General features: G+C 45.7%; 3 protein-coding genes across 11 annotated transcripts in view; 2 read left to right on the top strand and 1 right to left on the bottom strand.

The window, feature by feature from the left end:
* Nucleotides 1-8,991, top strand: part of LOC119251735 (E3 ubiquitin-protein ligase TRIM38-like) — a 12,464-nt gene extending 3,473 nt beyond the window's left edge. The window contains exons 4-8 of the mRNA XM_037519000.2: nt 998-1,093; nt 4,419-4,649; nt 5,558-5,580; nt 5,683-5,795; nt 7,317-8,991. Coding sequence (XP_037374897.1) covers nt 998-1,093; nt 4,419-4,649; nt 5,558-5,580; nt 5,683-5,795; nt 7,317-7,843 — 990 coding nt within the window. The 3' untranslated portion in view covers nt 7,844-8,991. The remainder of the gene's footprint in view (nt 1-997; nt 1,094-4,418; nt 4,650-5,557; nt 5,581-5,682; nt 5,796-7,316) is intronic.
* Nucleotides 8,992-51,336: 42,345 nt separating this feature from the next.
* LOC119251734 (E3 ubiquitin-protein ligase TRIM38-like) lies at nt 51,337-124,013 on the top strand. Of its 8 annotated transcripts, none has more exons than XM_054698393.1 (8): nt 51,337-53,269; nt 55,144-55,229; nt 56,781-57,311; nt 59,139-59,234; nt 60,918-61,148; nt 62,080-62,102; nt 62,203-62,315; nt 63,509-64,152. In XM_054698393.1, exons 3-8 carry the CDS (start codon nt 56,904-56,906, stop codon nt 64,030-64,032), a joined length of 1,395 nt encoding a protein of 464 aa, XP_054554368.1. In that variant the 5' UTR covers nt 51,337-53,269; nt 55,144-55,229; nt 56,781-56,903; the 3' UTR covers nt 64,033-64,152. The 8 variants fall into 8 exon arrangements, with proteins under 8 accessions (XP_054554368.1, XP_054554367.1, XP_054554362.1 ...); XM_054698387.1 differs by lacking the exons at nt 51,337-53,269; nt 55,144-55,229; nt 56,781-57,311; ... (3 more) ...; nt 62,203-62,315; nt 63,509-64,152 and adding exons at nt 97,311-97,438; nt 97,563-98,731; nt 98,809-99,224; ... (3 more) ...; nt 105,713-105,825; nt 123,475-124,013; XM_054698388.1 differs by lacking the exons at nt 51,337-53,269; nt 55,144-55,229; nt 56,781-57,311; ... (3 more) ...; nt 62,203-62,315; nt 63,509-64,152 and adding exons at nt 97,311-97,438; nt 97,563-98,731; nt 98,809-99,224; ... (3 more) ...; nt 105,713-105,825; nt 107,059-108,253.
* Nucleotides 124,014-131,013: 7,000 nt separating this feature from the next.
* Nucleotides 131,014-144,179, bottom strand: part of LOC119251732 (E3 ubiquitin-protein ligase TRIM38-like) — a 13,295-nt gene continuing 129 nt past the window's right edge. For both annotated transcript variants that reach the window (XM_037518993.2, XM_037518992.2), the window contains exons 2-7: nt 142,055-142,528; nt 140,960-141,055; nt 138,857-139,087; nt 137,598-137,620; nt 137,391-137,503; nt 131,014-131,882 (exon numbers count right to left, since the gene is read on the bottom strand). In XM_037518993.2, the coding sequence (XP_037374890.1) occupies nt 131,362-131,882; nt 137,391-137,503; nt 137,598-137,620; nt 138,857-139,087; nt 140,960-141,055; nt 142,055-142,465 (1,395 nt within the window). In that variant the 5' untranslated portion in view covers nt 142,466-142,528 and the 3' untranslated portion in view covers nt 131,014-131,361. The remainder of the gene's footprint in view (nt 131,883-137,390; nt 137,504-137,597; nt 137,621-138,856; nt 139,088-140,959; nt 141,056-142,054; nt 142,529-144,179) is intronic.

Here is a 144,179-nt window from a genome sequence, read left to right as displayed (position 1 = left end):
TTCTCACACAATAGCTGCTAAAGTGAGGCTCCCTGTGCTGTGGAGGAATGAGCAAGCAGGATTCCTTCCTCCTCTGCCCTGGTGACATTTGAAGGAAACATCCCCAGTGTGGGGTTCTGTGTCCCCTCATCCTTGATGTGCCTGTGTCTTGTGTGACAGTTCTGGATCCTGTGTCAGGGCGTGTCAGTCCTGAGCACCCTCAGAGCACTCACCTCCCCCTGTAACCCCATGATCAGCTCTTTGCTGTAATGGGACAGATCCCATAACTTGCCCACCAAGTAGTTAAAAAAAAGCAACAAAAGGTGATGGACGTGGACTCAGGAGTCAGACTGCAGAGGTCAAACTATAGTAAGAGTTTCAGTTCTTACTAGATGGGAAGCTGTGAGCGACTTCGTACTGTCTACGTGAATGGTTTCCCCATCTCTCAATGGAGGCTGAAAATGTGAGAAAAGGTGTGACAGGTAACCCTAGAGATAGGTATGGAAACTAATCACTCTAAGTTGACATCATGACAGTTCTTCAGGTGACAGCAGAGCTCCCCCCCAACATGAACTGGTTCTGTCCCTTCAGCTGCCATCCTGGGCTCTCCTACCTGACTCAGGGTCACATGTAAACAGTTGTACGTGTTTCAAACACTCTGTTTTATGAATGGTCCAGCACATTATTTTATAAAATGTACTTTTAGATGATTATAATCTTGTACTTTATGCAGCATGTCCCTGGCAGACTGCAGTAATGTCAACAGCTTAGTCTATGGTCCGCAGATGAGCTGGAAATCACAGATCACCTACAGCACAGAGAGATGTTACAATCCTGCCACTGCCCAGGGCCACTGAGGGCATGAGTTACATTAATGCCCTTATGTTGCTTCTTCTGAAAGCCAAGGGACTCAAAAATAAACTCAGCGTTATTGTACATCTTGGAGGCTGGGATTCTTCTAGGACCAAATGAGAGTTATGATATGGACAAACCATAACTCACCCAATTTTTCCTTCAGGAAAAGCTCCAGGAGATTGTGACAAAACTGAAGGGAGAGCAAGACCTCTGTAAGAGTCTGAAGTTGTTCAAAAAAGATGAAATAAGACAATGGGAGGTAAGAATTTGATTTTCTTGATCTCAAACTATTTTCTAGTCTAGAATTTAGGGGTATGGTGATTGGGAAAAGTACTCATTGATGATTTATTCTCATTAAATCAGACCAAACTGTAGAAACCCAAAGAATAGGCCTTTTTCTTTAATATTTGCAGTTTGTTGTCTGAATCTAGGAGAATTTTAGTCTGCTTTCTATTTCTATTAATAGTAATTGGCTAGGTGTCCTAATGTTACAGTGCAGGGAGAGGGGCAGCCCAAACCCCGCAAACCTGCCTATTCTAAATGGATTTTGCCATCCGCCGCATCAACACAAAACATAGGAGACTTTAATGGGAAGGAACTTTAATACAATCAGGAAACAATACAGGAAAGACAAAGAATCTAGTTTCTAAATGAAGCACCCAAAGTTACCCGTCCCCTTGTATGTAAAACTCCATCAAAAAGGGATTGGCCCAGAGCAAGGCCCCAAAGCCTGCCACAAGTCTAAAGCACCTTCCAGTGGGGACCCCCAAAAAAGGGTCAGAAACAACCAGACACGCCCGGAAGGAAAAGAGCAAAATCAAAATCAAGATAAAAGCTGCCATTGTCACCTCCCCACGGGTCTCACCCACATCTGTGTCACCCAGTCCTCGACCAAAAGGCAAGTGTAGTTTCTTCACATGTCTCTAGGCTCCATGTGCCTCCTCCAGGTCTCCTTATGGCTCCATCCTGCTTCCTTCCTCAGTCTCCTCTGCAACTTCTTCTATTCCCAAATTCTTCTCTTCCTGCTCAGCTCCCCTCTCCATTTGGGTGGGGCAGGGAACCTGGAACCTCCTGCTTTCCTGGGGACCACCCTGTTACACTAAACCTCAGTCAGGAGAATCACAAATCTTGTGCTCCTTACTTTTCAAGTTTTCAATGACTGAAATTACCTCCTGTCTGAAGATCATGAACTCACATGGGCACATTTACCTCAGTACATGGTCTGACCCTCTACATTCCTGGTTCCAATATCAACTTTAGTGAATACAAATAAGAGGACCAGTGCAGGAGACAATCCCATAACTCAAGCTTGTAAGACTGTTGATGAGGATAGAGCTCTGCAAGAACTTACACACTTGCACTGTAGACTGTGGGTCTCTAAGACAGTGTCTGTGGCTGACCAGCCCCTGCAGGATCAGAGACACATTCTTTTATGGAAATATGGATGTAATCCATGCCTTAGTAATCAAATTTATGAGTCATTTTCCTCTTTCAGGGTATCTTCCCACATTTGTCCTATTCTTTGTAGATGGTCAAATGTGAAATTTAAACTCCTCCTTGAAAGGTCCATGCAGGAGGCCTGAATGCAAAAGCCTACCAGGAAGCCCACCTGGGGGGCAAGAATGCAGATACCTGCCTGGAGGATTCAGACAATGAGCCTTCCCCCTCCCCCTATGAGTCTCTTCTCAGAGAAAGAAACTCTACCTGCCCCACAAAACTTTTTGCGTCCTACAAACTTTAATGGCCCTACTAACCCAACTTCCCACCTGACCTATCCTTACCCTATAAAACCCTGCTTCCCTCTAACAACACGCGCAGCTTCACTGACCCCCACCTTGGGTGCATGAGGTCTGTCCGGGGCTCAATAAACTTTCCCTTCCTTTGAGAAATTTATCCTGGTTCTCATTTTCTTTACCATGCCCTACCTTTCACTCCTATCCTCATTTTAAAATCCTCATTGAGTTTGGAGGGCCTTTCTAGGAACTGGCAAGTGGAGATCCCTGTCACTGTAGCATTGCAACTACCTCTGTCTCCTCCCTTCTGGAATCTGGGGTAGTGGGGAGAACTTCTATTGCTACACATCAAATAAGGAACCATGTCAGTGCCACAACATCTACCACAGCATCACAGTCACTGAAGCACTGTGTGACTTGAGAAAGTACCCATGGAAATTACACTCTGTTCCTCTCCAGAGGAAACTGGGTCTCTCAGTGGTTTTCTTAGTTTCATCCATAAGGATGGTAACTGAGTCCTGGCTTAAGGCAATAATATTTCTGGTAACTATCCAGACCTCCACCTGTTGAAAATCATAGAGTCTTAAATGAGTCTTAAATTCAGGCTCATTTATATTTGTTACAACCTTTATTTGAAGAAATTCCCCCCCACAGCTTCTTATATCCCCACTAACTCTTGGTTTTCTCTTACAAATGATAAGTTCTGCTGTTATAGGACAGCCCTGATATTGAACGGGTTGCCTGGCTGTGGGTCCTCACCCGCGCGCTTAAAAGGGACTTATGAATACTCCACTACAGGCACACACAAAAGGTTAATAAAAGGTTTATTTACAAAGGAAAAGGAAATAAAGAAAATGTACAACTTGGGGAGAAAATAGGGAAATAAAGTCTTTAATGCGTCCTACCCGATCCGCTGACCGGGAAACCCAAAGGCACTCTCAGAGCTGGCCGGACCTGCGAGCTGGTGGAGAACCAAAATGGGGGACCCCCTCCAAAGCCCACGTGTCTGGCTTTATATCAACCTGGCTGCTTAACCCCACCCTCAGGTCCCAGCCACCTTCCCTTTGGTGGTGATGGGATTTGGAGTTCCCAGGGTCTTTGGCTTTGGCCTGGGCTGGGGGTGGAGTCCACAAAGCCTGTATGGAATTAGCTTTAGGACATCCTTTCCCCCTAAAATTTGATATTGGCAAATTTCATGATTCTGCGACTCCTATCCTCTCCTTCTTTTATCTCTTGGATGAGATGAAGGGAAGTGAGCAGGTGCCAACAGAGCTAGGACCAACTTTCCCACATCTGAGTGTCTGCCTCTTGGACTTGACTCTGCAGAGGGAGCTGGACACTTTTTGAGCTCCAGTGCCCAGAGGAAAATGACCCACAGAAGCTAAGAAAACTTTTCTGGGGTTTTTGTGCTAAATACACATTACCTGACATTGCCATTTTACTCATTTCTAACTGAACAGCCCAGTGCATTGTGTTAAGTTTGTTCCCAGCCATTGCCACTTTCCCTCTGCAGAACTTTTCCAGCATTCAAACCAGAAACTATGTCCATTAACAATAACTCCATTGCTTCTTCCTCCAAGCTCCTGGCGGCCACCATTCTACGTCTTTTGTTTCTCAATTTGACTAGGACCACATATGAGAAGACTCATACGGTCTTTCCTTTTTGCTCTTTGGCTCATGTCCTTCTCTATGAATCTTCATGATACATCAGTTGGGCATGTGTTAAAGTTTGCTTTCCTCCTGTGGGTGAGTAGATTTGCACTTTGTCTCGGTCTCTCCTGTGTTTACTGACTTACCATAGAGGTATGTTTGGTTTGTTTCCCCCTTTTCTGCCCACTTCCTTGATTCTAGGAGAACATAGAGCTTCGGAGACAAGTAATCCAGTCTGAGTTTAGGAATCTCCACTACTTCCTCCATGAGGAGGAGAGGGATTATTTAAGGAGACTAAAGAAAGAGAAAAAGCAGCTGCTGAGGAGACTGCAGGAAGGTGAAGCCAGTCTGGTAAAGCAGAGCTTTGAATTTGAGAACCTTATCCTGAAATTAGAGAAGAAATGTCAAGGATCAGCCCAGAATTTGCTGCAGGTAAGAGAGGCTGAGAACTTCTAGGAAAGAAAGGAGATTTATCTGTTCCTGACTATTGAGTGGAGAATGATGAGGGAGCCTGGGGAGATTTCTGAGACCTGTCTACTTCACTTAATTGTGGCACTGAAATTAAAGAAACATTCTTTAAAATCTATATCCATGTACGCTGGCGGCCTTGCAGGTCCAAGGGTCAGCATGTGATCAGAAATTTAAATTTTCTCTGGATAGATGTGGTGGTTTCCTGGTTTTATAGAACAACAGCAAAAATTCCTGCCATTTATTTGCCCTTGTCAACTGTTCGTGGGACTCTTTCTAACCATCTCTTGAATAGAATGGGGCAGCCGAAATAAATGATAACCTCCTGATGAATATTATCTTGGTCCATAAGCTCTTATGGGACCTGCTTTCAGCTGCCTGAAGCTTCCAGCCATTGAACATAAGTGCTTCGACTCCAGCTGCTATTGCAGGACTGGTAGTTACACTGTGAGGATGAGGATGTAGTGTGACAGCACCCTCAGCAGGTGACACCTGCTGCCTCAGCCTCACCACCAGGGTCTGGAAATGGATTCCCCACTGAGGACCTTTGTCATCAGTGATCTCTGATATGGGCTCTTCAGAAGGAAATTAGGTCACTTCTAGCAAAAGGTAACATGATCAAGTCCCCGAGGTCACAGGCTACTGTGAATGCAGACTCCATGACTCCCCATAAGCCTGAGCAAGTGTGATCACACACTCACACACACTGGCAGGGAATATCCTAGGGGACTGGGATGGGAATCAAATGCCTGGGTATCTCACCTGAGTCTCTCTGCTTCCTGGGGTGGAGTACTCATAGCAAGTAACCCCCTGTGTCAAGTGACATGACATACTGATTTTCCCACACTCACCTGTCTTTGTTTTCACCGTAGGGTGTGAAAGACACATTGAAAAGGTAAGTCTGTCTGAACACATGGTTAAGGGGAAGTGAGTATGTGTGGCGTCCAGAGCTGAATGGAACGTCCACTGCAGAAGGTCTGTTGTCTGTTTATTCTAGGCATTCAGATGTGAAGCTGAAAATACCAGAGGTCATCTCTCTGGACTCTCAAACTGTATGCAATTTTTCTCAGCTTTACTTTGATTTGAAGAAAATGTTACAGCGCTACCAAGGTATGTGAAGGAAATAACTGCTCTAATCCTTCACAGCAAAGGCCCCTTAATGGTAGCCAAGCTTCCTACCTGTCCTGTTCAGACTCGTAGGCAGAGAGGTTGCTGAGCTGTTTTCAGTGGGTCAGGAACAGGCTCCCTTGGGTGGAGACAAGGAAGTAGCAAGCTGTTATCTCTTCAGGCTCTTCAAATTCCTCCTCTCCTGTTGATTTGCTGTATCAACCAGGCCAACCACTACCTCATTTTCCCATTCTGAAAAATACGAATATGAACAGATCTTAATTCAGTGAGTTTTCATGAAAATGGAATGCAACAGCAGGTGTAAAGTATATAGAACAATCTGCACCATAATGTTTATTGTTAACATGTCATTCAACATTCAGTGAAATTTAAGAAAGACAGATCAGTATTCAGGACTAAGGAGAAAATGAATTATGATGCCACAAACATTTGAATCTTAATGAAAGCCAGTATTACCAATTCAGAAACCTTGATTCCTATTTGGTGCTTGCCATATTCCATATGTCCACAATTAGAAAATTCAAACTAAATTGTTTTTTTTTTTTTAAGATTTTATTTATTTATTTGTTTGTTTGTTTGTTTATACATGCACTGGGTATAGTCAGAAGCGCGGTAGGGTGAGAGAATTCACCAGAGCCAGAGAGGGGAGCAGAGCAGGCAGAAGGACTGAAGTACACTGCTGAGGGGAGCAGCGGGCGGCAGGAGATGTCTGCGCGCCATGTGGGACCCTCCTCCTGTGGCCAGGGAGCAGCCGGGAATCGAACTGGCACTGCAGAGGCCTCGGGCAGCATCACAACCCAGCGCTCACCCGCTGCGCCACCGGGGAGGCCCACAAACTAAATGTTTTAATAATTCCTTTGGCTGTAATATATGAATGAAGCTACATGATTCTCTGTGGTTATAGAATATTCAGTCACTTAAAACAACAGACATATTATCTCAGCGGTTTGTGGTTTAGATATGTGTGGCTCACATCTGCTAGGACTTATGCTCAGGGCCTTACAGAGTGCAATGAATGTGTTGGCTGGGCTGTGCTCCCCTCTGGAGGCTAGACTGGAGAATAATCCACTTCCAAGCTGCCTCTGATAGTGGGCAGAATTCACTTCCTATGATTATAGAGCCCATGATCCTGGCTTCTTTCTGACTATGGAAGAGATGCTGTCCTCATCTTCTAGAAGGCATCCCCTAGAGATTTCATGGCAAGGCCATTATGTCTTCAAATAAGCTCAAGGATATGACTTCCACATATTGGTTACTTACCAAATACAAGGAATGTCTCCAAGCACTAGGCATCCATTAGCTCCTTCAATCCTCCCCACCATCACTGTTCAGGTGTGATGATTTCCTACTATATTATGCAGCCTCAGAAAGTGACTCACAGAGCTAAAAGAACTGAGATGCACTTGAATCCAGGATGGTTTTATTTGATGGTTATATTTGGTTGTATTTGTATTTGAAGTTCTGTCTTCTCAGCAAATAAAATGTGTCTTTCTCTTTTATCAGTCAGCGTGACTCTGGATCCAGAAACAGCTCATTGTGAACTAATTCTGTCTAAGGATCAGAGACAAGTGACCCGTGGCAGCCCCCAGGAGAAGCATCTCAGTTTTAGGAGATTCTGTTTCTTACCCTGTGTCCTGGGCTGTGAGGGCTTCACCTCAGGAAGACATTACTTTGAAGTGGATGTGGGAGAGGGATCAGGGTGGGACATAGGAGTTTGTCTGGCAAATGAGCAGAGTTTCATTGTCAGGACCCCAGAGCCTCAGTCTGGCTTCTGGGCCATCAGACTCTGCCAGGAGAATGGCTACATGGCCCTTACCTCTCCGCCAACTCCCCTTGCATTGAAGGAGCAGCCCTTGCTGGTGGGAGTTTTTCTGGCCTGTGAGGCTGGACTTGTGTCCTTTTACAACATGAACACGGGTTCCCACATCTTCACCTTCCCAAGGGCCTCCTTCTCTGGTACTCTTCAGCCTTATTTCCAGGTTAATCATTGTTCTCCTTTATTCCTCCCTCCACCACAAGAGTCATTTTAAGAAGAGTCTATTTTGTTTAACTATTATAGAAATATAATGTGCTGCAGGAGGCCTTGATGCCCCGGCCAGATAAGACACTGGCAAGCAGCGAAGCCCAAAGGGCCTCACACCGTGGGGCCGAAGCCAAAGGGCCTCACACCGTGGGGCTGAAGATTCCTTGTGCCTCACACCGTGGGGCTGAATATTTAACATTCCTTCACTTTTTGTTCTTGGTCATAAATAAGAAAAAATTTTCCAAAAAAGTACATTAGGCACTATATTATATGCATCAGTATATTGCAAATAAACGGCATGGAAAATTAGAAACTAATTATTAAACGATTTGGCCTACTTGACAATGGAAGACAACTTATTGAGCATACCTGACAAGCATTACAATACAATAATTATAGTAGGTCCTTCTATTTTGTTTTCTCTTGAAGTTTCTTGGGAAATTTTTTAATATGAAGCTATTTGAGTTAAGGAGTTTCTAGGTAGAAAAAGTTCTGATAGCTGAACAGCAGCTGGTCTCCGGCTGAAGGTCATGTGAATAGAATAGTCCTTTGATGCTTAGGCTTTAGCTGATAGGGATGCACTGGCAGTTATTCACTGTTTTAAATAATTTTCTAAATGAAAAAATAAGTAGCTTTAATGTTAAGTTTGGTTTATTATCTGTTAACCTTGAAAGCTGCCATCTAGCTGAGAACTGTAGGGGCCAGTAGTCTATGGGAAACATAATATACTAATTGTTTTTGCTTTACACATGATAATGTATTTCCTTATTATTATTACTAATAATAAATAAATAAAGACCTGCTGAGTCTCTCGGCAGAAGATACTAACACCTCACCAAGTGTCGGTGTCTCCTCATTTCCCTCCCCCTCAGCCCTTAAGTTTCAGTTCTTTCGTTTTCGCCGACGCCGTCTCATCCTTTCAGGAACCCCTGACACGACTTTTTGCCGGAGGCTGGTCCCCGGAAAGTGGCGCCCAAACAGGGACTTGAAAGGTAAAATTTCTTTCCCGAGCGGGGACGGCTAGGATCTGCTCCATAGGGTAGGGCGCATACCCGCCTGTAGAAAAAGCAGGTTTGAGGGAAACAGTAAGTCAGAACCGTAATAAGGCGAGTGAGTGTCTTATCGTTGAGAAGCTATGGGCCATACTGAGTCTAAGGAAAAAGGACTCTTTATTAATATAATTAAGTATACTCTTGCAAAGAAAGGCCTTAAAATCTCTCATGCACAATTGGCTAGTTTCCTAAATTTTGTTGAAATATGTTGTCCTTGGTTTCCTAGGGATGGTACTCTGAATGCAAAAACTTGGGCCAAAGTAGGAAAGGAAATGACATCCTATTATACTCTCCATGGACCAGAAAAGGTCCCCATTGATGCCTTTTCATTGTGGGGTCTGTTGCAAAACATGCTAGATCAAGGGTCTAAATTGAAAAAGATAAATAAAAAGCTCAAAAAATTACGGCTACCTGAGCCTACTGCTTCCTTATCCTTGGAGGACATTAAAGGGTCCTCGGCTGACAGCCCGTCATTAACAAAACAATTGCCTGAACAAATAAATTGCTTTAGCCAGGCTGGAGGCAAAACAAAAAATACAAAACCAAAAATAAAACAAAAATTGGCCAGCTGCATTAAAAAAAAGTAATTCGGATTCTTTGGATGATAAAATTGTTTTTCAAAAGTCAAAAATTAATTCTAGAGCCAAAGTTAACCTCTCTACTGAAGCGTTGGCTCCTTTTCATGAATCTATTCCTAAATCTGATTCAATTTCCAGCCCGGACTTGGCTAAAATTGTTAAAAAATATATCAGTAATTTGGCTAGAGCTAAGACTAATCTCAAGCCTTGTTCTGCAAATATACAATCAGACCCCTTTGAAAACGCAGAGCCTGTGTCCAGGTCAATGCCACAAATGTTGTCTGGTGATTTGGTTCGTATGTCTAGAGCTGGTTTTGCTGGTGCAGTGAGACAAACAAAAAAAAAAAGGTGATTTTACCTTTCAATGCTTTCCTGTGCTCAATGTAGACAATGACCATGAGCAGCCTCAATGGGAACCCCTTCCCTTTGAGCTTTTAAAGAAATTAAAAAGAACAACTGCCGATTACGGGACTACATGTCCTTATACCTTGCAACTCGTAGAATCAGTGGCCAGTCACTTCCTCACACCACTTGATTGACAGATGACAGCTAGATCTAGTCTGTCTGGTGGAGATTATTTGTTGTAAAAGACAAATTATGAGGAAAAAGCACGGAGGATGGTAAAAAAATATAATAATAAAAAAATAAAAATAAAAAATAGTAAAATTCTGCTTAAAATGGTTTTGGGTCAAGATAATTGGTGTGAAAACAATGTACAAATTCGTATCCCACCTCCAGTCTTTCGTCTCGTGCGTGAAGCTGCAGTTGCTGCATGGAGCCGGTTGCCGGCTGGTGAAGTGAAAACCTCTGGCCTTGCTAACATTAAACAAGGGCCTGAGGAATCTTATCAAAACTTTTTATCACGGTTAATGAATGCTGTCCAAAAAACTATACCTAATGCTGAGGCGGCTCACATTATAACTAAACAGCTGACTTTTGAAAATGCTTCACCACCTTGTCAGGCATTGTTAAGACCCATTGTACGAACAGGCGACATTAATAAATATGTTCAAACCTGTTCGGAGGTGACACCCTCATATCTTCATGGTGTGGCCATTGCGGCTGCCTTAAAGGGACAGACCAGCAGCCAATGGTTCGCCTCCCTTGATCAACAAAAAAAAAGAAAAATAAACAAAAATTTTGAAAATTGTTTTTCTTGCAGACAGCCAGGGCATTATAGTAAAAATTGCCCAAACAAAGTAATCTCTATGCCGCCTCCAGCCTTGCCTCAACAGTCTGACACGCCTGTTACAACAAATAATAGTAAAATTCCTTCTCAAATAATACTTCCAAAAACTATCTGCCCGCGTTGTAATAAAAAATTTCATTAAATGAAGAACTGTCGGTCTAAATATCATAAAAATAATACATTGTTGCCACCAAATAAAAAGTTTACTGCGGGCACCAATCCAACTGTTTTTTCAAAAAACATCTTACAGTCAAAAAACTGGGTAAGGGGCCCGACCCAGGCCCCTCAAATAATTGGAAACCTAAACGACCAGAGCGGCAAACAATCTCTAATCTCGTCCGCAGGGCCACAGACAGAGCAGGCTTGGACTTACATTCCACCTCCGCACAATATTAACTTCTAATCAATCTTACACCATGTTGACAACTGGGGTGTATGGGCCCCCCCCTCCAAATACAATGGGGCTTGTTTTTGGCCGAGGTTCTGCATCTCTGCAAGACATAAAAGTAATACCGGTTGTTGTTGATTCTAATTTTACTGGTAAAATAAAAGTTATACTAAAGCCTCCAATACAAACTATACAAATTCATCCAGGACAAAAAATTGCTCAATACTTTTACTGCCTCTAGTGTCAGTTGGCAATAAAATTACATCCAATAAACCACAAAATAATTCCAGTTTTAAATCCAGTGACATGGCTTTTTGGGTCCAACAAATTAAAGACAATAGACCGACCAAAGTTATAAAAATTCAAAAAAAAAACAATTAAAAAATTGTTAAACACTGGTACTGATGTTACTTGCATAGCAGGGCGTGATTGGCCTAATGCCTGGCCCACAAAGGCTACGCCTTCTACTTTGGTCGGATTGGGATCAGCACAAAATGTGACAAAAAGTTCTCAAATTTTAAATTAAAATAATAAAGAGGTGTCCGGGACTTTTCAACCTTATGTTGTCCCATCTCTTCCTATGACATTGTGGGGAAGAGACATACTCTCTCAAATGGGAGTGCTCCTATTTAGCCCCAATGATAAGGTAACCGCTCAAATGTTACAAATGGGCTTTAACCCAAATCAAGGTTTAGGAAAAAGGTTGGAGGGCCGAGTATTTCCCATTGAGGTTACTCAGAGAGAGCCACGACAAGGCCTGGGATATGGATCAAATTTATAAAAAGGGCCATTGTGAAGGTTACAGCCGACCCAATTGTGTGGAAAAATAATGACCCAGTATGGGTAGAGCAATGGCCCCTGACAGAAAATAAAATCCAGGCTGTAACAATTTTGGTTCAAAAACAACTGATAAAAGGACACATTCGCCCTACTACCAGCCCATAGAATACTCCCATATTTGTAATAAAAAAAAAAATCAAAAAAATAAAAATTATTACAAAACTTAAGAACAATAAATGTCACTATACAAAATATGGAATGCTTGCAACCAGGTTTGCCATCACCTGTGGCCATCCCTAAAAATAAACATGTTATTGTTATTAATTTACAAGATTGCTTTTTTACCATCCCTTTACATCCCCAAAACTGCAAAAAATTTGCATTTAGTGTCCCATCAGTAAATTTAAAAAGGCCATTTCAACGGTATGAATAACAGGGCATGAAAAACAGTCCTACTTTATGTCAAAAATTTGTAAATATGGTTTTGTCATCCTTTAGGGATGAGTACCCTTCCATTTACTGTGTTCATTATATAAATTTTAATAAGTAATGCTCAAGTAAACTTGTTAAATCAGGCCTTGGCCCGTCTGGTGGCTTTGCTGCAAAGTTATGGACTTGTGGTGGCACCAAAAAAAATTCAAACTTCTCCGCCAATCAATTATTTAAAAAAGATTGTTCGTTCTTTAACTGTGACACCACAAAAACTGCAACTACAAACAAACTCTTTACAAACATTAAATAATTTTCAAAAACTACTTGGAGACATAAATTAAATAAAAACTCATCTACAGCTAACCACTGCTGATTTACGTCCTCTGTTTGATGTGTTAAAAGGTAATTCTAATCCTAACTCCCCTAGACAATTAACACCTGAGGCTACACTAGCCTTACAAAAGGTAAATAATACACTCAACAATCAACAACTGTTACGGCTAGATTATACTAAGCCTTGAGAGTTCATAATTTTGGCCACCCCACACACGCCAACAGGTGTTTTGTGGCAAAAGGGGCCACTAAAATGGTTACATTTACCAGTTACTGCAAAAAAGGTTGTTTGTCCCTATGCTTCCCAAGTGGCTGCGTTAATTGTTAAAAAAAGACATAGGAACGTTGAGCTTTTTGGCCGAAAATTTCCTGTTCTTGTTTTACCTTACAAAAAAAAAACAACTTAATAACTTGCTTAGTTTAAGTAATGACTGGCAAATAGCCCTGCAATCTTTTTCGGGTAAAATAAAGTTTCATTTGCCTCCCAACCCTGTGCTTCATTTCTTTAAGAAACAAACTTTTATTTTTCCAACCATTGTTAGCACTGTGCCTTTGCCAAAACCTGCTGCACTTGTGTTTACGGATGGCTCCTCCAACGGTAGAGCTGCTTTCGTTATCAATGACAAACCAGAGTCCATCCAAACAACAAAAACCTCCGCCCAAAAAACTAAATTATTTACAGTTCTCACAGTTTTTAAAATTTTACAAAATCAGCCATTTAACCTTTTTACTAATTCCCAATATGTAACCAGATTATTTCCTGATATTGAGACTGCTGTAATTACTAATGCTAAAACTACCATTGCTCCACAGCTATTGGAACTACAAACTTTAATAAAATCTAGGACATCCAAAGCGTATGTTGGCCATATTCATGGTCATTCTAAATTACCAGGTCCTCTAGCTCGTGGAAATAAATTGGCCAATTTGTTGACTCAAACAACAGTATTCACAGTACAGGAGGCAATTAATAATCATGCCCTTCATCACCAAAATGCCGCTTCATTGCGGAAACAATTTCATCTAACTCAAAAAACAGCCAAAAAAATTGTTCACAAATACTCGGTTTGCCCCACCACTCACCCTTCACTTCCGATGGGGGTGAACCCACGAGGCCTCAAACCAAATAATCTCTGGCAAATAAATGTCACTCATGTTACTAGTTTTGGGAGACTCAGTTTTGTCCATGTTTCCATAAATACATTTTCTCATGTTATTATGGCTACTGCCCGGACAGAAAAAGCTTTTAAAGATGTCTCTCAACATCTAATGTTTTGTTTTGCCTACGCAGACAAACCTTGTGCTATTAAAACTAACAATACTCCTGTATATACATCCTCTGCCTTTAAAAAATTTTGTGCTTCATTTCAAATTGCTCATTCTACAAAAATTCCTTATAATCCACAAGGACAAACTATTGTTAAAAGAGCCCACCAGACTTTAAAGTCTCAAATATATAAACTACAACAATCTGATTTTAAACATAGTTCGGCTCATCATATTTTAACTCATGCTATGTTTGTCATCAATTATTTAAATTGTAATTCTCAAAAAATGTCACCAATTAATAAACATTGGGATCCTGACCAACTGGCCCCTAAACCTCAAGTTATGTAAAAAAATCTCCTTTCCGGAACATGAAAAGGCCCTGATGTGTTATTAGCAAATGGGAAAGGCTATACTTGTATCTTTCCACAAAATTCGGACAGCCCGATTTAAATTCCTGACAGACTGATCCGACATCATGTCTCAAAAGCCTTCACCGACACGCCCCCCGTTAGACAACCAACGCTCCAAAATGCATAAGTGCAGCCCTCTGGGACACCACCCACCTCCTCCAAGATGTCATCGCTCCAGATCCCCTGTTGAAAAATTGTCCTCTTCCTTGCACCACCTTCGGGTTCGTAAAACGTCTCATCATGACAATTAAAATTTACTCAAAAATCTAGCCTCTAATTCTAAACAACTACTTATACAACAAAATGCGCGCATCACCCCAAAAATTATGTTCCTTGCCGTGCTAACAATCTTCTCATATAGCATATCACCAGCTTCTCCTGCTTCTCTCATGCCTTCTGTTTCCTATTGGGCTTACATCCCAGATCCCCCCTTTTTCCATCCCACTCCTTGGGAATTTCACTCGCCCCGTGTGTTCACTAATTATTCTGATTTACTAGGTGGAAATTCAAACTCTTTTGTTTTATTTAAAAACACTAATAACTTTTCTTTTCAGGGACGCATGGATTCGACTCCTATGTGTTTTACATCCAATCCTGTCTATATAAAGTCTCAACTACCTGGCTGCCTACCTATTAACGATAAATATTTTTTAACAGTAACTTCAAAGCCTTCCTCCTCCGGACCTAACAGTAATTTATGGGTACTGCTTATATCTCTCCTTGGTCCTTGCAACACTAATAAAAACATAGCTCAAGTTTCAGTATCCTCCACTCTCCCAGCCTGTTCAATTTATAACTCAAATAATTCCCAAAATATTATTAACACAAATCACAGATTTCCCACCTGGCATAATTGTAGGTTTCCCTCTGCAGAAATTCGTTACCAGCCTTACCAGACTAATCTTTCTATTTATAATTTTTCAGTTTTTGGAGCAGTTACATCTGCCACTAATGTCCCCAAGGATTATAGGTTTCTTCTGCAGGATGCGCTCATCTACAACCGGTAAAATCGCCTCATCCCACCCCTTAAACCTATCACTCGATGGTATTCAGCGAGATGAATTACTCCCACCTACATCATCAACACTTCAAATGGTTCCCGTGCATACCCGGACTTATTTCGCCTCCTTGCCGCCACTTCACCTGTGCTTTTTCGCCGACCTAAACATTCTCTTCATGCTGTCACCGTGCGGGCTTGTGTGGGCCCCCCTCATGCCCTCCTCACTGAGGGCGCCGGACATGTAACCATTACTTATCATCACCATACTTTTCATGTTAATTGTACTGACTGTATTCTCACCAACTATATTACCTCTGTTGGCTCATTGTCTAAAGCTACTTTTGTTATCTTACATCAACCTCCTTATGTCATGCTCCCTGTAAACTTACAACAGCCGTGGTATAATAACATTGGACTGTATACTCTTCAGCTTGTGGGACAGGGACTGCGTCGCTCCAAAAGGTTTGTAGCGGCACTTATACTGGGTATTACGGCACTTATTACTATTATTAGTTCTGTTGCTGTTTCTGCTAGTGCTCTCGTGCAACAAGTTCACACTGCCTCCCATGTTAATAATTTGTCTCGTAACATCACACATGCTTTAATTATCCAAGACCACATTAATAATAAGTTTAAAACTCGTTTAAATGTTCTTGAGAAATGACTTTTACATATTGGCAATCAAATTCAACACATAAAAACACATTTGACTACCAAATGTCATTCTAATTACAAATAAATTTGTGTCACTCCACATATTTATAACTCTTCTTCTGTTTCTTAAAATAATGTCAAAAATCATTTACTGGGTGTTTGGAATAATACAAACGTTTCCCTGAACCTTACTACTCTGCAAAAAAATATTAAGACAATTAGTTTAACTCATGCCCCCTCCTCCACACCTACAAAAGTTGCTGCTTCCTTCCTGGCTTCCTTGCAACATGATACCACTAAGGCCACCTGGTTCCCATCATTTATTACTTTAAGTATTGTTTTGCTTGTCACCATAATTATATTAATACTCTTCCCATTGTTTATTAAATTGCTTTTCCATGCTATCAATCAAACACGTATTAAGTTAAAAACTATACAAATAATAACTAAAAACAAAAAAGAAAAAAGTGCTACAGAAGGCCTTAATGCCCCGGCCAAATAAAACACTGACAAACAGCAAAGCCCAAAGGGCCTCACACCGTGGGGCCAAAGCCAAAGAGCCTCACACCGTGGGGCTAAAGATTCCTTGTGCCTCACACCGTGGGGCTGAAGATTTAACATTCCTTCACTTTTTGTTCTTGGTCATAAATAAAAAAAAAAAAAAAAAAAAAAAAAAATTTCCAAAAAAGTACATTAGGCACATTATTATATACATCAGTATATTACAAACAAATGACATAAAAAATTAAAAACTAATTATTAAACAATTTGGCCTACTTGACAATAAAAGACAACTTATTGAGCATACCTGACAAACATTACAATACAATAATTATAATAGGTCCTTCTATTTTGTTTTCTCTTGAAGTTTCTTGGGAAAGTTTTTAATATAAAGCTATTTAAGTTAAAAAATTTCTAGGTAAAAAAAAAAAAAAAAAAAAAAAAAATTTCCTAATAACTAAACAACAACTGGTCTCCGGCTAAATGTCATGTAAATAAAATAGTCCTTTAATGCTTAGGCTTTAGCTAATAGGAATACACTGGCGGTTATTCACTGTTTTAAATAATTGTCTAAATAAAAAAATAAATAACTTTAATGTTAAGTTTGGTTTATTATCTGTTAACCTTAAAAGCTGCCGTCTAGCTAAGAACTGTAGGGGCCAGTAGTCTATGGAAAACATAATATACTAATTGTTTTTGCTTTACACATAATAATGTATTTCCTTATTATTATTACTAATAATAAATAAATAAAAACCTACTAAGTCTCTCGGCAAAAAATACTAACACCTCACCAAGTGTCGGTGTCTCCTCATTTCCCTCCCCCTCAGCCCTTAAGTTTCAGTTCTTTCGTTTTCGCCGACGCCGTCTCATCCTTTCAGGAACCCCTGACACGACGTTTTGCCGGAGGCTGGTCCCCGGCAATAATGTGAGTTCTACTGGCAAAGAAATTTGGTCTGTTTTCCTTGCTGCTCTCTCCCCTAACCTGGAATGGTGCCTAGTTCTCCATGGACGCTCAATGAGTACACAATGAATGAGTGGATACAGCCACTGCACAGATTCACAGAAGATCAGCATGACCTGCTGGGAAGCGAGTGCACAGCAGTGATCATACATCAACCTCTCCATCGCGGGGTTCAGATCTCTGATTTCCAAGGGTCCTGGTCTGACCAGCAGGGTGACCAGACATCTAGGGGGCTGAGTGCTCCCATTGTGTTTGATACCAACAGAGTCTCCCGTGGAGACTCCCGTCAGCTGCATAGAAGAGCAGGACAGCAAAAATAATATTTATTTTGACCACTGACATGAGGGTTACATTAACTGAGAGAATCATTATTATGAAGCAAATTTACTTTTAGTAGAACAGAAATTTTAATGAAGAGATTATTTAGTCAAACTGAGGGCTGGGCTCAGGAGACCAGCATCAGATTTCTTTTGAGTGACTGACTGGGTCACTCACCTGCAGTTTTGGACCCAGGTTTATACATGGAAATTACATGCACAGAAAGAGAACATACTGTTTTTTCTTACTAAAGCAGAAAAGACATCTACTGAATTTCCAACAATGGTATTCTCTAAAGGAGGTTGGTTCCTGTCAACCTCAGTTAATGAGAAAGGAGAAATACTGTTCCCACTTCACAACAACCACTTTATTCCACACAGCTCGTGGAGCAGCAGCTCTGTGTGTTTGGGAAGATGTGAGGACAGAGGTCACTGAATATCTCATCCTGAAAGGAGCACGCCCTGTTATCCCACTTTGGCATAAAAATTATTTAGGACCAAAGGCAGTTGTGTAAAAAAATGTACAGGAGAAACTCTTGGTTCTCCCCTTGTTTGCCAATGAGGAAGGATAGAAGTGAATTGCCAGGAACACATCAAACCCTGAGGCAGCACTACAGCCATCCACATAACGAGCACGTAACACTAGCCCTTGCCTTCCATCACTTGCCACATATCTTTGCCTTCCCGTCATTCCCTACCTAGAAATTCATCTCTCTTTACCTGTCACTTCTCTAAGAATCTACTGCTCATTAGTTCGCTTCTCAGGAGCTTCAGTTCTAAACACCACCTGTGCTCCTAGTCTCTGAGTTCCTGTGAGTAATAACGGTGCACGTGCATCCAGGAAAACTTCCTGCTTCTCCTTCCTCTTCATTGCTACCCCATTCACACCACGTCTCTTCACCCTGCTCTCCTGATGTGTGCATTTTGTCCATTGACCTGAGTGTCTCACAATCCAATTCAAATCTGATATAACGGAGTTCCAACAGAGCCCCTGACCCCCAAGTTATGGGCTCAGTGCCACACAGTCTCCAACCCCACCCCCGGCCTCACACCTGTCACAAGCCCACATTGTCACCTGTGCTTCTCACTAACTGGTTATGAATCAAAGATCCCTTTGACTTTTTCTTCCGGTTTGATCATTTGGTAGAAAAAGTCACAGAACTGAAGGAGATACTGGGTGTTGGAAAAGTCATGACACATTGTTGCAGCAGATGGCCCTAGAAAATATGTCATGACTTTTCTGACACTCCAATACTTTCCTAACGAGTTTTCTGTTCCAAGCGGTGGTGACTATGGGAGCACTTTCTTGTTCAGATTCTGAGAAAATTCATGAGAGCTCCTGGGAGTGTGAAACGGGGCTTCCCATTCCCCCTTGAAACTTCTCCCCACACCCAGGTGCCAGGTCTGTCAGAGTCTCAATTCCTTCGTTACCCACTCTCTCTTCTTTGTCCCACAAGAGGCTCCACACCTCAGATTCTGGAGAACTGACTCTCACATCTGCCATTCCTAGCCTAGACTAGACCCTCAGGCCCCTGGTGTCACCAACCTGAAGAGGAGTCTGTGCACTGGTTTTCTGGGACTTCCAAGGTGGGAAGAAATTATCAGACCCTGGAATTGGACGTGCAGAAAACACTGTGGGTCCTTTACCCAAGAAAGTCCCTTCACCAGGAACGAAGAGACGAAGAGATGACTGTTCAGGAAAACGAGTGACGTGTTGGTGAGCATGTGATTAAGGGAATATGCTAAGGTCTTTGAGTTTGTCCTGAGTTTCTTATGACAAGGACACTGAGCCAATGTGTCCAATTCTTGGAAGCAGGTGTCGCCTCGTCACTCCAGGCCCTATGCAGGGGCTCGAGGCTGCAGACTGCTCCTTCCTTCTGACTTGTATCTCAGCTGTCCTCCCCCTTTGTCTCTGCCCTCCCAGATCTTGACTCTCTGAAGATGATGGAAATGTGTGGGGTTGGCTGTTTTTTCATGTTGCTACCACTTTGAGTGTCTTTTTAGTGAGATGGACAGCTGGGTCTGATGAAGACACTACATGGAGATTAAAATAAGTCTTCCACCTTCCAACACAGAGCCTGACTTAGATCTAATTTCTGAATTTACTTCTAAGAGGACAAGCGACACCACTCATCTGGGCCTCAGTTTGCTAAAGTGTAATATTGGGGCTGTGTTCCCAGGCAGTTGTGAGAAGAGCTCAGGCACAAAGCTGGAGTCATAAAACATGTCATGGGCCTTTGGGTGGGGTTAACTCCTTTTTTTTTTTTTAGATTTATTTATTCATTTACACAAGAACCGGGGTACAGGCCAGAGGTCCAGGAGGGTGAGAAGATTCATCAGAGACAGAGTGGGGAACAGAACAGGTAGACTGATGAAATACACTGCTGAGGGGAGCAGCGGGTGCCACAGGAGGTCTGCTTGCCATGTGGGACCCTCGCCTGTGGGCTGGAATCGAACCAGTGCTGCAGAGGCTGTGGACATCTTCACAGCACAGTGCTCAACTGCCTGCGCCACCAGGGGAGGTCCCTCAACGAATTTTTAAAGTTCCAAGTTAAACTCCTATCAGTGGAAACTAAGGCACAGGAAATAAATGTACAGGAATGGAATTAATGGCTGATGAGATATTGCAAAACGATTTCTAATTTTCCCTCTATTTTTTGTTACAGTCGCAAAGAATTATTAGTTTTTAATTTCCTTATTAGTTTTTAATTTTGGGGGCTACTGGGACTGTCATTTTTTTTGTTGTAATTCAGAATCTAAACGCTGACAGGAATATCATTTCCTGTGAGCACTTTATACGTGGCCTGCCCGGAGGAAGGAGACCATCCCTAAGTGAGGCCTGCCACACCCTAGAGGGGCGATGAGCTCGGGGAGAGTCCGAGTGCGTCCAGAGCAGGAAGGTGGGGTCTCTCACTCTCCAGTGCTCTGAGACTCCAGAAGCGGGTACGGACACTGGGCCTCTGGGAATAACAAACAACACTGGGGTTTCCTGTGTAGCAGAGGCAAGAAAGTCTTTCCCTTTACTCATCAGAGGCTCTGCAGGGAGGGCCTTACACGGTCAACTAATAAAAGAGAGATGAGGGAAAAAGCATTTGTACATGTGCTGTGATGTAAGTGTTCAACAGGCACACAGTAGTCTGTGCTAAAGTTACAGATGCACGTGTGTGCAGGGGAAGCTCTCTTCTCCCTGCCCCTGCTCAGATGAGCCTCCTTGGATGACAAGTCCCAGTAGCCCCTGAACCGGACTTCCCAACAAGAGGCACTACTGGGAACTAGGGGTGCTGAGTGGCCCCCTGGGTCTATATCACACAGAAGCAGGCGGCCCCTCTCCCTCTTTCTTCTACCCCTTCAACTTGCCCCATGGGCTTGGAGGGGAGGTGCCTGGAAGATACATCTGGTGACAGATTCCTGCGAGGCTGCTCCTCGTCCTTGGCAGACACAATGGCAGGCGTTATCTTTTTTTTAAATAAAAGATTTATTTATTTACACAAGAACCAGGGTACAGGAGAGAGGTGCCAGAGAGTGAGAGGATTCACCAGAGACAGAGCAGGGAGCAAAACAGGCAGACTGACAAAATACACTGCTGAGGGGAGCAGCGGGCGACACAGGAGAGGTCTGTTTGCTATGTGGGTTGCTCTGAGGCAGGCGGGAATCGAACCGGCGCTGCAGAGGCTGCAGACAACTTCACAGCCCTGGGCTCAACTGCCTGCGCCACCAGGAGAGGCCCCAATCCCTTGATTCTTACTGAGAATTTGTCACTGTCCTCAGTCACATAAAGAAAACCAAGTTTGAGGAAAAGGAAAGCGGTTTTATTTGTGGACACGTGAGGAGGGCAGCAGACTCATGTCAGAAAGGCCTGTCCTGCTTTCTGGCAGAGCACAGGGGTGTTGATACAAGGGGGAGATGGGCTGGGGTCTGCGAAGGGGAAGGGGAGGGGTCCACACAGAGACAAGTGGGTGCCAGCTCCACACGGAGAGGAAGGAGTGCCAGCTGGGTTTCATTAAGGGGAGGGGAAGGGTCTGCACAGAGACTGATGGTGTCAGCTCATTTATCCTCTTAAGGGAGGGGGTCAGCATGGAGAGGGGTGATTTCCAGCTGGTTCTCATTAAGGGGAGGGGAAGCTGCAACAACTGGGGAAAGACAAGCTCTTAGGGGAAATGATCTCCTGAGCTAATCCCATACAGGCTTTGTGGACCCCACCCCCACTCCAGACTAAAGCCATCAAGACATTGGGAAAGACAAATCCCGTCACCACCAAATGGAGGTTGGCGGGGACCTAAGGGTGAAGTTGGGCAGCCAGGTTGGATATAAAAACCAAAACACGTAGGCCTTGGGGTGGCTCGCTATCGCTTGCCTCCTGGCTTCAAGGCTCCTGGCTCGCAACCAGCTCTCAGAGCGCCATTTTGGGATTCCGGATCGGCGGATCGGGTAGGACTCATTAAAAACTTTGTCTCCCACTTTTCTCCCTGAGCTGTACATTTCCTCATTTCCCCTTCCCTTGTAAACAAACCTTTTATGAACCTTTCACGTGTGCCTGCAGTAGAGTATTGGCAAGTCCTTTTAAGCGCGCGGGTGAGGACCCACAGTCAGGCACCCCGTTTTGTATCGGGGCCGCTCTACAACAAAGCTATTAATCTTGTTAGTGCTAGATAAGGGGGAATTGCAAGAAATGGGGGAAAGACAAACTTGTTACCTGTATCACAAGGTTACCCATCCCCTTGTGGATAAAATTTCACCCAAGCAGGACTGGCCCAGAACAAGGCCCCAAAGCCTAAAGATGTTCCTGACCTCACCATTCCTGAAGTACCACTTGTTCTTCCCTTGCCTGGGTGAAGGCCAGCATTGATTTCTGCAACACTCCCTTGGGAGAAAACCAGTGAGGAACTAGAAGGCCCAGCAACAGAGACTCTAGACAATGAAAGCGAAAGAGAATAAAAACCAAATAATGACCAAGGTATCTGTGAGCTCTGCAAGGCAACTGCAACTGGCCTTTTGTAAAGGAGAGAACAGGGGAAGGAGCAGAAAAAACATGAGGAGAAATAACAGCTGGAAACATGTTAAAGCTTTCCTGGAAACCACCCAGGGCGCCCCCAGGGAAAAGAGTGACCAGGGGGTGGGTCCCTCCCCCCAGGGTGTCCCCCCCCCACCCAAAACAGACTCACAGAGAGAATGAAGGGGGGTGAAGGGGTGGATTTTATTTACAAAAGTAGCTAGAGAAGGGGAGAGGGGGTGAGAAGGGGAGCAGGGAGAGAGAGGGAGAGAAAGAGGAAGTTGGGGGGAGAGAGCAGGAGGGGGAGAGAGCTGAGGAGGGTGGGGGGTGGGGGGAGAGGGAGGGGGAAGGGAGAGAGAGGGAGTTCCTGGGGAGCAGGCTCTGGAGAGCAAGCCTTGTGGACCAACAGTGGGGACACCTCCATCCTGCTGACAGGGACCTGGCACGGGCAGGAGCAGGATCTCCGTGGCAGAAGAGCACGTTATTTCTGCAGCACAGATGCCACCAAGGAACGTCCATTCCCGGCCTGCACTTGTTACAGGGCAGCCCCGATATAAAATGGGTTGCCTGACTGTGTCCTCACCTGCGCACTTAAAAGGGACTTATGAATACTCCACTGCAGGCACACACAAAAGGTTAATGAAAGGTTTATTTACAAGGGAAAGGGAAATGAGGAAATGAACAACTCAGGGAGAAAGAGGGAGATAAAGTCTTAAATGGTCCTCCTAACTCCTAGGGCAAGTTAGGGATAATCAGGCGGCCTCAAGGACAGTGCAGGGACTTCAGGAGAGTGAAGGAAGACTCAGAGATAAGGGCCACAAATTCCAAAGGGGACTCATCAAACACCCCAGGACTTATGACATTAGGGACTTATTTTATGAACTTAGGGTCAACGAGATATTCCAAATAGAGAACAATGAAGAAAAATGATACGGGCTGGGACACAGAGACTTAGTTCCTGGCACAGAGACATTTAGGCAGCAGCCAGACCACCGAGAACTAACCAATCACAGAGAGACTGTGGAGCTTTGGAATAATGAGGGAAAGAAGGTCTATATTCCCTGAGGCACGACTCCACTTTGGCTTCCTTGCCCCTCCCTGGCCTGGTTCCATGGCCTGGGAGTCCCACTTTATTTCTTTCCTTTTCTCCTCAATAAACTTTTTCTTTCTCTAAACAAACCTGCCTCTTCTAGCTTGCTTGCCTGAGCGTCTGCGAAGTTCCTGCTGCGGCTTCGTGAGACACCAACCCTAGGGGGTCTAGTGGCTGGGGCTCAGCTCTGCCCCAGCAGCCTGGGATCATTCCTGGCTGGGAGACTAGGCCTGAAAACCTACAATTCTGGTATCACTACCAGTTCAGCCCACCTCGAATCCCAATGGCACGCTTAGAGCTGGCAGAGAGCCAAAAGCCATAAGGCCAAGAGAGAGACCCAAGGCCCATGTGTCGGGTTTTATACCAAACCTGGCAGCTTAACTCCACCCTCAGGTCCCAGCAACTGTCCCTTTGGTGAAGATGGGATTTGTCTTTCCCAATGTCTTGATGGTTTGGTCTGGAGTGGGGCTGGGGTCCACAAAGCCTGTATGGAATGAGCTCAGGACATCCTTTCCACTTAACACAGTGACTTGTAATTCACTACGGGCTGACATTTATAGTTCACAGCGGTGGGACCTGTAGTTCATGCCCCAGTAGGGTGGGGGAAGGACCAGACTTGGGGCCCACAGAGCCCAGATTGTGGCAGGACCTTGTCTCCACTTCCTGGCCCTGCCTGCCCTGCCCTGGCCTGTGTCTGGAGACTCATCTGTATCACACCCGTGGCCCTCCCGGTCCTGACCAGTCCCCTCTCAGAGCAGGGCTGTGCTGGAGGGCGAGGGGGCATCCTAAATTCACCTTCTCCTCCTCCTTCTCAAACCTTCTGAGGGAACAGGGAAATGTTAACTTTTTTTTCAATTGACAGTTGAATATGCAGATTTGCATTAAGCTACTTTTTAAATTTATCCATTAGAATCACTCATAGTAACTGCAGAGGAAGCTGCAGGGGGAGGGAAGGGTTCTCAGGCTCAGCATCAGCCTAGCCCCCAGGACCCCTGATTCTTTCTCTCCCTCCTCTGCTCCCTGGGCAGACCCATCCCCACCCCACAAGGACACCCTCATTCCCTTCTCTTTACTTCCCTAGTCAGACTCGGTTTCTCCCTTTGCCAGAACCACCTCTGGGGTTGCAAGATGGGGGCTGCTGGGGGCAGGGCAAACAGGGCCCTGGCCAAGTCAGTGCTGGGGCTGGGCTCCTGGTCACAGGGGTAGGTTTGGAAAGGGATGTTGACAGGTAAGGGCCTTGGGGGTGGGGGGAGGAGAGAAGGTGGGGAGGAAAGAGCCCCCAGTAGGCGCTCCCTGGAGCTTTCCTTTCCCATAGATGCTGGCAGGCCCTTGCTTGTTCTCCCTCTGCGTGTTGTGGGGACTGGAAAGCGCAGCCCCCCCTGTTTAAGCAGCCCCTGCCTCTGTGCTCTGGTTTCTCATCTGCGGGCGTCTCCTCAGTAACTGACCAACCACAACCGGTGAGAGAATCACCCAAGAGCATGGCGGGTTGTTCTCAGACAAGAGCCAGTCATGACAAATGTCTTTACCACAGATCAACTTACCCCACGGCCTTTCATCACTTTAGTTTCCAGGATTATGTCGCTGACAATGCCAGGAACAGACTGTAACTGAAATTCCTGCATCCTCACAGGCAACAGCCCTTGTCAGCTCATGGGCTGTGCAGAGCTGGATTTCATCCTCTGCCACGGGTCCCTGTAGATGGAAGTGGGCACTGAGGTCCAAGATAGCCCCAGGCACTGCCCTGCCTCCATCCTGCTCATCTGTGGCTCAAGAATATCCCAATGTCTCATTGGGTAGAGGCCCAAACCTGGGTGTTACCTTGAATGTCTGCAGCACCCACAACATGTACACAGCGGGTGCTCTGTGAGGGGACTTGCAGTCAAATCATTCACGCCACTCCCTGGGAGCCTCCCGTGGACCTGAGTAAGGAGCAAGAAGTGACCATGAGCACCTCTTCTTTGAAAAGAGACCCTCAATGTCATGTGGAAGCTCCACTACATGGCAGTCCTCTGCCTGGGGCCTCTTCATGGCCTTTTGAATATGTGTGGCCCAGGCTGAGGGTCACTGTGTTATCAGGCAGCTTCCCAGGTGACCAGGATACACAGCAGGGACAAGGACCTCTAATCTGGGCTAAGTCCAAGCCAGGAAGGAATTCTTTCCTCTGTCTTTTCTAACTGAAGTTCCCTCTTTTCTGGAGAAATGGATCCCAAAGAAGGAAGGAAATTCCCCAGGAATCCACAGAGATGAAATGATGGTGCCCAGGTTCCCTCATTAGCAGGTCACATGTGAAAGTGCCTTGCATCTTTATATGCAATAACACCCCCAAAATCCTGTTTTTGTGCTCTTGCCTCAGGCTTGTGCCTGAGCTCTTCTCACAGGAACCTGGGAGTAGAGCCCCAGTATCACATGGAGGAAACTGAGGCCTAGAATGATTGTGTCACTTGTCCGTTTTAAAGAAAATCAAATCAGACATAAATCAGGCTCTAAGTTGGAAGGTAGAAAAATTTATTTTTATCTCCTTCCAGTATCTTCCTCAGAACCAGCATGTCCATCTCACTAAAACTGGTGCTCAGGAGTGGTAGCACCATGTAAAAACAACCAACCCCACACATCCCCACAATCCTCTGAGAGTTCTGGGCTGGAAGAAGAGAGAAATGGAGAAGGTGCCTGAAATACAAGGTCTGCAGGAAGGAGCAGTCTGAAAACTGAAGACCCTGCCTGTGGACAAGAGTGATTCATAATGAAGAGAGGGAGGAATTAAAAAAATGTACCAGGACTGACCCACCTGTAGAAAGTGGAAGTAGAAAAGGACTGTACAAGTAGAAAAGGACTTTTAGGCAGTTTTATAACTGCATTCCATGTTCACAAGTCACACACACACACACACACGCACACACACCCCTAAGAGGATTTTTTTTTTTTCTCAAAGAATTTATTTATTTATTTTTGCGTAGAAGAACTGGGGTCAGGCCAGAGGTGCTAGGGATGAGAGGATTCACCGGACACAGAGTGGGGACCAGAACAGGCAGAGTGACTGAAATACCCTGCTAAGGTGAGCAGCAGGCGAGACAGGACAGGTCTCCTGCGCCATGTGGGTAGTTCCCTGGCTGGCTGGGGCTCACACTCATGTTGCAGAGGCTGTGGATTGCTTCAAAGTGCTGTGCTTAACCCCTGGAGCCACCTGGGAAGCCCAGAAGATGTTTTTTAAAGAAGCCCAGAGGTGAGAAAAGCTATAAGGTGACCCTTACAGTAGCAGACCAAAGCAAATCACCTTCTTGGTGAATCAGGGGCCACTTACTCTGCCTTGCTCCATTTTCCTTGGACTGGCCTCCTGATGACTAGCCTGAGCCAGGACACTTTCACACTTCTAGGGAGATCAAAGAAACCCTAAAGTTATTAAAATATATCTGTATTACAGTTGGCTACAATCAATTGTGGCCTCTATAAGAAACCAATTTCTGTCCTGGTTGGTACTCTTTCTCGTTTCCTCACTATGTTCTTTATGATTTTCTTGTTTGGGCCTTGCATCCTCAACACCCTCGTCAGAATCATCTCCTCGTGCCTCAAAGTCAGCAGACATCAGGTGGTCCTTCAGACAGAACCTGATAGGAATCCTCCTCCGTCCTTCCTCCCAGGGCCCTTAGATCACCGCCTGCAGTGGAGCCCTGAGTGCTCTCCCGCGTACCCATTTTCAGCAGGAAGCAGTGACTGGTCAGACCGACACCCTCTGTCCTAACAGCAGTGAGGGGCTCCATCCGTAGAAGTGATACTGAGTCCCAGGGCAAGTTAGGGTTACTTAGGCAGCTTCAAGGACAGTGCAGGCAGGGACTTCAGGAGAGTTAAAGAGGCTTCTGAGACAAGGACAGTAAATTCTGGGTGCTAACCCACACACACACCAGAAGGGAGGTCAGAAAGGCCAGGAGAATTGAACAAAAACAGTACACTGGGCAGTCCCTGGTGACGGACTGTAGTTTCTCTCACACACACCGGAACCCTAAAAATAAAACTATCTTTGAAGGCTGCACCCTGAGATCTGTGCACCAGAGACATGACGCAATAAAAATGAAAAAGGGGGAAATGAAGAGGAAAATGTGAGGCTGACTTTGGCTGAGCTGAAGTCGGGACAGAGCCTGTAGACTGAGAATTTCAGGGAACAATGGATAAGCGCACTCAAGGCCACATGCGCCCTGACTCATACATCCCCAGCTGCTGTGTCTCTCCATTTAGTCAATAAATACTCTGTAACTTAGTTGTTAGGGGCTCAGATTGTGGAGAGAGATCTCCTCCCCGCTGCAGGTGTGAAGCCGCCAGAGTAAATAAAGAGCTTCCTTCCTCCTCTCTGAGTGCAGCCTGCCCCCTCATGACAATCTGCCAGAACCTTTCAAGCTTAAAATAACAGGAAACTCTGATAAGTGTTACAACATGAATGAGCTGGGAAGACACTAGGTCAGAGACAAAAAGGACAATAATTTCATGAATGTTTTTAACACGGTCACCTTAAAGACAGAGTGGAGTTGGGGGCTCCACCTTGTGAAGCTGATGCCAGCAATGACAGTGTGTAAGAAGGGGAGCATGTACATTTGTGATTTGTTTACAACATCCACACACAAGGGATTAGTGCAGAGGCTGGAAGACACCCCTGAGAGAGGCAGGATGACTACATAGTCTGGAGGACTAACTGCCAACTGAGGGATGACCTCAATCTTTCACAAAAGGCTGGGTTCTCTTCCCAGGAGAGGGGCAGCTATGGAAAGTCTCAGTGCGCATGAGCTGCAGCAGCTCTGTCCTCATCGCCAGCCTCATGAGTGGCAGGGATTTGAGCTCACCTGGAGGGACCCTATTCTCACTGCCCACAAGAATGGTTTGTGGAACATGGAGGAGGGAGAGTGGGAGTAAATGCAAACCCTGCATGGTGGTGAACGAAGCTGTCAACGTGATATGTTTGATGTCTTCAAGTCATGAAGTTATTTAGCATTTCAGTCTTGATACTGAGCTGTTTATAATGTGAAACCCAGTCTAGGATGTTCTGTGTAAGAAAGATCAAAATTCTGTCTCTACGGGCTGAGGTGCTGGGCATTCTAACCAATCACTATTATAAGGCTGAAAAGACACAGAAAATTTCTCACAGACACTAGGGACATAAAAAGAAAGCATGTTGCTTTGGCTGTCATCTGTTTCTCATGGGCTGGTGAGATTAAACCATCAAGTTCATGCTCTGCCCAACCACGCCCTCTGTGAATGCTCTAAGATGGAAAATACTCAAGTTCTTACCTCCCATTCCCTTGTTTGTTCTTTTGAGCTCAACTTCAGACACTTTTTTTTTTAATTTTTAATTTTTTTTTATTATGCATATAAAAACTGAGGCACAGGCCAGAGGTGTGTGTGGGTTGGTGAGAGTATTCACCAGAGACAGAGTGGGGAACAGAGTAGGCAGATCTTCTGAAATACACTGCTGTGGGGAGTAGTGGGCAAGACAGGAGAGATCTGCCTTGTCAGGTGTGTAGCTCCCGGGCTGGCAGGGGATGGAATTTCTGCTGCAGAGGCTGGAGATACCTTCATAGTGCTGTGCTTAATAATGCTCCTTAGCGCCACCAGGGAGGCCCCAACTTCTGACTCTTCTACTGGTCTTCCCTGTTCCCTCAGTTTTGTCACAGCTTCCTGGAGGTTTTTCTGACCAAAATTGGGTGAAGAAAAAAGCATAGTTAAGATGACAGATTCATCAGGTCCCTGAGAGGAATCCCTGCCTTCCAAGAGACTAGAATGACATGAAATATAGTTGAATCCTCAGCTTTCAATTTAGGCACCCCAGGGACTTTCTGTGCCATAACACAGGTGACCCCTTATTCCCAGAGCAAGTGGCGGATGGCTGCATCATGTCTGCTCTCCGATTGGAGAGTGGGGAAGGGGTAACTAACCTGCCCAAGGCTATGACTACCGGCTTCTTGAGCCTCATCTGCTGACCCTCAGGCAGAGCTATATGGACCTCTACAGCCTTGCGAGGAAGCTCTGCATACAGAACAAGACAGCAACCATCTAAAAGAAGACTTTCTCCACCCTCTCTCTGTGGAAAGTTGTCTGTGTCCATCAGGACTCTCTTCCAGGAAGCTCCCTGGAATCACTCCCATATTGGTGGAGCCCAAACCCACAGGAAGTAACTCCGGAGCGTTTTCTTTTGCTGATTGGTTTAGCCTAGCCCACTGCAGGAGAAATCTGGTGGTGTCTGTGCACATTTTGAGAATCTGTCACATGGCCTTGCACATCATGGTTTCTCCAGTTCTACACACATGTGAAAATAAAACCAGCCGGTGTGCTTTGGACAACTGTATTCTACAGCAAGGGGCTTCACAGCAAGAGTAAACAGGGACTAGACTCTCACCACCCTATGAAAGTTCATATGGACTGTGGGGATGTGTTTTGGGGAACTACCATGAACTAATTTTTAGAAGAATATGGTTGGAAGTTTTATTTCCGGATCACAATATTTGGGTTCAGCCTAAATAAACTTAAATCTGGGAGTTCAGCCTGAGAGAAGGTGCTGCTACAGGAGTCCAGGCCCTCACTCACCTTGAGCGCAGACACATATCATTGGCAAGGACATGGTTGTGTCCTCTGTGCTAGGGGGTCCGTGCACAGCGCCGACAGAGTAGCTGCCCAGTGTTCTCACAGAATAGGCAGAACTGCTCTCTGTGTTTCTCACACACAGCAATGTGTTCTTCTAAATGCTGGGTTCTTGCCTCACTAAAAGGACAGTTGGAGGGTGATCTCCTCTGACATGGTCTCTTCCTCTGTGGTTGTTCCCCTGATGTGTCTGGTTGTTCCTCTGATGTCCCCGGTTGTTTTCCTGATGTCCTGGCTGTGGGGGGCTGAGGCCGTGGCTCCTCCTGAAATGCTCCAGACTGTGGTTAGAGGCAGAGATGAAGGAGACACAATTCTTCACAGTGAAGGACACACTGTGACCTGGGCCTCTGTGCCTCCACAAATACCATCTAATTGATTACAGTTTATTTGTAACAATTACATAGTAAGAAATGTCTTAATAATGAGGGCTTCTAAAAGATAAAGTATTCTTTAGGGGCAACACAAGCTCATTTCAGAAATACACTGAACCATGAAGTAATGCCTTGCATGAAAGGTAACACTAGATAAATCAACTCAGTGAAATCTGAACACCAATCACATCAATTCCTGCTCTTCCCTTCCACGTGTCTTTATTGATCAAACTCAGAGATACTCTTTTTTAAAATGCTGGTGCTATTCACTAGTCAGGACAGGGGAGAGGAATCTCTTACAGGTTCATAATCCCTTATCTGAAACCCTTAGGGCCAAATATAAAAATTCAGAATAGTGTTGAGGTTATAATGGCATAACTACAGATCCTATAAATTATGTGCCCACCTCCAGCAGGGTCAGCAGTAGTTGACAGTTCAGTACCAAGTAGGACTAATAAAGCTGTTAAGTAGAGTCAGATGAGGGCAATTCAGGAAGGAACACAATGGAGGGTGACTCCAGGGTGTTGGCATGATCCCGCACTTCTCATTTTCCCTTCTGGTAAAACTCCCTCCATGTAAGTGTGGGCATAACCTGAGAATTGCCTCTGAGCAATGGCAAATATGATGGGATGTGCCACTATGGTCATGTTTCCTTAAGTAGGACCCCATATTACAGTTGACTTAAAGACTATCTCCTCAGCTCAGCTCACTTTAAAGAAATAACTGGCCATGTGGAAGGCCCATGTGCGATGTGAGGAGTGGTGGCTTCCAGAAGCTGAGGCAGCTCTCAGGTGACAAGAAGCAGGTCCTAAGTCTTACATTCACAAAAAAAGGAATTCTGCCCACTAGAAGATTGGGAGAAGATTATTCCCCCATTAGTCTCCAGATGACAGGTAGCCCAGCCAGCCCCATAACTGCTCTTTGTGACCCCACCTGTGCCCAGATTTCCCACAGAAGATTCGCTCAGAAAAAGTATGTATTTAGGGCCTCCCTGGCAGCGCAAGGGGTTAAGATGCAGCCACTGCAGCAGGAGTTCAATCCCTGGCCAGGGAGCAACCCACATGGCACAGTAGACCTCCTGCCTTCTCTGATGCTCCCCTCAGCAGTGTATTTCAGTACATCTGCCTGTTCTGTTCCCTACTTTCTCTCTGGTGAATCCTCTCACCCCCAACACCTCTGGCCTGTACCCCAGTTCTTGTACACATAAATAAATAAATCTTTAAAAAAAAAAAAAAAGGAAAATGTGTGTATTTAGCTATAAGTCACTAAAGTGTTTTACCGCAACATATAACTGAATAAGTCACCAACAAAAAAAATATCTGGTTAGAGCTAATTTAGCACAGAAATGAGTTAGGGGGCAACGTTGAGTTTTTAGAGCCTTAGAGCTCTGCAATTGTAGATAAGGGATTTGAAATGTGATTTGGGTCAAGGTTCTAAAACTATTTGCTTCATCCAACTTTCTCGCATTGTTCTCAGACTTCCTGAAATATGAACAGTAAACTTTATGGCCCAGTTACTGCACTAAGCTCCTTACAAAGGCTGAGGCACTTAATTTCATGACAACCGGCAAAAGGGAAAGTGGAATCAAGGAATTGATGCACTTGGGGCGAGCAGGTATCAGAAGAGTCTCCAGAGGTTCCCAGGATCCTGTGTCCCCGAGGAAGCACTGGGGCATCCTAAACCCTCCATTGGAACAACTACACAGCCTGTCTGTCTCTCAGCCTGTCCCAGGTTAGGTTGTGAACGTGGTTAACACTGGAGTTAACTTCCATCCCCAGCACTGAAGAATTCTTGACTTTCCATCCCTGGGTAGGTCTTTAATTTTTAATTCGTATCACAGTGGAGCTCAGATAATGTTGCAGTGTGAGGTTCCGAAGACACGGCCTCTGGGCCTGAGCTCCTAGAGTCAGAAGAGGACGGATTTCTTCAGCGGGGCATTCCTTAAGCTCGACGTACTCATACCCCTTCCCTCCAAATAAGGATAGAGCTTACCTGGTCAAGGTGTCTTTCACATCCTACAAAGACACAAGGACAAAAGGAGAGTTAGGGAATCCCCATGTCATGGGGCTTGGCATGAGGGGTGTCTCTGTAAACCCTCCATCCAACAAGGAAAGCAGTGAGCCCATCTGATGCTGATGGACGCCCAGGTCTGATGAGTCCCATCCTCACCCCTGAGGGTTGAGAGCACAGCAGCAAGTTGATCCTCCCAGAGCCTGGGAACCTACTTGCTGTGACTGTGATCATAGCAGCATGTGGTGGCCTGAGGAGGAGGCCTGAAGACCCTGTGCTTCCCCCTCCAAGATGCTCTTTCAGGGACCTGCCTGCCTTCAGATAATCTACATTAAATCACTTATACACAGGCCTGTCCTTTGAAGATCCACACACAGCTCATGAGAGAGGCCACTGTGGTGGTGACAGGTGGCCCATGCAGGTGGAGCAATTCAGTGACATGGAAATTTTTCAGAGGGACTGAGTGGCAACTACAATGAATAGTTCCTGCAATTAAGGTTTCTGGGGTTGATCCCTAATGCCTTGGAAAAAGATCCAGGCAGGCTTCTTGGAGCAAGTGAGCAATCCACAAACAGAGGAAGTTCTCGTACACATGGATGCCCCACAACTGCTGGATGCGCCAGTCATCTCTAGCAGTCTCTCAGCAGAGAGTTTGACAATCAGAGTTCTATGCACATGGAGCTGAGATTAACGGGAGTAAAATTTTCTCCATGGTTCCCTCTGGCCAAAGAACCCAACACATGCACCCACACTCCCTGAGTGTATTTATTCAGATGCAAATGAAGACAGTCAGCACCTAAAAGAAGGCTTTCTCCACATCCTATATGGAAAATCAGGACTCTCTTCTAGAAAGCTCGCCAGATTCACTTCCAAATTGGTGGGGCCCAAACCCACATGAAGGAACTCTTGCAGTCTTCTTTTGCTGATTTGTTGCCCTAGCAGACTGCAGGAGAAATAAAATCTGGTGGTCTCCGTGCCTGTTTTGGGAATCTGTCACCGGCCTCGCACATCATGGATTCTCTAATTTTACACACATGTGAAGATACAACAGGCCAGTGTGTGTTTGGACAACTGTATTCTAGAGCAGGGGCCATCACAGCAAGAGTGACAGGAACGAGACTCTCCCCACCCTACGAAAGTCCATATGGACCATGGGATTGTGTTTTGGGGATCTGACATGAACTAATTTTCAGAAGAATGAGACAATGAAAATTTTATTTCTGGATCATAAACTTGACTTTTGATCTAAATAACCTTAGATTTGGGAGTTCAGCCTGACGGCAGGTGCTGCTGCAGGAGTTCGGGCCTCTCACTCACCTTGGAGCGCAGACACACATCTGTGGAACGGACATGTTTGTATCCTCTGTGCTGGCGGAACCGTGCACAGAACCTGCAGATGGGCTGCCCAGTGTCCTCACAGAACAGCCGGAGCCACACAGCGTGTATCTCACACAGCTTCACACCCTCTAAGTCCCTGTGGGCTGCATTGATGGCTTCATCTAAACGCTGCATAGCCTCCCTAAGAACTGATTGCTGAATCAAAGGATGGTAGAAGGGACATCTCCTCCTCGTGGATTGTTCCCTTGACATCCCTGGTTGCTCCTCTAATGGGCACATGCAATGTGTGAAATCCGCACAATGGAATATTACTCATCCACGAGAAAGAATCAAATAATGATTCATGCTCCAACATGGAGGAGCATTGAGAACATTACTCTACTTGAAAGAAGGCACATTTTGTATGATCCTTTTTGTTAAATGCTTAAAACACAGAATCTCAGAGAGAAAGTATCTTAGTCCTCGTCAGAGTTTGACTGATGAGGGCAGGGAATTCCTTGTTTAAGGATGTGAGTGTGTGTTTGAGGAGATGAAAATATTTTGGAATTTAAACAGTGGAAATGATGTGCAATTTCATGAATACACTACAACCACAATAGCATTATGAAGCAGTGTATTATTTGACAAAATATATCCTGACAAAAAATTTCATTCCTAGGATGGAGTGTCCATTATGCAAGGGAGTAAGAAAGTATGAGACAAGAATCAATCAATAAAGACAAAACTCAATCAATCAAAATTGACGAGGATCAACATACCTGTTATAAAGAAAGATCTACAGGTAGTTATTATAACTGAATTACATATATTCAAAATTGTGTAGACACCTCAATGAGTTTTTAAAAGATTTCTTGAATTTGTTAGTCTTTTTAAAAGGACTAACCTTTGTTGACAGTGATTTTCTGTTCTTCATGAAGCCCCTTCTCATGGCCATTGGTGTCCTTCTGCTTGCTTTGGTTTTCATTTGCTCTTTCCGCCCTTGAACAAAAAGACTGAGTTAGTGACTTAAGAGCTTTTAACTATGATAGTGGCTTTTACATCTGTCATCTCCTAGGCCCTGCCTGCTGTGACGGCAGCCCCTAAGGTTTGCTGTGTTGACTTTCTTCTTCACTCATTTCAAAGCCTCCATATTTTCTAACTTTCCTTGTCATATTCTCTTTCATCCATTGATAATTTAGAGTGTGCTGATTATTTTTCACCCTGTGCTCTTCTTGTATGAGTGTCATTCTAGGTAAAAAAGTATATTTGATGGTATCCCGCATGTCTCTGAATCGCTATCCCTTTCTTTTTACATTTTTTTAAATAATAAATTTTATTTTCATATTCCCCATACAATTGCAACCCCACCATTCTGACCCCAATCCTTGCCCTCCCGCCCCCTACCCCCCAAAAAGTGTCTCTGGTTCATAGTTTTTTGTTGATTTTGATTTTCACTTTCTTATAGTTATTCATTTTCCTGGTCCCTTATTTAAGTTTTCTAGATTCCTGCTATGAGTGAGACCATCTGGTATTTTTCTTTTTCTTTCTGGCTTATTTCGCTGAGCATGATCCCTTCCAGTGCCATCCGTGTTGCTGCAAATTGCATGTGTTTATCTTTTTTGAATGCTGAGTAATATTCCATGGTATATATGTACCACATCTTCTTGATCCAGTCATCTATTTTTGGGCATTTGGGCTGTTTCCAAAGCTTAGCTATTGTAAATAGAGCTGCTATAAGCATAGGGGTGCAGGTGCTCTTTGGAATTGATGTTTCTGTGTCCTTTGGGTAAATACCTAGGAGTGGAATTGCTGGATCATATGGAAGCTCTATGTTCAGTAGGTCCAGAAATCTCCACACAGCTCTCCATAGTGGTTGGACCAGTTTGCACTCCCACCAACAGTGCAGAAGAGTTCCTTTTTCTCCACACCCTCACCAACATTAGTTGTTGCTAGTTTTTTTAATATGTGCCATTCTCACTGGTGTAAGATGGTATCTCATGGTAGTTTTGATTTGCATTTCCCTGATTACAAGGGATGTTGAACATTTTTTGATATGCCTGTTGGCCATTTGCATTTCCTCTTCAGAGAAGTTACTTTTTAGCTCTTTTGCCCATTTTTTGACTGGATTATTTTCTTTGTTGTTGTTGAGTCTCATCAGCTCTTTGCAGATTTTTATGATCAGTCCTTTATCATTAGTGTTGTGTGCAAAGATGTTCTCCCAGTCGGTGGGGTTTCTCTTTGTTTTTGTTATTGTCTCTTTTGCTGTGCAGAAGCTCTTTAATTTGATGTAGTCCCAGCTGTTTATCTTTGCCTTCACTATCACTGCTTTGGGTGATGTGTCTGTAAAGATGTCTTTGATGTGCCTATATTTCCTTCTATGTATTTTATGGTTTCAGGTCTTATGTCTAGTTCTTTAATCCATTTTGAGTTGATTTTTGTGTATGGTGTGAGGTAGTGGTCAAGTTTCATTCTTTTGCATGTAGCGACCCAGTTTTCCCAGCACCATTTATTGAGCAAACTTTCTTTGCTCCAATGCACAGTCTTTGCTCCTTTGTCAAAGATTAGTTGACCATAAATCGGTGGCTTTATTTCTGGATTTTCTATTCGATTCCATTGGTCTGTATGTCTGTTCTTGTTCCAATACCATGCAGTTTTGATGATTATGGCTTTGTAGTATAGTTTGAAGTCTGGGCGTGTGATGCCTCCATTCCCTTCTTTTTTTTTCAGGAGAGCTTTGGCTATTCAGGGTTTTTTGTGGTTCCACATGAATTTCATCAATAATTGTTCTATTTCTTTGAAGAATGACATTGATATTTTTATTGGAATAGCACTGAATCTGTATATTGCTTTTGGTAGGATGGCCGTTTTAATGCTGTTTATTCTTCCAATCCATGAGCAGGGGATGTCTTTCCATTTCTTTGTGTCTTCTTCTATTTCTTTTAACAGTGTTTTATAGTTTTCTTTGTATAGGTCCTTTACCTCTTTTGTTAGATTTATTCCCAAATATTTGATTTTTTTTTGTTTCAATAATAAAAGGGATGGTTTTTTTGATTTCTTCTTCTTCAGATTTATTGATTGTGTATAGGAAGGCTACTGACTAGGCGTGTTAATTTTGTATCCTGCCACTTTACTGAACTGATTGATGAGTTGAATTAGTTTTACTGTGGAGTTTTTGGGGTTCTCTATGTATATTATCATATCATCTGCAAATAGTGATAGTTTGACTTCTTCTTTTCCTATTTGGATTCCTTGGATGTCTTTCTCTTGTCTTATTGCTCTGGCTAGGACTTCCAGTATTATATTGAAAAGCAGTGGTGAGAGTGGACATACATTTCTTGTTCCAGATCTTAATGGAATTGCTTTCAGCTTTTCACCATTGAGAATGATACTGGCTGTTGGCTTGTCATAGATGGCCTTTATGATGTTGAGGTATGTTCCTTGTATCCCAAGAATTTCAAGGGCTTTTATCATGAATGGGTGTTGCACTTTGTCGAAAGCTTTCTCAGCATCTATTGATATTATCATATGGTTTTTATATTTCTTTTTGTTGATGTGTTGGATAACGTTGATTGATTTTCAAATGTTAAACCATCCTTTGTGTCCCTGGAATGAATCCTACTTGGTCGTGGTGAATTATCTAATGGATACATTGTTGGATTCTGATAGCTAAAATTTTATTGAGGATTTTTGCGTCATGTTCATTAGGGAGATTGGCCTGTAGTTTTCCTTTTTTGTGTTGTTCTTGTTTGGTTTTGGTATTAGTGTAATGTTGGCTTCATAGAACGTGTTTGGTATTGTCCCTTCCTTCTCAATTTTTTGGAAGAGTTTGTGAAGTATAGGCACTAATTCGTCTCTGAATGTTTGGTAGAATTCATTTGTAAATCCATCAGGTCCTGGGCTTTTGTTTTTGGGGAGGTTTTTTATTACCATTACAATTTCGCTGCTTGTAATTGGTCTGTTTAGGTGTTCTATTTCTTCTTTATCTAGCTTTGGGTGACTGTAGAGTTGTAGGAATTTGTCCATCTCCTCTAGATTGTTGAACTTGTTTCCATGTAACTGTTCATAGTAGTTACTGATTATTCTTTTGATTTCTGCTGTGTCCGTTGTGATTTCTCCTCTTTCATTGATGATCCTGTTTATTTGTGCTTTCTCCCTTTTTTCCTTTGTGAGCCTGGCTAGGGGTTTGTCTATTTTATTGATTTCTTCAAAGAACCACCTCTTGGTTTCATTGATCTTTTGGATTGTTTTTTTAGTTTCAATTTCATTTATTTCTGCTTTGGTTTCTATTATTTCTTTTCTTCTACTGGTTTTGGGTTTTTTTGTTGTTCTTTTTCTAGATCTTTGAGCTTTGAGATTAGTTTGTTTCTTTGAGTTCTTTCTTGCTTCTTGATGTGAGCTTCTATTGCTATATATTTTCCTCTTATTACTGCTTTTGCTGCATCCCATACATTTAGGATATTGGTGTCCTCCTTGTCATTCAATTCAAAGAAATTTTTAATTTCTTCTTTGATCTCCTCATTAGTCCAGTGGTCTTCCAGTAGTGTGGTTTTTAATCCCCATGAGGTAGGAAAGTTCCTTGCCTTCTTTTTATGGTTTATTTCTAGTTTGATGCCTTCATGGTCAGAAAAGATGGTTGGTATGATTTCAATCTTAGTGTATCTGTTGATGTTTGTCTTGTGCTCCAGTATGTGATCGATCCTGGAGAATGATCCTTGTGCACTTGAGAAAAATGTGTACTCCATTTTTTTGGGGTTTATTGTTCTATAGATGTCTGTTAAGCCCAAATGCTCTAGGTCCTTACTTAGTGCTTTAGTTTCTTTGCTTATTTTTTGTCTTGTTGATCTATCCATTGTTGATAGTGGTGTGTTGAAGTCTCCCACTACGTATGTGTTTTCTCTGATGTCTGTTTTCAGAGAGGACAACAGTTGCCTGATATAATTTGGTGCTCCTTCGTTTGGTGAGTATATGTTAATGAGTGTTATTTCTTCTTGAAGTATTGTCCCCTTGATCATAATGTAGTGACCATTGGGGTCTCTTTTTGTCTTTTTGAGTTTGAAATCTGTTTTATTTGATATAAGTATAGCTGTTCCTGCTTTCTTTTTTGGTCCATTTGCTTATAGGATTTTTTCCATCCTTTAACTTTGAGTCTATTTTTATCTTTTGTAGCTAAATGTGTTTCCTGGAGACAGCAAAAGGTTGGGTTTTGTTTCTTAATCCAGGCTGCAACTCTGTGTCTTTTTATTGAAGAGTTTAGTCCATTTACATTTAGAGTTAATATTGATATGTTAGCATCTGTATTTGCCATTGTGTTTGTCTTTCCTTTGATTTTATTTATTTATTCTTTTAATAACTTTTTTTTTTTGGCCTTCTTTCGTTGTTATTCGTCCCTCTGAGGTTCTGGCTTTAGGATTCCTTGTAGTATTTTTTGGAGCGGGGGTTTAGTCGTAATGAAATTCCAGAATTTCTGTTTGTCTGGGAAGATCCTTATTCTTTCTTCATAGAGGAAGGAGAGCTTTGCAGGATAGAGTATTCTTGGTTGGCATCTGTTATCTTGGAGTCTGTTGACTATGTCCCTCCACTCTCTCCTTGCCCATAGTGTTTCTTCAGAGAAGTCTGATGTCAGCCTTATTGGTTTTCCTTTGAATGTTATCTGTTTCTTCCCTCTTGTCAGCTTCATTATTTTTTCCTTGTCCTGGATTCTTGGGAGCTTTACTATTATGTGTCTTGCTGTATTTTCCTTTCATCGTGGAAGTTTGGTGTTCTTCTTGCTTCTTGTATATCAATTTTCAGCTCCTTCACATTTGGGAAGTTCTCTTCAATTATCTCTTTGAATATTTTCTCTGTTCCTACATCTCTCTCCTCTCCTTCTGGTATTCCTATAACTCTTTTATTTCCTTTCCTCATGGAGTCAGATATTTCCCGAAGTCTTTCTTCGTTCTTTTTCCTTCATACTTCTCTTTCCTTTTCTGTTTTGGTTCTTTTTATTTCTGTGTCTTCAAGAGTACTTATTCATTCTTCCATTTCATCTATTCTGCTTTCATTGCTTTTCCCAGAGTTCTTTAGTTCCTCCATTAATTCTTTGATCTCCTGCGTTTCTTTTGCTTCCCCTTTAGCGACTCAATTTCCTTCTTCTGATCGTTGATTATTTTTCTCATATCATCGTTTTCCTTTATGAGTTCTGTCACTTTTTTAATCATGGCAATTTAAATTCTCTTTCTGGAAGGCTCAGAAGTTCTTCCAAGTTACTGTCGTTGCAATCTGGGGGCTGGTTTTCTTTCTGTGGTGTGGTTTTTTCCTGAGGAGTTGTTATGTTGCGTGCAGTTCTTCTACTCCCTACTGTCTGTTTTCTAATTTGTCGTATGCATTGGGACATTGTGTTGCTGGGACTGGCCGGCATCTTGGGTGAACTTCTCTGCTCCTCTCTGGCTCCTCCGGGAGCCATCTGTTGGTTTCAAGCAGTCTTTACTGAAGAAAGGTCCCTGTTCTAAAATGCCGATGTGGGGACACACTCCCCTGTGCGCCTGGTCTGCCCCGGCGGTGGGTTCCCGCTCCCCATCTGGGCTTGGACTGCAGGCCAGAAGGGGCCTGGCGTGGGCGAACTTCCCCACTCACCTCTGGCTCCTGAGGGAGCTTTCTGTTGGTTTCAGGCAGTCTTTACTGAAGAAATGTCCCTGTTCTAAAATGGCGATGCGGGACGGACTCCCTGCGCGTCCAGTCTCAGGCACACTCTTCTGTGCGCCCAGTCTGCCCCGGCCGTGGGTGCCCGCTTCTCCCTGTGGGCTCAGACTGCTGATTGGAAGGGGCCTGGCATGGGCTAACTTCCCAGCTGGACACTGGCTCCTCCGTGAGTCTTCTGCCGTTTCCAAGCAGTCTTTTCTGAAGAAAGGTCCCCGTTTTATGAGGTGTTAGTGACTTTTTTTCTGGTTGCTAGGTGGCGCCAGAGTACTCTCCTAATGTCCTTGGGGAGCTGTTTTTTTCACCCCATGGGACAGGGAACAGAGCGGGAATGGTAGGGTAAACCTCAACGGCTTTGGGGTGCTGTGTTTGCCTTGTGCCCCACCGTCGTGGGGAATCCACGCCCCGAATTTCGTGCCCCAGGTCTCAGTTCCAAAGCCCTCAGGTCCAGGACACGGGCTGTAGCCCAGTTCAATGACCGCAGAAATGGCGCCTTTTGCACCCCGCTCCCGTGCCTGGGCACCTGGTTCCTGATTACTCAGTGAAGGACTTTCACCTCAGTGAGGGCCCCCATGCATCTAACCCACAAGCCTAGGTCGACCTGGGCTGCCACGATCCGCATTTGCTTTTCAAGCCTGCCGCTTTTCCGCGAAAGCTTACCGGCCGGCCTGGGGCTGTGTGGTGCAGGTCTCCGGGGGTCTCTGTTGTTCTCTAATGGCGCCTGAATTGTTCGCTCACCTCCGCGGCGAATCCTACAGGGTTCTCCACAGCTCCAGTTCACGGGGTGTGGTGGCTGAAATAGTTCCTTTCCACTCACAGTCCCGCTTGATGCGTACTTTGTTCTTGTTGGTCGTTTTAGTTTGTTTTTTTTCCTCCTCTCTGTTGGTCAGAGAGTGCCGACTTTGTGGGTGGGGGAGGGTAGCAGGGTTCTGCGCTTTTCTCCCTTCTAGTCCTCTTTTATGGCAACTTTCTTCTTCGGGTAGTTTGCTGGAGTCATCCGTTTATCTTCTGTGTCCCAGTTCTCACTGGGACCTGCCGCTTTTCCTCCCTATTAACTGTTTTTAATGGGAGATCTTACTTGCAGTGTCTCTTCGCCGCCATGTTGATCTGCCTCCTCCCAAAATTTCCATGTCAGTATTTCTGGAAGGCATAGGTCTCTGATGTAGGACACCGGTCAGACATAGAAAGTCTTAGAGAAACACAGTCTGCAGTCAAAACAGTCTGTTCTCATAGCAGCTCTGTCCTCATCATCAGTCTCATAAAGCTGTGTAGTATGATGTCACCTGGACTGCCCAATTTCAGTGTTCACAAAGAATATTTCTTCTTTGGGTGTCATCTATTTGTTCTAGTCTAGTGAGAATAAACCTTCAAGTGTTTTGCTGAGTGGGTCCCCTCTGGCTATGCTCTAGGGTGGAAAATAGCTTGAAAAAATTAACCTCAAATTCTTACCTCCTTTTCACCTATTTGTCTTCTTATGGTCACCGTGATACTCTTACATTCGTCTTAAATCTCTAATAAAAGAAATTACAGCGTATGATACAAAAGCAGAAGAACAGGATTAAGGGCTGATCAGACATTGCAGAAGAACCCATGGGAACTGGAAACACAGCAATAGCAACTCTGGAAAATGAAACCTGAAGACAAAACAACGCCCATGACAGGCATGAAATCCACCTCTGGCCATGCGCGGAGGAGAGGGAGACAGAAACTTTACAAGAGAAGAAACTTTACAACAAATAGCTGACAAAAATTCTAAAACTTCAGTGAAAGTGTTTCAGGGCAGCCCTAGGGGGAAACGCGGAGACCTGGGTGTGAATCCTCCCCTGCCAAAAGCAGACTCCCGGGGAGAATGCAGGGGTTAAACAAAAACAAAAACAAAAATGGTTATTTACAAACTCAGCTGGGGTGTGGCGGGGGCAGGTGTGAGGGACAGGAGGGACGAGGTCACAAGTTTGTTGTGAGAGAAAATGAGAGAGAGAGGGAGAGACTCCATAGACCAACAAGCTGTCAAACACCATGTCCTTAACAAGACACACACCTGAACAACAGGTAAGCTCCACAGTCCCGGGGCACAGAAGCAGGAACTGCGTGCCCACATGCAGGGACTCAGGCACCAAGTACGGCTCCACAGGAAGTCCCGTCAAGGCCTGCTGGGACTTGTAGTCCAGGGCCTGCTGGGACTTGTAGACCAGGGCATGCTGGGACTCATAGGCCAGGGCCTGCTGGGACTTGTAGGCCAAGGCCACGGGAGTGGGGGCTGAGAACTGGGGATCACTTGGCTACAAGCTCCTCCTCCGTGTAGCTGTAAACCTGCAAATCTGAAACCCAGTAAACCCATTTCAGAAATATGGCTGCACGAATGGGTGGGAGGGGCCTTTCTTCCTTAAACTTATTGTAAGATGAACAAGACTGCAGCCATTTTGAGAAATAACTACCATCTCAAAAGGGCACAGCTAGTTTCCCAGCAGGCCCTGGCCTACAAGTCCCAGCAGGTCCCGGCCTACAAGTCCCAGCTAGTTTTGTTTCTGGGCAGAAACCACAACATAAGGAGAAACGAAACCTAGCTGGCACCATGAGAGCTAGCCAATCAGGGTGGACCCTACCCCCGGTGTGAAAAGTCCCCACATCCTGTCAACAAAGTACAAAAACAGCTGGTTGCTCTGGGCGGGGGGACCCTCTCTCAACCTGGTGAGGCTGCTGAGTCAGTTACACCAGGCAGAGTTGGGCCCGAACTTAAACTAGCAATGAAGCCTTTTTGCTTTTGCATCTCTGGCTCCGTGTGGTCTTTGGGAACCCCGGACGGAGTTGAGGTGCCAACTCCTAACATTATCACATCTGAAAGGTAGATTTAGGGGCAGGAGTATGGGTGGAGGAGTTGGTTATCATTAACCAAGAGCCCATGAGCAGGTCACTTAATTCTGAGTCCAGAGGGCCTTGCCATCCTTTGGTCAGTTGGAAATGCTTCCCCTATACTGCTAGAATTTCAGTGTAGGGGAAGTCATCCAGAATATTATCCATTAACCCAGACAATGGCAGGATAGATATAACAAGGAGACTTGGTACAGAGGAAAGCACTGTCTATGGACTCCCAGATAGAGGGATGTGAGTTACATCAAATCTGGAAGGACAAGTAGAATTGTACCAATCAGCAAAGGAGAGAAGGGTGTTCTGGATGGAGATGGGCAAGTTTGGGCCGCCTGGGAAGCAAGAGGACTATTCCCAGACTACTATTTCCTGAATGCGAGCCTGTATGACTTTCAGGAGGCAAGCAGCAAAAAGAAACAGTAAGGTTATCATTAGTACTGGCCCCAAGAGTGGGAGGGGCCATGAGATCATGTGATTTTGTAGCCATGTTAGCAGAGAGTTGGGGCCCCCTCTTTCCCTTTGTAAGTCTTTGCATAATTTGTTTAAGGCTTCCACATTTTGTTCTACAATGCCTGATTCATTGATGTAGGAACATCATTCTTCCCTTAGGAACAGGCAAGTGCCCCCTTGTCAGCCATTCACAAGTCCAGAACCAGCCAGTTTTGGAGAGGGACCTGTGCTATTGAGGTAAGTTGTCTTTGTAGCAAGGCCAGAGACACAGTCGTCATTTCCATGTTTATTAACATTTCATTAAATTCTCAGCCATGCAAGATAGATTAGTATTCTAACCTGTGATGAAAATGGTTTTAAGGTCTTAACCCCTTTAAATGTTAGAATCCTAATGAAATCCACTATGACCAATTCTAATCCTGATTTCCAGACCCTTGATTCTTACATACTGTTTGTCATTTTTGGTATGTCCACAATTAGAAGATTCACACTCAATATTTTTTAGTAATTCTTTCAGCTGTAAAATCAGAATGACCCTGAATTGTTTTGGTGGCCATAGTCATCCTGCATTGCTATAAAAATACTGTTCACTTAAAACAACACATATTAGCTCACAGGTTGGTGGTTCAGGTATGTGTGGTTCATATATGCTAGGTCATATACTCAGGCCTTATGGAGTGTAATGAATGTGTGGCTGGGCTGTGTTTGCATCTGGAGGCTCGACTACTTGTACAAATGTTCATTTATGTAGTCATATGTCTTTAAGTCATCTGAAGGACAGTCTCTAGAGCAAGGTAGGTAGCAGAATGGAGTCTTGTGTAATCACAAAGAGGCATAGACCTAATAGCCGGTCATTTTAAACATATTGGTAAGAGGCATTTTTCATGTCCTGCCCACACTCAAGTGGAAGGAATTTTATAATAGTGCAAATTCCAGGAAGCAGGGGTCATGCAAGGCCACCCATGATCTGTTTGGTGACAGAGACCAAACCTGAATTCATTGCACTGGTGTGATGCTATAGAAAGCATGTATTTTATTCCACTTTTTTTTTTTTTAAGTTTTGTTTATTTATGCATTCAAGACTGGGGCACAAGACAGCGGTGTTGGGGCGGTGGTGAAAGCATTCACCAGAGACAGAGTGGGGAACAGAACAGGCAGACAGAGGAAATACACTGCTGAGGGGAGCAGCTGGCTAGACTGGAGAGGTCTGCTGTGCCATGTAGGTTGGCCCCATGTCCAGTGAGGGATCGAACTCATGCTGCAGAGGCTGAGGATAGCTTCACAGGGCTGTGCTTAAACCCTAGTGCCCTGAGGGAGTCAACTATTTTCTATTTAAGTTGCTTCTGCAGGGACTTTCCCATATATACTCATTATCATTTATAAGCATTTTGACTGTAGAATCTTAGCAATTTTATTGGTGTTTTTATTATTGTATTATACTGAATTGCATTCAAATAACTGGTCTATGTAATATAGATCTACAGATATATGTTCATTCTTTCATTTTGACTAGTCTTATTCATGACTACATAGTCCATGTAGAAAATGTGATGTGAACTGCATTTGCTCTACTTATTAATTGCTGGTCTTTTTATTTGTCTATTAAATTGGTCTGTTTGAATTGTCCAAGTCTTCCCCACTTTAGTGAACTTTTTGGCCAGCCTCATCTGTCAGTTATGCTGGGAGCAACCCACATGGCGCAGCAGACCTCTCCTGTCTTGCCCACTGCTCCCCTCAGCCGTGTATTTCAGTCAATCTGCCTGTTCTGCTCCCCACTCTGTGTCTGGTGAATCCTCTCACCCCCCAACACCTCTGGCCTGTTCCCCAGTTCTTGTTTGCATAAATAAATAAATCTTTTTAAAAAATAACAAAATACACTCTTGGCCAGCATCACACTTAAAAAGATCAGTATATGTTTTATTACTTATGCTAGTCAGATCATATTGATGTACATTATTATTCCAGTATACATTGTATGACTTTTTACTCATCCCTGGGACAATATGGACTGTCATCTGCAGAAACATAAAAGACTTCACACCTAAACTCATGGGACTGACAGGTGCTCTGAGAACTGAATAGAATACTGGGTTCTGAGGTAACTGTTTCAATAACAAAATATGACAGGGCCGATGTTCTTTTGCTTTCTGATAATCAGTGTGAAAGGTTATCACTAAAAAATGGGGATAAGCTTCTTTTTTGCTTCAATATTCCATGATTCTTGGTAGTCCTGCAAGGGGAAAGGGTTGTGGAGAGGACAACATCCACTCTGGTTAGTCAGTCCCTTGCCTTCTCTGAGGGACTGAGTTGGTGATGGTGACAGTGATGGAGAGGATATCACTTCCACTTACTGCTTACTTCCCGAATACCAAGAATTTCTCCAAGCACTAGGTGTGCATTAGCTCCCAATCATCCCCACCATTGGGAGGATTGTATGTATGATGGCAGGTGTGATGATTTCCTACTATGTGCAGAGTCTCAGAAAGTGACTCACAGAGCTAGAAGAAGTAGGCATCACCTGAAGCCAGGTAGGTTGTGCTTGAAGTGCACTGTCTTCTCAGCAAATAACATGTGTCTTTCTCTTTTCTCAGTCAGCGTGACTCTGGACCCAGACACAGCTCATCATGAACTAATCCTGTTTGAGGATCAGAGACATGCGACCCATGGAGGCAGCCAGAAGAAGCATTTCAGTTCTATGAGAATCTGTTCCTTACCCTGTGTCCTGGGCTGTGAGGGCTTCACCTCAGGAAGACATTACTTTGAAGTGGATGTGGGAGAAGGATCTGGGTCGAACTTAGGAGTTTGTCTGGAAAATGTGCGGAGGAAAAAGGACATGACCCCAGAACCTCAGTCTGGCTTCTGGGCCATCAGACTTTGCCAGAAGAATGGCTACATGGCCCTTACCTTCCCCCCAACTTCCCTTGCCATGAGGGAGTGCCCCCTGCTGGTGGGAGTTTTTCTGGCTGTGAGGCTGGACTTGTGTCCTTTTACAACATGAACACTGGCTCCCACATCTTCACCTTCCCAAGGGCCTCCTTCTCTGTTCCTCTTCGACCTTATTTCCAGGTTAATCATTCTTCTCCTCCAAAACTGGAGTAAATTTATATGGTCTTTTGTTTACCTGTCCTAGAAATATAACGTCAGTCATGTTAGGACAGGACTTGGTCTGTTTTGTCATCTGCTATTTCCCTTTACCTGGACCGGCACTGAGTTCTCAGTGGACACTCAGTGAGTGTGCCATGACTGCTGGACACAGCCATTGTGCAGACAGCACAGAAGATCAGCCTGACCTGCGGGGAAGCGAGAGAACAGCAGGGCCATCCCTCGTGCTCTCCCCACATCACTGGGTCAGATCTCTGAGCTGCCAGGGTCCTGGTCTCATGCTGGGTGTCTGGCCTCTTCCATTTCATGTCAAGTTTTCACGCTTCATCATTGTTGTAGTTTGGGTCAGTATTTGCTTCTGTTTATGGACAAACCATCCCACTGTATGGATGTCACACATTGTGTGTGCCTGTTCCTGAAAGGATGGACTGTGGATGTTTCCACTTTGGGGCGAGTTCAAACAATGCCACTGTGAACAGTGTTGTACAAGATGTTGTGTGATTATGGTCAAATTTGGAGATTTGTACCTAGGAGTAGAATTGCCACTTCCTGTGGCAACTTGTTCAACTTTATAAGGAACTGTCTCTTTTCCAAAGAAGCTACAACATTGTATGTGCTCACAAGCTGCATATGCTATTGCAGTTTCTCCACCTTGTATTGGGGCTATTTGTAAATGTGACTATACTAGTGGATGTTAAGTGCTCTCTCCTGGAGATTTTGTTTCCTTCTGGCTTTTGCATTTTCCTAATGACTGGTGATGGTGACAGCTTCATGTATTTATTGGCTATTTGGTGTTTTTTGGAATAAAGTCTATTCATTTGCTTTGCCCATTTTAGTTGGGTTATTTGTATTTTGGATTGTAAAAACTTTTTTTTAAAGATCTGTTTATTTATACATACAGGAACTGGGATACTGGCCAGAGGTGTGGGGGGTGAGAGGACTCACTAGAGACAGAGTGAGGAACAGAACAGGCAGACTGACTGAAATGCACTGCTAAGGGGAACATTGGGCGAGCCAAGAGAGGTCTGCTGTGCCATGTAGGTTGCTACCTGGTTGGTTGGGCTTGGAACTTGAGCTGTAGTCGCTGCGGACAGCTTCATAGCACTGTGCACCAGGGAGGCCCTGTGAAAACTTTTACATACTAATTACAGTTCTAGGTATGTCCCTTATCACCTGTATTATTCAGAATCTTTCTGTCATTCTCTGAGTTGTCTTTTTACATTCTGGATGGAGTCCAATGAAGCTCAAGAACCTTCAGTATTGTTGCTGTTCATCTCAGGTATTTCCTCTTTTATTCCTTGTGTTTTGCTGCCGTGCAAATAACCTTTGCGAGCCCAATGTAACAAGAGTTATTCCCTGTGCCTCCTCTCAAAAGGTGTTAACCATTTCTGTTAGTACATTTAGATCTGTGGTTCGTTTTGAGTGTTGTATATGATGTGATGCAAGTCTCCACATACATTCTTTTGCTTGCAGATGTGCTGTTGTGCCACTCTCAGTAGTTAGAACCATTCAGTAATTTCTGTCTTACTGTATTGTCATTGGTTATTGTAGCTAAAAGATTTCTTGAATTTGTTAGTCTTTTCAAAAGGACTAACCTTTGTTGACATTGATTTTCTTCATGAACCCCCATCTCATGGCCATTGGTGTCCTTCTACTTGCTTTGGTTTTCATTTGCTCTTTCTGCCCTTGAACAAAAAGGCTGAGTTAGTGACTTAAGAGCTTTTAACTATGATAGTGGCTTTTACATCTGTCATCTCCTAGGCCCTGCTGTGACGGCAGCCCCTAAGGTTTGCTGTGTTGACTTTCATTTTCACTCATTTCAAAGCCTCCATATTTTCTGACTTTCCTTGTCATTTTCTCTTTCGTCCATTGATAATTGAGAGTGTGCTGTTTATTTTTCACACTGTGCCCTTCTTGCGTGAGCGTCATTCTAGGTAAAAAGGTATATTTGATGGTATCCCACATGTCTCTGCAGCGCTATTCCTTTCTATTTACATTTTCTTCATTCTTCTCCTCAGACTGGGAAGACCATACTCTTCTGCCTGCTCCAATTAGGTTTTGAGCCCTGTGGAAAATTTTTATTCATATTATCATGTTTTAAACTCCAGAAATTGTATTAAGAAGGATTATATTAGCACACAGGGTGCACTGGGCTAGGGCCTGGCCCAAAGTTGGTGTTTGATAAATTCCCAGCTGTTCCTGGGCCAGTGAGGGAAAATTTCCATGTGTCAGCCTCATCGCACGTCAGAGCAAGCTCCACTGAAAGGGTCATCTATGCTGAGAGACAGAGAGAGGACAGAGAGAGAGAGAATGCACAGTTACAAAGGATGCTAAGATTTCTACTGAGGAAGTCCTTTGTGATACCATCATTCTGAATTATCAGACTCCTCCCGACCTGTATTGTTTACACCATCATCCTGTGCTCTCTCTTCCTGCCTCTAATTCTTGCTTCTTTCTCCCCCTTTGTAATCATTAGTTTGCCATCACTTTTGTTTTTTGCTTGTTTGTTTTAATTTTATTTGATAAATTTTTACGTCATTCTTCATTTTTGTAAAAGGTATGCACTTTCATCTTTTTTATCGTCCCCATAAAATTCCCAACACACTTGTTTTGATCCTACTCTCTTCTCCCTGCAGTCATCACTTTTGTAATATGATCTCCTCAAACCTCCTCAAGGCTACTTTCCCAGTCCCAGCTAGTTTTTCCCAATTTTAGTTTTGGGGAGGGTAAGAAACAGTTCTCTCACTCCAGGGATTCTGGTAATTTCTGGACCACTTCTAGTTTAATCTGGGGGCACACCCCACAAACACACACAACAAACACAGCCACTCAGCACACCACAGAGAATCCATCACACTGCTACAAAGCCCCTTCTAACATAGCGCACAAAACCCAGACCTTCTAAAACACAAACATGGATTTTGCTGGTAATAATCATACATAACACATGACATTACACACACACAAGCTGTATCACTTACATGCAACACACACCATCACACCCCTCAAATATCCCCAATCACAACACATCACCCAGTCTGCATGCACGTCATCAATACTGCTGAGTGCAGCTTAGAAAATCTCTTATTTCACAGCTCTGTGCTGAAGCTACTAGATACTGGGGATCATCAGTGAAAGATGCTAGCACAAACCCATGATCTTGTGGGACTTGCATGCTCATGAGGAAGACAGAAAGCAAGCAAGATAAATAAATACTCAGTGATCAGTGTACTGGAAACAAAATAGCCTGTGAGAAGGTTTGGGCCTGGGGAAGGGGACACCATTAAACAGGTCACCTGTTTAATGGTGACCTCCTGTTTAATGGTGTCCCCAAGTAGTCCTGGTTAAGGGGACAGTTGAAGGACTTGAGGAAAAACACCTTAGGGATCTGGGGTGATGGTTCCCCAAAAAGTTATCAGTAGGACTTCAGGCCCTATTAAGGGACTCCAGTGATGTCTCCCACACTAATTCTTTAAGATCTGACAACCTAGACTCCCCATAAACAGGTAAGCTCCCCCAGGTATTGCTCTCACTGCTCGCCTAGTTGTCGCACCACATCACACACATCACCTGAAGCACTGGACTCTCCCCATTAGGGGACATGTCTCTGAAGGCTCTTCTGCGTCCCATGCCCTCTGAGCCCTGAGCGCTACATGATCCCCTCCTTCACACAGCAGATGCCAGGAGGGCAGAGGTCATAGGACAGACCCTGTCATGAGCTTGTCTTTGTCTGGCTGCTGCTGTATGGGGGTGGTTGATCCCCTGTGGGGTCTATCGTCTCCTTTCCTGGTCCTTTGACAAGACAACTCAGGATGAACTGTGCCCGGTGCACAGTTTCATCCACGACAGTGACGGTAGAGGGAGATGCCAGGAGTCATCATGGGAACAGGGATCTCTGTCTGTGAATCTGATGCCTCAAGAGGGGCCTCTCCCTTCCCCATTAGGGGCCTGCCCCATGTGCTGTGTCAGGTCATGATGAGATTTTAATTTGTCCCCTCTGTTGTTGCTCTGAAGGAAGGGTGCTGTTCCTACCAGGCCCTCCAGGCAGGATTCCTGAGTGTAAAACCTCTGGCATTTTGACAAGTCTCCTCCCTCATCTGTCTGGACCCGCCCCCTCATCAGTTTCATTTCTGAGTTGGCTCTAGTCAGAGGAACTTCCCTTCCAGGAATCTGGAAGTTGAGCTGCAGAGGGACTGGCAGCGATTTTGTGACTGACTGCCCTGTGAGGAGGAGTGAAAAAGTCCAGGCCGAGGTTTGCTCTGGGGTGGACTGTGATTTCTGTGTGTGTGTGTGTGTGTATGTGTGTGTGCGCGCGCGCGCATGCGTGGGTGGTGGGTGGCAATAAAGATTACGCCCTACTGTGAAAATAATCAGGACTTTGCTTTCTATCTCTCTCCCTCTGCTTTCTCTTTGGAGAATCCATGCCACATCAGAGATCAGGGTGGGAGGTGAGCGAAGGGCAGGCACTTGGGGTTCAGAAGAAGGGCATTCCCAGGAGCACAACCCCAGGCATAAGGAAGGCTGGTGCAGCCCCTGGGAGAAATCCCCTCCGTGGGAGGGCAGTCTGCAGAGACGTGCTCTGGCTCCCAGGGCTAGTCCTGAAAATAGGGGGAAATAACCTATCCAGTTTCTTGGGTTGGATCTGTTCTTAGACACTGTGTGTGCAAAGTTAAGGCCTCTCCAACATCCTCTCTCAGCACCCTCCCCACAAACTCCCAGCAAGGGGAGGGCAGCAGGGCTGGGAGCCTGAGCAGCTGCCACTGTGGGGAAGGGCAGACCCTCTGCTCTGGTCCCTGCTCCTCTGTCTCCAGCTCTCAGTCCTCACTGGTGGACACTGGGGGTCCAGGACAGGAGCCCACAATGGTCAGGTCTTGCCCTCTGCTTCCTGCCTCCCCACATCCTGGTTTTGCAAATTCCCTCTGCCTCAGGCACCCTGACCTTGTCCTGGGAGACCTGTCCTCCCCTGGAGGGAGACAGTCACCTCCCTTGTGCCCAGGGCCTCTGCTCCCAGCACCAACACCATCTCTACCACTCTCTCCAGCTCTCCTGCCTCAGTGTGGTCTCCATGGAAATTGGACTAAACTTTTTCTTTGAGGCTTTGTGGGGTCCACAGAATCAGACATGGGGGTGTGAGGAGAGTCGTATCACTGACCCCATGCACTCTGCTCCCAAACCATTCCCCTCTGTTATTACCAGGTCAGGCAGACTCCTCCCAAGTTCATTTGACACAGAGAGTCTATCATTCTCCCTCCCTGACTTCTCTTGTCTCCTACAACTTTTTCTAGAAAACCTGTCTGCTTCTCTATTTCTAATAGTACCTGATGAGAACACTTTCTGCCACAAAGGAATGTACTTTACTTGGATATTCTGGGACCATTGGCAGGTATGAAGCATTGAATGATGGTTGGTGGGACTCCAACACTGAATTTAAATGTGATTATTGAATTTTAATCTACACTGAATGGAGCAAATGTAACAGGGATCACCCTATTTTGCCACACAGGGACTTGTGAGGCATCTTTCAAATTGTAATTCATTATGTCTCCAGAGAGACGACTTAACACCTGTGCAGGCTCAGAGGCTCAGGTCAGGCTTAATCCTTCACTCAGAAAATCCTGTCTGATTCATCTCTGCCTATAGCTACTCAGTAGAATTTTCAGGAAGAGCCATGGCCTCAATCCCAAGTATCAGGAAGATGAGGGAGGAAGCCACGTGCTACGTCTGCCAGCTGCTAATGATGGAGCCTGTGAGCATCTACTGTGGGCACAGCTTCTGCCACTGGTGCATAACTGGCTACATTGGTCAGAGTTTCTATTGGGCATTTATTGTGATGATGTGTCCCTGTGCCCTGTGTGGAACATCATTTCAAAGGGAGAGTCTCCAACCCAACAGGCCACTGGAAAACCTCATTGAGACCATCAAGGAGCTGGAGCATGAGAAGCTGTGTGAGGAACATGGGAAGCAGCTCCTCCTGTTCTGTGAGGATGATGGGCAGCTCATCTGCTGGCGCTGTGAGTGCTCCCCCAGCACAGAGGACACAGCACGGCTCTAGCAGAGAACGTATGTCCAGGCTACAAGGTGAGTGAGTGGCCATACCTTTCAGCAAGTACTTCCTTATGTTGCACATTTTTATTGAATTTAGTTAGTCTGAACACCATGATTGTGATGCTAAAAATGTTTTTCCATCATGTTATTTTCTGAATATTTTTATTTTGACCCCAGTGAGTCAGGTCCTGATTTTCTATGCCAAACTTCAAGGTTGGTCAGAACCTATTCCTGTAAAAACTTCCTGTAATGAACTTCTCCTGGACAATGCATTGTGCTCTTTGCCATTCATGGCCTCACACTGGTCTCTCTCATGGCCTCACCTCAAATATATAATTGGAGACACCACTCGTGCAAGAGCACAGGAAATCATCTGAAATCTCAGAGGTCAGAACCACCAACTGTTAGATAGCCTACAGTCGACAAGGAGTAGAAAAGGAACACAGGACGCCTGACTGTCCTTGGTGTGGGTGGTGACAGGTGGGGGGGGGGCTCCAAGAGGTTCGAATGGGTGTAGGTGGGGGAGACTGCCCACAAGTGAGTCCTCACCAGAAAATATAAATAACCGTGTGTGGGGAAAAAACAGGATTTCCCTCGAGCCGACCACCTGTCACGGCAGCTTGCCTGACATTCTAGTACCTTGTCAGGGGGTGTGTGATGGGACTGGCAGGTGAGGGCATGAGAAAGGAAGTCAAGGAAAGAACTTGAGTGTCACTCAGAGTCTACTGGTCCACAGTTGGGATTTATTTGTGGAGGAAAGATCAGGCTGACATTTAAAAGAACATTCTGCGTGCACAAAATAAACATCAAGGAGTAAAATCGAAGTTAGTCCTCTAGAAAAGGGGATGGAAACAGGTCTTAACAAGGATTAAGGAGAGTTGAAGGATTTCAAAATAATTGGTGAGTGCTGAAGCCTTGAGAGAGGTTCAGGAACCTTCAAAGTTTCATACTCAGTGGCTCTGAGTAAGGCTGCCCTTTGCTGTGAGGAATGAGGAAGCGGGATTCCTTCCTCCTCTGCCCTGGTGATATTTGAAGGAAACATCCCCAGTGTGGGGCTCTGTGTCCCCTCATCCTTGAGGTGCCTGTGTTTTGTGTGAAGGTTCTGGATCCTGAGTCAGGGCGTGTCAGTCCTGAGCACCATCAGAGCACTCACCTCCCCCTGTAACCCCATGAGCAGCTCATCACTGTAATGGGGCAGATCCCATAACTTTCCCACCAAGTAGTAAAAAAATAAAGCAACACAAAGTGATGGACGTAGCCTCAGGGGTCAGACTGCGGTGGTCAAAATTTAATGAGAGTTTCACATGAAGCACTGGGCTCTTCCCACATTGGGGACATGTCTCTGAAGACTCTACTGTGTTCCCACCCCTCTCAGCCGAGCTCTGCATGATCCCCTCCTTCACACAGCAGGTGCCAGGGGGCAATGGTCACAGGACAGACCCTGTCATGAGCTTGTCTTTGGCTGCTGCTGTGTGGGGGTGGTTGATCCCCTGTGGGGTCCCTCTTCTCCTTTCCTGGACCTTTGACAAGACAACTCGGGATGAGCTGTGCCTGGTGCAGAGACTCATCCACGACACTGACGGTGGAGGGGGAGGCAGGGAGTCATCATGGGATCAGGGACCCAGGCGCACATTCTCCCTCTGTCTGTGAGCTGGATGCCTCAGGAGGGGTGTCCTGTCCCCGTGAGAGGTCTGCTCCCCGACTGTCCCAGGTCACGATGAGATTTTATATAGTCCCTTCTTGTTGCCTTGAAAGATGTGCACTGTTCCTATCAAGCACCTCCCTGTCAGGATATCTGAATGCAAAACCTCTGGTATATTGACACATTTCCTCCCTCATCTGTCTGGACCTGCCCTACATCAGTTTCATTTCTGAGTTGACTCTAGTCAGAGGAACTTCCCTTCCAGGAATCCGGAAGTGGAGCTGCAGAGCGACTGGCAGAGATTTTGTGACTGACTGCCCTGGGAGGAGGAGTAAAAAAGTCCAGGCCAAGGTTTGCTCTGGGGTGGACTGTGATGTCTGTGTGTGTGTGGTGGGAGCAATAAGAGGAGCTCAGCCAAGTCAAATTGGTGGGGACTTGCTTTCTAGCTCTCTCCCTCTCTGCTTTCTCTTTCAAGACTCCATTTCCCATCTCAGATCAGAGTGGGAGGTGAGCGAAGGGAAGGCTCTTGGGGTTCAGAGGAAGGGCATCCCCAGGAGCACAACCCCAGGCATAAGGAAGGCTGGTGCAGCCCCTGGGAAAAATCACCTCCACGGGAGAGCAGTCTGCAGAGACGTGCTCTGGCTCCCAGGGCTAGTCCTGAAAATAGGGGGAAATAATCTATCCAGTTCCTTGGGTTGGATCTGCCCTGTGAGTGCAAAGGAAAGGCCTCTCACTCCCTCCATCAGCACCTCCCCATACACTCCCAGCAAGGGGAGGGCAGCAGGGCTGGGAGCCTGAGCAGCTGCAGCTGTGGGGAAGGGCAGACCCTCTGCTCTGGTCCCTGCTCCACTGTCTCCAGCTCTGATTCCTCACTGGTGGGCTTTCGGGTGTCCAGCACAAGGAGCCAACAATGGTCAGGACTTGCCCTCTGCTTCCTGCCTCCCCACAACCTGGTTCTGCAAATTCCCTCTGCCTCAGGCTCCCTGACCTTGTCCTGGGAGACTTGTCCTCCCCTGGAGGGAGACAGTCACCTCCCTTGTGCCCAGGAACTCTGCTCCCAGCACCAACTCCTTCTCTACCACTCTCTGCAGCTCTCCTGCCTCAGTGTGGGCTCCATGGGAACTTGAATAATCTGGAGCCCCTTTTACTTTGTGGGTCCAGACAACCAGACATGGGGGTGTGAGGAGAGTCAAGGGTGATTGTTCCCAGGACTCTGCTTCCCAACCATTCACCTCATTGTTGCTAGCAGGACAAAGCAGTAAATCAGGGCTGACTCCTCCTGAAGCTCATTAGACATGGAGAGAGTTTCACTCTCCCTCCCTGAGTTCTCTTCTCTCCTGAGACTTTTGTGAGCCCCCTCAATCCTATTCTAGCTCTGTTAGTACCCGAGCACTCTCACTGTCTCCCGTGATGAATATTCTGTACTTGGATATCCTGGGACCATTCTCAGATGCTAAGCATTTAATTATGGCTGGTGAGACTGAAACACTGAATTTAAATGTGACTGAATTTTAATCTAAGCTGAAGTGGGCAGGGTATTCCCTGGTGGTGCAGTGGTTGAGCACTGGGCTGGGAAGCTGTCCGCAGCCTCTGCAGCGCCAGTTCGATCCCCGGCCACCAGCGAGGGTCCCATATGGCGCGCAGAACTCTCCTACTGCACCCACTATCCCCTCAGCAGTGTATTTCATCGGTCTGCCTGTTCTGTTCCCTGCTCTGGCTCTGGTGAATTCTCTCACCCTCCCGTGCTTCTGACTGTACCCAGTGTTTGTATATATATATAAATAAATAAATATTTAAAAAATAGATAAATACTGAAGTGGGCAAATATGACTGGGATCACCCTATTCTGCCACAGAGGAACAGGCGAGGCATCTTTCAAATTGCATCCATTTCTCTCTCCAGAGAGAAGACTTCGACACCTGTGCAGGCGCAGAGTTTCAGGTGAGGCTTCTGTCCTTCACTCTGGAAAATCCTGTCTACTTCATCTCTGCCTCTACCTGATATTGGAGCTTTTCAGGAAGGGCCATGGCCTCAGCCACAGCTACCAAGAAGATGAGGGAGGAAGCCACGTGCTCCATCTGCTTGGAGCTGATGACAGAGCCCGTGAGCATCCACTGTGGGCACAGCTTCTGCCGCCGGTGCATAGAGGGCATCCTTGAGAACGCACAAGGGACGTCATCCCTGAGGGAGCCCCAATGTCCCCTGTGCCGGGCACCATTTCAAAGGGCGAGTGTCCGATCCAACAAGCAGCTGGAAAACCTCATTCAAACTCTCAAGGAGATTGACCTTGAGAGACTGTGTGAGGAGCACGGGGAGCGGCTCCACCTGTTCTGTGAGGTCGACAGGCAGCTCATCTGCTGGCGCTGTGAGCGCTCCCCCCAGCACAGAGGACACCGCACGGCTCTAGTGGAGGACGTGTATCCAGGCTACAAGGTGAGTGGCCAGAGACTTTAGCAAGGACTGCCTCTCAGGTTGCACATTTTCACTCCAATCAGTTGTAGTGAAAACCATGATCGTGACCCTAAAATAATTTTGTACCATATCATTTTCCTGAATTAGTTTATTACACGTCCATGTTGAATTTATTACAGGTCCACCCCGTGTCCATCCTGACCTTCAAGGTTGAGCAGAATCCTTTCCTGTAAGAACTTCCTGTAATGAACTTCTCCTGGACAACAGATTTTGCTCTTTGCCACACCAGCCTCGTTCATGGCCTCACCTCGCATATTTAATTGGAGACACCACAGCTTGCAAGAGCACAGGGAAGAATCTGAAACCCCAGGGGTCAGAACCACGGCCTTTTAGTTAGCCACAGTGTAAGGAGTGAGGAAGGAACATGGGACACCTGATGTCCCTTGGTGTGGGTGGCGAGGGGGCCACCAATGGGCGGGAATGAGTGTAGGGGGAGACTGCCCAGAAGTGAGCCCAGAGGTGAAATACAAAATAACCATGTGTGGAGAAGAGTGAGGATTCTTCTCACTTGCTCAGGTGAGGCCGTGAGAAAGGAAATTAAGAAGGAATTTGGTATTTCTCAGAGTCTAAATCCTGGTCCAAATTTGGGATTTTATTTGTGGAGGGAAATACTAGGTTGACATTTAAAAGAAACTTCTGAGTTCACAATATAAACATCAAGGAGTAAAATCAAAGTTAGTCCTCTAAGAAAAGGGGATGGAAACACATTTTAGCAAGGATTAAGAAGGACAGTTAAAGGATTTAGAAACAGTGAGTGATGAAGCCTTGAGAGGTTCAGGCACCTCCCACGTTTCTCACACAATAGCTGCTAAAGTGAGGCTCCCTGTGCTGTGCAGGAATGAGGAAGTGGGATTCCTTCCTCCTCTGTCCTGGTGACATTTGAAGGAAACATCCCCAGTGTGGGGCTCTGTGTCCCCTCATCCCTGAGGTGCCTGTGTCTTGTGTGAAGGTTCTGGATCCTGTGTCAGGGCGTGTCAGTCCTGAGCACCATCAGCGCACTCACCTCCCCCTGTAACCCCACGAGCAGCTCATCGTTGTGATGGGGCAGATCCCATAACTTGCCCACCAAGTAGTTAAAAAAAAGCAACATAAGGAGATGGACGTGGCCTCAGGAATCTGACTGTGGAGGCTGAAATATCGTAAGAGTTTCAGTTCTTACTAGATGGAAGGTGTGAGCGACTTAGTTATTGCCTTCATGACCTGGTTTCCCCATCTCTTAATAGAGGCAGAAAACGTGAGAAACTGTGTGACAAGGAACCCTAGAGATAGGTATGGAAACTAATCACTCTAAGTTGACTTCATGACAGTTCTTCAGGTGACAGCAGAGCTCCCCCTCCCCCATGAACTGGTTCTGTAACCTCAGCTGCCATCCTGGGCTCTCCTACCTGACTCACCCTAACATGTAAAAAGTTCCACATGTTTCCAACACTCTGTATTATGATTGGTCCAGCCTATTATTTTATAAAATTTACTTTTAGATGATTATAATCTTGTACATGTAGCATGTCCCCGGCAGACTGCAGTTATGTAAATAGCTTATTCTATGGTCCACAGAAGAGCTGGGAATCACAGATCACCTACAGCACAGAAAGATGCCACAATCCTGCCACTGCCCAGGGCCACTGAGGGCATGAATTACATTAACACCCTTATGTTGCTTCTTCTCAAAGCCTAAGGACTCAAAAATATATTCCACGTTATGGTACATCTTGGAGGCTGGGATTCTTCTAGGTGCCAAATGAGAGTCGTGAAATGGACAAGCCATAACTCACCCAAGTTTTCCTTCAGGAAAAGCTCCAGGAAATTGTGACAAAACTGAGAGCAGCGCAAGACCGCTGTGTGATATTGAAGTTGGACAAGAAAAATGAAAGAACACAATGGGAGGTGAGAATTTGATTTTCTTGATATCAAACTATTTTCCAGTCTAGAATACAGGCATAAGGTGATTGGGAATAGTAATTTTTGATGATTTATTCTCATTAAATCAGACCAAACTGTGGAAACCCAAAGAATATGCCTTTTTCGTTAAAATTTGCCATTAGTTGTCTGCATCTAGAAGAATTTTCCTCTGCTTTCTGTTTCTATGAATAATAATTGGCTAGATATCCTAACACCTCAGTCAGGAGAATAAAACATGCCTGTGCTTCTTACTTTTCAAGTTTTCAATGACTGAAATTACCTCCTGTCTGAAGTTCATGAACTTACCTGGGCACATCTACCACAGCACAGGGTCTGACCCTCTACATTCCTGGTTCCAATATCAACTTTAGGGAACACAATAAGAGGACCAGTGCAGGAGACAATCCCATAACTCAAGCTTGTGAGACTGTTGATGAGGATAGAGCTTTGCAAGAACTTGCACACTTGCACTGCAGACTGTGGGTCTCTAAGACAGTGTCCATGGCTGACCAGACCCTGCAGGATCAGACACATTCTGTTATGGAAATATGGACGTAATCCATCCCTTAGTAATCAAATTTATGAGTCATTTTCCTCTTTCAGGGTTTCTTCCCACATTTGTCCTATTCTTTGTAGATGTGCACATGTGAAACTTAAACTCCTCCTATCCTCATGTTAAAATCCTTGGAAGTTTGGAGGGCCTTACTAGGAACTGGCAGGTGGAGATCCCTGTCACTGTAGCATTGCAACTGCCTCTGTCTCCCCCTTCTGGAATCTCGGGTAGTGGGGAGAACTCCTATTGCTACACACCATATAGGAAACCATGACAGTGGCACAACATCTACCTCAAAACCACAGTCACTGAAGCACTGTGTGACTTGAGAAAGCACCCATGGAAATTACACTTTGTCCTCCCCAGAGAAAACCGAGTCTCTCAGTGTTTTTCTTAGTCTCATCCATCAGGATGATAACTGAATCCTGGCTTAAGGCAATAATATTTCTGGTAACTATCATGATTCTGCGACTCCTACCCTTTCATTCTTTTATCTCTGGGATGAGATGAAGGAAAGTGAGCAGGTGCCAACAGAGCTAGGATCAGCTTTCCCACATCTGAGAGTCTGCCACTTGGGCTGGACTCTGCAGACGGAGCTGGACAATTTTTGAGCTTCAGAGCCCAGGGGAAAATGATCCACAGAATCTCAGCAAACTTTTCTGGGGTGTTTGTCTAAATACACATTACCTGACATTGCCATTTTCCTCATTTCTAACTGAATAGCCCAGTGCATTATGTTCAGTTGTTTTCCAGCTGTTGCCACTTTGCCTCTGCAAAATTTTTTCAGCATTTGAACCAGAAACTCTATGTCCATTAACAATAACTCCATTGCTCCCTCCTCCCAGCTCTTGGTGGCCAACATTCTACTTCTTATTTCTCAATTTAACTAGGGACCTCATATGAGAAGACTCATATGTTCTTTCGCTTTTGCTCTTTGGCTCATGTCCTTTTGCATGAATCTCCAAGATACATCCAGTCGGGAACGTGTCACAGTTTGCTTTCCTCCTGTGGGTGAGCAGATTTGCACAGTGTCTGGGTCCCACCTGTGTTTACTGACTCACCATAGAGGTATGTTTGGTTTGTTTCCCCCTCTCTGCCCACTTTCTTGATTCTAGAAGAACATAGAGCTTCGGAGACAAGTAATCCAGTCTGAGTTTAGGAATCTCCACAACTTCCTCGATGATGAGGAGAGAGATTATTTAAGGAGACTGGAGAAAGAGAAAGAGCAGCTGCTGAGGAGACTGCAGGAAGATGAAGCCAGTCTGGTAAAGCAGAGCTCTGAACTTGAGAGCCTCATCCTGGAATTAGAGAAGAAATGTCAAGAATCAGCCCAGAATTTGCTGCAGGTAAGAGAGGCTGAGAACTTCTAGGAAAGAAAGGAGGTGTCATCTGCTCCCGACTATTGAGTGGAGAATGACGAGGGAGCCTGGGGAGATTCCTGAGACCTGTCTACTCCACTTAATTGTGGCACCGACATTAAAGAAACATTCTTTAAAATCTGTATCCATGTTGCTGTGGTCTTGCAGGTCCAGGGGTCACATGTGAATCAGAAATTTAAACTGTCTCTGGGTAGATGTGGAGGCTTCCTGTTTTTATGGAACCACAGCAAAACTTCCTGCCATTTATTTGCCCTTGTCAACTGTTCGTGGGACCCTTTCTAACCATCTCTTGAATAGAATGGGGCAGCCGAAATAAATGATAACCTCCTGATGCATATTGTCTTGGGCCATAAGCTCTTAGGGAACCTGCTTTCAGCTGCTTGAATCTTCCAGCAGGTGATCATAGATGCTTGGACTCCAGCTGCTATTGCAGGACTGGTAGTTACACTGTGAGGGTGAGGATGTAGCATGAGAGTGAGCCCTCAGCAGGTGACACCTGCTGCCTCTGCATCAGTGGCCCAGCCCCAGTGTCTGGGCATGGATTCCCCAGTGAGGACCTTTGTCATCTGTGATCTCTGATACGGGCTCCTCAGAAGGAAATTAGGTGACTTCTAGCAAAAGGTAACATGATCAAGTCCCTGAGGTCACAGGCTACTGTGAATGCAGACTCCACGGCTCCCCACAAGCCTGAGCAAGTGCGATCACACACTCACACACACTGACCGGGACTATCCTAGGGGACTGGGATGGGAAAGTTCTATCTTGGTATGCGTGGGTATCTCAGGCTGGGTCACTCTGCTTCCTGGGGTGGAGTGTTCATAACAAGTAACCCCATGTGTCTAGTGACATGACATACTGATTTTCCCACACTCACCTTCTCTCTTTGTTTTCACTGTAGGGTGTGAAAGATTCACTGAAAAGGTAAGTCTGTCTGAACACATGGTTAAGAAGTGAGGATGTGATGGGATCCAGAGCTGAATGGAATGTCCACTGCAGAAGGTCTGTTGTCTGTTTATTCTAGGCATTCAGATGTGGAGCTGAAAATACCAGAGGTCCTCTCTCTGGACCCTCAAACTGTGTGCAATGTTTCTGAGCTTTACTGTGATGTGAGGAAAATGTTACAGCGCTACCAAGGTATGTGAAGGAAATAACTGCCTTTATGCTTCACAGCAAAGACCCCTTAAGTGGTAGCCAAGCTTCCTACCTGTCCTGCTCAGACTCATACTCAGAGAGCTTGCTGAGCTGTTTTCAGTGAGTCCGGAAAACTCTCCCTTCAGTGTAGACAGGGAAGCGGCAAACTGTTCTCTCTTCCGGCTCTTCGAATTCCTCCTCTCCAGTTGATTTGCTGTATTAACCTGGCCAACCAATACCTCATTTTCCCATCCTGAAAAATAAAAATATGAAAAGATCTTTATTAAGTGAGTTTTCATGAGAATTAAATGCAATAGCAGGTGTAAAGTGTTTAGAACAATCTGCACCATAATGTTTATTGTTAATATTTCGTTAAACATTCAGCAAAATTAAAGAAAGATAGATCAGTATTCAGGACTAAGGAGAAAATGGATTGTGACGCCATAAATATTTGAATGTTAATGAAAGCCAGCATTACAAATTCCAAAATCTTGGTTCTCATTTAGTACTTGCCATGTTCCGCATATCCACAATTAGTTATTCAAACTAAATTGTTTTAATAATTCCTCTGGCTGTAAAAACTGAAGCTGAAATGATTCTCTATGGCTATAAAAATATTCGGTTGCGTCAATCAACACACATATTATCGCACAGGGTTATGGTTCAGATATGTGTGGCTCACATCTGCTAGGACTTATGCGTAGGGCCTTACAGAGTGCAATGAATGTGTTGGCTGGGCTGCGTTCCCATCTGGAGACTAGACTGGGGAATAATCTACTTCCAAGCTGCCTCTGATACTTGGCAGAATTCACCTCTTATGATTATAGAACTTATGACCCTGGCTTTCTTCTATTGAAGAGATTGTGTCCTCATCTTCTGGAACACTGTCAGCTCTATAAGGCACCCCTTAGATTGCATAGCAAGGCCATTATGTCTTCAAATAAGCTCAAGTATATTTCTTCCACATATTGGTTACTTACCAAATACCAGGAATTTCTCCAAGCACTAGGCGTCCATTAGCTCCTTCAAACCTCCCCACCATTACTGTTCAGGTATGATCATTTCCTACTATAGTATGTAGTCTCAGAAAGTGAGTCACAGAGGTAAAAGAACTAGGCTGCACTTGAATCCAGGATGGTTGTACTTGAAGTGTTCTGTATTCTCAGCAAATAAAATGTGTCTTTCTCTTTTATCAGTCAGCGTGACTCTGGATCCAGACACAGCTCATCATGAATTAATTCTGTCTGAGGAACGGAGACGTGTGACCCGCGGCAGCCCCCAGGAGAAGCATTTCCGTTTTAGCGGATTCTATGCCTTAGCCTGTGTCCTGGGCTGTGAGGGCTTCACCTCAAGAAGACATTACTTCGAAGTGGATGTGGGAGCAGCAAGATCTGGGTGGGAGTTAGGAGTTTGTGGGAAAAATGTGCAGAAGATCTGGGAAATAATCAGAGGGCCTCAGTCTGGATTCTGGTACATCAGACTCTGCCAGGAGAATGGCTACATGGCCCTCACCTCTCCCCCAACTTCTCTTACATTGAAGGAGCCGCCCCTGCTGGTGGGGGTTCTTCTGGACTATGAGGCTGGACTTGTGTTCTTTTACAACATGACCACAGGCTCCCTCATCTTCACCTTCCCAAGGGCCTCCTTCTCTGGTACTCTTCGGCCTTATTTCCAGGTTAATCATTGTTCTTCTTTATTCCTCCCTCCACCATTGCAGTAATTTTAAGAACAGTCTCTTTTGTTGAACCATTATAGAAATATAATGTGAGTTCTACTGGCAAAGAAATATCATCTGTTTTCCTTGCTGCTCTTTCCCTTAAACTGGAGCATTTCTGAGTTCTCAGTGGGCACTCAATGAGTATGCAATGAATGAGTGGATACAGCCACTGTACAGACACTACAGAAGATCAGCCTGACTTGCAGGGAAGCAAGTGCACAGCAATGATCATGCAACACCCACTCCATTGCGAGGTCAGATCTCTGATTTCCAAGGGTCCTGGTCTGACCAGCAGGGTGAGCAGACATCTAGAGTGCTGAGTGCTCCCATTGTGTTTGATACCAGCAGAGTCTCCCGTGGAGATGAGGGGAAGCTGCATTGTATCTGTCAGCTGCATAGAAGAGCAGGACAGCAAAAATAATATTTCTTTTCACCACTGACATGATGGTTACATTAACTGAGAGAACTATTATTATGAAGCAAATTTACTTTTAGTAGAACAGAAAGTTTCTTGAAGAGATTATGTAGTCAAACTGAGGCCTGGGCTCAGGAGACCAGCCTCAGATTTCTTGAGTGACTGACTGGTCACTCACCTGAAGTTTCGGGCCCAGGTTTATTCATGGAAATTACATGCACAGAAAGAGAACATACTGTTTTTTCTTACTGAAGCAGAAAAGACATCTATTGAATTTCCAACAATGGTATTCACTAAAGGAGGGTGGTTCCTGTCAACCTCAGTTAGCTGAGAAAGGAGAAATACTGTTCCCACTTCACAACAACCACTTTATTCCACACAGCTCATAGAGAGGCAGCTCTGTGTGTATGAAAGATGTGAGCACAGAGGTTACTGAATATCTCTTCCTGAAAGGAGAATGCCCTATTATCCCACTTAGGCATAAAAATTATTTGGGGACAAAGGCAGTTGTGTAAAAACATGTTCAAGAGAAGCTCTTGACCCTCACCTTGTTTGCCAAAGAGGAAGGATAGAACTACCAGAATTACCAGAGACACATCTAGACCCTGAGAAAGCACTACAGGCATCCGCATAACCAGCAGGTAACACTAACCCTTGTCTTCCATGCTTGCCCCATATCTTTGCCTTCCCAACATTCCTCACCTAGAAATTCATCTCTCTTTGTCTTATCAATTCTCTAAGAATCTACTGCTCATTAGTTACCTTCTCCAGGAGCTTCAGTTCTAAACACCACCTGTGCTCCTAGTCTCTGAGTTCCTGTGAGTAATAGCGGTGCACGTGAGTCCAGGAAAACTTCCTGCTTCTCCTTCCTCTTCCGCTGCTACCCCATTCACACCACGTCTCTTCACTCTGCTCTCCTGATGTGCGAGTTTTCTCCATCGACCTGAGTGTCTCACAATCCAAATCAAATCTGATATAATGGAGTTCCAACAGGGCCCCCCTACCCCCAGGATATGGGCTCAGTGCCACACAGTCTCCAACCCCACCCCTGACCTCACACCTGTCACAAGCCCACATTGTCACCTGTGTTTCTGACTAACTGGCTATGAATCAAAGGTGTCTTTGACTTCCTCTTCCGGTTCCATCATTAGCTAGAAAAGTTCACAGAACTGAGGGAGATACTGGGTGTTGGAAAAGTCATGACGCATTTTTGCAGCAGATGGCCCTAGAAAATATGTCATAACTTTTCTGACACCCAGTACTTTCCTCACTAGTTTACTGTTCCAGATGGTGGGTGACTATTGGAGCACTTTCTTGTTCAGATTCTGAGAAGATTCATGAGAGTTCCAGGGAGTGTGAGACGGGGCCTCCCATTCACCCTCGGGCTTCTCACCACACTCCGGTGCCAGGCCCATCAGAGTCTCAATTCCATAGTTACTCACTCTTTCGTCTTTGCCCCACAAGAGGTTCTACACCTCAGATTCTGCAGAACTGATTCTTACATCCACCATTTCTAGCCTAGACTAGACCCTCAGGCCCCTGGCATCAAAACCGAAGAGGAGTCTGTGCACTGGTTTTCTGGGACTTCCAAGGTGGGAAGGAATTACCAGACCCTGGAATTGGACATGCAGAAAACACAGCAGGTCCTTTACCCTGGATAGTCTCTTCACCAGGAACAAAGAGACGAAGAGATGACTGTTCAGGAAAATGTGTGGCGTGTTGGTGAGCATGTGGTTAAGGGAATATGCTAAAATCTTTGAGTTTATCCTGAGTTTCTTATGACAAGGACATTGAGCCAACATGTCCAATTCTCGGAAACTGTGTCGCCTTGTCACTCCAGTCCCCAGGCTTGAGGCTGCAGCTTGAGGCTCCTTCCCTCTGACTTGTCCCTTGTCTCTGTCCTCCCAGACCTGGACTCTCTGAAGGTGATGGAAATGTGTGGGGTTGGCGGTTTTTTCATGTTGCTACCACTCTGAGAGTCTGTTAGTGAGATATGGACATGCTGGGTCTGATGAAGGTACTACATGGAGATTGAAATAAGCTTTCCCACCTTCCAATGAAGTTTTCCTAACTTCTAATGACTTATCTCCAATTTCTGATTTTACTTCTAAAAGGAAAAGTGACAGCACCCATCTGGGCCTCAGTTCTTAAAGTGTGATATTGGGGCTGTGTGGGGTTGTGTGAAGTGTTCAGGTACAAAGCTCGAGTCATAAAACAAGACATGGGCTTTTGGGGGGGTTAATTCTTATAAAGACTTAAAAGAATTTCACTTGTGTCACCTGCTAAGGAGGAATTCTTGGGCCACTATTATTTAATCTCTGTGAAAATCCCAGGTAAATTGCTCCCTTCTTTCAGCCTCCATTTCTCCAGAAAAGATGGAACTTCAGTTCAGAAATGACAGAGAAAAGCATTCCTTACTGGGTTGGACTGAGTCCAGATTGGAGGGTCCGGACTCTTGCTGTCTACTCTGACCATCTGGAACGCTGTGTGATAACACCGTGACACTCAGCCTGGGCCACACATATTTAAAATGACGTGAAGAGGCACCAGGCAGAGGACTGCCATCCCGTGGTGCTTCCATAGGGACACTGAAGAGTCTCTTTTCTCTAGAAGGGTGACCACGGTCACGTCTTTCTCTTTATCCAGGACCACATGAGCATCCCAGAAAGTCGTGGGGATGATCTGAGCACACACCCTTCACTGAGCACCGCCTTCACTCCTGTGCTGGGTCCTAGAGCATTCAGGGTTCCACCCCTACTCAAGCCTCTCCCTTGTGCCCCCTGTGGTGAGGAGGTGCCTGTTCCAGGAATGTGGGTAGGTGGCATGACATGTTTGACTGTTGTTTATCTGTGGGGGCGCCCCTTCCATACCCGGGATCTCTTGATCCCGGGATGAAGTGCAGCTTCCACGAGATCCATGAACTGGCAAGGGCCGTTACCTATGAGGATGCAGGGGATTGAGGTTATGGACTGACCCTATCGTTGTCAGCAACGTAGTTCTGGAAACAGACTAAAGTTTTAAAAGGACATGGTCACAAATTCATTTATCTCTGATGAAGATGCTTGGCTTATTGGGTTCATCTCTAAGATCAATTATTTATCAGATGCGCACAGATGAGAAGCAAGGGCACAGGGACAGGGGCTGGTAGAAACAGGCCCAGTGTCCTTTCACCTGACTGGTACTCACCCTTCTTCACTAGAGCCACTGGGGACAGCACGCTGAGGCCTGAGCCTGCAGGGTGTTCAACGATGCTTTCTCCATCCTGCTGAATGAGAGGTCTCTTGAGAAAGGGGCTGATCCTGTGGAACTTTCAGGTCACGGAAATGGAGACTCCGAATCTGGCTTGGCAGGAGAATGAAGAGGTGAAGGGAAAGAATGTACCCCTTGGTAAGATAGGAGGCGGGTCTGCCCTGAAAATAGAGGGGGAGACAGATGTTGGGGATCCTTGGAGCCAGCTGAGCCAGAGAATCCCCCACCCCTCCAGCCTGTAGCTGTGGTCTGTGGTTACTGGGCTCTCCTGTGGAAGCCTTCTAGTGGAAAACACAAAAATCAGGTAATGTAAATATGCATGTTCATAGCCCAGATTGAAGAATGTTGTTTTGCTGTATATGGTTCAGATTTTTTGGAGAAATAAAGTGGACTTTGAAAGGTCAATGTAGGGGCGAGAATATGAGTGGAGAAGGAGTTGGTTAAAGGGGTGTAGGGTATTTCCTGAAAGTGAGCCTGTATAAATTTCAGGAGGCAAGGAGCAAATATTAAAAATAAAGTTATCGGGCCTCCCCTCGTGGCACAGCGGTTGAGCGCTGGGCTGCAAAGCTGCCCGCAACCTCTGTAGTGCCTGTTCAATCCCAGGCCGCCTGCGAGGGTCCCACATGGCGCGCAGACCTCTCCTGCCGCCCGCTGCTCCCCTCAGCAGTGTACTTCGGTCCTTCTGCCTGCTCTGCTCCCCGCTCTGGCTCTGGTGAATTCTCTCACCCTTCCGCGCTTCTGACTGTACCCAGTGCTTGTATAAATAAATAAATAAATCTTAAAAAAAAAAAAAAGAAGCAGCAAACTTTAAAAATAAATAAATAAATAAATAAAAATAATGTTATCATTAGTATTGTCCCCAAGAGCGGGGGAGCAAGAAGATTATGGGATTGTGTAGCCATGTTAGCTGGGAGTTGGAGCCCCCTCTTTCCCGTTGTAGTCTCTGTGTAATTTGTTTAAGACTCCACATGTTGTTCTACAATGCCCGATCCCTTAATGTAGTAACAGCATTCAGGAAATATCCCGCACCCCCTTTAACCAACTACTTCCCCACCCATATTCTTGCACCTACATCGACCTTTCAATTAGGATTCTCACATTTAAGGGGTTTCGGGCCTTAAAACCATTTTCATCACAGTCTAGAATACTGATCTCTCTTTCTTGCAGTGCTGAGAGTTTATGACATGTTAATAAACATTATGTTGTAGACACATTCTAAACACTACAGACAGTGATGCTCTTAAATGTCATGCTACGTGAGGGAAGTGACATCTTCTATATTGCTATTTTCAGATGGGGAGAATGAGCAGGTGATTAGCCTGGGAGAGGAGGAATGTGAAGAGCCTAAAGAGTTCACCAGGAAGCTACATCCCTGCCTGCCCAGGAGGGGGAGAGTTTCAGCTCCACTGACAATAGCTGAACAGCCTCTATATCTGAGTCAACCCAGGGACAGCTGCTGAGTTTCTTACCACCAAAGGGGCATTTTACGTGAAGCATGAAGGGAACTCTTGACTTCACACACCTTGGAAGCACCTTAACATTTTCTTCACATCAAAGTAAAGCTCAGGAGCATGGCACACAGTTTGAGGCTCGGGCTGTTCCAGCTTCACATCTGCATTCCTACAAGGAACAGGGACATTCCATTCAGCTCTGGGTAGCCACACAACTGCCCACACCCTCACACTCCCACATTCCTACAAGGAACAGGGGACATTCCATTCAGCTCTGGGTAGCCACACAACTGCCCACACCCTCACACTCCCACATTCATACAGACTCACCTGTTCAATGTGTCTTTTACATCCTACAGTGCGAACAAAGACAAATGTGAGTGTGGGAAAATCAGTATTTCGTGTCACTTGACATATGGGGGTACTTGTTATGAACACTCCACCCCAGGAAGTAGAGTGACCCAGCCTGACACACTCACACATACCCAGATAGAACGATTCCCATCCCTGTCCCGTAGGATAGTCCCTGCCAGTGTGTGTGAGTGTGTGATCGCACTTGCTCAGGCTTGTGGGGAGTTGTGAAGTCTGCATTCTCATTAGCCCGTGACCTTTGGGACGAGGCCAGGAGCAAGATTGTGTTCCCTTCTGCTATTAGTGACCCAATTTCCTTCTGAGGAGTCCATATCACCTCTCTCACTAATGACAAAGGTCCTCAGTGGGGAATCCATGCCCAGCCCCTGGCTCTGGGTCACTGAGGCAGAGGCAGCAGGTGTCACCTGCTGAGAATGCTGTCATGCTACATCCTCACCCTCACAGTGCAACCAGTCCTGCAACAGCAACTGGAGTCCAGGCAATTATGTTCACCGGCTGGAAGCTTCAGGAAGCTGAAATGAGGTTCCCTAATTGCTCAAGACAAGTGATTCAGGAGAAGGTTATCATTCATCTTGGCTGCCCCTCTCTATACACCAGTCATTTTGAAGAGATGGGGAGAAGGTTCCATGAACAACTGACAAAGGTGAATAAATGGGACGAAGGTTATTCTGCAGTTCTATTTGGCCAAGAACCCTACATTCAACCCAGAGAAGCTAGAGTCTGAACCACATGCTGCCCCTGTGGATACCTGCACAGGCCACCAGCTGACATTGATATTGATTTTTTCTTTGGTTCCTAGAAGGGGAGGTTTATAATAAAAAGGGGGAGAAGAGTAAAGGACACTTGCATAGACACAAATGGGCAAAAGGGCTGCTGCTGCTATAGTCTTCAACATTTATTACTTTAAATATTGAATGAGGCAGAGAGGACTCGCCAGACTTCCCAGGCTCCCTCCATATTCTCCTCTCAATAGATCAGAAACAGACACATTCTTTCCTCCAAGTTCACAGTCTCCCTCACCTGCAATAAATTCTGGGCTGAGCCCTGACATTTCTCCTCTAGTTCCAGGAGGAGGCGCTCCAGTTCATGGCTCTGATTGTCCAGACTGGCTTCACCTTCCTGCAGTCTCCCCAGCAGCTTCTTTTTCTCTTTTTCCAGTCTCCATAGATAAGCCCTCTTCTCTTCATGGAGGAAGTTGTGGAGATTCCTAAACTCAGACTAGATTTCTTGTCTCCAAATCTCTATGTTCTCCTAGAATCAAGAAAGTAGGCAGAAAAGGGGAAACAAACCAAATGTACTTCTATGGTAAGTCAGTAAACACAGGTGGGACCGAACACAGTGCAAATCTGCACACCCACAGGAAGAAAGCAAACTGTGACATGTGCCCTACTGGACATACACTGAAGATTCATGCAGAAGAAGATAAGCCAAAGAACAAAGGAGAAAGACCTTATGAGTCTTATCATATGTGTGCCCTCGTCAATGAGAAAGAGTAGAATGGTGGCCCCCAATCTGGAAGGAGGGAGCAATGGAGTTATTGTTCATGGACATAGAGTTTCCATTTCGAATGCTGAAAAAGTTCTGCAGATGGAGGGTGGTGATGGCTGCAAAGGAACTAATTGCATTTCATGCCACTGGACTGTACACTTAGAAATGACCAAAGGCTGGCACTCTGATGTGGAAAGGTGATCACAAAGCTGCAGCCACCTGATCTATTTCCTTCTTTCTCATCCACGATGCAGAAGAAGAAGGTCCTGGAATGCTGAATAGAAGAATAATGGAATTTGGCCAACACCAATTAACTTATCATTTATGAAGATAAAACCAAGAACTATGGGCAAGTGACACGCTATATATATGTTCTGAGGCAATTTCTTCAGTAAAACGGTAATAGTGAATATAACCAATACTGAATTTAAATCATCAGGCTCGTAGGAGAGTCTATAATACTCACCATGGGGAAGCCTGAAGAGTTACCAGATATATTATAGCACTTAGCCAGGATTCATTTTTCATTTCTACGTGTAACACTTAAAAAAATTGGGAGACTCAGTTTTCATTTGTGGCCTATAAATTTGCAATCTGCATTGCAATTTGTTTTCTCAATTCCCACAGTGCTTTAGTGACAGTGATATTGTGGTAGATGGGGCATTGATTAGGACGCAGTGGAACTTTTTAAAAAAGATTTATATACTTATGCATATAAGAACTGGGGTACAGGCCAGAGGTGTGGGGGTGAGAGGAATCACCAGAGACAGAGCTTGGAGCAGAACAGGCAGAGTGACTTAAATACACAGCAGAGCAGAGAGGTGGGTGCCCTGTGGTCACCTCCTTGGCCAGCGATCGAACTCGTGCGGCCGTGGCTACAAATACCTTCATCATCTGAGACTTATGCCCTTGCCCCACCAGGGAAGCCCTGAAGTGGAACTTTTTGTAGGAGACATGGCACAGCTGGACTCTGGCATTGACATGGTTTCCTTATATGGTTTGAAGCAATAGAAGTTCTTCCTATGACCTAATATTCTAGAAATGAGGAGACAGAGGCATTGTAAACCTACAGTGTCAGGAAACTTCACCTGTCATTTCCAAATAAGGGCCTCCAACTTCGAAGGATCTCGAAATGAGGGATGGACGAGTCAATTTCACATCCACTCACACAGAAGCAGGGTCAAGGTGAGAAGAGACCCTGAAAGAGGCAAAATGGCTCACACATCTGGGGAATTTGGTTACTAAATCATGGAGTACATCCATATCCATAACAGAATGTGTCTCTGATCCTGCAAAGCTAGTCAGCCACAGACACTATCTTAGAGACCCACAGTCTGCAGTGCAAGTCTGTGCAAGTTTTGCAGAGCTCTATCCTCATCACAACCTCACAAGCCTGAGTTATGGGAAGGTCTTCTGCACTGGTCCTGTTGTTTGTATTCCCTACGGTTGGTTGGAACCACCATGTCTGACCCTGTACTCTGGTAAATGTGCACATTTACCATGTACACATGTTCATGATCTTCAGACAGGAGGTAATCTCAGTTATTTAAAACATGAAGCCCATTGAAGGTAAGGGGCACAACAGGCTGTTTCTCCTGACTAAGGTAATGGAACACCTAGTAAGTTTCTACTGCAAGGCTGAGGAAAGTAGAGGGAAATTCTCTTAGATTAGACAAAAAATGGAATTAATTTTAAAAACTGGCATATTCTTTGGGGTTCAGCAGTTTGTACTGGTTTAATGAGAGCACAAAAAAAAAAAATCAATGAGTACTATGTCCAGTCATAGCCTATACAAGAATTCAGGATCAAAAATAGTTTGTGATCACTAAACTAAAAATTCTTACCTCCCATTCAGTTATTTGCTCTGTCGTGAACAACTTCGTACTCGTACAGAAGTCTTGTACTCCCTTCTTTTTGTCACAATGTCTTGGAGAATTTTCTGCAGGAAAAATTGTGTGAGGTCTGGCTAATCAATTACAAAATCTCCATTTGGTACTTACAGGATATCCCAGCCTCCAAGGTATACAGTAACATTGAGTATATTTTTGAGACCTTATACTTTGAGAGGAAGCAACATGAGGGCAATAGCATAAGTCATTCCCTAGGAGTCCCTGAGCAGTGGCTAGGATTGTAACATCTTTCTGTGCTGTAGATGTGGAGGCTTAGGAAGGGAGCAGTAACCTGCCCAAGGGGCCCTCACTGGAAGGTGGCGGAGATGTAATTCCCATCACGGATCTAAGGATTGGACTACATCCACCACTATAGTTAACCAAGAATATGCTTAGGTTACAATCACTGAAAAGCAAATTTTATAAAATAACATGGTGGACCAGTCATAGATAATACACAGTGTTTGATACACAGGGAACTTTTCACATGTCACACTGAGTCAGGACAGAAAGCCCAGGATGGCAGCTGAAGTTACAGAACCAGGTCATGGAGGGGGCGCCCTGCTATCACCTGAAGAACAGTGTCATGATGTCACCTCACAGTGATCAGTGTCCACATCCATCTCTAGGGTTTATTCAAAAGTTTTCACATTTTCTTTTTTCTTTTACTAAAGATTTATTTTTATTTATTTATGCATACAAGAACAGGGGCATAGGTCAGAGGTGGGGGGGGGTGAGAGGATTCACCAGAGACAGAGTGGGGAGCAGAACAGGCAGATTGACTGAAATACACTGCTGAGGGGAGTAGCAGGGTAGATAGGAGAGGTCTGAGCCATGTGGGTTTCTCCCTGGCCAGGGATCAAACTCATGCTGCAGTGGCTGGGGATAGCTTGACAGCACTGAGACTCGAACCCCTGTGCTACCAGGTAGGCGTCCGTTTCTCACATTTTCAAAAGCAGGGATCTGAAGCTTACTAAACTGCTCATTGTTGTCCACAGTAAAGGAATTGCCTCCTGCCCTCTGCAAACTCACAAATATAACACCACAGTGCTCTCAAGACAGTGCTCAGGAGAGTAGTTACCAAAATACTGATTTCTTTTTGCTATGAGCACAGTGCTATCTATTCTCAACTCTTACAGCTTATGACAACCTCCTGGTGTGTGTGTCAGGTGGGAGGAGACAGCTCTTTTCTCCATTTACAGATGGGAAAATCAAGTTATGAAGCAAGAACACAGTTGCTCACTGTTGCCCCTCTAGGAAGAGGCTAAATTAATATATGACCTCAGCAGTCTGACTCTTGAGGCTAAGTCCATCATCCTGTGTTGCTCCTATTTTATGACATTGTGCGAAGCAATGAGACCTGCCCCATTACAGCCCTGACTGCTCATGGAGTTACAGGAGGAGGTGAGTGTGCTAAGCAGTGGTCAGGACTGACACACCCTGAGAAGTTTCCCGCCTGTGAGAAAGGTGGCCTGGCTCTCCTTTTCTTTACTGCACCGATCCTTTCATGTTGGTGCCAACACCCAGGAAGGCTGTGTCCCCTGGTGCTGGGGCCACCTTCCTGTCCTGGGGCCTCTCCTCTCCATTGCAGATGCCTCCCATCCACCACCGGCCTTGATTCTTGGAGTAAGTCACCTGCCTGACCCTCCTTCCTAGGAGGTCCTCGCCTCTGGCTATACGGCTCCTCTCCTAACCCCTTACCTCAGTTGGCTGTCTGGTAAACCGTGGGCCCACATCAGTTGACTCCCATGACACCTAGACCTGGATTTGGGAACTCCCGTCCAGACTAGGTGCCCGAATCCTAGGCAACAAACAAGTAGTGGAGACATCCCTCTCGCTTGTTTGCCCCTGTTCCAAAGGCCAGGACAGAATCGTGGGACGCCACAATTCGTAGTCTGTGCCCCTGATGGCAGATCAGGTTCGTGGGATGCTGTGTTCCTGACTCTGTGGCCAGGTTAGTCGGGAAAGGAGTCGACTTAGACATGGAGATGGGGTCCACCAATTCTAACCCTAGCCCTGCCACTCCGCTGGGATGCCTTCTCTCAAACCTCGATCCGTTGGGAATTAGGCCAGTTATATGTCCTAAGCATCTTGTTTTTTATTGCAACACTGTTTGGCCCCAATATCAATTGGACAATGGCTCTCACTAGCCCAAGCATGGCACTTTGACTTCTCGGTCCTTACAGACCCAAACAATTTCTGTCACCACAGTAGAAAATGGTCAGAGATCCCTTATGTCCAGGCCTTCTTTCTCTTGTGCTCCCATCCCTCCCTCCCAACCCTCCCTCCCTCCTGAAAACCTGCCATACTTTCCAAATCTTGAGACTCCTCTCACTCTTTGCCCTCTCCGGACCTCCCTTGAACATTCTCTGATCCTCCAGATTACCTTCACCTCCTTCAGCTCCCCAATCCAATCCCCCTTTGTTCACCTCCTAGCCGCCACACCCGCTCTTGCGATCATCCTCTTCTCGGTCCCCTTAGGGAAGTGGCAGGGACTGAAGGAGTAGTTAGGGTCCACGTTCCTTTCTCTCTGTCTGATCTCTCCCAAATTGAAAAGCATCTCGTCTCTTTCACTAAGGATCCCACTACCAGCACCAGTGAATTTTGTTATCTTACCAAAGCCTATGACCTTATGTGTCATGATTTACACGTTATCTTCTCTTCCACCCTGACCTCTGACAAAAGGGAATGTGTTCTAGGTCTGCCCAAGACCATGCAGATCAGGTCCATTTGACTGATGCAGCCATGGCCCCAGGCTCTGAAGCAGTTCCCAGCCAGGAGCCAGGGTGGGACTACCAGACTGACACAGACAGAGCCCCCGGACTTAGGCTCACACAGACGGTTTTATTACCTGTCTCCTAGCTGGTCTCCAAGTGGACAGGCCATAAATCTGTAAACTTTGATAAGCTCAGGGAGATTGCCCAGTCTGCCTCAGAAAACCCTGCTGCCTTCCTTAGCCGCCTCACTGAGGCACTCCAGCGTTATACCAGGCTTGACTCTGACTCTCTGGAGGCGCCACAGTTTGGCTAACCATTTTATTTTATTTTATTTTGAAGATTTAATTATCTATACAAGAACCGGGGTACAGGCCACATACGCAGGAGGGTGAGATGATTCACTAGAGACAGAGTGGGAGCAGAACAGGCAGACTGATGAAATACACTCCTGAGGTGAGCAGCGGGCAAGACAGGAGAGATGCACCATGCCATGTGGGATTCTCACCAGACAGCCGGGATTGAACCCGCACTGCAGAGGCTGTGGAGAGCTTCACAGTGTGGTGCTCAACCACCTGCGCCACCGGGGAGGCCCCAGCTACCCATATTATATCTCAGTCAGCCCCTGATATGAGAAAAAAGCTTAACAAGGCTGAGGACGTTCCTCAAACCCCTTTCCAGGATCTGCTAAATATGGCCTTTAAAGTATTTAATAAGCGGGAGGAATAGGACAGAATGGATAGAGAGACCCATAGTCTCCAGAAGGCTGAGCTGCAAGCTCAGGCCCTAATAGCTGCCTTAAGACCATCAGGCCCTCTCCTCCAACGACCTCAGGGCCTGCTGCCTGATAGAGGATGGCTGTGGGCCCCAGTGGACCACCCCCAGGTGACTGCTTCAAGCATGGCCTGGAAGGCCACCTGTCCAAACATTGCAACAACCCCCGCCCTCCACCAGGACTGTGCCCCATCTGCGGTGTCCAGGGTCACTGGAAAAGTGACTGTCCCTCCATGCCTGGCCATGGTGTGCCAGTCCTTCTAGCCCCTGCAACTCTGCCACCGGCAGGCCTTGGGTTTGGCGGCTGAAGACTGAAGAGGCCCGTACTTTTTGACCCCGAAAAACTTTGAGGAGCCCAGGGTGACGGTCAAGGTAGCAGATAAGTCCATCTCCTTTCTGGTTGACATGGGGGCTACTTTCTCTGTCCTACCCTCCTATTCCGGTCAAACTTAAACTTCTCAGGTCTCAGTTCCTTCTCTGCTCAGGACCACTGGACCGCTTCAATGTCAGCTTAACAAGCCCTTAGTTCCTCCTACCTAGTCCTGCCTTCTTGGGCCACACCACTCCTGGGTCGCAACCTCCTGACCAAACTCGGGGCTACTCTCTCATGGTTCCAAGACCCCAGCGCTGCTCTCATCCTCGACCACTCCAAACATCTCCTAACCCTTCTCCTAATCCTTCTCCAAACATCTCTTGATTCTGCTCCGAACATCTCCTAATCCTCCTCGCAGTCTCCTTCTACTGTTGACCCTGTAGTATGGGATGTCTCTACCCTAATTGTCGCCATCCTACCCCAGTTCTCATTCACCTTAAGGATCCCTCTTCTTTTCCCCCTCGCCCCCAGTTTCCAATTTCCCTCACTCACCGTCAGGGTCTCAGACCCATCATCCAAAGACTCCTGGGAAGGGACTCCTTAATCCTGTCAACCCGCCCTGTAATACTCCCAACCTCCCCGTTAAAAAGCTTGATGGTTCTTATTGCCTAGTTCAAGACCTTCAACTCATCAACGAGGCAGTGGTGCCTATCTATCCCGTAGTGCCAAACCCTACACCCTTCCGTCTCATACACCATCTTCTACCACACGCTTCTCTGTACTTGACCTCAGAGATGCTTTTTTTAACCATCCCTCTGGATCCTCAAGGTTACTTCCTATTTGCTTGTCCTTGGGAAGATCTGGACACACACACCTCCCAGCAACTGGCTGGACAGTCCTGCATCAGGGTTTCCGGGACAGCCTCATGTGTTTGGTCAGGCATTAGCGAGTGATCTCTCTTCACGTCATACTCCACCCAGCACTCTCCTCTAGTGTGTTGCTGACTCCTCCTCTGCAGCCCTTCTCTGCCACCGTCTCAGCCACACACTGCACAACTCCTCACCTCCCTGTGCTCAAAACAACACCGTGTCTCCCCGTTCAAAGCCCAACTTTCAGTTCCCACAGTCGTCTATCTGGGTCTTCGACTGACTCCTTCCTCCAAACAGCTGACGGTGGACTGCAAACAGGCCATCCAGGACCTTCCCTCCGCTGAATCCGCAGAACAAATCCTTTCCTTCCTAGGTTTGGTCAGATTCTTCCATCATTGAGGCCCTAATATTGCTTTCCCAGCCAAGCCACTGACGCAGCAAAAGCCTCGCTGAAGGCCCTCTCCCATCCCCCCAGGAGGTCCGCGGGGCCTTCCTTTCACTCAGAAATACCCTTCTTAAGGCACCTGTTCTTGCCCTTCCTGATCCAGAAAAGCCTTTCCTCCTGGTCACAGACGAACGTCGGGGCATTGTGGCAGGCAGCCCTTCCCCCCCTCTTGGGCCAGCCCTGCGTCCTGTCGCTTCTCTCTCCAGGCAGATGGATCCCGCCGTAAGGGCTGGCAACCCTGCCCTAGAGCCCCGGTGACGGAGCTCTGCTCTCCCGGGATCCCTCAAACTTACTCTAGGGAGACCCGTCCAAGCACATTCCCCGTACCGCCTTCAGGACCTCCTGCCTCACGGCTCGCTCCCCACCCCACGCCTTCCCGCTTACAGGATTTCCACATGCTCGTTATCAAAAACCTTCTGGTGAGTCTCACTCAGTCAAATTCTCTCAGCCCAGCCCCTCGCCTGCCTGTCTCTGGCCCCCCTTATGCCGCTCATTTGTGTCCTGACATCCTGGACAAACTGCAAACCTCCAGACTGGGTTTGGCCGACTTCCCTTTGTCAGATGCCTGCTGGACGCTGCTTGTAGACGGCAGCTCTTGCGGAGATGCGCGAGGTCGGCGTGGGCCGCCCATGCCATTGTCACCATCGACCAGGTAATCGAGGCAGGAAAGCTGCACTTTTGGGAATCACCTCCCAAAGGGCAGAACTCATAGCACTTCCCAGGGCCCTCACCCTCAGCAAACATAATAAAGTCACCATCTATATGGATTCAACATATGCCGTCCTGATCGCTCCCAGTCATGCTGCGATTTGGCAGGAACGGGGGTTCCTTTCCACCAAGGGGTCCCCCATCATTAACACTAAACTTATCTTTAAGTTCATAAATGCATCCTACCCATCCTGCTGACCTGGAATCCCAAAGACCAGCTGAGCTGGTGAGGAACCCAGCATGCGCGTGGCCAAGAGAGTGATCCCCGCCACATGGCCAGTGAAATACTCAAACCTAGAGCCTAGTTGCTTAACTCCTCCTCACAAACTTCCCTTCGGTGATCATGGGATTTGTAGTTCCCAGTGTCTTGGGGGTGGAGTCCACAAAGCCTATATGGAATGAGCTCAGGACATCTGTCTCCCCTAACAATTCCCACAGTGACTTCTAATTCACCAGGGGCTGACATTTATACTTCACAGAGCTGGGACTTGTAGTTCATGCCCAAGTAGGGTGGGGGAAGGACCAGACTTGGGGTCCATGGAGCCCGGATTGGGGAGGGACCTTGTCTCCACCTCCTGGCGCTGCCGGCCCCGCCCCGTGTCTGGAGACTCCCCTGTATCACACCCGTGACCCTCCCGGGCCTGATCAGGCCCCTCCCGGAGCAGGGCTGTGCTGGAGGGCGAGGGGCGACCCGAGTTCTGCCGCGGACCAGCCCAGCGGTGGCGGGAGATTGAGACAATCTCAGGGTGGATTGAGAATGAGCTAAAGGTGGTCGAAGGACTTAGGGCGAGGGACAAGAAAGAATGACACACAGACACACTCAAGGGAGAGTGAAAATCTGAGTGCAATTTATTGAAGGCAATCTTTCCTTTTTATACATTTTCTCTATAATTACTTTCATTGTTTTTGCACAAAATCTGGTTAATCATTATCAAAGTATACGTAATCACCGTAACACATATCATTACATATTGCTTATTATCTTTCACAAAATCATATAAATCAAGAACATTTCATACTGTTATTTTCCCTGCTGGAGGTGTGTTCTAGATCTTCTGATTCATTATTATGATTATATATTTTCTATTATTAATATCTTTTTAGCTTATATTCATTTCTATATTTGATTATTTTGTTTACTACACGCATTATAGTCTGTTTCCATGGTTACATTCCTTTATTATGAGCTTAGTTACTGGCAACATATTTAAGTGGTGCCTCAATCATTCACAGGCCTGTTTGTTCCTGTTGTTTTACACGGATGAACAGGTGGGAACCAAAATCCCCTCGGGGACTGCGTCTGTCTTAGGTTGTCAGGACTCACTTCCTGATCTTACCCGTCATTGACTGTCCAGTCCAGCTCACAGGGGCAGAGAGCATTGTGCCCAGACAGCACAGCCACCCATTAGTGATGCGAGATTGTGGCAATTGTAACATTGCTCTCAGGAGCCGCCACAGAGTTCACCTTCTCCTCCTCGTTCTCAAACCACCTGAGGGAGCAGGGAAATGTTCACTTTCTTTTTTAAATTAATAGTTGAACATGCAGATTTTCATTATTCTACTTTTTAAATTTTTCCATTAGAATCACTCACAGTCACTGCAGAGGAAGCTGCGGGGGGAGGGGGGGTTCTCTGGCTCAGCATCAGCCTGGCCCCCAGGACCCCGATTCTGTCTCCCCCTCCTCTGCTCCCCGGGCAGACCCGCCTCACCCCACAAGGACACCTTCATTCCCTTCTCTTCACTCCCCCAGTCAGACTCGGTTTCTCCCTTTTCCAGACCCGCCTCTGGGGCTGCAGGGTTGGGGCGGGCGGGGGCGGGGCCAGCACTCGGGCGGGGCTCCCTGTGAGGGGGGTTAGGCTTGGGAGGGGGGAGTTGGGAAGTGAGGATGGGGGGTCGGAGGTGGGGAGGAAAGAGCCCCCAGCAGGCGCTCCCTGGAGCTTTCCTTTCCCATAGATTCTGGCAGGGCCCTTGCTTGTTCTCCTCCCTCTGCCTGTTGTGGGGACTGGAAAGCACAGCCCCCCCTGTTTAAGCAGCCCCTGCCTCTGTGCTCTTGTTTCTCATCTGCGGGAGTCTCCTCAATAACTGACCATCCGGTGAGAGAATCACCCGAGAGCATGGCGGGTTGTTCTCAGACAAGGGCCAGTCATGACAAGCATCTTTATCAGAGATCAACTTGCCCCACGGCCTTTCATCACTTCAGTTTCCAGGACGATGTCGCTGCCAATGCCAGGGACAGGCTGTCACTGAAATTCCTGCATCCTCACAGGCAACACCCTTGTCAGCTCATGGGCTGTGCAGAGCTGGATTTCATCCTCTGCTATGGGTTCCCTGTGGATGGAAGTGGGCACTGAGGTCGAAGACAGCCCCAGGCGCTGCCATACCACTATCCTGCTCCATGTGGCTCGGGAATGTCCCCACCTCGGGGGCCCCAGGGTAGAGGCCCGAGCCTGTGTGTTACCTTGAATGTCAACAGCACCCACAACATGTGCACAGAGGCGGTGCTCTGTGAGGGGACTTGCAGTCAAATCATTCACCCCACTCCCTGGGAGCCTCCCGTGGACCTGAGTAAGGAGCAAGAAGTGACCATGGGCACCACTTCCGCGAAAAGAGACCCTCCATGTCCCTGTGGAAGCTCCACTACATGACAGTCCTCTGCCTGGGGCCTCTTCACGGCCTTTTGCATATGTGTGGCCCAGGCTGAGGGTCACTGTGTTATCAGGCAGCTTCCCAGGTGACCGGGATACACAGCAAGCGACAAGGACCTCTAATCTGGGCTAAATCCAAGTCAGGAAGGAATTCTTTCCTCTGTCTAGATTTCTAACTGAAGTTCCCTCTTTTCTGGAGAAATGGAACCTAAAGAAGGGAGAAAATTCCCCGGGAATCCACAGACATGAAATGATGGTGCCCAGGAACCCTCATTAGCAGGTCACACATGTGAAAGTTCTCTGCATCTTTATATGAATTAACACCCCCAAAACCCTGTTTTTATGCTCCGTGCCTCAGGCTTTGTGCCTGAGCACCTCTCACAACCACCTGGGAGTAGAGCCCCAGTATTACATGGAGGAAACCGAGGCCTAGATGGATGGTGTCACTTGTGCAGTTTTAAAGAAAATCAAATCAGACATAAATCAGGCTCTGCATTGGAAAAATTTATTTTTATCTCCATCTGGTACCTTCGTTAGACCCAGCGTGTCCATCTCACTAAAACTGGTGCTCAGGAGTGGTAGCACCATGTAAAAACAACCAACCCCACACATCCCACCATCCTCTGAGAGTTCTGGGCTGGAAGAAGAGAGAAATGGAGAAGGTGCCTGAAATGCAAGGTTGCAGGAAGGAGCAGTCTGAAAACGGAAGTCCCTGCCTGTGGACAAGAGTGATTCATAATAAAGAGAGGGAGGAATTAATCAAAATGTACCCAGACTGACCCACCTGCTAGAATAAGTAGAAAAGGACTTTTAGGAAGTTTTATAACTGCATTCTGATGCCAGCGTGTGTAACAACTGCCCCCGCTTTACCACGAGTTCTTGAAACCATAGAAAGGAATTCACAGACCTTTTGAAGTAAGTAAGCAGAGAGAGACAAATCTTGTCTTTGAAACAAGAGTTTATTCAGGAAGAAAAGAGACAAAGAAGAAAGACTTCCAGGTATAAGGTACCTGGGAGGGGCCAAGATGAGCCGGTTTGGGATATTACATTAGCAATATATACTTTCTCTCCCTCGTTATGTTTAAATTTTACTCTCTCTCCCTGATTGGTTAACTCCCAGAGGGTCTCACACTTACTAAGTGGGGGAATTTCACATTCCTTATCTAACAGCTTTCCCTTTCCCCATTTGTCATGCTTGTCACTTTATCTTTATGGCCTAGTCCTCCAGGTGAGCATCTCTACATTGAAGTTAAACAGCTGCCCTTCTAAGTTGTCCATAAATTAAACCACTTTCCATTTCTCTAGTCTACACCTTCCTTTATCACCTGAAGAAAACCAGGACCATCGTTAACTGTATTAATATTGTCCGTGGTCCTGGGATGTTTGTTTTTCCTAGTGGAATTGGTTACATTCCCTTGGTTGTCCTTATCTCTGAAGCCTCCCTAAATTCTTCAGAGGTCCCCTCCTGCACTGTCCCTGAAACTGCCTAATAACCCTAGCTTGCCCTGTGTCTCATTTCCATGTTCACAAGTCACACACACACACCCCTATGAGGATTATTTTTTTCTCAAAGAATTTATTTATTTATTTTTGCATAGAAGAACTGGGTCAGACCAGAGGTGCCAGGGATGAGAGGATTCACCAGACACAGAGTGGGGACCAGAACAGGCAGAGTGACTGAAATACACTGTGAGGGGAGCAGCAGGCGAGACAGGACAGGTCTCCTGGGCCATGTGGGTAGTTCCCTGGCTGGCAGGGCCTCACACTCATGTTGCAGAGGCTGTGGGTTGCTTCATAGTGCTGTGCTAACCCCCTGGAGCCACCTGGGAGGCCCAGAAGATGTTTTTTAAAGAAGCCCAGAGGTGAGAAAAGCTGTAAGGTGACCCTTACAGTAGCAGACCAAAACAAATCACCTTCTTGGTGAATCAGGGGCCACTTACTCTGCCTTGCTCCATTTTCCTTGGACTGGCCTCCTGATGACTAGCCTGAGCCAGGACACTTTCACACTTCAAGGGAGATCAAAGAAACCCTAAAGTTATTAAAATATATCTGTATTACAGATGGCCTACAGGCGGGGCAAAGTCCTAGTTGGCTACAATCAATCGTGGCCTCTATAAGAAACCAAGTTCTGTCCTGGGTGCTCCTCTTTCTCGTTTCCTCACTATTTTCTTCATGATTTTCTTGTTTGGGCCTAGCATCCTCAACATCCTCGTCAGAATCATCTCCTGTCGCCTCAAAGCCAGCAGACATCAGATGGTCCTTCAGACTGAGCCTGATAGGACGCCTCCTCCGACCTTCCTCTCAGGGCCCTTAGATGGCCGCCCTGCAGTGGAGCCCAGACTGCTTGCCTGCGTCACCCATTTTCAGCAGGAAGCAGTGACTGGTCAGATCGATGCCCTCTGTCCTAACAGCAGTGAGGGGCTCTGCTGGGAGCCAGGCTACTCATGTTTTCTGACAAAGGTCTGGGCATGGGGAAGATTCCTGAAAAGTCAGGAATCTCATTAGCTCACTCCTGCTAGATTCTTCTCGTTTGTTTATGGCTAGTTTCTACCATTGTTAAAATACACATTTAAAAGTGAAACTGCAAATACTGTTTGATCAATTACTGAATAACCAATTTGATGGCGAATGGCACTGCGTGATACAAATATTACATTTTTTATAAAATAAGTAGTTCTCTGCCAAAAGGCAGTAATTCATCATTGGGCCTTACATTAACAAGTGAAAAAACTCCTGGGAACAAAAGGCTGTAAACATCCCTTGGCCAAGTCTTTAATATGGAGATGTGGGCTTTTGAGGCAAGGGCAAAATGGAGAAGGAAATTCTTTTACTTGAAAGTTGAAGATAGCAGGGCCTCTCCTGGTGGTGCAGCTGTTGAGTGCTGGGCTGGGAGGCTGCCTGCAGCCTCTGCAGCACTGGTTCATTCCCAGGCAGCCTATGAGGGTCCTGTTGTAGAGCAACCCTGATACAAAACGGGGTGCCTGACTGTGGGTCCTCACCCGCGCGCTTAAAAGGACTTATCAATGCTCTACTGCAGGCACACACGAAAGGTTAATAAAAGGCTTATTTACAAGGGAAGGGGAAATGAGGAAATGTACAGCTCAGGGAGAAAAATCGGAGACAAAATTTTATTTTTTTTTTTTCATAGACATGTATTATTTAATTAATGGTTTCAGACAATATGAATATAAGTTATTGGTTTTTTTTTAAATAATAAATTTTATTTTTATATTCCCCCATACAATTGCAAACGCCCCATTCTGACCCCAATCCTTCCCCTCCCGCCCCCCACCCCCTAAAAAGTGTCTCTGGTTCATAGTTTTTTGTTGATTTTGATTTTCACTTTCTTATATTCATTTTCCTGGTCCCTTATTTAAGTTTTCTAGATTCCTGCTATGAGTGAGACCATCCGGTATTTTTCTTTTTCTTTTTGGCTTATTTCGCTGAGCATGATCCCTTCCAGCGCCATCCATGTTGCTGCAAATTGCATGTGTTTATCTTTTTTGAATGCTGAGTAATATTCCATGGTGTATATGTACCACATCTTCTTGATCCAGTCATCTATTTTTGGGCATTTGGGTTGTTTCCAAAGCTTAGCTATTGTAAACAGTGCTGCTATAAACATAGGGGTGCAGGTGCTCTTTGGAATTGATGTTTCTGTGTCCTTTGGGTAAATACCTAGGAGTGGAATTGCTGGATCCTATGGAAGCTCTATGTTTAGTAGGTCCAGAAATCTCCACACAGCTCTCCATAGTGGTTGGACCAGTTTGCACTCCCACCAACAGTGCAGAAGAGTTCCTTTTTCTCCACATCCTTGCCAACATTTGTTGCTAGTTTTTTTAATATGTGCCATTCTCCCTGGTGTGAGATGGTATCTCATGGTAGTTTTGATTTGCATTTCCCTGATGACAAGTGATGTTGAACATTTTTTCATATGTCTGTTGGCCATTTGCATTTCCTCTTCAGAGAAGTTTCTTTTTAGCTCTTCTGCCCATTTTTTGACTGGATTATTTTCTTTGTTGTTGCTGAGTCTCATCAGCTCTTTGCAGATTTTTGTGATCAGTCCTTTATCATTAGTGTTGGGTGCAAAAATGTTCTCCCAGTTGGTGGGGTTTCTCTTTGTTTTTGTTATTGTCTCTTTTGCTGTGCAGAAGCTCTTTAATTTGATGTAGTCCCAGCTGTTTATCTTTGCCTTCACTATCACTGCTTTGGGTGATGTGTCTGTAAAGATGTCTTTGATGTGCAAATCCCGTAGTGTTTCGCCTATATTTCCTTCTATGTATTTTATGGTTTCAGGTCTTATGTCTAGTTCTTTAATCCATTTTGAGTTGATTTTTGTGTATGGTGTGAGGTTGTGGTCAAGCTTCATTCTTTTGCATGTAGCGACCCAGTTTTCCCAGCACCATTTATTGAACAAACTTTCTTTGCTCCAATGCATAGTCTTTGCTCCTTTGTCAAAGATTAGTTGACCATAAATCTGTGGGTTTATTTCTGGATTTTCTATTCGATTCCATTGGTCTGTGTGTCTGTTCTTGTTCCAATACCATGCAGTTTTGATGATTATGTCTTTGTAGTATAGTTTGAAGTCTGGGAGTGTGATGCCTCCATTTCCTTCTTTTTTTTTCAGTAGAGCTTTGGCTATTCGGGGTTTTTTGTGATTCCATATGAATTTCATCAATAATTGTTCTATTTCTTTGAAGAATGACATTGAGATTTTGATTGGAATAGCATTGAATCTGTATATTGCTTTTGGTAGGATGGCCATTTTAATAATGTTTATTCTTCCAATCCATGAGCAGGGGATGTCTTTCCATTTCTTTGTGTCTTCTTCTATTTCTTTTAACAGTGTTTTATAGTTTTCTTTGTATAGGTCCTTTACCTCTTTTGTTAGATTTATTCCCAAATATTTGATTTTTTTTTTCGGAGACAAAATTTTAAATGAGTCCTACCCAATCCGCCGATCTGGAATCCCAAATGGCACTCTGAGAGCTGGCTGTAAGCCAGGAGCCATGAAGCCAGGAGGCGAGCAAGAGAGAGCGCCCCAAGGCCCAAGTGTCTGGTTTTTATACCAACCCTGACTGCTTAACTCCACCCTCAGGTCCCAGCCACCTTCCCTTTGGTGGTGACGGGATTTGTCTTTCCCAATGTCTTGATGGCTTTGGTCTGGAGTGGGGGTGGAGTCCACAAAGCCTGTATGGGATTAGCTCAGAACATCCTTTCCCCCTAACAATACCATCAAACTGAAACTGAAGCCATAGGTGAACAACAACTTTGTTCAGCCTAAATCTGTTTCCCCTGCCAACCCAGTTTTCCTGCCTAACTGCTCCTCACCCTATAAAAGGGACATCTCTTCCCACAAGAGGCGCGGCTTCACGGATCCCCACCTTGGGTCCATGAGGTCCACCCTGGGTGCAATAAATTTTCCCTGCCTTTGAGAAATCTAGCCTGGCTCTCCTTTTCTTTACCCCGCCGAACCTTTCAATACCCACAGCAGCACAAATAATGTGTACTTGGAAATAGTCAATGTTACAACACTGATATGTCACGTATTAACCATTCTGGGAACCCAAAGCTATAACCATCTCTGGCCCTGCCTCCAATGAAATGTTTGTAGTTCCTTAAAACAACAATCAGCAATCTTACAGAAAAAGGAATTTTCCCTTGATCTTAAAGTTAGATACAGAAACTAGGCTGAGGAGATAAGTAGAGGAGTAATAGGTAGAAAAACTCTTCTGTTATATTAGGAGAATTCCTCCCTTAATTGAGAGCTTGGGGCTAGGGAAGAGTCAGTGCATCTGCTTTCCCCCAGGTAACTCCTTGTGCTTTGTTTCCCCTAGTGCTTAGTTAATCGTTCACTGTGGCAAACTTAGAAATATTAGATGCAGTCACATAAGTTTTTCGCTAGTAATAAAATGACTATTTAAGGTAAATGACTATTCTAAGAACACTTTTGTTCAGCAACTGTGCCTTCTTTAAAACAAAAAATAATAAATGTCAGGACGTCTGCAGGAGGGCATATCGACCCTTGGCTGATCTTGAGAAAGATGTGATGATTGTTATCTTCCTGCCTTAATGCATATGCTTATGCACTCTCCTGGTTTGCTTGAAATGTATAAATAAAGGGCTGCTGAGACCCTCAGCAGGATGATGTCTGCACCTTGACCAAGTGTCTGCATCTCCTCACTCCCCCTCCTGCTCATTTCCACAATTGAACCAATGTATTCCCATCCTTCAAGAACCGCTGACACCTAGGCTGCTGAGGCTGGCTCACAGCAACCTTCACACTGTGATGCCCCTGTTGTAGAGCAACCCCGATAAAAAACGGGGTGCCCCAACTCCACCCTCAGGTCCCAGCCACAATCCCTTTGGTGCTGATGGGATTTGTCTTTCCCAATGTCCTGATGGCTTTAGTCTGGAGTCGGGGTGGAGTCCACAAAGCCTGTATGGGATTAACTCAGGACATCATTTCTCCCTAACACCCCCATCTCCACTCTCCATCTGCACAACGAGTTCATCCTCCCAACCTGAAACTCTCCCCCAGTTCTTCCCCCACCTGGGCTCCACCAGGTACAGAGACAAGTAATTCTCCGTTTCAGAAGGCTTTTGATGAACACACCAGGCAAGGATGGCAGGTGACTGCCATGTCCTCAGAGGGGAAGACCGTGTGCCAGAATTTGATCATAGTTACCAGCAACAATCACCCACCAGCCAGAGCCCATTTATCATCTGTTCATCTGTATGTTTACAACTAAGAGAAACCAAACAACCTACTTGGTGGGACTCACTTTCACATGGCAGATACAGAATTGCAATTTCTACTGCTGTGCTATCAGCTCACGCAGTGTCTGTGGTCAAGGGTCACTGCTCAGGATGAAATGGAACTTTGGTGGGAGAGGACAGCTCGACTCTGGTATTGACATGCTTTCCCTTCATGCTGGTAACAATGGAGGTTCTCCCCACTCTGCAAACAACTTAAAGTGAGAGAACTGTGACTGTCCATTAAGTGATAAGTAGAACATCCACACATAAAGGATAAGTGCAGAGGCTGGAAAAGGCCCCTGAGAGAGGCAGGATGACTAAACAGTCTGTAGGACTAACTGCCAACTGAGGGATGACCTCAACCTATCGCTAAAGGCGGGGTCTCACATGGTAGGAGATGGGCAGCTATGGAAAGTCTTAGAGACTCCAGCATGCAGTGTGAGTGCGCATGAGCAGCAGCAGATCTGTCCACATCACCAGCCTCATGAGCTGGAGTAACACATGCTCACCTGGAGGGACCCTGTTCTCACTGCTCGCAAAGAACAGTCTCTGGAACCTGGGAGAGATGTCGGAGCCAATGCAAACCCTGTACTGTGGTGAAAGTGTGAAGTAGTATTCTTTAGGTCTTCAAGTCATAAAGGTATTTAACATTTCAGTTCTTTAAACTGAGGTATTTGTAATGTGAAGCCCAGTCTAGGATGGGCTTCTATGCAAGGAAGTTCTATGCAAGGAAGATCAAAATTCTGTCTATACAGCCTGAAGTGTTGGGCATCCTAACCAATCACTATTATTTATTTATTTATTTTAAAGATTTATTTTATTTATGAATACAAGAACTGGGGTACAGGCCAAATGTGTGGGAGGGTGAAAGGATTCACCAGAGATAGAACAGGGAATAGAATAGGCTGACTGACTGAAATTCACTGCTGAGGGGAGCAGTGGGCAGACAGGAGAGGTCTGCCACACCACGTGGGTTGCTCCACGGACGGCCAGGATCGAACTGGCACTGCAGAAGCTGCCAACAGCATCAGAGCACTGTGCTCAACTGCCTGCACCACCAGGGAGGCCCCTAACCAATCACTATTTTAAGGCTGAAAAGATACAGAAATTCTCATAGACACAAGGGACATAAAAATAAAGCATATTGCTTCTTTGGTGGTCATCTATTTCTCGTGGGTTAGTGAGAATAAACTATCATGCGCTCTGTGTATGCTGTGGGATGGAAAAGACTCAACTTCTTACCTCCTGTTACCTTGTATGTTCTCTTGTGCTCAACATCAGACTCTGGCACTGTTCTTTCCATTCCTGACATCCTGTCACAACCTTCTGGATCTTTTCCTGTCAAAAATTGGGTGAAGAAAGAAAGTGTAGTTAGGATGACAAATTCATCAGGTTCCTGAGAGGAATCCCTGCCTTCCAAGAGGCTAGAATGACATGAAATATTGTTGAATCCTATCGCTTTCAAAAGGAGCTCCCCAGGGGACTGTGTGCAGTGAATCAGTTGACCTCTCATTTCCAGAGCACGTGGCAGGATGGCTGCCATCATGTCTGCTGTAGAATCGGAGGCTGGGGAAGGAGTAACTAACCTGTCCAAGGGCTATGACTATTGGCTTCTTGAGCCTCACTTGCTGATCCTCAGGCGGAGCTACCTGGACGTTTACAGACTCGCTGGGAAATGCTGCATTCAGAACAAGACAGTAACCACCTAAAAGAAGCCTTTCTCCACCTCCTCTATATGGTAAGTTGTATGTGTCCATCAGGAGTCTCTCCCAGAAAGCCCCCCTATATTTCTCCCAACTTGGTGGGGCCCAAACCCACCACCCACATCAAGGAACTCCAGGCAGTTCCTTGCTAATTGGTTTGCCTTACCCGACTTCAGGAGAATTAAAAACAGGTGGTCTCTGTGCCTGTTTTGAGAAGCTGTCATAGGGCCATGCGCGATGTGGTTTCTCAGATATTTTACACATGTGAAGATACAACAGGCAGGTGTGGATTTCAGTAACCGTATTCTACAGCAGGGGTGATCACAGCAAGAGAGAGTAAGGACAATACTCTAACCAACCCATGAAAGTCCATATGACCTGGGGAATGTCTTGTTGGGGAAACAACATGAACTGTTTTTCACAAAATGAGATGATGAAAGTTTTAACTCTCGATCACGATGTCGGTGTTCAGTCTAAACAACCTTAGATCTGGAAGTTCAGCCTGAGAGCAAGGGCTACAGCAGGAGTTCAGGGTAGTCACTCACCTTGGGGCCTGGACATGCCTCTTAGACAAGAACATTGTGGTGTTCTCTGTGCTGGGGGGGACCATTTGCATTCCCAGCAGTTGGTCTCCCTGGTGGTCTCAGAGAAAAGGTGGAGCTGCTCTCCGTGTTCCTCAAACAGCCTCTCATGATCCCTGAGGGTTGCAACCATGGTTTCCAGCTGCTTTACATACTGGAGACTCCCCCTATGACACAGTGTCTGACACAAGGGACAGAGGGCACTCTTGAACCATGATGTCCATTGTTGCTCCTCAGTTTCTCCTCTCTGCACAGGCGGCAGAAGCAGTGCCCACCGCTGATGCTCTCAGGCTCTGTCATCGGCTATTGGCAGATGGGGCATGTGGCTTCCTCCCTCATCCTCTTGGTAATGGGGGCTGAGGCCTTGGCTCTTCCTGAAAAGCTCCAATATCAGCTTTAGAGGCAGAAATGAAGTAGAGAGAATTCTACAGTGAAGGACATATAGGTGCCTCTACAAGTCTTGAAATGTGTCTGAAAAAGAAAAGGTTTGGAATTTGGAAGATGCACGCCACGTGGCTGTGTCGTAGAAAATGGTGATCCCTATCACAACTGGCCACTAAAATTTGTTATTAAAAAGTGGCAAATTTTAAATTTCAGTTCTTCAGTCCCACTAGCTGCGTTTCCATTGCTTCATGTCAGCCTGTCAACATGGCTACATCACAGCCCAGACACAGAACATTCCATCATTGTGGAAAATCTTCCTAGACAGGTGCTCAAGAGACAGAGAAGCAAGGCAGACTCCTCACAAAAGTTGCAGCCAGAGATAGCACAGTGAGGGAGAGGGAGACTCCTTCACACTGGAGTGAACGTCCAGAGAATCAGCGCCGGAACCGCTTCTCTGTGAGCAGTAGGGCCACTTAGGACGGGGGTCTGTGAGGGATTCCAGCGAGACTAATTTCATCTGACTCTACTGACCTCCACACACCCAGGTCTGCACCCCAACTCACACACTCAAAGGATGAACAAAAAAATGTAATAAAGTGGACGGTCATAAACTCAACAAGGCCACCAGAAGCAGTTTGTCCATCTGCCACTCTCAGGGACGGGAGAGAGAGGGAACTGGAGAGAGCGGGAAGACGAGGGTAGATCCCCTGATTCAAGCCCTAGCACACCCAGGACAAGTCCCTCTCAGCCATGGCTCACCCCAGAGCAAGTCCCCAGGGAGGGGAATCCAGGGTTTGCAGGACCCAGGCGTGGGGAGGTGGGAAGCACTGGGGGAGGTCAGGTCTGTGTGGGACACTAGGGACTGGAACCCTAGATTCTCACAATGAGTATCTGAGAGCCAGATGGGAGGAGGAACATGAGCAGAAGGGGTTCTTCCCCCAGCCCCTGCCACTGCTGGGGCTGCTCAGGGAACCTAGTATAGTTTCCCTCTTCCCATGCTGGGTGGTTTTGGGGAGACAGTGGAATGGGGGAACTTAACAAGCTTTTTTCTAGTGACAGTGCTCTGAATTGAAAACTGGGATTCAATTAAATTACCCATCAGGCCACGACCCTCAAAAGTCAAACAACTTTCTGTGGACAGAGAGAATTTTTTCTAGAGACTATGATTCCTTGGCAGGTAATTTCCATTGTTGTTTGTGTTAGCCTTCTCTCTGCCCCCGGGCACTGTGCCCCTGCAGAGGAGGATCTCCTTCCCCTGACCCCAGGGGTGAGGTGATGGGCTCTCACTCACCTTATATTCTAGATCTTTAGGGGTGGAGCAGTGGGTCTATGAAAGGAAAGAGACAAGGGGAAAGGGATAACAAGCAAGTCCTGACCAGTTTTAGATTCCCGGCCTCCCTCACTGCCATCCATCTAATACACAGACACACATGCTCATTGCACACTTGCACACACTGAGACACACACAGACAACAGCTATTCCCTCATGAACATGGGCCTGGATTTGGTCACTACCTTTGCCACTCAGTCCCACATGCACTGCCAGCCAGTCCCTTTGTCGCCACTGCTACTCGCTGCTGTGGAGGAAGTCAACGAACTGCAAATTTATAAATGTAATGAACATGGGGTCAGAGTCCTGGCCCTGGGGAGGAACTCTGTGACGCTCCCATATGTTTTGTATCCAGCTTGCAGCAATAGAAAGAAGTGATGAAATAATGACTCAAGAATCTCTTCTGTGACACAGTGCTCAAGAATGAACAAAACCAGTGCAGGGTAATATACTGAATAACTTTTATTATTATTTTTTTGTTTTATATATTTCTTACATAATCTTTCATTTTTGCACAATGTATGCATTTTCATCTTGGTTATAGTCACATACAATTCCCACCCCCCTTATTTAGACCCTAATTCCTCCTCCTCCCACCAACCATAGTATGTCTGTGATTTACAGTTGCTTGTTGATTTTGATTTTTACTTTATTATAATTAGTCTTTTTCCTGGTCCCTTAATAGGTTTTCTAAATTCCTGTTATGAGTGAGACCATCTGGTATGAATACCTGATTTTTTTTTTTAAACATTTATTTACTTATGCATACAGGCAGACTGACAGAAATATACCGCTGAGGGGAGCAGCTGACAAGTCAGGAGAGGTCTGCTGCACCATGTGGGTATCTCCCTGGCTGGGGATCAAACTCGTGCTGCAAATTGTTTAAAGTTACGATAATGTGCAGTTCATATATAAAGTCTGTATTCACTGACATTGAAGACTTCTGTTTCATCTTACCAAGAAGCGGTAAATGAGGTAGAGATAGCAGGAGCAACCACCCAGGAAAAGAGAATAATTCCTACTATCAGCTGCACCCCCAGCAACAAAAGGTCTCCCAGTCATGCTAATGGGGCTGGGTTGTAATAAAGTGAAGGGTTGCACAATGGACCAGTTTTACCACTTGGGAAGATGAATTATGCCAGAGCTGAAGGTAGTTGGGAGATGGTATGTTGTAGGTTGGTTTGATTTTTGATTTGAATTTTGCATTATTGGCAAGTTTGTCCAAAAATCCATCTGAAATGAAAGGGCCCAGGAGAGCCAAAGCTATCTTCACCAAGTAGATCAGAGTTGCAAGACTCACATTTTCCTTTTTCAGAAAATACAACAGCACTATGAAGTGAGGAATGTGAGGTGTTAGTGTAAGGATAGACATACATAGCAATGAAATATGGCAGAGTCCAGAAATAAATCCACACATTGAAAGTTAAGAATTTTGACGAGGTTTCCAAGACAATCCAATGACTACAGAAGATTAGTGCTACCAGAAGCAGTAACAACACAAATGTCCATCCATTGGGAATGGACACATGCAATGTTTGAAATCCACACAATGGAATATTACTCATCCATAAGAAACACTCAAATAATGCTTCATGCCCCAACATGGATGAGCATTGAGAACATTACTCTACTTGATAGAAGGCACATTTTGCATGATCCTTTTTGTTAAATGCTTAAAACAGAGAATCTCGAGAGAGAAACAGTATCTTAGTCCTCATCAGAGTCTGACTGATGGGGGCAGGGAATTTCTTGTTTAAGGATATGAGGTATGTGTTTGAAGAGATGAAAACGTTTTGGAATTTAAACAGCAGTAACGTTTGTGCAACTTCATGAATATGCTATAACCACTACAGCATTATGAAGCCGTGAATTTTATTTGACAAAATATATCCTGACAAAAAATTTCATTCCTAGGATAGAGTGTCCATTATTTAAGGGAGTTACAAGGTATGAGACAAGAATCAATCAATACAGACAAGAATCAATCAATCAAAATTGACGAGCATCAACACACCTCTTATAAAGAAAGATCTACGGGTAGTTATTATAACTGATTTACATATATTCAAAATTGTGTAGACACCTCAACGAGTTTTTAAAGTTCCAAGTTAAACTCCTATCAGTGGAAACTAAGGCACAGGAAATAAAAGTACAGGAAGGGAATTGATGAATGATGAGATATTGCAAAACACTTTCTAATTTTCCCTCTATTTTTTGTTACAGTTTGCAAAAAATTATTAGTTTTTAATTTCCTTATCTGAACGATTATCAATTTTTTTTTCTTATTCAGAATCTAAATGCTGACAGGAACATCATTTCCTATGAGCACTTTATACATGGCCTGCCAAGAGGAGGGAGACCATACCTAAGTGAGGCCTGCAGGACCCTAGAGAGGCGATGAGCTCGGGGAGATTCCGAGTGTGTCCAGAGCAGGAAGGTGGGGTCTCTCACTCTCCAGTGCTCTGAGACTCCAAAAGTGGGTCCGGACACTGGGCCTCCGGGAATAACAAACAACACTGGGGTTTCCTGTGTAGCAGAGGCAAGAAAGTCTTTTCCTTTACTCATCATAGGCTCTGCAGGAAGGGCCTTACAAGGTCAACTAATAAAAGAGAGATGAGGGAGAAAGCTTTTGTACAGGTGCCGAGATTTAAGTGTTCAACAGGCGCACAATAGTCTTGTGCTAAATTTACAGATTCACGTGTGTGCAGGGGAAGCTCTCTTCTCCCTGCCCCTGCTCAGATGAGCCTCCTTGGATGACAAGTCCCAGTAGTCCCTGAACTGGACTTCCTAACAAGAGGCACTAGTGGGAACTATGGGTGCTGAGTGGCCCCCTGGGTCTATATCACACAGAAGCAGGCGGCCCATCTCCCTCTTTCTTCTACCCCTTGAACTTGTCCCATGGACTTGGAGGGGAGGTGCCTGGAAGACACATCTGGGTGACAGATTCCTGCGAGTCTGCACCTCCTCCTTGGCAGACACAATGGCAGTCGTTATCTTTTTTTTTTTAAGATTGATTTATTTATACAAGAACTGGGGTACAGGCCAGATGCGCCAGAGGGTGAGAGGATTCACCAGAGACAGAGCGGGGAGCAGAACAGGCAGACTGACGAAATACGCTGCTGAAGGGAGCAGCAGGAGAGACAGGAGAGGTCTGCTCGCCATGTGCACTGCTCCGAGGCCAGCGGGGATTGAACCGGCATGTCAGAGGCTGCAGACAGCTTCACAGTGCTGAGCTCAACCGCCTGCGCCACCAGGGAGGCCCCATCCCTTGATTCTTACTTAGTATTTGTCATTATCCATATGTCCACAATTAAGATATTCACACTCAATATATTTTAATAATTCTTTTGGCTGTAAAATCAGAGTGAACCTGAATTGTTTTGGTGGCCATAGTCATCCTGCACTGCTATAAAGATATTTTTCACTTAAAACAACACACATTAGCTCACAGGTTTGTAGTTCAGATATGTGTGGTTCACATCTGCTAGGTCATCTGCTCAGGCCTTATGCAGTGTTTTTGCTGTGTAGTAGGCAAATGCAAATAACCTTCGAAAACCCAATGTAACAAGGGTTATTCCCTGTCTTTCTCTCAAAAGGTTTTAACCATTTCTGTTAGTACATTTAGATCTGTGGTTCATTCTGAGTGTTGTATATGACATGATGCAAGTCTCCACATTCATTCTTTTGCTTGCAGATGTGCTGTGTGCCACTCTCAGTAGTTAGAACAATTCAGTAATTTCTGTCTTACTGTATTGTCATTGGTTATTGTAGCTAAAAGATTTCTTGAATTTGTTAGTCTTTTCAAAAGGACTAACCTTTGTTGACATTGATTTCCTGTTCTTCATGAACCCCCATCTCATGGCCCTTGGTGTCCTTCTGCTTGCTTTGGTTTTCATTTGCTCTTTCTGCCCTTGAACAAGAAGGCGAAATTAGTGACTTAAGAGCTTTAAACTATGATAGTGGCTTTTACATCTGTCATCTCCTAGGCCCTGCTGTTATGGCAGCCCCTAAGGTTTCGTGTGCTGACCTTCATTTTCACTCATGTCAAAGCCTCCATATTTCTAACTTTCCTTGTCATGTTCTCTTTCATCCATTGATAATTGAGAGTGTGCTGTTTATTTTTCACCCTGTGCTCTTCTTGCGTGAGTGTCATTCTAGGTAAAAAGGTATATCTGATGGTATCCCACATGTCTCTGCAGCACTATTCCTTTCTCTTTACATTTTCTTCATTCTTTTCCTCAGACTGGGAGGACCATACTCTTCTGCCTGCTCAAATTAGTTATGAGCTCCTTAGAAAATTTTTATTCATATTACCATGTTTAAACTCCAGAAATTGTATTGAGGAGGATTATATTAACACACAGGGAGCACTGGGCTAGGGCCAGGCCCAAGGTTGGTGTTCAATAAATTCCCAGCTGTTTCAGGGCCAGTGAAGAAAAATTACCATGTGTCAGCTTCATCGTACATCAGAGCAAGCTCAACTGAAAGGATCATCTATACTGAGAGACAGAGAAAGGACAGAGAGAGAGAATGAACAGATCTGACATCCTAGACTCCCCATAAACAGGTAAGCACCCACAGGTTCTGTTCCCACTGTTCGCCTAATTGTCTCACCACATCACACACATCACCTGAAGCACTGGAATTTCCCTAGTTAGGGGACATGTCTCTGAAGCCTCTTTTGCGTCCCACCCCTCTCAGCCCTGAGCTCTGCATGATCCCCTCCTTCACTAAACAGGTGCCAGGGGAGCAGAGGCCACAGGACAGACCCTGTCATGAGCTTGACTTTGTCTGGCTTCTGTTGTGAGGAGGGAGAGTTGGTAGTAAATCCCCTGTGGGGTCCCTCATCTCCTTTCCTGGTCCTTTGACAAGATAACTCGGGATGAGCTGTGCCAGGTGCAGAGTCCCATCCACGACAGTGACAGTGGAGGGCGATGCCAGGAGTCATCATGGGAACAGGGACCTCTGTCTGTGCATCTGATGCCTCAAGAGGGGCCTCTCCCTTCCCCATGAAGGGCCTGCCCCACAGGCTGTGTCAGGTCATGATGAGATTTTAATTTGTCCCCTCTGCTGTTGCTCTGAAGGAAGGGTGCTATTCCTACCAGGCCCTCCAGGTAGGATTCCTGAGTGTAAAACTTCTGGAATTTTGACAAGTCTCCTCCCTCATCTGTCTGGACCCGCCCCCACAGAGTTTCATTTCAGAGTTGACTCTAGTCAGAGGAACTTCCCTCCAGGAATCTGGAAGTGGAGCTGCAGAGCGACTGGCAGAGATTTTGTGACTGACTGCTCTGTGAGGAGGAGTGAAAACGTCCAGGCTAAGGTTTGCTCTGGGGTGTTCTGTGATGTCTGGGTGTGTGGGGTGGGAGGCAATAAAAGGATCTCAGGCAAGTCAAATTAGTCAGGACTTGCTTTCAAGCTCTCTCTCCCTCTGCTTTCCCTTTCAGGACTCCATTTCACGTCTCAGATCAGGGTGTGAGGAGAGCGAAGGGCAGGTACTTGGGGTTCAGAGGAAGGGCATCCCCAGGAGCACAACCCCAGGCATAAGGAAGGCTGGTCCAGCCCCTAGGAGAAATCCCCTCTGTGGGAGAGCAGTCTGCAGAGATGTGCTCTGGCTCCCAGGGCAAGACCTGAAAATAGGGGGAAATAATCTATCCCGGTCCTTGTGTTGGATCTGCTTTTAGTCCAGGCCCTGTGAGGGCAAAGTAAATATCTCTACTTCCTCCCTCAGCACCTCCCCACACAATCCCAGCAAGGGGAGGGCAGCAGGGCTGGGAGCCTGAGCAGCTGCAGCTGTGGGGGAAGGGCAGACCCTCTGCTCTGGTCCCTGCTCCTCTGTCTCCAGCTCTCAGTCCTCACTGGTGGACACTGGGGGTCCAGGATAGGAGCCCACAATGGTCAGGCCTTGTCCTCTGCTTCCTTCCTCCCCCCATCCTGGTTCTGCCAATTCCATCTGCCTCAGGCACCCCAACTTTGTCCTGGGAGACCTGTCCTCCTGGGATGGAGACATCACCTTCTTTGTGCTAAAGGCCTCTGCTCCCAGCACCAACACTTTCTCTACCACTCTCTCCAGCTCTCCTGCGTCAGTGTGGGCTCCATGGGAAATTGAATAACATGGAGCCCCTTTTACTTTGGGGGTCCAGAGAACCAGAGAGTCAAGGGTGATTGTTCCCTTGGACTCTGCTCCCCAACCATTCACCTCAGTGTTACTAGCAGGACAAAGCAGTAAATCAGAGCCGACTCCTCCCAAAGCTCATTAGACATGGAGAGAGTTTCACTCTCCCTCCCAGAGTTCTCTTCTCTCCTGCGACTTTTGTGGGCCCCTTCTTTCCTTTTCTAGCTCTGTTAGTACCTGAGCACTGTCACTCTCTCCCATGATGGAATATTCTGTACTTGGATATCCTGGGACCATTCTCAGATGTTAAGCCTTTAATTACGGCTGGTGAGACAGAAACACTGAGTTTAAATGTGACTGAATTTTAATCTAAACTGAAGTGGGCAAATATGACTGGGATCACCCTATTCTGCCACAGAGGAACAGGCGAGGCATCTTTCAAATTGCATCCATTTCTCTCTCCAGAGAGACTTCAGCACCTGTGCAGGCGCAGAGGCTCAGGTGAGGTTTCTGTCCTTCATTCTGGAAAATCCTGTCAACTTCATCTCTGCCTCTAACCTGATATTTGAGCTTTTCAGGAAGGGCCATGGCCTCAGCCACAGCTACCAAGAAGATGAGGGAGGAAGCCACATGCTCCATCTGCTTGGAGCTGATGACAAAGCCCGTGAGCATCCACTGTGGGCACAGCTTCTGCCGCCAGTGCATAGAGGTCATCCTTGAGAACCTACAAGGGACGTCATCCCTGAGGGAGCCCCAATGTCCCCTGTGCCGGACACCATTTCAAAGGGCGAGTCTCCGATCCAACACGCAACTGGAAAACCTCATTCAAACTCTCAAGGAGATTGACCGTGAGAGACTGTGTGAGGAGCACGGGGAGCGGCTCCACCTGTTCTGTGAGGACGACGGGCAGCCCATCTGCTTGCTCTGTGAGCGCTCCCCCCAGCACAGAGGACACCGCATGGCTCTAGTGGAGGACGTGTATCCAGGCTACAAGGTGAGTAGCCAGAGACTTTTGCAAGGACTGCCTCTCAGGTTGCACATCTTCACTCCAATCAGTTGGAGTGAAAACCATTATCCTGACCCTAAAATAAATTTGGACCATATCATTTTCCTGAAATAGTTTATTACACGTCCATGTTGAATTTATTACATGCCCACCCCGTGTCCATCTTGACCTTCAAGGTTGAGCAGAATCCTTTCCTGTAAGAACTTCCTGTAATGATCTTTTCCTGGACAATAGATTTTGCTCTCTGCCACACCAGCCTCGTTCATGGCTTCACCTCCCATATTTAATTGGAGACACCACAGCTTGCAAGAGCACATGAAAGTTCTGAAACCCCAGCGCTCAGAACCACAGCCTTTTAGATACCCACGGTATAAGGAGTGAGGAAGAAACACAGGACACCTGATGTCCTTTGGTGTGGGTGGTGAGGGTGGCACCAAGGGGTGGGAATGGGTGCAGGGGGAGACTGCCCAGAACTGAATCCAGAAAGACACATACAAAGTAACCATGTGTGGAGAAGAGTGAGGATTCCAGCTCAGGGGGACCCGTGTCACAAGAGCTTACCTGACTATCTAGTACCTGGTCAGGGGGCGTGTGATCGGAAGGGCAGGTGAGGCCATGAGAAAGGAAATTAAGAAGGAATTTGGTATTTCTCAGAGTCTAAATCCTGGTCCAAATTTGGGATTTTATTTGTGGAGGGAAATACTAGGTTGACATTTAAAAGAAACTTCTGAGTTCACAATATAAACATCAAGGAGTAAAATCAAAGTTAGTCCTCTAAGAAAAGGGGATGGAAACACATTTTAGCAAGGATTAAGAAGGACAGTTAAAGGATTTAGAAACAGTGAGTGATGAAGCCTTGAGAGGTTCAGGCACCTCCCACGTTTCTCACACAATAGCTGCTAAAGTGAGGCTCCCTGTGCTGTGCAGGAATGAGGAAGCAGGATTCCTTCCTCCTCTGCCCTGGTGACATTTGAAGGAAACATCCCCAGTGTGGGGCCTGTGTCCCCTCATCCTTGATGTGCCTGTGTCTTGTGTGACGGTTCTGGATCCTGTGTCAGGGCGTGTCAGTCCTGAGCACCATCAGCCCACTCACCTCGCCCTGTAACTTCATAAGCAGCTTATTTCTGTAATGGGACAAATCCCATAACTTGCCCACCAAGTTGTTTAAAAAAAGCAACAAAGGTGATGGACGTGGCCTCAGGAATCAGACTGCACAGGTCGAAAGATGGTAAGAGTTTCAGTTCTTACTAGATGGGAAGCTGTGAGCAACTTAGTTATTGTCTACGTGAATGGTTTCCCCATCTCTCAATGGAGGCTGAAAATGTGAGAAACTGTGACAGTAACCCTAGAGTTAAGTACGGAAACTAATCACTATAAGGTGACCTCATGACAATTCTTCAGGTGACAGCAGAGCTCCCTCCCTCCCTTCCATGAACTGGCTCTCCTACCTGACTCAGGGTCACATGTAAACAGTTTTCATGTGTTTCAAACACTCTGTTTTATGATTGGTCCAGTACATTATTTTATAAAATATACTTTTAGATGATTTTAATCTTGTACTTTATGCAGCATGTCCCTGGCAGAATGCAGTAATGTAAATAGCTTAGTCTGTGGTCCACAGATGAGCTGGGAATCACAGATCGCCTACAGCACAGAAAGAGGTTACAATCCTGCCACTGCCCAGGGCCACTGAGGGCATGAGTTACATTAATGCCCTTATGTTGCTTCTTCTCAAAGCCTAAGGACTCAAAAATAAATTCAATGTTATTGTACATCTTGGAGGCTGGGATTCTTCTAGGACCAAATGAGAGTTGTGAAATGGATAAGCCATAACTCACCCAATTTTTCCTTCAGGAAAAGCTCCAGGCAATTGTGACAAAACTGAAGAGAGAGCAAGACTACTGTAAGTTTCTGAAGGTTTTACAAAAAGATGATATAAGACAATGGGAGGTAAGAATTTGATTTTCTTGTTGTCAAACTATTTTCCAGTCTAGAATATAGGCGTATAGTGATTGGGAAAAGTACTCGTTGATGATTTATTCTCACTAAATCAGACAAAACTGTAGAAACCCAAAGAATATGCCTTTTTCTTTAATATTTGCAGTTCGTTGTCTGAATCTAGGAGTATTTTCCTCTGCCTTCTGTTTCTATTAATAGTAATTAGCTAGGTGTCCTAATGTTACAGGGCAGGGAGAGGGGCAGCCCAAACCCCGCAAACCTGCCTATTCTAAATGGGTTTTGCCATCCGCCGCATCAACACGAAACATAGGAGACTTTAATGGGAAGGAGCTTTAATACAATTAGGAAACAATACAGGAAAGGCAAAGAATCTAGTTTCTAAATCAGGCACCCAAAGTTACCCGACCCCTCGTGAGTAAAACTGCATACAAAAGGGATTGGCCCAGAGCAAGGCCCCAAAGCCTGCTGCAAGTCTAAAGCATCTTCCGGTGGGGACCCACAGAAAAGGGTCAGAAACAACCAGACAAGCCCGGAAGGAAAAGAGCAAAATCAACATCAAGATAAAAGCTGCCATTGTCACCCCCCCACGGGTCTCACCCACATCTGTGTCACCCAGTCCACGACCAAAAGACAAGCGCAGGTTCTTCACATGTCTCTAGGCAACAAGTGCCTCCTCCAGGTCTCCTTCTGGCTCCATCCTGCTTCCTTCCTTCCTCAGTCTCCTCCAGCTTCTTCTCTTCCTGCTCAGCTCACCTCTCCATTTGGGTGGGGCAGGGAACCTGGAACCTCCCGCTTTCCTGGGGACCACACTGTTACACTAATAACTCAGTCAGGAGAATCACAAATGTTGTGCTCCTTACTTTTCAAGTTTTCAATGACTGAAATTACCTCCTGTCTGAAGATCATGAACTCACCTGGGCACATTTACCTCAGTACAGGGTCTGACCCTCTACATTCCTGGTTCCAATATCAACTTTAGTGAATACAAATAAGAGGACCAGTGCAGGAGACAATCCCATAACTCAAGCTTGTGAGACTGTTGATGAGGATAGAGCTCTGCAAGAACTTACACACTTGCACTGTAGACTGTGGGTCTCTAAGACAGTGTCCGTGGCTGACCAGTCCCTGCAGGATCAGAGACACATTCTTTTATGGAAATATGGATGTAATCCATCCCTTAGTAATCAAATTTATGAGTCATTTTCCTCTTTCAGGGTCTCTTCCCACATTTTCCTATTCTTTGTAGAAGTGCACATGTGAAATTTAAACTCCTCCTATCCTCATTTTAAAATCCTCATTGAGTTTGGAGGGCCTTACTAGGAACTGGCAAGTGGAGATCCCTGTCACTGTAGGCATTGCAACTGCCGCTGTCTCCTCCCTTCTGGAATCTCAGGTAGTGGGGAGAACTTCTGTTGCTACACATCAAATAAGGAACCATGTCAGTGCCACAACATCTACCACAACACCACAGTCACTGAAGCACAGTGTGACTTGAGAAAGCACCCATGGAAATTACACTCTGTCCTCCCCAGAGAAAACCGGGTCTCTCAGTGTTTTTCTTAGTCTCATCCGTAAGGATGGTAACTGAATCCTGGCTTAAGGCAATAATTGCTGGGGACCAGCCTCCGGCAAAACGTCTTGTCAGGGGTCCCTGAAAGGAACATTATACCATTATACATTATATTCTTTGCAACATTATACCACTAAGGCCGCCTGGTTCCCATCATTTATTACTTTAGGTGTTGTTTTGCTTGTCACCATAATTATATTGATACTCTTCCCATTGTTTATTAAATTGCTTTTCCATGCTATCAATCAGACAAGTGTTGAGTTGCAAACTATGCAAATGATGGCCAAAAACAAAAAAGGGGGAGGTGCTGCAGGAGGCCTTGATGCCCCAGCCAGATAAGACTCTGGCAAGCAGCAAAGCCCAAAGGGCCTCACACTGTGGGGCCGAAGCCAAAGGGCCTCACACCATGGGGCTGAAGATTCCTTGTGCCTCACACTGTGAGGTTGAAGATCTAACATTCCTTTACTTTTTGTTCTTGGTCATAAATAAGAGAAAAATTTCCCAAAAAAAAGTACATTAGGCACTATATTATATGCATCAGTATATTGCAAATAAACGGCATGGAAAATTAGAAACTAATTATTAAACGATTTGGCCTACTTGACAATGGAAGACAACTTATTGAGCATACCTGACAAGCATTACAATACAATCATCATAGTAGGTCCTTCTATTTTGTTTTCTCTTGAAGTTTCTTGGGAAAGTTTTTAATATGAAGCTATTTGAGTTAAGGAATTTCTAGGTAGAAAAAGTTCTGATAGCTGAACTGCAGCTGGTCTCCGGCTGAAGGTCATGTGAATAGAATAGTCCTTTGATGCTTAGGCTTTAGCTGATAGGGATGCACTGGCGGTTATTCGCTGTTTTAAATAATTGTCTAAATGAAAAAATAAGTAGCTTTAATGTTAGGTTTGGTTTATTATCTGTTAACCTTGAAAGCTGCCGTCTAGCTGAGACCTGTAGGGGCCAGTAGTCTATGGGAAACAGAATATACTAATTGTTTATGCTTTACACATGATAATGTATTTTGTTATTATTATTACTAATAATGAATAAATAAAGACCTGCTGAGTCTCTCGGCAGAAGATACTAGCACCTTACCAAGTGTCAGTGTCTCCTCACTACCTCATCCCCTTCCCTTCAGCCCTTTCGTTTTCGCCGACACTGTCTCATCCTTTCAGGAACCCCTGACACGACATTTTGCTGGAGGCTGGTCCCCGGCAAATAATATTTCTGGTAACTATCCAGACCTCCCCTGTTGAAAATCATAGATCCTACCAGTCTGATGTCTTCAATTCAGAATCATTTATATTTGTTACAAGCCTTTATTTGAAGAAATTGCCCCCCCCACATACACACACACATAGATAGCTTCTTACATCCCCACTAACGCTTGGTTTTCTCTTACAAATGATAAGTTCTTTGATCTTGGCAAATTTCATGATTCTGCGACTCCTACCCTCTCCTTCTTTTATCTCTGGGATGAGATGAAGGAAAGTGAGCAGGTGCCAACAGAGCTAGGATCAGCTTTCCCACATCTGAGTGTCTGCCTCTTGGGCAGGACTCTGCAGAGGGAGCTAGATGCTTTTTGAGCTCCAGGGCCCAGGGGAAAATGACCCACAGAAGCTCAGCAAACTTTCCTGGGGTGTCTGTGCTAAATACACATTACCTGACATTGCCATTTTCCTCATTTCTAACTTAACAGCCCAGTACATTGTGTTCAGTTGTTTCCCAGCCATTGCCACTCTCCATCTGCAGAATTTTTCCAGCATTCAAACCAGAAACTCTATGTCCATTAACAATAACTCCATTGCTTCCTCCTCCCAGCTCCTGGCGGCCACCATTCTACTTGTTGTTTCTCAATTTGACTAGGACCACATATGAGAGGACTCATAACGGTCTTTCCTTTTTGCTCTTTGGCTAATGTCCTTCTCTATGAATCTTCATGATACGTCCAGTTGGGCACGTGTTACAGTTTGCTTTCTCCTGTAGGTGAGCAGATTTGCACTGTGTCTCGGTCACACTGTGTTTACTGACTCACCATAGACGTATGTTTGGTTTGTTTCCCCCTTTTCTGCCCACTTCCTTGATTCTAGAAGAACATAGAGCTTCGGAGACAAGAAATCCAGTCTGAGTTTAGGAATCTCCACAACTTCCTCGATGAGGAGGAGAGGGCTTATTTAAGGAGACTGCAGAAAGAGAAAGAGGAGCTACTGGCGAGACTGCAGGAACGTGAAGCCAGTCTGGTAAAGCAAAGCTCTGAACTTGAGAGCCTCATCCTGGAATTAGAGAGGAAATGTGAAGAAACAGCCCAGAATTTGCTGCAGGTAAGAGAGGCTGAGAACTTGTAGGAAAGAAAGGAGGTGTCATCTGTTCCTGACTATTGAGTGGAGAATGATGAGGGAGCCCTCATGATTCATGATACATCCCTCAGCAGGTATCAACTGCTGCCTCAGCCTCAGTGCCAGGGTCTGGGCATGGATTCCCCACTGAGGACCTTTGTCATAAGTGATCTCTGATAGGGGCTCCTCAGAAGGAAATTAGGTCACTTCTAGCAAAAGGTAACATGATCAAGTCCCTGAGGTCACAGGCTACTGTGAATGCAGACTCCATGACTCCCCACAAGCCTGAGCAAGTGTGATCACGCACGTACACACACTGGCAGGGACTATCCTAGGGGACTGGGATGGGAATCGAATGCATGGGTATCTCACCTGAGTCTCTGTGCTTCCTGGGGTGGAGTACTCATAGCAAGTAACCCCCTGTGTCAAGTGACATGACTTACTGATTTTCCCACACTCACCTGTCTTTGTTTTCACTGTAGGGTGTGAAAGACACATTGAAAAGGTAAGTCTGTCTGAACACATGGTTAAGGAAAAGTGAGGATATCTCGGGGTCCAGAGCTGAATGGAACATCCACTGCATACGGTCTGTTGTCCATTTATTCTAGGCATTCAGATGTGAAGCTGAAAATACCAAAGGACCCCTCTCTGGACCCTCAAACTGTGTCCAATTTTTCTGAGCTTTACTTTGATTTGAAGAAAATGTTACAGCGCTATCAAGGTATGTGAAGGAAATAACTGCTTTAATCCTTCACAGCAAAGGCCCCTTAATGGTAGCCAAGCTTCCTACCTGTCCTGCTCAGACTCGTAGGCAGAGAGGTTGCTGAGCTGTTTTCAGTGGGTCAGGAACACGCTCCCTTGGGTGTAGACAGGGAAGTGGCAAGCTGTTATCTCTTCAGGCTCTTCGAATTCCTCCTCTCCCATTGATTTGCTGTATCAACCAGGCCAACCACTACCTCATTTTCCCATTCTGAAAAATACGAATATGAACAGATCTTAATTCAGTGAATTTTCATGAAAATTAAATGCAACAGCAAATGTAAAGTGTATAGAACAATCTGCACCATAATGTTTATTGTTAACATGTCATTCAACATTCAGTAAAATTTAAGAAAGACAGATCAGTATACAAGACTAAGGAGAAAATGGATTATGAAGCCACAAATATTTGAATTTTAATGAAAGCCAGTATTGACAATTCAGAAACCTTGATTCCTATTTGGTGCTTGCCATATTCCATATGTCCACAATTAGAAAATTCAAACTAAATTGTTTTTAATAATTCCTTTGTCTGTATTATCTGAATGAAGCTACATGATTCTCTGGTTATAGAATATTCAGTTGCTTAAAACAACACACACATTATTTCAGCGGTTTGTGGTTAGATATGTGTGGCTCACATCTGCTAGGATTTATGCTCAGGGCCTTACAGAGGCCTTATGCTCAGGGCCTTTATGCTCAGGGCCTTACAGCAATGAATGTGTTGGCTGGGCTGGGCTCCTATCTGGAGGCTAGACTGGGGAATAATCCACTTCCAAGCTGACTCTGATACTGGGCAGAATCACCTCTTATGATTATGGAATTTATGACCCTGGCTTCCTTCTGACTATGGAATAGATGCTGTCCTCATCTTCTAGAACACTATGCGCCCTAGAAGGCACCCCTTAGTGATTGCACGGCAAGGCCACTAAGTCTTCAAATAAGCTCAAGGATATGACTTCCACTTACTGGTTACTTACCAAATACCAGGAATGTCTCCAAGCACTAGGCGTCCATTAGCTCCTTCAATCCTCCCCACCATCACTGTTCAGGTGTGATGATTTCCTACTATAGTATGCAGCCTCAGAAAGTGACTCACAGAGCTAAAAGAACTAGGCTGCACTTGAATCCAGGAGGTTGTACTTGAAGTGTTCTGTCTTCTCAGCAAAAAAAATGTGTCTTTCTCTTTTATCAGTCAGTGTGACTCTGGATCCATACACAGCTCATTGTGAACTAATTCTGTCTGAGGAACGGAGACGTGTGACCCGTGGCAGCCCCCAGAAGAAGCATTTCAGTATTAAGAGATTCCATGCTTTACCCTGTGTCCTGGGCTGTGAGGGCTTCACCTCAGGAAGACGTTACTTTGAAGTGCATGTGGGAGAAGGATCTGGGTGGGTCTTAGGAGTTTGTCTGGAAAATGTGCAGAGGGACAGGGACATGACCCCAAAGCCTCAGTCTGGATTCTGGGCCATCAGACTCTGCCAGAAGAAAGGCTACATGGCCCTTACCTCTCCGCCAACTCCCCTTGCATTGAAGGAGAAGCCCCTGCTGATGGGAGTTTTTCTGGCCTGTGAGGCTGGACTTGTGTCCTTTTACAACATGAACACTGGCTCCCACATCTTCACCTTCCCAAGGGCCTCCTTCTCTGGTACTCTTCGGCCTTATTTCCAGGTTAATCATTGTTCTCCTTTATTCCTCCCTCCACCACTAGAGTCATTTTAAGAAGAGTCTATTTTGTTTAACCATTATAGAAATATAATGTGAGTTCTACTGGCAAAGAAATTTGGTCTGTTTTCCTTGCTGCTCTTCCCCTAACCTGGAACAGTTCTGAGTTCTCTGTGGACACGCAATGAGTATGCAATGAATGAATGGATACAGCCACTGTACACATACCACAGAAGATCAGCCTGACCTGCGGGGAAGTGAGTGCAGAGCAGTCATCATGCATCACCCTCTCCATCGCGGGGTTCAGATCTCTGACTTCCAAGGGTCCTGTTCTGACCAGCAGGGTGAGCAGACATCTGGGGGGCTGAGTGTTCCCATTGTGTTTGATACCAGCAGAGTCACAAGAGCAGAACAGCAAAAATAGTATTTCTTTTCACCACTGACATGATGGTCACATTAACTGAGAGAATTATTATTATGAAGCAAATTTACTTTTAGTAGAACAGAACTTTTATTGAAGAGATTATTTAGTCAAACTGAGGCCTGGGCTCAGGAGACCAGCATCAGATTTCTTGAGTGACTGACTGGTCACTCACCTGCAGTTTTGGGCCCAGGTTTATACACAGAAATTACATGCACAGAAAGAGAACATACTGTTTTTCTTACTAAAGCAGAAAAGATATCTACTGAATTTCCAACCATGGTATTAACTAAAGGAGGTTGGTTCCTGTCAACCTCAGTTAACTGATAAAGGAGAAATACTTTTCCCACTTCACAACAACCACTTTATTCCACACAGCTCGTGGAGCAGCAGCGCTGTGTGTTTGGGAAGATGTGAGGACACAGGTTACTGAATATCTCATCCTGAAAGGAGCACGCCCTATTATCCCACTTTGGCATAAAAATTATTTGGGGCCAAAGGCAGTTGTGTAAAAAAATGTACAGGAGAAATTCTTGGTCCTCCCCTTGTTTGCCAAAGAGGAAGGATAGAAGTGAATTACCAGAGACACATCTAGACCCTGAGGCAGCACTACAGGCATCCCCATAAGGAGCAGGTAACACTAGCCCTTGTCTTCCATCACTTGCCCCATATCTTTGTCTTCCCATCATTCCCCATCTAGAAATTCATCTCTCTTTACCTGTCACTTCTCTAAGAATCTACTGCTCATTAGTTAGCTTCTCCATGAGCTTCAATTCTAAACACCACCCATGTTCCTAGTCTCTGAGTTCCTGTGAGTTATAGGGGTGCATCCAGGAAAACTTCCTGCTTCTCCTTCCTCTTCTGCTGCTACCCCATTCACACCACGTCTCTTCACTCTGCTCTCCTGATGTGTGCGTTTTGTCCATTGACCTGAGTGTCTCACAATCCAATTCAAATCTGATATAATGGAGTTCCAACACAGCCCCCCACTCCCAGGATATGGGCTCAGTGCCACACAGTCTCCAATCCCTTCCCCGACCTTACACCTGTCACAAGCCCACATTGTCACCTGTGATTCTGACTAATAGGCTATGAATCAAAGGTGCCTTTGACTACCTCTTCCGGTTTGATCATTTGGTAGAAAAAGTCTCAGAACTGAGGGAGATACTGGGTGTTGGAAAAGTCATGACCCATTGTTGCAGCAGATGGCCTTAGAAAACATGTCATGACTTTTCCGACACCCAGTACTTTCCTCACTAGCTTACTGTTCCAGGCGGTGGTGACTATGGGAGCACTTTCTTGTTCAGATTCTGAGAAGATTCATGAGAGCTCCTGGGAGTGTGAGACGGGGCCTCCTATTCCCCTAGAAGCTTCTCCCCACACTCAGATGCCAGGTCTGTCGGAGTCTCATTTCCATCGTTACTCGCTCTCTCTTCTTTGCTAAAGTGTGATATTGGCGCTGTGTTCTCAGTTGTGAGAAGTGCTCAGGCACAAAGCTGGAGTCATAAAACAACACACGGGCCTTTGGGTGGGGATAACTCCTTTTTTTAAAAAAAAAAGATTTATTTATTCATTTACACAAGAACCGTGGTACAGGCCAGAGGTGCGGGAGGGTGAGAGGATTCATCAAAGACAGAGGGGGGAACAGAACAGGTAGACTGACGAAATACACTGCTGAGGGAGCAGCGGTTGCCGCAAGAGGTCTGCTCGCCATGTGGGAACCTCGCCTGCTGGCTGGAATCGAACCTGCGCTGCAGAGGCTGCGGACATCTTCACAGCACAGTGCTCAACTGCCTGCGCCACCAGGGGAGGCCTCTCAACGAATTTTTAAAGTTCCAAGTTAAACTCCTATCAGTGGAAACTAAGGCACAGGAAATAATGGTACAGGAAGGGAATTAATGACTGATGAGACATAGCAAAACAATTTCTAATTTTCCCTCTATTTTTCGTTATAGTGGCAAAGAATTATTAGTTTTTAATTTCCTTATCTGAATGACTATCAATTTTTTTTTGGTGTTATTCAGAATCTAAATGCTGACGGGAACATCATTCCTATGAGCACTTTATATGTGGCCTGCCTGGAGGAGGGAGACCATCCCTAAATGAGGCCTGCAGGACCCTAGAGGGGCGATGAGCTCAGGGAGAGTCCAAGTGCGTCCAGAGCGGGAAGGTGGGGTCTTTCACTCTCCAGTGCTCTGAGACTCCAGAAGCGGGTACGGACACTGGCCCTCCGGGAATAACAAACAACACTGGGGTTTCCTGTGTAGCGGAGGCAAGAAAGTCTTTTCCTTTACTCATCATAGGCTCTGCAGGGAGAGCCTCATAAGGTCAACTAATAAAAGAGAGATGAGGGAGAAAGCGTTTGTACAGGTGCTGTGAGGTAAGTGTTCAACAGGCACACAATAGTCTTTGTGCTAAAGTTACAGATGCACGTGTGTGCAGGGGAAGCTCTCTTCTCCCCGCCCCTGCTCAGATGAGCCCCCTTGGATACAAGTCCCAGTAGCCCCTGAACCAGACTTCCGAACAAGAGGCACTGCTGGGAACTAGGGGTGCTGAGTGGCCCCCAGGGTCTATATCACACAGAAGTAGGCTGCCCCGCTCCCTCTTTCTTCTACCCCTTCAACTTGCCCCATGGACTTGGAAGGAGGTGCCTGGAAGACACATCTGGGTGACAGATTCCTGTGAGGCTGCTACTCCTCCTTGGCAGACACAATGGCAGACATTATCTTTTTTTTTTAAAAAAAAAAAAAAGATTGATTTATTTACACAAACCAGGGTACAGGCCAGAGGCGCCAGAGAGTGAGAGGATTCACCAGAGACAGAGCAGGGAGCAAAACAGGCAGACTAACAAAATACACTGCTGAGGGGAGCAGCGGGCGACATAGGAGAGGTCTGTTCGCTATGTGGGTTGCTCTGAGGCAGGCAGGAATCAAACCGGTGCTGCAGAGGCTGCAGACAGCTTCACAACACTGGGCTCAACTGCCTGCGCCACCAGGGGATGCCCCAATCCCTTGATTCTTATTGAGAATTTGTCACTGTCCATAGAAGATTCACACTCAGTATTTTTTAATATTTCTTTTGGCTGTAAAATCAGAATAAACCCAAATTGTTTTGGTGGCCATAGTAATCCTGCATTGCTCTAATGATATTTTTCACTTAAAACAACACATAATCTCACAGGTTTGTGGTTGAGGTATGTGTGGTTAACATCTGCTAGGTCATCTGCTCATGCCTTATGGAGTATTTTGCTGGCATGCAAATAAGCTTTGAGAGCCCAATGTAACAAGAGTTTTCCCTGTGCTTCCTCTCAAAAGGTGTTAACCATTTCTGTCATTACATTAGATCTGTGGCTCATTTTGAGTGCTGTATATGATGTGATGCAAGTCTCCACATTCGTTCTTTTGCTTGCAGATGTGCTGTTGTGTCACTATAGGCAGTTAGAACAATTCAGTAATTTCTGTCTTACTGTATTGTCATTGGTTATTGTAGCTAAAAGATTTCTTGAATTGTTAGTCTTTCTAAAAGGATTAACCTTTGTTGACAGTGATTTTCTTGGTTAACCCCCATCTCATGGCTGTTGGTGTCCGTCTGTTGGCTATGGTTTTCATTTGCTCTTTGTGCCCTTGAACAAGAAGTCTGAGTTAGTGACTTAACAGCTTTTAACTATGATAGTGGCTTTTACATCTGTCATCTCCTAGGCCCTGCTGTGAAGGCAACCCCTAAGGTTTGGTGTGTTGACTTTCATCTTCACTCATCTCAAAGCTTCCATATTTTCTAAATTTCCTTGTCATACTCTCTTTCCTCAATTGATAATTAGGAGAGTGCTGTTTATTTTTCACCCTGTGCTCTTCTTGCGTGAGTGTCATTCTAGGTAAAAAGGTATATTTCATGGTATCCCACATGCCTCTGCAGAGCTATTCCTTTCTCTTTACATTTTCTTCTTTCTTTTCCTCAGACTGGAAGGACCGCACTCTTCTGCCTGCTCCAATGAGCTTTTGAGTCCTGTAGAAAATTTTGATTCATATTATCATGTTTTAAACTCCAGAAATTGTATAACGAGGATTATATTAACACACAGGGAGCTCTGTGCTAGGGCCTGGCCCATGTTGGTGTTCAATAAATTCCCAGCTCTTCCAGGGCCAGTGAGGGAAAATTACCACGTGTCAGCCTCATCGCACGTCAGAGCAAGCTCCACTGAAAGGGTCATCTATGCTGAGAGACAGAGAGAGGACAGAGAGAGAGAGAATGCACAGTTTGCAAAGGATGCTAAGATTTCTACGGAGGAAGTCCTTTGTGATACCATCATTCTGAATTATCAGACTCCTCCCAACCTGTATTGTTTACACCCATCATCCTGTCCTCTCTCTTCCTGCCTCAAATTCCGCTTCTTTCCTCCCCAGTGTAATCATTAGTTTGTCATCACTGTTGCTTTTTTGCTTGTTTGTTTTCATTTTATTTGATATATTTTTACATCATTCTTCATTTTTGTAAAATGTATGCATTTCATCTTTTTTATCGTCCCCATAAAATTCCAAACACCTTTGTTTTGATCCTACTCTCTTCTCCCCACGGTGCTGTCATCACTTTTGTAATATGGTCTCATCAAACCCCATCAAGGCTACTTTCCTAGTCCTGTGTCTTTTCCCCAATTTTATTTTTCGGGAGGGTAAGAAACAGTTCTTGGGAAACCTGTCACATCCAGGGATTCTGGTAATTTCTGGAGCCACTTTGAGTTTAATCTGTGGGCCCACCCCACAAACACACACAACAAACACAGCCACTCAGCTACCACAGAGAATCCATCACACTGTGGCAAAGCACCTTCTAACATAATGCACAAAACCCAGAACTTCTAAAACACAGAGAAACATGGATTTTGCTTGGTAATAATCATACATAACACATGACATTACACACAAGCTGTATCACTTACATGCAACATACACCATCACTCCCTTCAATTGTCCAAAACCACAACACATCCCCCAGTCTGCATGCACGTCATCAATACTGCTGAGTGCAGCTTAGAAAAAATCTTATTTCACAGCTCTGTGCTGAAGCTACTAGATACTGGGGATTCATCAGTGAAAGATGCCAGCACAAACCCATGTTCTTGTGGGACTTGCATGGTCAAGAAGAAGGCAGAAAGAGAGCAAGATAAATCAATATTCAGTGATCAGTGTACTGGAAACAAAATAGCCTGTGAGAAGGTTTGGGCCTGAGGAAAGGGATGCTTTTAAAAAGGAGGTCACAGTAGTCCTGGTTGAGGGGAGAGCTGAAGGACTTGAGGAAAAACAACTTAGGGATCTGGGGTGTTAGTTCCCCACAAAGTTATCACTAGGACAACAGGCCCTATTAAGGGACTCCAGTGATCTCTCACACACCAATTCTGTGAGATCTGACAACCTAGACTCCCCATAAACAGGGAAGCACCCCAGGCACTGCTCCCACTGCTCGCCTAGTTGTCTCACCACATCACACACATCACCTGAAGCACTGGACCCACTTAGGGGACATGTCTCTGAAGGCTCTTCTGCATCCCTCGCCCTCTCAGCCCTGAGCTCTGCATGATCCCCTCCTTCACACAGCAGGGCCAGGGGGGCAGATGTCACAGGAAAGACCCTGTCATGAGCTTGTCTTTGTCTAACTGCTGCTGTTAATCCCCTGTGGGGTCCCTCATCTCCTTTCCTGGTCCTTTGACAAGACAACTCGGCATGAGCTGTGCCCGGTGCAGAGTCTCATCCACGACAGTGACAGTGGAGACAGATGCCAGGAGTCATCATGGGAACAGGGACCTCTGTCTGTGAATCTGATGCCTCAAGAGGGGCCTCTCCCTCCCCCATGAGGGACCTGCCCCACGCGTTTTGTCAGGTCATGATGAGATTTTAATTTGTGCCCCCTGTTGCTGCTCTGAAGGAAGGGAGCTGTTCCTACCACGCAGGATTCCTGAGTGTAAAACCTCTGACATTTTGACAAGTCTCCTCCCTCATCTGTCTGGACCTTTCCCCACATCAGTTTCATTTCTGAGTTGACTCTAGTCAGAGGAACTTCCCTTCCAGGGATCTGGAAGTGGAGCTGCAGAGCGACTGGCAGCGCTTTTGTGACTGACTGCCCTGTGAGGAGGAGTGAAAAGTGTGTGTGTGTGTGTGTGTGTGTGTGTGTGGTGGGTGGTGGGTGGCAATAAGGAGCATGCCCAACTGTGAAAATAATCAGGACTTTGCTCTCGATCTCTCTCCCTCTGCTTTCTCTTTGGGTCTACATCAGAGATCAGGGTGTGAGGTGAGTGAAGGGCAGGCACTTGGGGTTCAGAGGAAGGGTGCCGCGGACCAGCACAGCGATGGACGATGAGGCCGTCTCAGGGTTGAGAGATTGCGCAGGGTGGTCAGGGATTCGATGAATAAATGACACACAGACACACTTCAAGAGAGTGAAAATCTGAGTGCGTCTTTATTAAGCTAGTGGTCAGTATATATATGTTTTTCTAAAGGCATAGGAACAGTGAACATCAAAGAGATCAGTTTGCTCATAGACTTAGCTTAATTGACAGGGCAGTGATTTATGTCCGAAGTTACATCTGGACCTAGCCTCATTCCTAATTGGACAGGCTATAAATTCTTTCTACTGTTTTATATAATTATTTTCTAGTTGCACTAACTATCATTTTTACTCATAATTAATTGTCATGGGTGAATTTATTTTATAATGCAGTTAATATCAAAGGTACTAAAGTTAAGCACATAATAGAAAGATTATTAAACTAACAATTCTATTATAACAGTGTTTAGTAATGTTTCATTTGCATTAGCCTAATTATTAAATTATGTATGTTTTTTAATTAGCAATCAATGACCAGAAAAAGGAAAGATTTTAGAAAGACAGTTGTAGCAGAATAAAGTTTGTGGGCCTTGAGAAAGCGAGAGAAGGTTCCAGGTGGTCAGCATTTCTTTTAATCATCTTTGTGGCCGCTTTTGATGGTCATTATCTCTTGGCAGGCATTCAGTTTCTCTGCATCTTAGGGAGTTTGCTGTTCTGCCCCTGCGCGCATGGTTCCTTGCCCACGCCGGACCTCAGGGACCATGGCAACAGCCATTAGCCCTGAGGGTCACTGCAGGGGTGGGGTGCAGCAGAAGGGCATCCCCAGGAGCACAATCCCATGTGGCGGCTCCTGAGAGCAATGTTACAATTGCCACAATCTCGCATCACTAATGGGTGGCTGTGCTGTCTGGGCACAATGCTCTCTGCCCCTGTGAGCTGGACTGGACAGTCAATGACGGGTAAGATCAGGAAGTGAGTCCTGACAACCTAAGACAGACGCAGTCCCCGAGGGGATTTTGGTTCCCACCTGTTCATCCGTGTAAAACAACAGGAACAAACAGGCCTGTGAATGATTGAGGCACCACTTAAATATGTTGCCAGTAACTAAGCTCATAATAAAGGAATGTAACCATGGAAACAGATTATAATGCGTGTAGTAAACAAAATAATCAAATATAGAAATAAATATAAGATAAAAAGATATTAATAATAGAAAATACACAATCATAACAGTGAATCAGAAGATCTAGAACAAACCTCCAGCAAGGAGGATAATAGAATGAAATATTCTTGATTTATATGATTTTGTAAAAGATAATAAGCAAAATGTAATGATATGTAATTACGTATACTTTGATAATGATTAACCAGAATTTGTGCAAACACAATGTAAGTAATTATGAAAGAAATGTATAAAAGGAAAAGACTGCTTTCAATAAATTGCACTCAGATTTTCACTCTCCCTTGAGTGTGTCTGTGTGTCATTCTTTCTTGTCCCTCGCCCTAAGTCCTTCGACCACCCTCAGCTCATTCTCAACCAACCCTGAGATTGTCTCAATCTCCCGCCACCGCTGGGCTGGTCCGCGGCAATCCCAGGCATAAGGAAGCTGGTGCAGCCCCTGGGAGAAATCCCCTCCGTGGGAGAGCAGTCTGCAGAGACGTGCTCTGGCTCCGAGGGCAAGACCTGAAAATAGGGGGAAATAATCTATCCAGTTCCTTGGGTTGGATCTGCTTTTAGTACAGGCCCTGTGAGTGCAAAGGAAAGGTCTCTCACTTCCTCCCTCAGCACCTCCCCACACACTCCAGGCAAGGGGGAGGGCAGCAGGGCTGGGAGCCTGAGCAGCTGCAGCTGTGGGGAAGGGCAGACCCTCTGCTCTGGTCCCTGATCCTCTGTCTCCAGCTCTCAGTCCTCACCGGTGGGCACTGGGGGGTCCAGCACAAGAGCCCACAATGGACAGGCCTTGCCCTCTGCTTCCTGCCTCCCCACAACCTTGTTCTGCAAATTCCCTCTGCCTTAGGCACCCTGACCTTGTCCTGGGATGTGGCAGGCTGTGCCTCCCATGCTGTCTCTTGACAAGGTCCGGGCATTGGGGGAGACTCCTGAGAAGCGGGGCGTTCCTGTGCTACCCCAAAGAGGGAAAGTTGTACTTCCCAGAAGAAGGAAGTTCTTGCACTTCCCAAAGAAGATCTGAACTAGGGAGTCTCCATGGCAACACCTGCTAATGCTCTCCTCTTTGTTCTTGGTTAATGCAGAAGTTAGTTAGTCATTAATTGGCCTGTGAAAACCTAATTCGGACCCAGGTGACAATTGGCTTACTGTTCTTACGCATGAACTATCACAAAAGAAGTAAAAATTGCTTAAAAGCATAGTTAGGAAAGAAATGTTTTGACCCTGAGGACTATGGAGAACAAGCTGCCCTGAACCAGCTGTGCTTGGAAGCCATAGCTTAATCTGGGAGGTACCTATTTGGGCAACAATACATTTCCTGGTGTATGAGGCCAATAGTTTGCAGACTGTGTGGAGGTTAGGAATTTCTAGTTAAGAGTTAGACTTCAGTAGAACTTACATAGATTTGATGAACTGTTTTAAACTACCTTAAAGTAATTAATATATTAACCAAGTTAATTGAGTGCTAGGGAATGGGTTGATTTTAGTAGGATAGCATCACAATGGACTTTCATGTCTACTCCAAAATTAGGAAGGCTTGACAGGATGATTGATTGTTACAGAACATTGTACGTCTTAGACAATTGATTATTGCCAGAAATAGAGTTGCGCCTAGGAGAGTAATTGTCCCTGCTGTTTTTCTTAATCAGATTAAAGAAGTGTCCTTTTGTAGTATGAGATGAAGAGGGTCTTTTTGTATTCATGAGAAAATATGTAATGATTGTCTCTGTTCTGCTTTGATGCTTATGCTGATGTAATCTCACCCTCGCCTTGCGGTATAAATAAAGACCCGCTGAGACCCTCAGCAGGAGATACTTGCACCAGAGAGGGTGTCTGTGTCTACCTCACTCCTACCTCGCTCCACTTCCCCTCAGTCCTCCGAGAGAAAACTTGGCCGACGCGGTCCTCTCCTCTCTGAGACCCCTGACACAACTTCTAGCTGGAGCTGGTCTCCAGCACTGGGAGACCTGTCCTCCCCTGCAGGGAGACTGTCACCTCCCTTGTGCCCAGGGCCTCTGCTCCCAGCACCAACACCTTCTCTACCACTTTCTCCAGTTCTCCTGCCTCAGTGTGGCCTCCATGAAAACTGGACTAAACTTTTTCTTTGAGGCTTTATGGGGTCCAGAGAACCAGACATGGGGGTGTGAGGAGAGTCAAGTGTCACTGACCCCATGTACTCTGCTCCCAAACCATTCCCCTCTGTTACTACCAGGTCAAAGAAGTAACTCAGAACTCGGGGCTGACTCCTCCCAAGTTCATTTGACACAGAGAGACTATCACTCTCCCTTCCTGACTTCTCTTGTCTCCTACAACTTTTGCTAGCAAACCTGTCTGCTTCTCTATCTCTCCTAGTACCTGGTAAGAACACTCTCTGCCATGAGGGAATGTTCTTTACTTCAATATTCTGGGAACATTGGCAGGTATGAAGCATTGAATTATGGCTGGTGGAATTCAAACACTGAATTTAAATGTTATTATTGAATTATAATCTAAACTGAATGGGGCAACCATAACAGGGATCACCCTATTCTAGTACACAGGGATGTGTGAGGCATCTTTCAAACTGTAATCCATTTCTCTCTCCAGAGAGAAGACTTCAACACCTGTGCAGACTCAGAGGTTCAGGTCAGGCTTAATCCTTCACTCAGAAAATCCTGTCTGATTCATCTCTGCCTACAGATACTCAGTAGAACTTTCAGGAAGAACCATGGCCTCAGTCCCAGCGATTGGGAAAATGAGGGAAGAAGCCACGTGCTCCATCTGCCAGCAGCTGATGACAGAGCCTGTGAGCATCTACTGTGGGCACAGCTTCTGCCACTGGTACATAAGCGGCTACTGTGGTCAGAGTCTCCATCATGCATTTATTGTGATGATACGTCCCTGTCCCTTGTGTGAAACATCATTTCAGAGGGAGAGTCTCCACCCAACAGGCCGCTGGAAAATCTCATTGAGAGCATCGAGGAGCTGGAGCGAGAGAGGCTGTGTGAGGAACACGGGGAGCAGCTGCACCTGTTCTGTGAGGACGATGGGCAGCTCATCTGCTGGCGCTGTGAGCGCTCCCCCCAGCACAGAGGACACCGCACGGCTCTAGCAGAGGACGTATGTCCAGGCTACAAGGTGAGTGAGTGGCCAAACCTTTCAGCAAGTGCTTCTTCTTATGTTGCACATTTTGATTGAAATTAGTCTGTACGCCAAGATTGTGACCCTAAAAACATTGTTTCCATCACATTATTTTCTGAATAATAATATATTTTGACCCCAGTGAGTCAGGTCCTGATTATCTATGCCAAACTTTGCCTCCGCTGATGCAACAGTAACCGGATGTTGCAAAGCCACGTAAAGCACATGTGCAGGCTTAGAAAGAGAGAGAGAGAGAGAGAGAGAGAGCCCGTCCCCTCGAATAAAGAGAGTTCCTGCTTCCAGCCAAGAGAGTGCACCCGTCTTTTCATCCCCAGCCCCTCCGCCGTGTTCCTGAACCCCATCGGCCTGCAGGACAGACCGGCAAGTGGCACCGAACGTGGGACACGAGTACAAGGGATCCTCTGAGGGACCGATCAATCAGTAAGGTAAGGATTAGGTAAGGAGAATTAAAGGATTTCAGAATAATTGGGGAGTGTTGAAGCCTTGAGAGAGGTTCAGACACCTAAGTTTCTCACTCAGTAGCTCTGAGTAAGGCTGCCCTGTGCTATGAAGAAATGAGGAAGTGGGAATCATTCCTCTCCTGTCCTGGTGACATTTGAAGGAAACATGCCCAGTGTGTGGCTCTGTGTTCCCTCATCCTTAAGGTGCCTGTGTCTTGTGTGAAGGTCCTGGATCCTGTGTCAGGGCATGTCAGTCCTGAGCACCATCAGAGCACTCACCTCCCCCTGTAACCCCATGAGCAGCTCCTCACTGAAATGGGGCAGATCCCATAACTTTCCCACCAAGTAGTAAAAAATAAAGCAACACAAGGTGATGGACGTAGCCTCAAGAGTCAGACTGTGGTGGTCAAAATTTAGTGAGAGTTTCACATGAAGCACTGGGCTCTCCCCACCATGGGGACATGTCTCTGAAGGCTCTACTGTGACCCCACCCCTCTCAGCTCTGGGCTTTGCATGATCCCCTCCTTCACACAGCAGGTGCCAGGGGGGCAGTGGTCACAGGACAGTCCCTGTCATGAGCTTGTGTATGTCTGGCTGCTGCTGTGTGGGGTGGTTGATCCCCTGTGGGGTCCCTCGTCTCCTTTCCTGGACCTTTGACAAGACAACTCGGGATGAGCTGTGCCTGGTGCAGTCTCATCCACGACAGTGACGGTGGAGAAAGAGAGGCAGGGAGTCATCACGGGATCAGAGACCCTGGGGCACATTCTCCCTCTGTCTGTGAGCTGGATGCCTCAGGAGGGGTGTCCTGTCCCCATAAGGAGTCTGCTCCCCGACTGTCCCAGGTCACGATGAGATTTTATATAGTCCCCTCTTGTTGCCTTGAAAGAAGGGTACTGTTCCTACCAAGCACCTTCCTGTCAGGATATCTGAAGGAGAAACTTGTGGTATATTGACATGTCTCTTACTTCATCACTTGGTCCTACCCTACATCAGTGTCATTTCTGAGTTGACTCTAGTCAGAGGAACTTCCCTCCAGGAATCCGAAAGTGGAGCTGCAGAGCGACTGGCACCGATTTTGTGACTGACTGCCCTATGAGAAGGAGTGAAAAACTCCAGGCCAAGGTTTGCTCTGGGGTGGACTGTGCTTTCTGCATGTGTGTGTGGTGGGAGGAAATAAGAGGAGCTCAGCCAAGTCAAATGGTCAGGACTTGCTTTCTAGCTCTCTCTCCCTCTGCTTTCTCTTTCAGGACTGCATTTCAACACTCAGATCAGGGTGTGAGGTGACTGAAGGGCAGGCACTTGGGGTTCAGAGGAAGGACATCCTCAGGAGCACAAACCCAGGCATAAGGAAGGCTGGTGCAGCCCCTGGGAGAAATCCCCTCCGTGGGAGAGCAGTCTGCAGAGACGTGCTCTGGCTCCGAGGGCTAGTCCTGAAAATAGGGGGAAATAATCTATCCAGTTCCTTGGGTTGGATCTGCATTTAGTCCAGGCCCTGTGAGTGCAAGGAAAGGTCTCTACTTCCTCCCTCAGCACCTCCCCACACACTCCCAGCAAGGGGAGGGCAGCAGGGCCGGGAGCCTGAGCAGCTGCCGCTGTGGGGAAGGGCAGACCCTCTGCTCTGGTCCCTGCTCCTCTGTCTCCAGCTCTCAGTCCTCACTGGTGGACACTGTGGGGTCCAGACAAGAGCCCACAATGGACAGGTCTTGCCCTCTGCTTCCTGCCTCCCCACATCCTAGTTCTGCAAATTCCCTCTGCCTCAGGCTCCCTGACTTTGTCCTGGGAGACCTGTCCTCCCCTGGAGGGAGACAGTCACCTCCCTTGTGCCCAGAGACTCTGCTCCCAGCACCAACTTCTCTACCACTCTCTCCAGCTCTCCTGCCTCAGTGTGGGCTCCATGGGAATTTGAATACTTTGTGGGGTCTAGACAACCAGACAAGGGCGATTGTTCCCATGGACTCTGCTCCCCAACCGTTCACCTCAATGTTGCTAGCAGGACAAGGAAGTAAATCAGGGCCGACTCCTCCCGAAGCTCATTAGACATGGAGAGAGTTTCACTCTCCCTCCCTGAGTTCTCTTCTCCCCTGCCAATTTGTGAGCCACCTCTTTCCTTTTCTAGCTCTGTTAATACCCAAACACTGTCACTGTCTCCCATGATGGAATATTCTGTACAGGGATATCCTGGGAGCATTCTCAGATGTTAAGCATTTAATTATGGCTGGTGAGACTGAAACACTGAATTTAAATGTGACTGAATTTTAATCTAAACTGAAGTGGGCAAATATGACTGGGATCACCCTACTCTGCCACAGAGGAACAGGCGAGGCATCTTTCACATTGCATCCATTTCTCTCTCCAGAGAGAAGACTTCAACACCTGCACAGGCGCAGAGGCTCAGGCGAGGCTTCTCTCCTTCACTCTGGAAAATCCTGCCTACTTCATCTCTGCCTCTAACCTGATATTGGAGCGTTTCAGGAAGGGCCATGGCCTCAGCCACAGCTACCAAGAAGATGAGGGAGGATGCCACGTGCTTCATCTGCTTGGAGCTGATGACAGAGCCCGTGAGCATCCACTGTGGGCACAGCTTCTGCCGCCGGTGCATACAGGGCATCCTTGAGAACCCATAAGGGACGTCAGCCCTAGGGGAGCCCCAATGTCCCCTGTGCTGGGCACCATTTCAAAGGGACGGTCTCCCATCCATTAAGCAACTGGAAAACCTCATTCAGACTTTCAAGGAGGTAGACAGTGAGAGCCTTTGTGAGGATCACGGGGAGCGGCTCCACCTGTTTTGTGAGGACGATGGGCAACTTATCTGCTGGCGCTGTGAGCGCTCCCCCCAGCACAGAGGACACCGCACGGCTCTAGTGGAGGACGTGTATCCAGGCTACAAGGTGAGTAGCCAGACTCTCTAGCAAGGACTGCCCCTCAGATTGTGCATTTCCTCTCCAATCAGTTATAGGAAAACCATTATTCTGACCCTAAAAAAAATTTGTTCCATATCATTTTCCTGAAATAGTTTATTACACATCCATGTTGAATTTATTACAGGTCCACCCCGTGTCCATCCTGACCTTCAAGGTTGGGCAGAATCCTTTCCTGTAAGAACTTCCTGTAATGAACTTCTCCTGGACAACAGATTTTGCTCTTTGCCACACCGGCCTCGTTCATGGCCTCACCTCGAATATTTAATTGGAGACACCACAGCTTGCAAGAGCACGGGAAAGAATCTGAAACCCCAGTGGTTAGAACCATGGCCTTTTAGATTGCCACAGTACAAGGAATGAGAAAAGAAACACGGGACACCTGATGTCCCTTGGTGTGGGTGGCTAGTGGGGGCACCAAGGGGTGGGAATGAGTGTAGGGGAAACTGCCCAGAAGTGAGTCCAAAAGGACACACACAAAATAACCATGTGTGGAGAAGAGTGAGGATTCCAACTCAGGGGGACCCGTGTCATGAGAGCTTACATGACTATCTAGTACCTGGTCAGGGGGTGTGTGATCGGAAGGGCAGGTGAGGCCGTGAGACAGGAAATTAAGAAGGAATCTTGATATTTCTCAGAGTCTAAATCCTGGTACAAAGTTGGTTTTTATTTGTGGAGGGAAAGATCAGGCTGACATTTAAAAGAACATCCTGTGTGCAAAATAAACATGAAGGAGTAAAATCACATCTGCTAGGACTTATGCTCAGGGCCTTACAGAGTGCAATGAATGTGTGGGCTGGGCTGAGGTCCCATCTGGAGGCTAGACTGGGGAATAATCCACTTCCAAGCTGCCTCTGATAGTGGGTAGAATTCACCTCTTATGGTTATAGAACTTATGACCCTGGCTTCTTTTTATTTATTTATTTATCTATTTATCTATCTATTTATTTATTTATTTATTAATAATAAATTTTATTTTTATATTCCCCATACAATTTAAACCCCTCCATTCTGACCCCAATCCCTCCCCTCCCACCCTCCTACCCCCCAAAAAGTGTCTCTGGTTCATAGTTTTTTGTTGATTTTGATTTTCACTTTCTTATAGTTATTCATTTTCCTGGTCCCTTATTTATCTAGATTCCTGCTATGTGTGAGACCATCAGGTATTTTTCTGGCCCCCTGGCTTCTTTTTGACTATGGAAGAGATGCTGTCCTCATCTTCTAGAACACTGTCAATCTAGAAGACTCCCCTTAGTGACTGCAGGGCAAGGTCATTATGTCTTCAGATAAGCCAAGGATATTACTTCCACTTATTGGTTACCTACCCAACACCAGAAATTTCTCCAAGCACTAGGTGTCCATTAGCTCCTTCAATCCTCCCCACCATTATTATTCAGGTATGATGATTTCCTACTCTAGTATGCAGAGTCTGAGCAAGTGACTCACAGAGCTAAAAGAACTAGGCTACACTTGAATCCAGGATGGTTATACTTGAAGTGCTCTGTATTCTCAGTAGATAAAATGTGTCTTTCTCTTTTATCAGTCAGCATGACTCTGGATCCTCGCACAGCTCATCGTGAACTAATTTTGTTTAAGAATTGGAGAGAAATGACCCATGGAAGCACCGAGAAGATGTGTTTTGGTTTGAAGAGATTCTGTGCCTTACCCTGTGTCCTGGGCTGTGAGGGCTTCACTTCAGGAAGACATTACTTTGAAGTGAATGTGGATGAAGGATCTGGGTGGGACTTAGGAGTTTGTCTGGAAAAAGTGCGGAGGGACAGGGACATGACCCCGGAGCCTCAGTCTGGATTCTGGGCCATCAGATTCTTCCAAGAGAATGGATACATGGCCCTTACCTCTCCCCCAACTTCTCTTACATTGAGGGAGCGGCCCTTGCTGGTGGGGGTTCTTCTGGACTGTGAGGCTGGACTTGTGTCCTTTTACAACATGAACACTGGCTCCCACATCTTCACCTTCCCAAGGGATTCCTTCTCTGGTACTCTTTGGCCTTATTTCCAGGTTAATCATTGTTCTTTATTCCTCCCTCCACCATTGGAGTCATTTTAAGAACAGTCTCTTTTTTTGAACAATTATAGAAATATAATGTGAGTTCTACTGGCAAAGAAATTTGGTCTGTTTCCCTTGCTGCTCTTCCCCTAACCTGGAATGGTGCTGAGTTCTCTGTTGGACACTCAATTAGTATGCAATGAATGAGTGGATACAGCCACTGTACAGATTCCACCGAAGATCAGCCTGACCTGCGGAGAAGCGAGAGCACAGCAATGATCATGCATCACCCTCTCCATCGCGGGGTTCAGATCTCTGATTTCCAAGGGTCCTGGTCTGACCAGCAGGGTGCCCAGACATCTGGAGGGCTGAGTGCTCCCATTGTGTTTGATACCAGCAGAGTCACCCATGGAGATGAGGGAAGCTGCATTATACCTGTCAGCTGCATGGAAGAGTGCTGCACCTCCCCCTGCAGTGACCTTTAGGGCTAATGGCTTTCACCAAGGTCCCTAGGTCCCGCTGGGCAAGGAACCAGAGCAAGGGAGTACAGCAAAGTTCCCTGAAGACATAGATAAGACAGACGCCTATCAAAAGATAAGGACCACCAGGAGCCACAAGAATGCTGACCAAAAGGAACCTTATCTCGTCTCCTCAGACCTACAAACTTTATCCCTTCACTCTCTTTCTAAAACTTCTTCCTTCTCTTCTATAAAGATCATTGATTGCTAAATTAAAGAAACATATGAAATCTAGTAACAAGGATGACTCAAATGAAACACCACTAAACCTTGTGTAACAACAAAATTGTTAGTTCAATAATTGCTCTGTTATATGTTAAAATTCCTTAGCTTTGATCCTTAATGAAAAATGTTATTACATAAAAAATTAATAAGTGCACCTGTTATAATTAATAATGATTAATTAATTTAGTGGTTAGCGAGGAGAAAATGTAATTATATAAAACAAAAGACAAAACTAATGGTCTGACTGCTTAGGAATGTGCCTAGATCCAAATGTAACTCTGGACATAAATCACTGCCTTGTCAATGATAAGTTAAACCTATGAGCCAACTGGTTTAGTTCACTGATAACCAATCCTATGCCTTTAGAAAAACATATATATACTGGCCACTAACTTAAATAAAATTACACTCAGATTTTCACTCTCTTGAAGTGTGTCTGTTTGTCATTTCTTTCGCCGACTCCCTGACCACCCTGTGCGCTTTTCTCAACCCTGAGATGGCCTCATCGTCTACTGCTGTGCTGGTCCGCGGCAGAAGAGCAGGACAGCAAAAGTAACATTTCTTTTCACCACTGACATGATGGTTACATTAACTGAGAGAATTATTATTATGAAGCAAATTTACTTTTAGTAGAACAGAAATTTTATTGAAGAGATTATTTAGTCAATCTGAGGCCTGGGCTCAGGAGACCAGCATCATTTCTTTGAGTGACTGACTGGTCACTCACCTGCAGTTTTGGACCCTGTTTTATACATGGAAATTCCATGCAGAGAAAGAGAACATACTGTTTTTTCTTACTAAAGCAGAAAAGACATCTACTGAATTTCCAACAATGGTATTCACTAAAGGAGGTTGGTTCCTGTCAACCTCAGTTAATGAGAAAGGAGAAATACTGTTCCCACTTCACAACAATCCACTTTATTCCACACAGCTTGTGGAGCAGCAGCGCTGTGTGTTTGGCAATAGTGAGGAGAGAGGTTACTGAATATCTCATCCTGAAAGGAGCACGCCACTTAGGCATAAGAATTATTTGGGGCCAAAGGCAGTTGTATAAAAAAATATACACAAGAGAAGCTCTTGGCCCTTCCCTTGTTTGCCAAAGAGGAAGGATAGAAGTGAATTACCTGAGACACATCTGGACCCTGAGGCAGCACTACAGGCATCCCCATAACGAGCAGGTAACACTAGCCCTTGTCTTCCATCACTTGCCCCATATCTTTGCCTTCCCATCATTCCCCACCTAAAATTCATCACTTTGTCCTGTCACTTCTCTAAGAATCTACCACTCATTAGTTAGCTTCTCCAGGAGCTTCAGTTCTAAACACCACCTGTGCTCCTAGTCTCTGAGTTCCTGTGATTAATAGGGGTGTGCGTGCATTCAGGTAAAATTCCTGCTTCTCCTTTCCTCTTCCGCTGCTACCTCATTCACATCACGTCTCTTCACTCTGCTCTCCTGATGTGCGAGTTTTCTCCATCGACCTGTCTTACAGTCCAATTCAATCTGATATAATGGAGTTCCCACAGAGCCCCCAACCCCCAGGATATGGGCTCAGTTCCACAGTCTCCAACCCCACCCAACCTCCAGTCACAAGCCCACATTGTCACCTGTGCTTCTGACTAACTGGCTATGAATCAAAGGTGCCTTTGACTTCCACTTCCAGTTCCATCATTTGCTAGAAAAGTTCACAGAACTGAGGGAGATACTGGGTTGTTGGAAAAGTCATGATGCATTTTTGCAGCAGATGGCCCTAGAAAATATGTCATGACTTTTCCGACACCACAGTACTTTCCTCACTAGCTTACTGTTCCAGGCGGTGGTGACTATGGGAGCACTTTCTTGTTCAAGTGCTGAGAAGATTCATGAGAGCTCCTGGGAGTGTGAGATGTGCCTCCCAATCCCCCTTGAAGCTTTTCCCCACACCCAGGTGCCAGGTCTGTCAGAGTCTCAATTCCACCATTACTCGCTCTCTCTTCTTTGCCCCCACAAGAGGTTCCACACCTCAGATTCTGGAGAACTGACTCTCACATCCGCCATTCCTAGCCTAGACTAGAGCCTCAGGCCCCTGGCATCACCAACCTGAAGAGGAGTCTGTGCGCTGGTTTTCTGGGACTTCCAAGGTGGGAAGGAATTATCAGACCCTGGAATGGGACATGCAGAAAACACAGCAGGTCCTTTACCCTGGATAGCCCCTTCACCAGGAACAAAGAGACAAAGAGTTGACTGTCCAGGAAAACGTGTGGCGTGTTGGTGAGCATGTGGTTAAGGGAATATGCTAAAGTCTTTGAGTTTTTCCTGAGTTTCTTATGACAAGGAAACTGAGCCAATGTGTCCAATTCTCAGAAGCGGGTGATGCCTCGTCACTCCAGGCCCCAGGCAGGGGCTTGAGGCTGCAGACTGCTCCTTCCCGCTGACTTGTCACTTTGTCTCTGCCCTCCCAGACCTTGACTCTCTGAGGAGGATGGAAATGTGTGGGGTTGGCTCTTTTTACATGTTGCCACCACTCTGAGTGCCTGTTTTAGTGAGATGGACACGCTGGGTCTGATGAAGACACTACACGGAGATTAAAATAAGTTTCCCACCTTCCAACGCAGAGCCTGACTTATATCCAATTTCTTTTTTTTTTTCTAAGAAGACAAGGCACACCACCCATCTGGGTCTCAGTTGCTAAAGTGTTACATTGGGGCTGTGTTCTCGGCGGTTGTGAGAACGAAACATGGGCCTTTGCGGGTGGTTTATTTTTATAAAGACTGAAAAGCACTTTCAATTGTGTCACCCCAAAGGAGGAATTCTTGGGCCACTATAATTTAATCTCTGTGAAAATCCCAGGTAATTTGCTCCCTTCTTTCAGCCTCCATTTCTCCAGAAAAGATGGAACTTCAGTTCAGAAATGACAGGGAAAAGCATTCCTTACTGGGTTGGACTGAGTTGAGATTGGAGGGTCTGGACTCTTGCTGTCTACTCTGACCATCTGGGACGCTGTCTGATAACACCGTGACACTCAGCCTGGGCCACACATATTAAAAATGAAGTGAAGAGGCACCAGGCAGAGGACTGCCATCAGTGGTGCTGCCACTGGGACACTGAAGTCTCTTTTCTCCAGAAGGGTGACCATGGTCACGTCTTTCTCTTTATCCAGGACCACATGAGCATCCCAGAGTGTCGTGGGGATGACCTGAGCAATCGCCCTTCATTGAGCACCCCCTTCACTCCTGTGCTGGGTCCTACAGCATTCAGGGTTCCACCCCAACTCAGGCCTCTCCTCTGTGCCCCCTGTGGTGAGGAGGTGCCTGTACCACGAATGTGGGTGGGTGGCATGACATGTTGGACTGCTGTCCATCTGTGGGGGTCACCCTTCCATACCCGGGATCTCTTGGTCCCGGGATGAAGTCCAGCTTCCACAAGATCCATGAACTGGCAAGGGCTGTTACCTATGAGGATGCAGGGGATTGAGGTTACGGACTTACCCTATCTTTGTCGGCAATGTAGTTCTGGAAACAGACTAAAGTTTTAACAGGACATGGTCACAAATTTGTCTATCTTTGATAAAGATGCTTGGCTTACTGGGTGCATCTCAAAGATCAATTATTAATCAGACCCGAAGAGGGAGCCTGGGCACCTGCTTACGGCCTGTCCTTCAGGAGCACAAGAGACAGGTGTTGGCGGGGGAACAGCCTTGCTGGATTGAGCTGGATTTCCCTGTGGGGTCTGCTCTAACCTCAGTTCTTTCAATTCAACTGCAGGGCACCCGACCTGTTGGGGAAAACCACACACGTCTGGTGTAAGACAGGAATAGTGTGTGGTGGTGACAGCAAGAGACGGAGCTTTTCCTAAACACAGGTGCCTCCTGCATCCACAGGGAGTTCTGTGGTGATATAGCAAGTCCAAGGGGTGACACAAGCACGGGCTGAGAGAGGATCTTAACTGTAGAACAGTAAGAGGTTTTTATTATTTTTTTTAGAAAAATGACTTTGTAAGTGGGAAATTATAGGAAGGCAAATAAAACGGATATGTAGTAGACAAGGCTGTTACAGGGTTGTAATGTGGATCCTTTCAGTGTGGCCTGTGGGTTGATAAAGTTCTAGTCTTCTCTGGTGACAACTTCTGTGTTCTCTCACACAGAGATTAGGAACGTAATACAAACTTATGTTCACTGTTTGGCAGTGGGGGGGTGGGGGGGAGCAGAGCTTTTCTTTATGACTTTTCCCAGCTACCTTCAGCTCGGCATAATCCATCTGCCAAAGTGGTAAAACGGTCCATTCTGCAACCCTTCACTTGCTTACAGCCCAGCCTCATTAGCATGACTGGGAGGCCTTTTGTTGCTGGGGGTGCAGCTGATAGTAGGAACTATTCTCTTTTCCTGCGTGGTTGCACCTGCTGTCTCTACCTCATAAACCACTTCATGGTGAGAGGAAGCAGAAGACTTCAATGTCAGTGAACACCGACTTTCTATGTGAACTGCACATTATCGTAACTTTTAACAATTTGGTGACTTTTTGGTCATCATTTATGCTGCTTGGGATTAGGCTAATTACACCGGGGTGCTATGCTTGGCCAACTCAGGTTGGATAATTTAGGTGAGAAAGGAAATGGACCTATTTAAAGGTCTATTTGAACAATCCTGCGGCGATAAGTATTTTTTGATATGATAAAATATTTTAAGATGGCTGGCACTAGCAGTCTGGAATATATCAGCTTTATAATACTCAGACCCCCAATAAAGTGCATTTTTACTCATCACCTCATAACTATTTGAAGCCTCTCACTCTAACCATTGTAAACCGTCTCTTTCCTGGGTTATTGCCCGATGGGCTTGTTATAGGACAGCCCCGATACCGAACGGGTTCCTGGCTTTGGGTCCTCACCCGCGCTTAATAGCTTTAGGACATCCTTTTCCCCCTAACAGACTCACTGGTTCGGTGGCCGTTGCACTAATGATGCCATCCAGGAATATAGGTCTAATTCATACTCTGGTCTCTCTTCAGATCACATAAATCTTTCGCCTTTTTACAGATCAAATTAACATTAACATGTCAACAGTGAGAAGATTCACTGTTCCCTCGATGTTCCTGCTCTTTTATGGAACTGACAGACAACTGCAGCTTCACCCCATGCCCTCCTGTGACTTCCCGTTGAGACAGGGCAAGCTAGGGTTATTAGGCAGTTTTAGGGACAGTGCAGGAGGGGACCTCTGAAGAATTTAGGGAGGCTTCAGAGATAAGGACAACATTGCTAATGCTGGTCCTGGTTTCCTCCAGGTGGTAAAGGGACGCGGAGATTGGAGAAATGGAGAGTGGTTTAATTTATGGACACATTAGAAGGGCAGCTGTTTAACTTCAATGCAGGGATGCCCATCCAGAGGACTGGGCCATACATTTAAAGATGCAACAAATGGGGAAAGAGAAGGCTGTTGGATAAGGAATGTGAAGATCCCCACTCAGTAGTAAATTAAGTGAGACGGCCGAGAACTAACCAATCACAGAGAGACTGGTGAAGCTTTAGAATAATGAGGGAAAGAAGGTCTATATTCCCTGAGGCACGACTCCACTTTGGCTTCCTTGCCCCTCCCAGGCCTGGTTCCCTGGCCTGGGAGTCCCACTTTATTTCTGCTCTTTTTCTCCTCAATAAACTTTTTCTTCTAAACAAACCTGCGCTTCTCGCTTGCTTGCCTGAGCGTCTGCGAAGTTCCTGCTGCGGCTTCGTGAGACACCAACCCGTGGGGGGTCTGGCGGCTGGGGCTCAGCGCTGCCCGGCAGCCTGGAATCCGTTCCTGGCTGGAAGACTAGGCCTGACAATTCCGGCATCACCGTGATATCAAAGAAACCGGGAGCCCTCGGCCCCAGAGAGATCCTGTGTGTCTCAAAGAACGGGGGGAGAGACACAGAATGAGCTAATGTATGCTCAGTGCTTGGTGACTCTTGTGGTATATGAAGTGATGAATGTGATTAAAAAAAAAAGGTCCTATCATCATCTTCATCATCACCGTCTCCGTCTGAGAAGCCAAGAAACAGAACTACCCCGAGTTGACAGAGACACTGGCCTCCCCAAAGCCTTTGCTCGCCCAGGCAGGACAATTAGGAATCATGGAGAATACAGCAGACAAACCCTTCCCAAGCACTGCTCAGACAAGGGCTCCTGGAAATCAGATCTCAGAACCCACTCAAGAGCGATGGAGAGGACGATGGATGATCCCTGGTTTTATCTTGCCTTTTCCCCAGGGGAAGAATGCTGATGTCACAACACTGTTACTTTTTATATTCACCCATTCAATGCAGACTTACTGAGTAGTCACTGAGAGCTCAGCACTGTTTTAGGTATAAAGGGAAAGAGAAGAGAAGAAAACAGATGAAACTGTGGTCCTCACACATTTCTTTTATTAAAAAAAAGATTTTATTTTTGCATAGAAAAACTGGGGTGTAGGCCAGAGGTGCAGGGGGTGAGAGGATTCACCTGAGAGTGGGGAGCAAAGCAGGCAGATCTACCGAAATACACTGCTGAGGGGAGCAGCGGATGAGACAGGAGAGGTCTGCTGTGCATGTGGTTTAGCTCCCTGGCCAGGGATCGAACTCAGGCCGAAGCAGTGATAGTGCTGAGACTTAATCCCTAGGCCACCAGGGAGCCCCATTTCTATTATATTCTCTAGGATGATAGTTCCCCCAAGAAGGAAATGTTTCTCATTTCTTTACTTATCTGTTGGAGGCAGAAATAATGGAGAAGAACGAGAAATCCTGAAAAAGGGCCGCAGGGTATCAGAGAAGGAGTCCTCTGGGAAGGTGAAGATGTGGGAACCAGACGGCATGTTGTAAAAGGACACGCGTCCAACCTCATAGTCCAAAAAAACCCCCACAATCCGGGGCTGCTCATGCAGATAGAGAGATACTGAAGGCTCAGTACGGGCAGTGCAGCCTTCTGGTCTCCTCCACCTGATCACCCAGAATCCAGATCCCGGCTCCGGCTTCACGTTCCTGTCTCTGGGCACATCTTCCAGGCAAACTCCTAAGTCCCACCCGGTTCCCTGTCCCACGTCCACTTCAAAGTAATGTCGTCCTGAGGTGAAGCCCTCAGAGCCCAGGACACAGGGTAAGGCCAGAAATCTCCTAGAATTGTAATACTTCTTCTGGGAGCCTCCATGGGTCACTCTTCGCCCATCCTCAGACAGAATGAGATTATTATGAGCTGTCTCTGGATCCAGAGTCACATCCACTGAAAAATTAAACAAAAACCAAAAGGAACACATTTTCACAATGACAACTGTTTACCTTAAATAAAACCAGCCGGTGTGCGAATGCAAGCTTGTTTCCTACTAGCTGTGTGAGGCATTCTCTGAAGCTCATTTCAATATAAAGTGAGATCATATTGAGACAGGGCAAGCTAGGGTTATTAGGCAGTTTTTAGGGACAGTGCAGGAGCGGACCTCTAAAGTATTCAGGAAGGCTTCAGAAATAAGGAAGAGCAAGGAAATAAAACCAATTCCACTGGGAAAAACAAACATCCTAGCACCACAGATAATCTTGTTAAGGATGGTCCTGGTTTTCTTCAGGTGATAAGATAAAGTGTAAAGATGCTCACAGGGAGGGCAAGACCATAAAGATAAAGATATAACAAATGTGGAAAGACAGACCTGTTAGATAAGGAATGTGAAGAGCTCCCACTCAGTAGCAAATTAAGTAAAACAGCCAAAAACTGACCAATCACAAAGAGACTGGTAGAGCTTTAGAATAATCAGGGAAAGAAAGTATATATTCCCTGAGACAGGACTTCACTTTGGCTTCCTTGCCCCTCCCAGGCCTGGTTCCCTGGCCTGGGAGTCCCACTTTATTTCTGCTCTTTTTCTTCTCAATAAACTTTTTCTAAACAAACCTGCCCTGCCTCTTCTCTCTTGCTTGCCTGAGCGTCTGCAGAGTTCCTGCTGCGGCTTTGTGAGACACCAACCCATGGGGGGTCTAGGGGCTGGGGCTCAGCACTGCCCTGCAGCCTGGAATCCATTCCTGGCTGGGAGACTAGGCCTGACAATTCCGGCATCAATATGTATCACAAGAATGGCGGGGAAGATACTGAATGAGCTGATGCAGGCTTCGTGCTTGCTGAAATTTCTGGTATAATCAGTGATCAATGTGATAAAAAATAAAGTATCATCATCTTCACCACCATCACCATCTTTCTCTCTCAGAGAAGCCAAGGACCAGAACTACCAAGAGTGGACAGAGACACTGTCCTCCCCAAAGCCCTTGCTCTCCCAGGTGGGACGAGGAATCACGGTGATTACAGCAGACAAGCCCTTCCCATCTTTACTAACCACCACCCACACCAAGGATCGGAAAGGAAAATAACACGACTAATGTCAGAGCTTGTTACTGAAGGGTCAGGACACAAGCCAGGCCATGGCTGTATGTGGAAGCGCTCTGTCTTGCTTCAGATAAAGTTCCCTAGGGATTAGTGTAAAGAAATAACTCCACACCAACATAACAAGCCTAGTAACTAGAGTCAAGTAAAAGAGAAGCAAATGCGATAAACTGATATGTGATTGGCCTTCAGGCTAACATTTAAATGAAAAGTGATGAGGGTATTTTAGCAAGGGAGTTAACCATGCACTGTGTTCCTGGAGTAAACACTGAGTAGCTGGACTGTGGCAATAAGGAAAATTAACTTGCAGAAACATTTCTGGGCCTCTCTTTTTTCCTTCCAGGTCAGAGCCTACTTTTGTCCATTCTCTGTCCCCTGAAGGCTGACCCCAGTGGACACATAGATCAGACTCCTACTGGGAGCCAGGCTACTCATGTCGTTTGACAAAGGTCTGGGCATGGAGCAGATTCCTGAAAAGTCACGAATCTCTTTAGCTCACTCCTGCTAGATTCTCATTCATTTATGGCTCGTTTCTACCATTGTTAAAATACGCATTTAAAAGTAGAACTACAAATGCTTTTGATCAATTACTGAATAACCAATTTGATGGCAAATGGCACTGTGTGATACAAATATTATTTTTTATAAAATTCATAATTCTCTGCCAAAAGGCAGTAATTCAACATTCGGCCTTACATTAACAAGCAAGTTTTTAATATGGAGATATGGTCTTTTGAGGCAAGGGCTAAATGGAGAAGGAAATTCTTTTACTTTAAAGTTAAAGATAGCAGTTGGGTGGCAGACGGGAGCCATGCTCCAAGTGTAAGAAAATTCCTAATAAGCCAGGAGGCCATAGCCAGCTCCTGCTAAACTCTTCCTGTTTGTTTAGGGCTGATTCCCCTGGAGGTGACAATGGATATGGTAGCTGTTAGAGTGTGCATTCAAGAATAAGTCAACAGAAATTTTGGGACTGGTTGAGCTAATAACCACAGCAGCACAAATAATGCACTTGGAAATAGTCAATGTTACAACTACTGATATGTCACATATTAACCATTCTGGGAACCAAAAGTTATAACCATCTCCGGCCCTGACTCTGATGAAATGTTTGTAGTTCCTTAAAACAACAATCAGCAATCTTACAGAAAAAGAAATTTTCCCTTGATCTTAAAGTTAGATATGGAGACTAGGCTGGTAAGTATAGTAGTAATAGATAGAAAACTCTTTTGTTAGATTAGGAAAATTCTTCCCTTAATTGAGAGCTTGGGGCTAGGGAAGAGTCAATGCATCTTCCTCCCCCCAGGTAGCTCCCTGCCCTTTGTTTCCCCAGCCCTTAGTTAATCGTTTACTATGGCAAACAGAAATGTTAGATGCAGTCACATAAGTTTTTTGATAGAAATAAAATGACTGTTTAAGGTAAATGACTATTCTAAGAACACTTTTGTTTAGCAACTGTGCCTTCCTTAAAACAAAAAATAATAAATGTCACGACCTCTGCAGGAGGGCAAATAGACCCTTGGCTGTTCTAGAGGAAGATGTGATGATTGTTATCTTCCTGCCTTAATGCATATGCTTATGCACTCTCAAGGTTTGCTTGAAATGTATAAAGGGCTGCTGAGACCCTCAGCAGGATGATGTCTGCACCCTGATGTAGTGTCTGCCTCTCCTCAATTTCCCCTCCCCCTCATTCTCTACAACTGGGCTGTCCCATCCTTCAGGAACCCCTGACAGCCAGGCTGCTGTGGCTGGCTCACAACAGACTCCCTTTGCTGACTTCTGTTTGTTTCAATTAATGGGAAGCACTAGAGGAAAACAGGACTAAGAGCTTGCCTCATGGATTAGGAGCACAATAAAATTAGGTTACAAATCAATATTTAAAGACTCAAATATGCACACACATACATAGCATGTGTGTGCATGTTTGTATACATATTCTAAATATCAGGAAATACAAATAATTCTATAACATAATATGAAGCTGTAGAGACTTGAACACTAACAAACACCCATGAAAAAAATTATACAATGAAACTTTTCAAGAAAGACTTTTTAGGATAATTGTCTTTATGTGTGTGTTTTAGGAAAAAAGATGCTAAAATCCACTACACAACATAGTAAATTTAAATTAGAAAAAAGAGAAACCCAGCAAGTTATTTAATAAGGAAAAAAATAGAAATTTAACAATAATCAATGAAAAAACAAAAAGAAAGCAACAGAGAGAGAGAAGACAAAAGGAGCTTCTTAGACATACTTCTGAGACAAAATACAATACAATACGTCAAGTTGTTAGGGGGAAAAGGATGCCCTAAAGCTAATTCCATACAGGCTTTGTGGACTCCACCCCGACTCCAGACCAAAGCCAAAAAGACACAGTGAACTCCAAATCCCATCACCACCAAAGGGAAGGTGGCTGGGACCTGAGGGTGGGGTTAAGCAGCCAGGTTTAGTATAAAGCCAGACACATGGGCTTTGGAGGGGTTCCCCCATTTTGGCTCTCCACCAGCTAGCAGCATCTGGCCAACTCTGAGAGTGCCTTTGGGTTTCCAGGTGGGAGGATCGGGTAGGACGCATTAAAGACTTTATTTCCCTATTTTCTCCCTAAGTTGTACATTTCCTTAATTCTCTTTCTCTTGTAAATAAACCTTTCATTAACCTTTTGTGTGTGCCTGTAGTGGAGTATTCATAAGTCCCTTTTAAGCGCGCGGGTGAGGACCCACAGCCAGGCAACCCGTTTTATATAGGGGTTGCCCTATAACAAAGTGAGTAAAGATACTTAAAATTTAGAGAATTTATGATAATCTTACACTATTCATAAAGTTTTTATTACTCATAAAATTGACAAAATGAATAAATTTTAATAAAATTACTTCCTATAAAAGTCATCCGAAAGTGAAAACATGTGCAAACCATGAGAGAAATGACCACGGGCTTTAAATCTACACACAGATAAAAAAGCAGAGATATAGGGCCTCCCTGGTGGTCCAGCGGTTGAGCACTGGGTTGTGAAGCTGCCCACAGCCTCCGCAGTGCCGGTTCCATCCCCGGCCGCCAAGCGAGGGTCCCACATGGCACAACAGACCTCTCCTGCCAAGCCCGCTGCTCCCCTCAGCAGTGTATTTCATCAGTCAGCCTATTCTGTTCCCTGCTCCGGCTCTGGTGAATTCTCTCACCCTCCCACGCTTCTGACTGTACCCAGTGCTTGTATAAATAAATAGTGAAAAAAAAAAAAGGGCAGAGATATAAAGAAAAATGGACCTAGCCTTTAAAAAAAAAAAAAAAATCCTACCATTCAAGATACTGAAAATATCCATAATGCATCACCACAGTCCACTGTGCCCCCTCCCCACTTAGTGCTCTCTAAGAGGATCACTATGCTAACACATGTGGGGCAGGGGCGGTTTCCAAAATACGAACAAGGGAAACCTACATTGCCTCAGTAAACAAATATATTGAACACAAGCAATGTCAAACCAAATGTTCTAAAGAAAAGAGAATTACAGGTGTTACGCTCACTGTGAAGAAATAATTGGCCATGGTGGGAGGCCGATGTGCAAGATGACGAGTGGCAGCTCCTAGAATCTGAAGGCGCTTTCAGCCAACAACCAGCAAGAGCCAGGTCCTATAACCATCAAACCCTATAATCATAAAGAAGTGAAGACTGCCAAGAACCAGAGGACAACTGCAAGATGATACCCCAGGTTAGCCACCAGACAAGCAGCAGCTCAGTCAATACCATAAGTACCTTTTCTGACACCCACATGGGCTGCCCAGATTTCTGACACATGATACAAGGAGACAGTAAGTTTGAAGCCACTAAATGAGTTTGCAGCAATATAACTCCAACAGTCATTAAATCATTCTGGTTACACTTGATTTGGCACAAATAAGTTATGGAAATCAATTTTCAGAATTTTTGAATTTTGGCTAAGACATTTGAAAATGTTATCTTGGTCAAGGTCTAAAACTATTTCCTTCTCAGTCCATTATACTTGTCTAGTTTTGCAGCTTCTCAGACTTACCCGAAATATTAACAATGAACTTTATGTTCCTGACACTGTCCTAATATCCTTACCCAGGTGGATGCACTTCCTGTTTATGACAACAGAAAAACTTAAAACTGTTAATATTTTCATTTCTCTGATGAGGCAAACAAGAAGGTGACTTGCCTGGGCTGACACAGCTCAGAAATGGGAGAGCAGGAGACTGAGAAGTGCACAGATCCCCAGCAAGCACTGGAGCACCCTAAAGCAGGAGCGTGTGGGGCTCCAGGGAAACAGTACATGTCTGGCCCACAGATGGGAGAAGAATGTGGTTAATACTGAAGTTAACTTCCACCCCCAGCACTGAAAAATCCCTGACTTTCCATACCTTGGTAGGTCTTTAATATTTTCCTCACAACACAGTAGAGCTCAGAAATGTCGCAGTCAGTATGAATTTCCAAAGATACGGCCTCTGGGACTTCCAGCTTCATAGCTGAACTCCTAGACACAGCAGAGCACAGAGACTTCTTCAGTGGGACATTCCATGAAGCTTCTGTACCAACACCCCTTCCCCCTGTACTCACATACACCTTACCTGTTCAGGGTGTCTTTCACGTCCTACAGAGAAACAGGGACAAAAGGTGAGTTTGGAAATACCCACAATTCATGGGGCTTGGCATGTGGGGCATTCTCTATACACTCCATCTAAAGCAGAGTGAGCCCCACCTTGATATTGATGGATTCCCAGGTCAGATGAGTCCCATTCTGTCCCCTAGATCTACGTGAGCCCAGTAATCTTCTTGCTATGCACTGTGATCACAGCAGCATGGGAGCTGCTTGAGGACGGCTGGCATATCCTGCGCTTCCTCTTCAAGACTTGCTTTCAGGACCTCCCCTGGTGGCGCAGGTGGTTGAGCAGAGCGCTGTGAAGCTGTCTGCAGCCTTGGCAGCGCCGGTTTGATCCTGGCTGACCGGTGAGGGTCCCATGTGGTGTGAAAGACCTCTCACCTCTCTTGCCCGCTGCTCTCCTCAGCAATGTATTTGGTCAGTCTGCCTGTTCTGTTCCCCGCTCAGTCTCTGGTGAATCCTCTCACCCTCCCATGCATATGGCCTGTACCCTGGTTCTTGTATAAATCAATATTAAAAAAAAAAAAAAGACTTGCTTTCAGGGACTTAACTGCTTCAGATGAGTCTACATTAGCAATCACTGTCACAGAGGCCTTTCCTCAGTGAAGAATCCATGCACAGCTGATGAGAATGGGCCACTGCAGGGGTGGTAGGTGGCCCATGCAGGTGAAGCAAGTCAGGTGACACTGTCAACCTTACAGTGTGGCCTCCGGTTCGACAGTGGCAACTAAAATAAACAGCTCCAGCAATTAATGGTTTTGGGGTGGATCCCATATGCAGCTGAAGGAAGGTACAATTAGAGCTCACAGAGCAGGTGATCCACATGAAACCAGGGAAAACGTCATCTGTCTTGGGGGCCCCGGTTTATTATCCTACAGTCATGCAGAAAGTCCTTAAGCAGACAGATCGACAGAGACTCCTGTACACATGGGACAGAGGCAACAGGAGGTAAAGGATAACCCGTGGCTCCATCTGCCCAAGGAACACACCACATATATTCAAGCTGGTTTTCTCAGATTCATATAAAAAACACTTTCTAGGCTAGGAATGCCAACCTGCAGATATTGGTGTATATTAAAAAGAAACACTACATTAAAGTATGACTCGGTAATGTCATGCTTTACAGTGAAACAGGCAGGCCTTGCATTTTCCCCAAACTTCCACACCTTACTCCCCTTAATACCTCAGGAACAGACACCTCTTCATCTTCCCAGGGCACAGCCTCACCTGCAGCAGACTATGGGCTGGGGCCTGACATTTCTTCTCTAGTTCCAGGATGTGGCTCTTGAGTTCTCTGCTCTGCTTGTTCACACTGGCTTCACTGTCCTGCAGCCTTTTGAGAGTCTGACATTTTTCCATCTCCAGTCTCTCCAGAAGAGAATTCCTGTCTTCGTAAAGGAAGTTATAGAGATTCTGAAAGCTAGACTTGACTTTCTCTTTCTGAAGCTTCATCTCCTCCTAGAATCAAGAAAGGATACTGATTAGTTGGAAGCAAAACAAAATTCTAGTAGGATTAAAGAGAAGTAAAATGTGGTACATACACACAGTGAGAAACTGTTCAGTCATATAAGATGCATGAAACTCTGGTACATGGTACTAGAGTCTTGAAGGCATTATCGGTGAAGTCAGTCAGATAAAAATGGCAACAATTTTATGATTGTACTTAAAGAGGTACTTAGTCAAATTTGGGGGAAAAAGTAGAAGGCTGGGGACAAGGGGGGGAGGAGGGTAACAGGGACACTGTTTACTGGGGTCGAGCTTCAGGCTGGAAGAGGGAACAAGTTCTGCAGATGGAGAGTGGACACGGGGCTCCACAATGTAAAGTCATGCCAAGAAACTGAACACTTAGGATGCTGACATGGTAAATTTCACGACCTATTTATTTTAAAATATGCACACATTTAGAAAACATGAGGTTTTGGGCCTCCCTGGTGGCGCAGCCAGTTGAGTGCAGCGCTGTGAAACTGCCCGCAGCCTCTGCAGTGCCGGTTCAATCCCCGTCAGCCTCGGAGCAACCCACATGGTAAACAGACCTCTCCTGTCTCGTCTGGGCGGTGTCTTTCGTCAGTCTGCCTGTTCTGTTCCCCACTCTGTCTCTGGTGAATCCTCTCACCCTCCCATGCAACTGGCCTATATCCCGGTTCTTGTATAAAGTCTTTAAAAAATAAATAAATAAAACATGAAGTTTTATTACGTTTAGAAGTTGCTGTGCTGTGGCTTTTTTTCCTGATGAGACATGTGAGAATGTGCATGTCCCTGCTGCAGAGCATGCCCAGGAGCAGGCACGCAGGTGTGGGAGAGGCTGTCACAGTTCTCTCTAGTCACTTGATTAATTTTCTTCTTCAGTCAAGAATTAAGAGAACAGTGCTAGATAATTTCAGTGTGGAGCAGGGCCAAGGTCAAACATTTTTATAAATCTAGTTGTTGGGGGGGATAAAAATGCTATCACAGATTTTTGTGGTGCAAAAGCTATGATGAACATCACCAATTTTGAGTGTAAGACACCCAGGCTGGTAGGTGATTTCAATGTACTCACCCTGGGAGTTCTTGCTGGCAGAATTTGGGCAGAGTTACTTGAAATATTCATTCAGCAAACCTGTATCCATTCAATCCTCCTTATGTATAAAACTGATAGAAACCAACTGATCTATCTTGTGGGACTCACTTTACATTTGGAGACACAGAATTGCAATTTCCGTTGATGATTTCTCTGTTCATAAAATGTTACAGGGATGTGATGTGGTAGAAGGGAAACCAATGAGGATGAAGTGGAACTTTTGTGCAGGAGACACATACAGGACAGCTAGACTCTGGCACTGACTTGGTTTCCCTCTATATTTGCAACAATGGAAGATTTCACTACCCAAGATTCCAGTAAGGAAGGAGATATGACTGTCCTTTGGGAACTCAAATTTAACATCCACACACAAAGGACCAAGACAATGGCTTGAAGATACCACCAAGGGAGGAATAACTAACCACTCTGTGGGCTGAGTGCCTGAGGGATCACATCAGTATTTCTGGAAGGCATAGGTCTCTGATGCAGGACACCGGTCAGACATAGAAAGTCTTAGAGACACACAGCCTGCAGTCAAAACACAGTCTGTTCTCACAGCAGCTCTATCCTCATCATCAGTCTCATAAAGCTGTGTAGTATGATGTCACCTGGACTGCCCATTTTCAGTGCTCACAAAGACTATTCCTTCTTTGGGTGTCATCTATTTGTTCTGGTCTGGTGAGAATAAACTTTCAAGTGTTTTGCTGAGTGGTCCCTTCTGGCTATACTCTAGGGTGGAAAATAGCATGAGAAAAATAACCTCAAATTCTTACCTCCCATTCACCTATTTGTCTTCTTATGGTCGTCGTTATACTCTTACATTCGTCTTCCTGTTTCTTTAGCTTTGCCAAAGCATCCTGGATCTTTGTCTGATAAAAATTGGGTGAAGAAAGAAAGTGTAGTCAATTGGACAAATTCTTAAGGATCTGTCTCTATAGTCTCACCCAGGGATGATGCACATAGAACAAGGTAGCTACCATCTCAAAGACTATCTCCAAATTTCTAATGTAGTGTAAGCGGTATGTGTCCATCAAGAACCCCGAAGAAGGGCCTCCCCGGTGGCGCAGCGGTTGAGCGCTGGGTTGCGAGGCTGCCCGCTGCCTCTGCGGCGCCGGTTCGATCCCCGGCTGCTCCCCGGCCACCGGAGGAGGGTCCCACATGGCGCGCAGACCTCTCCTGCCGCCCGCTGCTCCCCTCAGCAGTGTACTTCAGTCCTTCTGCCTGCTCTGCTCCCCGCTCTGGCTCTGGTGAATTCTCTCACCCTCCCGCGCTTCTGCCTGTACCCAGTGCATGTACAAACAAAAAAAAAAACAACGAACAAACAAATAAATAAATAAAAAACATGCCTCTATAAAAAGAAAAAAAAAAAAAAAAAAAAAAAAAAAAAAAAAAAAAAAACCCGAAGAAGCTTCCCAGATATAACTCCCGACAATGACGGGCAGAAACCCACCATGCAGCATTGTAAGAATTCTTCTTTTGCTGATTAGTTTATCCTACCAGACTGCAGAATAAATAAAATGTGGTGGGACTCTGACCCTGTTTTCAGAATCTGTAACACGGCCTTTCACATTGTGGTTTCTCAAATTGTGCACACACGTAAAGATAAAACAGGCCTTTGTGGGTCTGAGCAAGAGTATTCTGCATCAGTGGGTCATCAGGTCAAGTGTGAATAGGGATGAGACTCTTAAAGGCAGGGGGCAGTTAAGATTTAATTTAGTGCGGACCCAGGATACACTATTTTTCAGAGAAATGAGATGAAAAAAACCTTGTTTCCTGATCACAAGCTCAGGTTTCAGCCTAAAATAATCACAGATCTGAGGTTAGCCTGAGAGCAGGTGCTGCTACAGGAGTCCGGGGTGCCCACTCACCCTATAGCAGGGACAGGCGTCTCTGACAAGAACATGGTTGTGTTCTCTGTGCTGGGGGGAGCGCTCACAGCACCAGCAGATGGGCTGCCCAGCATCCTCACAGAACAGGTGGAGCTGCTCCCCGTGTTCCTGACACAGACTCTCACGCTCCATCTCCTTGATGGTTTCAATAAGGTTTTCTAGCTGCTTCATGGGGCGAAGACTGTCCTTTTGAAATTTTGTGCGACACAGGGGACAGTCGAACGACATCTGACGTGGTCTTTCCTCTTGCTCCTTCTCAATGATGCCTTCTAGGCACCCGCGGCAGAAGCTGTGCCCACAGTGGATGCTTGACGGTGCCGTCATCAGCTGCAGGCAGATGGAGCACGTGGCTTCCTCCTTCATCTTCTTCATAGTGGTAGCTAAGTCCATGGCTTTTCCTCAAAAGCTCCAATAACAGCTTAGAATCAGAGATGAGGCGGTCTTTAAATCTTTCTGGAGAAGAAATAGTTTGGAATTCAGAAAATGCAAACCCTATTGCTGGGTTTTAGTAAATGGTGGTCCCTATCACAACTTGCTGTTAATATGTAAATTAGGGGCCTCCCTGGTGGGGCATCAGCACTATGAAGTAATATGCAGCTACTGCAGGAGTTTGATCCCTGGCCAGGGAGATGACCCATATGGTGCAGCTGACCTCTCCTGTTTCACCCGCTGCTCCCCTCAGCAGTGTATTTCAGTAGATCTGCTTGTTCTGCTTCCCACTCTGTCTCTGGTGAATCCTCTCACCCCACCCCCCTGCACCTCTGTCCTGCACCCCTGCTCCTGTGTGCATAAATAAACCTTTTTTAAAAATAAATAAATAAAATTAAAATAGGTACTGGCATGAGGACAGACACACAGATCAATGATGTATGACAGACCAGAAATAAACCCATACATTTATACTCAATGAATTTTGACAGGGTGTCAAGACAATCCAATGTGTAAAAAAGAACTGTCCTATCAAAATAATAATGGGAAAAGTACATACTTACAAGCAAAAGAATAAATTTGAGTGCCTGCTTCTAACCGCACACAAGACTTAACTCAAAATGTATGAAAGATCCAAATGTAAAAACTGAAAAAATTAAAACCGTTTGGAAGGAAACTGCAGGGACAGATGTTTGCTTTCTTAGGTTAGTTTTGGTAATTGGGATGACAGTAATGACCAGCAATAAAGAGAAACAGTAGAGCAGAACAGCCTTAAAATTAAAATTCTTGAAATTCATAGTACTCCACCAAGAATGTGAATAACAGGCCTCCCCTAGTGGCGGAGCTGATGAATGCTGGGCTGCAAAGCTGCCCTGCAGCCTTGGCAGCTCAGGTTGAATCCCTGGCCAAAGACACCCCTGGAGGGGCGCACATGGTTTGCAGACCTGTCCTGCTGCGTTTGCTGCTCCCTTCAGCAGTATATTTCAATCTGCCTGTTCTGTTCCCCACTGTCTCTGGTGAATCCTCACCCCCACCCCCATACCTCTGGTCTGCAGCCCAGCTCTTGTATGCATAAAAATAAAATAAATCTTTAAAAAAAAAAAAAAAAAAGCAAGGGGTAAAAAAAAAAGTAACAGGAGGAAAAAAAACCTCTAGGTGGTTGTTATGACCGCATTTCATTGTTCCAAAGTTACGCAGACACCAGAAAGACATTTCAAAGACCCAAGTTAAATCTCTAATAAAAGAAATTACTCGTATGATACAAATGCACAAGAACAGGATTGAGGGCTGATCAGACATGGCAGAAGAACCCACGGGAACTGGAAACGCAGCAACAGCAACTCCGGAAAACCGACCCCGAGACAAAACCAGGCCCAGGACCCGCGTGAGCTCCGCCCGCCGCGGAGGAGAGGGAGACGCGGGGCAAGGGGCTTCACAAGGAACAGCTGGAAAGACTTTAAAACTTCAGTGAGAATGTTTCAGGGCAGCCCTGGGGGACACGCGGAGGCCCCGGTGTGGGTCCTCCCCCGCGGAGAGCAGACCCCGAGGAGGACGCGGGGGTCAAACGACAAAAAAGTTATTTACAAACGCAGCTGGGGGTGGCGGGGGGGAGGGAGGGACAGGAGGGACGGAGTCACAAGCTTGTTGTGAGAGAGGGGGAGAGAGAGGGAGAGAC

Source organism: Talpa occidentalis, unplaced genomic scaffold (assembly GCF_014898055.3).
Source record: "Talpa occidentalis isolate TD23 unplaced genomic scaffold, MPIMG_talOcc4v2.1 talOcc4.2, whole genome shotgun sequence".
In the NCBI taxonomy this organism is placed as follows: Eukaryota; Metazoa; Chordata; class Mammalia; order Eulipotyphla; family Talpidae; genus Talpa; species Talpa occidentalis.
This window is presented reverse-complemented; position numbering and strand designations above follow the sequence as displayed.

What these genes read in the sequence shown, in the direction of transcription:
- LOC119251734 (XM_037518994.2), top strand. Translation starts at nt 98,620, where the DNA reads ATGACTGGGATCACCCTATTCTGCCACAGAGGAACAGGCGAGGCATCT. An exon ending in ATGATATAAGACAATGGGAG is followed by an intron (nt 101,187 to 104,858) that starts GTAAGAATTTGA and finishes CCTTGATTCTAG; the next exon opens with AAGAACATAGAGCTTCGGAG. An exon ending in AATGTTACAGCGCTATCAAG is followed by an intron (nt 105,826 to 107,058) that starts GTATGTGAAGGA and finishes CTCTTTTATCAG; the next exon opens with TCAGTGTGACTCTGGATCCA.